The 144,179-nt window shown below is 40.4% G+C and overlaps 3 protein-coding genes across 8 annotated transcripts in view; 2 read left to right on the top strand and 1 right to left on the bottom strand.

Moving 5' to 3' along the window:
- GLRA2 (glycine receptor alpha 2) overlaps positions 1–6,012 on the top strand; it is a 140,735-nt gene extending 134,723 nt beyond the window's left edge. For both annotated transcript variants that reach the window (XM_044449557.1, XM_044449563.1), the window contains exon 9: positions 5,731–6,012. In XM_044449557.1, coding sequence (XP_044305492.1) covers positions 5,731–6,012 — 282 coding nt within the window. The remainder of the gene's footprint in view (positions 1–5,730) is intronic.
- A 39,730-nt stretch (positions 6,013–45,742) lies between these two features.
- On the bottom strand, positions 45,743–57,590 carry FANCB (FA complementation group B). The gene is made up of 8 exons (XM_044449532.1): positions 56,637–57,590; positions 55,694–55,846; positions 54,585–54,674; positions 51,707–51,835; positions 50,839–50,996; positions 50,198–50,631; positions 49,049–49,283; positions 45,743–47,001 (listed from the first exon to the last, which is right to left on the bottom strand). The coding sequence occupies exons 1-8, from the start codon at positions 57,558–57,560 to the stop codon at positions 46,605–46,607; spliced, it is 2,520 nt and encodes an 839-aa protein (XP_044305467.1). The 5' UTR covers positions 57,561–57,590; the 3' UTR covers positions 45,743–46,604.
- Positions 57,591–58,908: 1,318 nt separating this feature from the next.
- MOSPD2 (motile sperm domain containing 2) lies at positions 58,909–120,451 on the top strand. Of its 5 annotated transcripts, none has more exons than XM_044430323.1 (16): positions 58,909–59,049; positions 60,465–60,525; positions 64,940–65,095; positions 66,043–66,129; positions 66,819–66,973; positions 67,728–67,788; positions 70,219–70,257; positions 70,806–70,930; positions 73,614–73,787; positions 75,836–75,948; positions 78,960–79,056; positions 81,176–81,272; positions 83,364–83,493; positions 84,386–84,488; positions 119,941–120,144; positions 120,435–120,451. In XM_044430323.1, the coding sequence occupies exons 1-15, from the start codon at positions 59,041–59,043 to the stop codon at positions 119,986–119,988; spliced, it is 1,455 nt and encodes a 484-aa protein (XP_044286258.1). In that variant the 5' UTR covers positions 58,909–59,040; the 3' UTR covers positions 119,989–120,144; positions 120,435–120,451. The 5 variants fall into 5 exon arrangements, with proteins under 5 accessions (XP_044286258.1, XP_044286245.1, XP_044286236.1 ...); XM_044430310.1 differs by lacking the exon at positions 120,435–120,451 and adding an exon at positions 108,780–108,840 and having other exon boundaries at positions 119,941–119,960; XM_044430301.1 differs by lacking the exons at positions 119,941–120,144; positions 120,435–120,451 and adding an exon at positions 85,465–90,965.
- The last annotated feature ends 23,728 nt before the right edge of the window (positions 120,452–144,179 follow it).

Raw genomic sequence — 144,179 nt, 5'->3', positions numbered from 1 at the left:
ACAACATCATTCAAGCCATTTAATGAAGCTTTCAGGGTTAGTTCAAACATTGCCTTCTTAATGAAGCACTAGATACCATGGCTCCCTCCCTTGCATCCTTGCTTCCAAGCTCAGAGTAGCCTTTGATTCTGACCACCTCCACAGTGAAGGTAACTGAAGAGCTCCTGCCATCCACCTCTTACCCTGTGCCCTTGGCATAGGAGGAGATGCCATTTCTACCCACTCTCCTTGCAGCAGCTCCTTGCTTTTTTGAATCATCTGATGTGTCCCCACATGTTCTCTCTGGCAGTGTCCACTCTTGCCTGCAGGTAGCAGGAGGAAGGGGAGAAGGGAGGCTGCTTGACAACAGAGATGAGTGTAACTTAGTTTGCAGCTATGGCTGTCAAAGAGAGCAATTTCATTGCTCCCTGTGGTGCATCCTGGAATATCACTTGGAGGATTTAGCTGAAGGAGATGTAGGGGGCAGGGGAAAGAGTTACCACGATGAGCCTGGTCATCTGTTTTAGGCATGCCAAGGTAAAAAAATTGCAAACCATGGTAACCATGTAGAGTTGCTTGTTGTGTCATGTCAAATCAGCAGGTAAGTCCACCACTTTTCTTGGCCCTAGCTACAAGTAATTGTTTTCTTTTAGAATTCCCCCAGATGCCAATGGATCCATTTTGTTTCCCTTCTCAGACCTGTGAACTGTTTTTCCGTACTTTTGGTTTGCCGGTATAAATGGGTAACAGCTTCAATTCTGCTTGTTTTCCAAAATCTGGAAAGTACTCCAGAGTTGGGAAAGATAGAACATGAAATATTAGCAGTATGAGTGGAGAAAAAAGTGGAAGTGACAGATATGCCCATTGCTAATTAAAACTAAAAAAGGAAAGAAAAGCTTAACTTTCAAATAAGTAATAGTGATACAGCATTATTGTATAGGAATTTTTTTACACTTAGTTTGATATACATTTGCCCATTGAAAGCAAAAGGATGCTGTACCTGACAAGTCCAGACATTAATTCAGCAACTGAAGGAACGCCCACAGTGCCGTGTCTTCCACAGTGCTCCAAATACAGTCATTTAGGTTTGTGAGGTGATTTGAAGAGTGTAGCAGCAGCAGCAGCAGCAATCAATTTTATTGAGGAGCATTTTCTTCAAGTTGTGATGCTAATTGGGAGAAAAAAACATGTTGGGAGCTTGTTGAAGATAAATCTCAAAGCTGAAAGTAGTCTTGCTGATCAGTTGAACATGTGGTACCACAGCTGCTGTGCATGTTCACTTAAAATTGGCATATTGCTTTCAACTGAGGACAGACAAGAAACTGTAGATGGGAGTGCAGTGGTCCTGAGTACTTGAGCTTCTTTGCTTCCTGCTCACTATGCCCTCGTTTGTTAATTCTCCCATGTGAGAACAAGATATACACATTTGGGTCCTTTAGAGACTTCCTGTCCTGTTGGGCAATGCCCTTAAGATCATTTTATCGTATTTGGTATTCTTAGACTGGCCAAGTGTCCTGCTTTAGTTTGAAGACAAACTCCATTTGAAGGGCTGTTCATTCTAAGTCTAGTTTAAAGATAAAGGCCCCTGTTTAGCAAGTCAAACAGGGATCTTAAAGTTGTCTATCAACTGGACAGAACTTAGCATTGAGCAGGTACCCAGGGCACCTTCTTTCTCAGTCTAATGAGATGTATTGTGTTTCTATTTAAGTAAGAGTAATTGTTTCTAAATTTAAATCTATGGATATGCATTAGTATTCACAAATGTTAGGCAAACCACTGTCCTCTTTTTTGGTGTTGCATAAGTTGCCAGCCTGGGTGTTCTTGAAAGTTAGTGGACTAGCCATGAAGCACAAATGCCTAGATGCCATAGTGTCTGTACTTCCTCGAGGGTAGGAAAACGGACTAACCCTGAGCAAGGAGTGTGGGGTGGGGGTGGCAGCTACCAAGGCCTCAGAACCCGGAAGGGCCCCCTGGTTAACGTCACCCACCAACACTGGGAAGACAGTACAGAGGTTCAAGCTTGCCAGGATGACTAAGTTGTCCCATCATCCCACAAGGTGTATTCCTTATCGCAGACTAGAAGAAGGGCCTCTGCTCCTACTCAGTGGTAGTGAATGAAGTAGTGAATCATTTCCAGTTGTATTGAATCACTTCCTGTAAAGGGAGCAATACTATCATCTCCTCCTCCTCCTCCTCGTCCTGGGAGGAGAAGTCAGCTGGTGACCTCTCCTTGCCACTGCTGCTGCGAGTTGCTTCCTAGTCTGCTCAGGCAAACATGGAAATTAGTGGAAATGACAGCACCAGGAGATTGTTCCTGCCTGTATGGGGAATGAGGCAGAAGGAAACCATCACCACTGTGACTCCAACCTAGAGAGAGGAGCAGGATGGTGGGAATTCAGCAGCCTTCTCCAGGTAGCTGGAGCAAGCTGGGGACATGAGCCCTGGCCACACACACACACTTATTATACATTGTTTTCATCTATTCACTCTTCCTCCATTTGAATGATCCTTGAAATAGATGTGATTTGCCTTTTAAATGGGTGTAAAATTACTTTGGCGGGGGTTAGGGTTGTTTTTGTTTTCTCCAATTCACTGTTTACACTGTGCACTTGTTTGGGCCAAAATATGCTACTCCTTAGTGAAGGAAGACAATGCCATGTGTCTTAACCAGTACCTTGCTTTTCTCATATTCTCTTATTTTTCTGAACATTGTAAGTTATGTGGAAGATTACTCTTAAGAAATTCTAGGGCTTTGTATGAAGCATCTAATATTGTAGATTTTTTTCTTATGAAAGAACATGCAACAGTAAATCAGTAGTTTTCTAAAACTTATGGAACTTTTTTATACAGGTAAGAAGACTGGGATAATTATTTTGGTGAGCCAGATAAAGTACACCAGAAAAAATTCCTGTTATATTAATGCCTTTCCTTACATGGGATCTTGGTTGTATCGTTATGAAATAAGAACACAATCCACTCAGTAGTTAGCTTTATCTAAATGAATGGAAAAGACACAGAAACATGTGTGTGTCCCATTCATTCTGTTGGGATATGACTTGTTCAGGAAAATGACTTGGTGGATTGTGCCCTTCATCCAGTACTACTGAGCTTCATACTTGGAGTGTGAAGTCAAAATGCATGATAGAATGAGAATCTGGATTCATGTTCATTTCATTCATGTCTTGTCCTGACCCATGCTCCACTTTGGGGATTTTACCACCAAAACCAACACCTGTATTACCAAAGTACCAATTCTACCATGCGCTGCCTAAGTGCTATGAACGATGCTTCGTGCCAACATTTCACAGCATCCCCGATCATCTCTCAGTTCACCTTCCTTGTCCTTTATCCCTTTTACACATTTAAGAAATTGTGCACATGCCCACTGTCCACCTATTCATGTGTCTCACTGGTTCATTTCCATAAACCTCCCCATTTACAGCAGAGAGTTGTGCCACATGTCAAAAGTAAGACCTGTTGTCAAACTTTTTAAACATCCAGCAAAGGTGCCCTTTAGTCCCCAAATTGGCTTTAAATTTGTGTAAGATCTGTACGAGAGCAGGAAAATAAAAGCATGAAGGGTTGCTAGAGGAAAGAGAAGATGACCGAGCCATTGACCATGATCCAGAGGGCTGCAGAATAAAGCTTTCACAAGCTGCATGGTCTTTTCGGTCCTTTCCCACCCACCCTCAATAGCTCACTTGATTGCTTGATGAGTACTCTTAGAATTTCAGAATTGTCCTCCCATGTTCCCCTTAAAGGGACTCCTCAGGGCACATCCACATATATTGAATGAGGTCCTGGGTAGATCAGTGTACTGAAATCCCAGACTGCTCCACTTCAGACTTCAGGCTGTGTGGGGAAGTCATGTTCTTCCCTATAAAGAATTCTGTGTACATGTACAAGTGGCCTAGTCACATCAGGGAGAAATGATTTAGCATAGGCTTTCCAGGGAGAATGAGAGAGAGAAAGGGAGAGAACATGCATTCAAAAGACACCACATGCTAAGATGGTAGAGTCTAGAATGCAACCATGTCAGTCCACAACTTTATTTTGTTCAATGGCTAAATCAGCTATTAAATTTCATTTCTTATGTTGAGTTAACCCTGGGCTCCATAATCCTGTGAGGGAACTAGGGATCAATGATCCAGAATTTCCAGCACCCTAACAACATTACAATTCCAGCATTGTATTGAGATAAACCAAACTGCTATAAAACTGATGTGTTTGAAGTGCTGAATAGTTTGAAATAATAATAGTCGTCATCGTCGTCATTATCATCCACATTATCTCATAAAATCCACGGAAGGAGATACTGCAAAGGAGTGTGACAGGAGGGGGCACATCTAAGAGTCTTACTTTTTGGATTACCATGTCCTAATCTATCATGGACCTCAAACTGGAATGTGGAAAGCAGAAGTACATTATATTTGGGAAACATTTGCCAGGCCAGATGAGTACCTCATATGAAAAGCTAGAAGCATGACTGAAAGCTCCTGAATACATTCAGAACTCTGGCTGCTGAGAATCTGTTCTCCTCCAATTAACCTTCTGACCTGGATTTGCATTCCTGATGCTTTCAGTACTAAGTAAGGGTGAACACGGCAGGGGAAAAGGCTTCCCTGGTTTCTTATGAAAGTGCCATTAAATGTTTACAGAGGAACTCAGTCTGTTCCAGACTTACCCAGGGCATTTTCCTCACATCTATAAACTAAACAGCTACCATTTCAGAAGGAGAAACATACCCTGGATAGTTATTTTACTTTGGGATGCTGCATACTTATGTGGAAATGTGCAAATTGAGGTAGAGAATCAAGGTTAGTATTGATCAATCCTACTGTTAAAAAGTTCTGCTCGGAATGCCAGTCAACAGCACATATTTAAACTGATTTATGTTTCCCCAGGAGATATGGATTAGGGGAAGTCTTAGATTCTCCAATGCATATTTCTCAGTGCCCTTACTGAACCACCCTTCCCATGATTCCTTCAAGGAAGAAAGAGTTGTTGCCATTGTGAATCAGCATCAGCATCTATCCTTTCTCAGGGAGGTCAAGATGGCACACGTGGGGCTATCCCATTTTTTTCGCATCAGTCTTGTGAGATGGGATGGGTTAATAGATAATGGTCTGGGTTGCATATACCAGCCTCCTATATCTTACTGATGCCATGGTGGTGCTGGCAGGCACTTTGAACATGAAGCCTTCCTTGTTATGATGATCCAAAAGCTGCTGGCAAGTTGTTTGAGTGTTAACAACACTTAACTATAAAATGGATCATTGGTCCTTGAGGGTTGTTTAACCCCCAAGCGACACCTTCTCCCTGGGCTTGGACAGCATGACTAACTCCAACAACTGCCCTTCAGGGACTGAGGATTCAGAATGGTCCCTGACACTTGCCGCAACCCATGGCGGCCCACGTAAGTCCAAGGGGGCTGTGATAACTGTGCAAACCTAGTCAGCATCTGGATCAAAGTTGCCTACTTCTCCTCATGGCTGAACAGGTTTTAGGATTCAAGTTCAACACTCTGTCCATTACACTACACTGCTTCTCACCATGAAGCTGACACTACTAGGCACTACCTGCCCTCCTTTCCCAAAAATCTACTGGCATTACCAAGGCCAATGGCATTTTATAAAGCAGTGTTATAACTCACCTTATGCAACAGTTTGCAGTACTTCCAAAGGACAAAAATGTATGTGGAATTTGACACAAGCAACTGATTGTCTCTTACTTCTGTTGTTCCTCCTCTAGGAGGAAGAGGCTGCTCGTGATAGTCGGTTTAATTTTGGTGGCTATGGAATGGGTCACTGTCTACAGGTGAAAGATGGTGCTGCAGTCAAAGCCCCACCTCCTAACCCTCTACCACCCCCACCACCAAAGGATGCAGATTCCATCAAAAAGAAGTTTGTTGACCGTGCCAAAAGGATTGATACGATATCCCGAGCTGCATTCCCACTTGCCTTTCTCATCTTCAACATATTTTACTGGATTACATACAAAATTATACGTCACGAGGATATTCACAAAAAATAAACAATTCTTTGTGAGCTGGGACCTTCTAGCCAAAGTGACTCACTTGTAAATAGTGAAATGTCTTTTCTGTCATTGGGACTGAGGGTTTGTCGTCTTGTGATACTAAGGAAGGGGGTACTAGACAAAACAGAAAGGAAAGTTTCAGTAACAATTGCACAAAACAAGAAGTTGTGGATACACAAAATGAGGATTTCCTTATATAATCTCGACATGGTTCTTTCAGACTCTTGCCAAGATCAAACAAACCTAAACAGGGCCAATTTTTCAAAAATAATAGAAAAATCACTGTCTCTAAGCTGTATTTAACAAATACTAAAATTATCTACCATGGGACTCTGATATAGCTGCACCACAATGAGTTTCAAGAGGACCAAACTTTTTTCAGGGTTATGCTGCCTTTATATATGAATCAAATCTACTAAGCTACATTCCATTATTGTCTGTAGTTAGTGGTTTGCCCAGAAGTCCCTTTGTGGATTGTAAATTATTTCTACTAACAGGTAAAGGGGCCAGGGGATTTATACTTTAATATCCTTGTTGGGTGTGCATTTTAATATTCTTGCTTTCCTAGAACTGTAACTTTTGAGGTCCAACTTGTGTAGGGCGTGATTAATTTGATTGCTTACACTTGTAGAAACGACCTGTGAAATGGTTCGTTTTATCTTGGTTCTAAGTAGGGTGCCAGATGTCAAAGAGGAAAGGGTAAAAGACCTTTTAATAATATTGTAGAAAGGGGAAAATGTCAGCTTGCATGACGAGCTGCACTTGCTGAAATGCCCGCTTCTGGACAGCCATTAAAGGGGTAGGATTCCTGCCCTCTTTGGCATCAAGCCATCCTAGTTCTAAGACAGTGCACTTATTTCATTTCATTTCTGCCTGGTTATTTTTATTATTTTAATTAATTACATGCAGCATAAGGTGCCAAACTGTAATTGATCGTATTACCCTGTATCGCACTATTGAATAAAGACTTGTTTCCTGGCATAGCTGAGTTTAGCATTGACTTTCTATTACCGCTGTTATTGTAGCTGCAAGTTGATAGCTCTGTAGGTAAACTTTACAGACCTCTAATTTATATCTTTACTTTTAAAAGGTGGCTATCATTTTAAATATCATTGACTAACTGAAGAGTTTTAAAACTGTACTGTGATTTTCATAACCTGTTAACCTTTTGGTGCCAGAGCAATGTGGTCCAAATCCTTGCTATGTGTTTTAAAGTAGAAATAAAATAAAAACAAAAATCAAACAAAAAATTGAAGTATTTTCGCTTCCAGGGGAAAAAGGACAAACTGTAATACTAAAGACAAAATGAAGTGTTACAATTTTACACTTGCTGTAAAAGGGTTTATTACAAAAAAATCTGTTTCAATAAAGCTAAGCATACAACCAATTTCTGCACAGCATCCTTTCATTGATAATGGTTTTCATTGAAAAACTACAGAATGAACCACCTGAAAAGTATAAAAGAATATTGAACGGGAAATCTAAGAAATAGTGACCTCATAAGTATATAAATGAATTTAGAAGTATACCAGCCCTGGCATCTTATATATGAGATTTATTTTCCACATTAGCTTTATAATAGTTTTATTCTTGTGAATTATAGTTCTAAAAATTGTTTTTATTCCCTGTAAGGTATGGAAAGGCTCAGTAAAGTTCTTTTACAGTAGTTCTTATTTTTTTCTTCTGGTTGTTAAATATTTCTTAATATTTTTGTTCTGATTCTTTTATGTTATCAAAGCTACCATTGCTGCCCATTAAAGCTAATGTCATGTATTGGTGGCAATATATTCAAATGAATGCATTCAATACCTCTTTTTTCATATTGCACTGACTAAAATTAATAGCTAATTAAGTATTAATTAAGCCATATATCAATTTATCTAATAATTGAAGCAGAATCATGTTGACATAGAAATTCTTGGTAGTTAGGCAATATGCATCCAAAAACAGCACAAAACAGAGAACAGAACAAAAATGTGTGTGGTAGTTGTGATGATGCGGAATTATGCAAACAGGATTCTACAGCTTTGGTTTTTTCTCTAAAACAACCTACCCCAACCTTTGCCTGACATGTTTGGACCACAACACCCAGAATTTCCAGTCAATGGCCCTGCTGGATGGGAATTCTGGGAGTTGCAGTCCAAATGTCTCTGAAGACCACCAGGTTAAAATGTGGGAGGGTATCCAGGGCTGGGGTCAGGTTGAAAAGGATGGACATCTGCCAAACCTCAGACCCCAACAGGGATTCCACACTGGAGAGGACATTGGTTCTGCCAGTGCTTCTCCCCACCGCTCTTGCCAAATTACGGATCCACACTCAGCGATGCAGCAAAGATGGTGAGGGCACAGAGCAAGGGCTGCTGCTTCCTTCCTCCTTACCAGCTCTTCTCCCTGGGAGGCCACCAGCTAGGAGCATACGGAAGGCAGGAGGCCCCTGCCGACCACGTTGTGACCCAAGGGCCCCTAAAATGTGGAGCTGACACTAAGACTGAATCATTTCTGGCTGGCCGGACAGACAAAGGTAGGTATGATAGGAAAATAAGAAACTGAGAAGGTTGTACCTGGAAAATGCCAGCTGTGCTTTAAATTTGCCAGGAGCTGAATTTCAACAGCAAAGGGAAATGAAAAGCAAAAGTGAGCTCCGCTGAGACAACAAACATAACAAGTGCACTTGAGAGAGCTGACCTTAACGAGAGGGCGAGAGAAACAATGGCAACTCCGTCAGCATCACATACTATCTCAGAAAACTGTAGCACGGTGAGAAATGCTAACAGCAATGTTAGTGCACCGATTTCTGGGGATGTTAGTGCCTCTTAAAGAAACCCCCTGAAGTGAATGCTTAACTGGATTATCAGAAAACCAAAACCAGATTGAAGGAGATATTGAGGCAGCTGCCTTAATGCTGTAGTGACTTCTTTTGAGGGTTACAAAGAAATCAGAGCAAGATAAGATGATTTTATGATCAGTCACAAAGGTGTCTTCTTCGGTGATTAAGCCTGATAGAACAGATGGAGCAGACTTATCCATTTTCCTCTCTCCAAAGTGATACAGGGTGACACTTTGAATTCAGTGGAAGGCAAGGAGCTTGTCCCATTCTCAGTCATGTAGAAGAGGGAATTTCAATAGGTGTACCTTCTACACAAGTATTGATTAAAAGCTGTGGTATTTCTCCTACTTTGGAATCTGCCCACCCTGAACAGAAGACAGACCATAGATGATAATTCTTTTTTTTTTGCACATTTTTATTAAGATTTTAAACTAAAAACTATTTCTGCACAATCCAGAATCTTTTTTAAAATCAGTTCCTCAGTGGGTAGTTCCTCACTCTTCCAGTATTGAGCAAGCGCAATCCTCGTCGTTGTGATTAAACATAGATGATAATTCTTATATTTTCTTTGGTTAGTTTTTCACTGATGGTTGTGTGACTCTTAAAAGGCATTTATGAGTCACTGTGCTAGGACCCAATCCCAATCTACAAAACCTCAGATGCTTGATTTGTTGAATGGGGGGGGGGGGGGTTCAAGGGTGTAGGGGGGTGGGGAAGATCTCCAAAGAGATTTGAAAAAGCAAATAGAGGCATTTTTATCAATGATTTATTGCATGTGATTGCATGCACTTAGGCCAAAATGGTGTGAAATGTCAGTGTGTGAGGAGGGGTAGATCTATTTAACTCCCACTCAGAGGCTGGAGCTCTCAGCTTTCGCAGTCTGATTCAGTTTCAGTGAGATTGCTCCTGCCCTTAATCATGAAAGCAGGCCAAGTTTGTAAAGGCAGGCCTTGAGGCAGAGGACCCCCACTAAGCATCAGGCATGGCTGTCAAGCAGTCCATTTGTAGCCCCACACCTTGACGCTGACCATGCTTCTGACAGGGCTGCTTGGCTTCCACGGATGGCAACAGCTGGATTTCTGCCTCCCATCACTTACAAAGTTGGGCAGGGATTAGAGTTTTTTATCATATCAGTCGTAATGAATGGTCTCACGGCAAAGATTGTTCAGCTAGAAGACACAAAGGCTTGAAGCTGAGCTATTGCGTGAAGGTGTCTGGAATAAGAATGCATGAAATAAGTAGGGAAGAAGCTGTTGTTAGTGCTAGAGAACAGTGTCTTGCATAGAGAAGGTCCCAAGTTCAATCCACTGTATCTCCTAGCAGGGTGGGAAGGCTCTCTGTCTGGAATGATGCAGCAGTCTGCCAAATAATACTGAACTAAGGAGTGAAGTCTGGTATAGCATGAGCCTGCTTCCTATATGCTGTTTTTAGAGAATATAATTTACAGTCTTGAAGCTAAAAGGTTCTTTCCTCTAAGGAAAACCTTGATTCATATTTTGCAGATTGTAATAGAGATAGGAGGGCATATGCAATCAGAAGAGGTTTTTTGAAGCTTTGCAATCATGGGTAAGCCAGAAAGAATGACCCCAGAAGGAAATGGAAGGTTTGTTTACAGGAGTGTTAGCTAGCAAAGAGCGTGGGCAGAGAAGGACATAGGGATCCTGCCTACATAGCAGAAATGATGAGGACGGAGGTTTGGAAAGGAGAGAAATGCTGCAGATTTGTTTGGGATATATACAAATGCATCTGCAGCAGTGACTGACTGGAGCTAGGAGTTCATGAAAAAATACCTCAGTGAAGCATTCAACCATGGTAAATGGTCACAGACTTGTTCATTCACAAGGGAGAACATTAATGGAGAAACAGCTTTCTCCAACCTGGTGCCCACCAGATACATTTGATAATCAACCAGCTGGTCATTGGACAGGCTTGGGTGATGGGGATTTTAGTCCAACATTTGGCAGGTACCAGACCCTAACCTGTGTCCTGTTGTTGTATATGCAATAGGAAAATGTGAGAAAAAATGTTTTCTGTTTCTCCTTGTTTGGAAATTATTGCTTTAATGTATTTTCCCCTATTTGGAGATATTTGCCTGTATAAAGTTGTCTCCACTTAACTCTCAGCTTCAGGCAGCAGAACAGGAGGGAGGAAACCTCTCTTCCCCACTACAGCCCTTTCCACACCTTCCAAATCTGCTGGAGGGAATCTGAGGAGGTTGTGATGCAGAGGAGGAGAGGGAAGTCTCCTAGTGGGAGAAGAAGCCGTGCTGGATTCCATGCCAAAAGACTGCAGCACTAAGCAATTAAAAACAGGGAGCAAAGCACTGAAGCATTTCAGAGGTAGAATGTACTACAACATAATAGAAGCTGAAAAGGCAACTTAAAAAGAACACTCAAAAGATGGCACAGCAGATGCTCTCTATCAAACTCAGGTGCTGTATGCAGATCGCAGAAGTAAAAGAGTGTCCAGATAATCAGACCTCGCCCTCCTGATTCTACATTTAGCCATGCAGCAAGGAGCGAGTGACATGTTCCAGGAAGCACCTGACACAACGTAGCAGCAGCAGAGGAGCTGAAGCAGTGGTGGTGGTGAAGTGGCAACAGGCAAGGAGCTTTTCACCTCTCTTCACAAGTACATTGCCTCAATTTTGAATTGCCAGAAAGGAGGAACTGCATGGCCAAAGGCAGAGGAGGTGTCACGTCTGCATGAACTGTGTACAGGAGACTTTTATATACAGAGAGAGGGAGGGAGGGAGATGTACAGGTAGGCACGGCCAGCACAATTTAAAAAGAAATGCAACACATCTTGGGAGTGTCTGCGAACAAGTCACCTTTGCGCCTGCTCAGTCTGCTGTCCATGGGAGGTTCTACACTGAAGTCTCTTTTCTTTGTGAGGCAGCCCTCTGCAGGCACTTCTTTCTCAAGAGAATCGCTAATTGGCGGTCACATGCTGGTGTATGCAATGCACAGTCGTTGTGTAGCTGATCCGATCCAGTGCCATGCAGCAGTGCATAGTGGTGTAAGGCAGGTGTGACTGAAAGGTCCCACGGGCAGAATTATGTTGCAACAGGTGTCTGTGCCACATGTCACTTTGTAGTGATGGCATCGCTGCAGAAGTAGGAGGGACAAGAGCAAGTCCTGCTGCCATAGAACTTTTCTCTTTTCTATGCTCTTTAATGTAGATGGAGGCAAAGATTCAGAATACTTTAACAGGAGAAAAGAGGTTTTCTGCAGAGTGAATTCCCTTCTCTCCCCCCACTGAAAAATGTTTGCTGCCACATCACCAAAGCAAGGCACCTCCTCCCATGCAACCCCTATTATCATGTCAGTTTGCCTTGCTTACAGCCTTCCTTAGCTGGGTATAAACACCACTGAAGTCAATACGACTTACTTCTAAGTAGGCAAGCATTCCATTGCTAACTAGTAGTCTTTGGAGGCAATGAAATGAAAGTGAGAAGGTGATTTATTTAAAAAGCTACTATTTTCAAGGGAGTGGAAGGAAGCAGCATTGATCTCACCATTTCATTGGGCAAGTAGAGAGAGAAAGAAAAAGAAAGGGGAACCTTTTTGGGGAAGGTAGAAAAAACTGGTGAGAAAGGTCAATCATTGCCACATTCTTCCAAGCCACTGCTGTTTTCTTTGCATGATCACCCATTTAAAATAATATTTAATTTTAATATTTAATGATATTAAAATATTTAATATGTTTCAATATATGCATACAATGCTTCATATTTATGCAGGAGGAATTGAATAAGGACATGTGCTATTTGCAAATGTGTAACTTTGTAAGTGTGCACTGGAGAATACCATGGGAAACATTGAATGACTGATGATTCTCCCCCACAGATAGTCGATCAAGAAATTACTCATCACAGAACTGCTCCCATAGGTAAAAGGCAAATGAGGGAAGAAAAGTTGCTGAACTGGTTCTGCGGATTCTTGCCACTCCCATCAGGATAAGTTGCAGTACTATGAGGTTAGCACACATCTGATTTTGTACTGCACAGGAACAAAAACAGAAAAAGAAACTTGTAATAAAAATAATCTGAAGACATCTTGGATATAAGTGCAGAAATAATGTGAGAAGAATGGTTGAGAGTGTGTCAGGTGCTGCATGGCATTACGACAATGGGAGAGAAACCTTGTGCAGAATGGCCAATGTTCTAATTATTGATGGAGACTTCAAAGTGCTTGGCTTTTCTTAATGGTTCCTGGTCCAGACTTGGACTGGACAGCAATTCAAATAGACGACACCCTCATACAGAAGGCTGTCCTTTGTGAAGAAGGATAGGCGGTTGGCCTAGCTGCAACACTGGGATCCATCAGAGCCATCTGCTTGATTATATCCCATTCTTGTTCAATTGCATTGCTGATCTACACTCCCAGAGCTTTTCCACGTGAGGGGTTTATTGTGTGCTCATCACCTTCTCACATTTGTTTACAGATTCTTTAGATAACTTCGTGACTTTCCAGTTTCACTGCTGTTTGTAAACAGGGCTTTCATCTAATTGTTTGTTTTTTTATAGCTGGAAGAAGGGTATTATTTCTGAAAGTGAAAGAAAACAGGTAACACATGTGTATTTGTGCTATCCCACTATACCATAATGAAACCTAGAGAATAATAAGTGAAAAAGCTGGAACAGAAATGCTTCCTCTGCAGTGCTGAGATCTCATTTCTGCAATAAAACCCACATTAAAAGCAGCAGAAAGGCCCCATTAGAATCACGATTTGTAAAAGGGCAGCAATTTTCTCATTTATTGCCTCCTATCCATCATGTCCAATTCTTATTTTGATGCGAAAGATAAATGAGCTGCAAGCTGAAGCAGCAGAGTAAGCAGAAGAACCCAGAGTAAAATCTGAATCTCCTCCCTCAGTCTTTCTTTTTCCCTGAAACATTTTAGAATAATGGTTGTCTCTATGGAAATACCATTCCGTAAAAGAATATTGAGCAAATGACCTTTCTATAGCAATGGTAAGCATTACTAGAATTTTCTAGCATTTGATCAAATGGAAGAAAATTTTGGCTAATGTAATACAACTGAAGGAATCTGATTATGAAATGGCCACGCAGATGAAAGATGTCTCAAAGAAAAGAATATAATACTGTGCAATCAATGATCAAGATTGTATTCGGGTACAATCTTATCCAAATTTAGAAAGAAAAATATCCTAGAATTCCCAGCCAGCATTTTTTCTGTCTAACTTGCATAGGATTGCACCCTTAAGTGATTAATGTGCAAACTTTTTTAAGAGCTTTTATGGCAGTTTCTTTGGCGAACTGCTAAAAGAGATGTTACATTACATCAAGCACAGGAATCTTTAATGGAGAAGTCTGCCACTGTGTGGTTAAAAATGCAGACAGTGAAACTGCTGTGCTTAACATCCTATGCAAGACCTGCACGTAACATTTTCTCATGGGAGAAACATAAGAAAAGATGGTTCTTACATCATCAGGTTCATCTGCTAATCAAATAACCCTTATGCAAGCTGAATTTAATGCGTCTTTCCCACGTGGTGATTCAAGGCTGCTGAAAAGAGAGGAATGAAAGCCTCACTCCTCCAGAATAATAAAGAGCATAGGTTGTGATCCCATGCTCAGTGATGTATACTTATCAGTCATCGAAATGAACGGGATCTCCCTCAATGAAACGCAGCATAACTTCTCTTGGTAGAAATGGGCTGAAGGGTGCCTCTATTCATCTACCGAGCTCACGAGATTCCTAAAATCATTCTGTTCTGTTCCCACCTGATTATGGATGGAAGTGACATCCATATTTAAGTAAAACAATTATCTACATCATTTTGTGCTGAAATGCCAAATCCTACTACACTTTAAATCCTAATTATTTGTAAAGCCTTTGAAAAGAATTTCAATGTATTGTCAGCCCATGTATTGAAATGTACTTAATTTTGCCACAGTTCATTTTCTGTCCAGCTCTTCACTATATGCAGTGTATTGGAAGTTTTGTCCATCTTAACCCACTTTGGCTTATCTTTTAATTAATATTATCTAGGCCAACCTTTCCCAGTCTTGTACCTTCCAGATATTCTGGACTACAGCTCCCATAAGCCCCAGCCATCATGGCCAGCAGCCAGAGACTCCAGAACACCATTTTGGGAAAGGCCTCATTTTGGCCTCCGTTGTGTACTATTAGTTCAGAATGCATTTTATTAAACAATAATATTTATATCCCAGCTTTTTTCTATCAAGGAACTCAGGGTGGCTTACCTAATTCTCCTCTTTTCCATCTTAACCTTACAACAAGAATCCTGTGTGGTAGGTTAGGCTTAGAATCTGTGACCCAAAGTCACCCAATAAGCTCTGGCCAAGTGGGACTAGAACCCTCTTAACTAGTACACCACACTGGCTTGCACACCACACTGGTGTGCTTATCAATGAGCCTACAAACTGAAAAGGAACTGTGTATCCATCCAATTCAGCTGAAAGGCCTTCACTTCCTTTTTTCTGCCAGGCTTGTATCCCATCCTGGCCTCCAAGGATGACACATCTCTGAGGGAAGATAGGCAGATGGATTCTGGTGTGCCCAAACTGCCTCCTCGGCCACAGAAGGGCTTCATAACTGGGCAGGTGTTGACGATGGCTTTCCCGGCTTGCCCATCTTCAAAGATGACTTTCCCGTCTTCAAACCCAAGAGTCAGCCTACCGCATCGCACTGCCTTTGTTCTTCCCCACTTGCTGAGAAGAAAAGTAGCAACAGTTTCCTATGCACACTTGTTCCACACAGCACATCTGCAAGGGGAGCAGAGTAGCCAACTGCTCAGATGCCACAGCTGGTTATTCTAACAGTACTGTTCTTTTTTAATGTGTTCCAAAGAAAATGGCATGGCCAAATGTACAGATTTTCACAGGACTGACATACAGTTTTATACACTCCCACAACCAAAGTGCAAGTCTTGTAGGAATGAAGCCACATCTTGCACTTGTTCCAGTCGTCTCAGGCTGCTGCCATATGCCTATCACTTTCTTTTATTCTCAGCCTTAATATTATCCAAGCTCGGTGTTCTGGATGCCATGTCAATGAACTTACACCTGGTACCTGGAAACAGAGAGCCAAAAATACGTAATGAGAAGGAAATTATCCACTATGGCTGTGCTAACAGAAAATTAATATCAATCAAAAGTAGGGGGTTCTGGGAAACAGTGGCATCCTTACCTAATTACCTTTTCGTTTGCTCCACTCTCTTTTCCTCTGGAAATTTCACCTCTTCTCCTGGGTTTGAATGTCATGCACTACAGAACAATCCACTTTATTTATCTGTGACCTGCTTACAGAACAGGCCCAAGTGCTCCCTTGGGAACAATTACACTGAATCAGATCAACTAATATGCTGTAATGAATTAGAAAAAAAGATTGAAGGGAAGCTTTGATGTAATGCAATTTACTAAATAGCCCCACATTCTGATGTATCTTGCTAAGTAAGTGGGAACCTTCTTTTGGCTTTCTTTCCATTTTATACACAAATGTGGTCATCCTCAAAGCATATCCATGCAATGGCTCTCTTTTCAAATCCCTGAATTGCATTTGGGGGTCAACATGTTGCTTTTGCTTATAGTTTATTCCACATTTCCTGCAAGAAGCTTCAGGTGGCATATAAGTGCTCCCTCCTTTTCATCTTCATAAGAACCCTGTGAGCAGGTTGAACTGTGAAACATTGCTTGGCCTGAGGTCACTCAGCAAGCTTTGTGGCTGAAATGGGTTCTGAGCCTGGGTCTCCTTCAGTTTAATTTCAACATCCAAGACATGTGATTGTACCCAATTTACAGAAAGATAGAACATAGAAACAGAGCAAGTCAGAAGGGACCTCTCAGGCCATCTAGTCTGACCTCTGGCTCCAGTAGCTCTGCTCATGGCATGCCTACTTATATTAGGGCTTGTACAAGGCTAGTATTTGTATGTGTTTCTCTGTGCATAGGGCATAAGCATTAAAAGTAAAGGAGGGAGAAATTGCTATTGATTCTGTATTGGAGCGTCTGCATTTCCTGGTGGCTGTCCCCAGTCTAGCAACAGAGGTGGAGAGGTTGCAGTGCTGCTTCAAATTCCAGAGCTAAAGTAGGCCTAGAGCTCTGCCAAAACCTGTCCTCCAGTTTCCTGAATATTTTTCCCTATGAAAGAGTGATTTTATTTTACTTTTATTATTTTCAAATGCATAGGGCATTGAATTGTCTGACAAAGCTCTCTACACATTGAACAACAATACAATTCAGGCTAACATTACAATTCCAAGTACAAGGGCAGGCAAATAGGGGAAAACAACTGCTGGCAGTAAACATAAAGGTTATTGTGCCACATTGTCCGGATGTTTCCTTGGCCAGTTCCTAGGTAAGATAAGCATAGCCAAACCCAACCCATGACAACTTCTTTTCTTTTTTTTTCAAATAGAAAGAATATGTATGGTGTGAGTTATTTGCTTTTGTAACATATTGTTATTTGGAAGCAGAACACATACAACTGGTTGTAATTACTCTGGAATTGTTACTGCTAGAGTGATCAAAACAATTTGACTGGATTTAAACATAATGTGGCCAGGGCAATGCTAGAGGAAAGCACTGATCCATTGCACAGCTGGTGAAAAGTTTAAATGAGCCTAGCCTTATGTGGTGGCTGGCTCCTTTTTGCTTTTCTGCCAGAATTAGTCTTCTAAAGAATTAGACTTGTATCCCATCCTGGCCTCCAAGGATGACACATCTCTGAGGGAAGATAGGCAGATGGATTCTGGTGTGCCCAAACTGCCTCCTCGGCCACAGAAGGGCTTCATAACTGGGCAGGTGTTGATGATGGCTTTCCCGGCTTGCCCATCTTCAGAGATGACTTTCCCGTCTTCAAACCCAAGAGTCAGCCTACCGCATCGCACTGCCTTTGTTCTTCCCCACTTGCTGAGAAGAAAAGTAGCAACAGTTTCCTATGCACACTTGTTCCACACAGCACATCTGCAAGGGGAGCAGAGTAGCCAACTGCTCAGATGCCACAGCTGGTTATTCTAACAGTACTGTTCTTTTTTAATGTGTTCCAAAGAAAATGGCATGGCCAAATGTACAGATTTTCACAGGACTGACATACAGTTTTATACACTCCCACAACCAAAGTGCAAGTCTTGTAGGAATGAAGCCACATCTTGCACTTGTTCCAGTCGTCTCAGGCTGCTGCCATATGCCTATCACTTTCTTTTATTCTCAGCCTTAATATTATCCAAGCTCGGTGTTCTGGATGCCATGTCAATGAACTTACACCTGGTACCTGGAAACAGAGAGCCAAAAATACGTAATGAGAAAGAAATTATCCACTATGGCTGTGCTAACAGAAAAATAGTATCAATCAAAAGAAAGAAAAGACTGAGAGCAAGCTATTGTCTGGTATCTCTGACAACCCAGTGATGCTCGGCCAAGTAATTTTGCAGCCTGAGGCAAAGGACACGATGGTACCTGATGGAAATAAAATAAAATTACATGGCAGATTATTTTTTTTACAAATCGTTAATTAAACTTTGTATTGGAGTCAGACAATCATATTAAGGCAGATCTATGTTGAGAACCTAATCTATTTTAATTAATTATTGTTTAATTATAATTAGGATGTACTAGATATTTGTTCTGCCTGATTAGTCAGAGGAACCGTTTGTGAGGAATAGTTACCTGAAATTGTTCTAAATGCAAGCTTGGTGCTTTGGAGCCCCTGCTGTTGGTTGGCCCCTGCAACAGATTACTTTTCTGCTAGAGAATGAAATCTCAAGTTTTCTTTTAACTTACTTTTACTTTTTTGAAAATCCCTTAAGTGTTTAACTTGGGAGTTTGGGGCATTTTTTTTTTTTTTACAATGGTTCCATTCATTCTTTAATAGCATTTTTTGTGTTGCAGTGCTAGGGAATTACCATCTGTTCCATGACGATTGAAACACAGGCTTCCACAGGGTCCATTTTATTCCCTATGCCATTTAACATTTGCATGAAATAACTGTGGGAGATTATCCAGGGATGTGGGCCAAGATGTCACCAATACACAGATTACTTCCCCTTTTCCTCTAACCCATGTGAAGGAGTGGATGTCCTCAACTGCTACCTGAGCTTTCTCGTGGAATAATGGATGAAGCCTATAAATGAAAGAGCAATCCATACATGACAGAGGTTCTATTTCTCTCCCAGCTGAGTGGCATGTAGAACTTCTTCTGGCATTGATTGTACTTTCCCTGAACATTCAAGTGTGCAGTTTTAAAGATGGTTCTGAGTTCATCATTATTCCTTGAGGCACAGGTAGCCTTGATGGCTCAGACATCTTTTATTAGCTTAGGCTAGTATATCAAGAGAAACAGGATTATCTGGACAGGATTGCCTGTCGACAGTTAGCCACACTCCAGTAACCTCAGCTGCCTGCACAGCTATACATTAAGTCACCTTTGCTAAGCTGGCAAGTCATGGGCCTGCAGCTGGATGGGTGACCACATGTGGAAGCAGAGCAATGGGTTTAGACTCAATGGTCGTATAGGCTCTTTCCAACTCTACTACTGTACTATGGTACCAGTTGGATTACTGGAATCCATTGTACACAGGGTTATGTTTGAACATGGTTCAGAAATTTCAGTTAGTTTGCTAGGCTACTCACTGGGGAGGGTTAATATACGTATTTCTGTGACTCCAGAGCATCCATGGCTTCCAGTTCATTTCTGGGCCAAATTCAGTGTGTTCATACTGACATCTTGCAACAGCAGTGCACAGAAACAGCACAAACCTTGAGGAGAAAAGAAAGAAGGCAGTGCTGCAGCTGTTGTATTGTGAGCTCCAAATAGCTGTTTGGGAATTTCCCTTTTCTTTACATAATTTTTCCTCAACTTCTCTGCTCACAGGGAAGGTGGCAAATGTTGAGATGCTATTTGATACATCTCGGAACAGAACCCATAGTTTAGTAAGTCACCTTACTAAATTGAGAAGGATGGGCCTCATGATTTATTTTGGTTGGAGGCTGTGGAGCTCACTGCTAAAGGAGGCTAGTTTGGTTTTCTCTTGGCTAGCCATCCAGTGGCAGGTGAAGACAGCCTTATTCAACTAAGTCTTTAACATGTAAACTGGTCTGCTGGTTTGGGTGCTGTTTTTATTCTGATATTAGTGTGTTTTAATTAGATTTTTATGTATTTTAATGAATTCATTTTATTATTGTTTTAATCAAGTTTGGTTTTAACTTATTTTAGTTCCTATAATGATAAAGGTAAAGGTTTTTCCATGACATTAAAGTCCAGTTATGCCTGACTATAGGGGGCGGTGCTCATCTCCGTTTCCTAGCCAAGGGAGCCGGTGTTCGTCCGCAGACAGTCTCAGTAGTCGTGTGGCTGGCATGACTAAACACCGAAGTGCACGGAATGCTGTTACCTGCCCACCAAAGTGGTACCTTTTTATCTACTTGCATTTGCATGCATTCGAACTGCAAGGTTGGCAGGAGCTGGGACGGAGCAATAGGAACTCACCCCGTTATGCAAATTTGAACCAGTGCCCTTTCAATCTACCAGCCCAGCAGCACAGTGGTTTAAACCACTGCACCACCTGCAGTCCCTAAAAGCCATTTTCCTGGTAAAAAGGCAGGGTTCAAATAAATCAAATAAATATAATATATAAAAGGAGGAAGAAAATCTTCTCGCAATGATCTTATAAACAATGACCTAAGAATATCTGGCTTTAGTTCATGCTTTTAAATCTGTCCTGAGCAATAAAAATCTGTCAATTTATTTTCCTCCAAATGTCATCAGTGGTTTGACATGAGGCCATCATGAACATAGCGTTTCTTTCTGGAAGGTATATATGGATCTTTATCCTCAGTAGATTTGTCCTTATGACCACAGAGATCATGGAAAGCCCATGCATTTACCACTTGGCCATTTTATCACCTTCCATGTGATCAATAGATCCTGTTTTTGTTTGGGAGTTTCATTGTAAATAACAATGATCTGTTCTTGAGATCAGTAACTGTGCCATTTTAATTTACTATAGGAGATCTGAACTGAAAAAAATGGGATGCACACACTAGCTTTGCCAACCCTGTTGTTACTCATGGCATTTACTTGCATTTTCTCTGAGCTATTTTATCATCTAATTTGGCTGAACAGAGAAAGTTTATGATCTAATTCATTAAATGCGATTAATTAGGGCTGCAACATTTACAGAATGACATTTGCTCAACTGTATACCCCATTATGTTCAATAGGACTTACTCCCCTGTAAGTGCGTTTAGGATTATAGCCTTGTAATGTAGCCCTATAGATGTTACTAAGACTTACGTTCCATTCAGTTCAATGAGATTTATTTCCAGGTAAATGTGTATATGATGCAGCGCTTATCAATTAATTTATTAGACTAAACTTGCCACAATTAATCACTCAGCACTTCAAAATGATAGAAGTGCTTCTAAAAATTACAGTTATAAAGTGCCACCATAAAAGAGCAATTATCTCCAACATTTGAGAGAAAAACGAATTGGCTTCATGTTTTATCTGAAAACAAGTTAAGGTTTTTGTTTTTTGTTTTACTTTAGAGCTTTACTTTACTTTGTTTTACTGCTTTTACTCATGTCCAAATCTGTGCAGCATTGATTGATTGATTGATTGATTACCTGAAAACTATACAGTGCAGTTAACTAAGGGTGAAATCCTATGCATATTTTCTGTCTAAACGAATGCAGAAATAAGTTTCTTAGGAACAGGTGTGATTTCAATATCAAGATGCTTGTAAATATTTGTCATTGCCTGTCTCCCTTGGCATGATTAGTTGCATTCACTTGTCCACAGCACAGCAGTTTATGATTGATTTGTGTTAATAAACCTATAACGATTGCCTGCAGAGTAATTCTGTTAACTCAGAAGGAATTTCCACTGTCTTAAATGCAACTGGAATGCATAGAAACGTGCTGTGAAGCTTCCCCCAGAGATACCCAAAGAGGGGTAGTTTGCTGGACAACTCCATTCTACTCTCATTGAGGTTGACTGCATCCTTGGGTGATTACCCATGTAATCCATCTCAGATGTGGATTAAAGATGTATAACTTACTACTAGTGTGAGTAACTTATGATTAAGACAATGGTGAACCATATTGTAGTACTGTGGTTGCTACCACCCCTGGGAATAGCTGCCGTTGGCAACCACACCGCTGCAAGCAACGTCGACAGGGACTAAGTGCATGTTGTATTCAATTCCGCTAGATGTTCATCTCCTACTTTATAGATAGCATGGATGTTTATCAGCATTCAAAGCAAATGTCATGACAAAATGGCTCAGAACTGAGAAGCCGTAGCTGAAGTCATAGTACATTTCAGAACATAATAGGCTAAACTTGAGAAGTGCTGTACTCGACAATGCCGCAGAAATAGGCGCTGGCCAAATAAAGAGCATTTAGAAAGCAAACAATGCTCAAGGGTAAAAGAAGAAAGCTTGCAAGGCAGCAAACAGACATGGGAAGCACTGTTTTCAAGGGCACAGCAGACAAGTAATTATAAAAATAATAGAGTAAAATGCATTTCCCCTGGCCTTCTGCTTTTTGAAGGCACCCTTTAGACTCTTCTAAGAATTCAGGAGTGAGGATGGGGCAGTATGTCTTTCTGCCATAGTTGATCAACTTGACGATAATGATGATGATGGTGATATTTCTATACTGCCTGTAGCTGAAGCTCTTGGTGCAATTTACAACAATAAGAATAGATTCACACACTCAGAGCACCCACCCAGATTCTAAGCAGGCCTGACCCTGCTTAGCTTCCAAGATTAGACAGGATCAGGCACTTATATTGCTGTTTTCAGTAATACTCCAACACTCATTTGTACTATTTAATAACTGCTAAAGGGTAATCCCTGGCCTATCTTTCCCACTGGTTAGGTAGTGGCTAGAGTATTGGACTGGGGAATTGTCCTTTCTCAACTATGAAGCTCGATGGGTGACCTTGATCCAGTTACCTATCCATTGTTAGCCTGTCCTGCCTCATTGGGTTCTTGCGAGGATCAAATAAAGAGCAGGCAGCTCATATATGCAGTTCTGGACTCTTTGGAGGACAAGGCATTATACAAATGTAGCAAATAAATTTTCGCACCACCTCTCATGCCCCTGTCAGAATCCCGGAATCTCAATTTGAGAAGAGGGAATAAAACTCGGGTTTGTGGGAAAGACCAAGCATCCAGACCATCTGAGGCTTTATTGTTTTATCCCCAAGGTTCCCGTGGTACACTCACAATAATGCACGCTGCACTACCGGGCAGGCAGAGATGAACTCTGCTGCAAAGCTTCAATACCATTACAGGGCATTTACACACAGGTACAGGGCAATTGATGACAGAATGCAGAGATTACAATAAGATTCTGAGGTCATCACATACAGAACAGATAAAGGAATGTCAGTCAATCACACTGTAACAATGAGATTAAAATATTTCTAATTGTCTGTATTGACACTTTAGTTGAGTAACTTGAACCCATCTCCAGGTCTGCTCAGACATGCAAATTCAAGCTACTAGAAACTTCATGATAAGCTCAGACCCTTATCTCAACTCTAAACATTCTGCATGATCAGGGCTCATGAAGCCCTCTGGGCTATCAAAAGATTATTGTAAACTGAATTCCAACAATGACTATTTACAATGTATATTTGGACTAAAATGGTCTACTGTAGCCTACAGCTAAAGGCGAGAGAAAGGAGCGGGGGGGGGATGCCATTATAAACAGTGACAGCTTGGTTTTGAGAAGGAAGACAGGATTTGATCCCACAATTCAAAAGCACACAAAAATAATGCTTTTCAGACAGGATTTACCCAAATTTTCCCAACACCCCCAATCCTAACAAGGATTTGACAACAAACAGGGAAAACCAAACAAAGTCACCCAAACTAGAAGCATTCACTATACATTCCAACCCCCAAGAAAAGAGATCCAAAAGCATGCAGTGATCACTGAAGCCTTGCACTAGTTTCTCATGTAACTAAAATGATGCTCAAGGTGTGGCAACAAAGAATTTTACCTATATGAAGCAAGAAATGCCTGACATTCAAGTTGAATTCAGTAAAGGAAGAGACCACTAGAGATCATATCACAAATATTTGTGGGTTACTGGAGCACACAAAAGAGTTTTAGAAGAAGATCAGACTGTGCCTTGTGGACCACAGCAAAGCCTTTGACTGTGTGGTTCACAAGAAGCTATGGATGGTCATGAACAAAATGGGTGTGCCTCAGTACTGATTGTCCCGATGCCTAACCGGTAGCATGGACAAGAAGTTACTCTTAGGACCGAATATGGAAACCAAAATTGTTTCCCATAGGCAAAGGCATCACATGAGGGTATATTTATATTCCTATCTGGTCACTCTGCATGCAGAACGTAGCATAAAGATCAGAGAAAATAGAAGTGAAAATTGATGAAAGATGCATTAGAAATTTAAGGCATGCAGATGGCACCATATTACTGGCAGAACAGCAATGAACTGAAATTACTCCTGATGAAAGTGAAAGAAGAAAGTGCAAAAGCAGGACTTCAGCTGAGCAAGTAAGGAAACAAAAATCATTACTTCAGAATAATTGCACAACTTTAATGTCAACAATAAAGACATTGGAATTGTGAAAGATCTTGCGTACCTTGGTTTAGTCACTGATGCAAAGGGAAACCACAGCCAAGACTGAGACTTGGAAGGGTGTCAATGAAGGAACTTGCAAAGATCAGCCAGTGTAAGATATTTCACTGGAGACCAAGGTCACAATCATCCACACTATTGTATTCCTAATCACTATATACAAGTGTGAAAGCTGGACAGTCAAGAAAGTTGAGAGGAAGAATATGGGTACATTGAAATATAATACTGGAGGAAAGATTTGTGAATATTCTGGACTGGCATAAAAAACAATCAAATAGGTCCTAGCTCAAATCAAAAGGAAAGCAAAACCCTGGAAGCAAAAATGACAAAACTCACCGTCATATTCAGGCATATCATGATAAGGCAAGACTCATTGGAGAAGACAATAAGCCTAGAGAAAATCAAGGGCAGAAGAAGAAGAGGAAGACCAATATTAGATGGACTGATTCTATAACAGAAGTCATGCTGCCGAGTTTACAAGAGCACACCTGGGCTGCTGGGGACCGAAAATCTTTGAGGGCATTCATTCAAAGGGTCATCATAAGCCGGAGACAACCTGGTGGCATGTAACAACAAATGAAGAGTAGGCAAGCAATGCATGAGCCCAAAGCTTTGTGCCTATAATGTTAAACCATGCTGTAGCATTCTGTTGTAAGGCTCAGAAAACCAGCAGGCATGCAGTGAGATTTCTATCATGTTCAGCAGAACATTTGTAACTGAAACTGGCAGCCTAGAGAGATAGCAGCTGTCCCTGCTGAATCATGCATTCATAAAATGGTCCTATTTTGGAAAAACAGGTGGTGGCCACAGCCTTCCAGGGAATCAGACCCTAGAATGGTGGAAGTTACCCTGATGGGAAAGAATAAATGACAAATCACTGGTGCACTTTCCCACTATCACTGTGGCTCTCTGTTTTTGGTAGACTCAGTGATTAACAGAATTATGTTAGTGAATAGAATCTTGGATCAGCATAAGAGGCTGGAGAAGACTGTACCTTCGGGGTTCCTTCTAGCCCCACATTTGTACACATTCTGTTGTAGCACCAGAACAGATACAAAAACTGTGGAGCAGCAACCAACTACTTTTCAAAGATGATGCATGCACATAATCACTTTCTCATCCCTATGAACAGTACATATTGTTCTCTTAGGAGACCAGCCTTGGCCCTAAGGCTCCTAGCTGGTCTTCTTCTTGCCTTGTGATATGCTTATTAGGGCAGCAGGAATGAATCCATTTCTTCTTACAAGTTTTCTGCATGTAAATTTCTCAGCACAGAGACAGCACAGGACAAGGCTTCCATCTTCAGAAGTTTCTGCTCTGCACGTCTTCATGCCCAGTCAATTCCAAAGTGTTCCTGGGTGAATCATGAGCACCGATTGCAAAAGCAACAGCAATTCTGATAAACGCTGCCAAACCTTTTCGTGACGGGTCACTGGATTCTCATAAATGTTAATGCAATGTTTATGGCACAGACGTCAGTGCCACGCGGACCGCAAGCTGTTTCATGGTGGCTGTGAGCTCTGTGCGGATGTTGCATTGAGCTGCTTGGGAAATCAGGACAGTCCCTCGGTACCTTACAGGTTTTGCTCTATCTGATTGAGGTGTCTCCATTATTTTCCTTGTAAATCATGCAAACCCATGAAATTGAATCAAGAGTTGTATCATTGTGATCTAGAATTGGAAGAGGGTGACCTGGAAGTGAAGAACTTGTATCTGACTCACTTGTCATGGTCAGATCACTTCCTCGTGAGGTTTGACCTTGGACCTGGCCTTTTCCTCTGTAAGGGTGCAGACCCCATTACGATGGTCCACCCTCAGAGCCGGGTGGATCCGGATGGATTCCTGAGGGCTCTGGGGGATTTTCCAGTTGAAAAAGTTGGCACTCCTGTTGATGCTCTGGTTGAACTGTGGAATGGGGAAATGACCAGAGCTATTGACACAATCGCTCCTAAGCGTCCTCTCCTGCCAGGCAGAGCCCGTTCATCTCCATGGTATATATCTGAATTATGGGTGATGAAGCAGGTTGGGAGACGACTAGAGCGCTGGTGGAGGAAATCACGGGATGAATCTGACCGAACACGCATATGTGCTCATTATCGAGCCTATGCTGTGGCGGTGAGGGCGGCAAAGAAGAAATTCTTCTCCATTTCCATTGCCTCCTCACAGTGCCATGCAGAGGAGCTTTTTCGAGTAGTACATGGGCTGATATACCCCGGCCCTAAGAAAGATCCTGTGCCACCATTGATGGCCCGCTGTGACGACCTGCCCAGTACTTCAAGGAGAAAATCGCTCAGATTTGTCATGAGCTGGACTCCACAACTGATTCAGATCCCTTAGGGGAGGTGTCCAGAATTCCATCTGGTCCAGCTTTATTGAATGAATTTCAGTTAATGAGACGTGATGATGCAGACAAGGTGCTTGGACAAGTACATCCAACCACCTGCTTACTTGACCCTTGCCCTTCATGGTCACTTACCAAAGCCAAACACGGGATTGGTTCCTGGATCCAGGAGGTTATTAACACTTCACTGAGGGAGGGCCAGGTCCCCGCTTCTTTAAAGGAGGCGGTGATCAGGCCTGTCCTAAAGAAGGCATCCCTGGATCCAGAGATGGCCGCCAATTATAGACTGGTGGCCAACATCCCATTTCTGGGCAAGGTGTTGGAGCGGGTGGTGGAGAGACAACTCCAGGCACTCTTGGATGAAACTGATTATCTGGACCCATTTCAGTCCGGTTTCAGACCTGGTTACGGTACTGAATCTGCCTTGGTTGCCCTGTATGATGACATGTGCAGGGAGAGGGACAGGGGGAGTGCATCCCTGTTGGTTCTCCTGGACCTTTCAGTGGAGAACCAACGGACCTTTCGATACCATCAACCATGGCATACTTCTGAAAAGTCTGTTGGGACTGAGAGCAGGAGGCACAGCTTGGCGGTGGTTCCGCTCCTACCTTGCCTGCCAATTCCAGAAGGTGATGTTGGGGGACTTCGGCTCTGTGCCATGACAACTCTGCCATGGAGTACCGCAGGGCTCCATTTTGTTCCCCTTGCTATTTAACATCTACATGAAACCGCTGGGAGAGGTCATCAGGAGGTTTGGGCTGTGGAGTCATCAGTATGCTGATGACACCCAGCTCTACCTCTCCTTTTCAACTAATCTAGGTGAGGCAGTGGCTGTCCTGAACCAGTGCCTGGCCGAGGTAATGGGCTGGATGAGGGCCAATAAACTGAAGCTCAGTCCAGATAAGACGGAGGTTCTGTTGGTGGGTGATTTGAGCTCCTGGGTAGGTGACCTGGGCCCTGCCCTTGACAGGGTTGCACTCCCTCTAAAAGACAGGGTCCACAGCTTAGGAGTGCTCTTCAACCCAGAACTGTCCCTAGAAGCCCAGGTGACAGTGGTGGCGAGGAGCGCTTTCCTTCAGCTCCAGCTGATCCATCAGCTGCATCCTTACCTGGAGGGGAACTGCCTGGCAACAGTGACACATGCACTTGTTACCTCCTGTTTGGACTACTGTAATGCACTCTACGTGGGGCTGCCCTTGAAGACGGTCCTGATACTTCAGATGGTGCAAAATAGAGCTGCTAGGATGCTGTTGGGGACTGGTCATTATTCTCACATAACTCCAGTCCTTTATCAGCTCCATTGGCTTCCCATTGAAGTCCAGGCTCAATTCAAGGTGTTGGTTATTACCTATAAAGTCCTAAATGGCTTGGGACCAGGATACCTAAAGGAATGCCTTTTTCCCTATATGCCCTCCCTCTCCTAAGATCAGCAGCAAAGGCCCTCCTCCGGGAACCCTCTGTGAAAGAGGTTAGGAGACAGAGTACTCAGAGGAGGGCTTTCTCTGCGGAGGTGCCCCGAATGCGCTCCCTAGAGAGGTCCGTCTGGCGCCGTCATTATAAGCCTTTCAGCGCCAGATCAAGCCCTTTTTATTTAACCAATATTTTAAAGTTAATTGATTTTAATGGTATATTTATTTATTTAATTCATTTTAACCATGCTATTTTATACTCAGTCATGATGCAGTCAATTTGTTTATTTTAGGATTGGTGAAGTTTTAATGTTTGTAAACCACCCAGAGAGCCCTCTGGGCTATTGGGGTGGTATAAAAATGCAATAAATAAACAAATAGGTAGGTAGGTAGGTAGGTAGGTAGGTAGGTAGTGTGGTTTTGGAAGTAAGATTCATTTACAAGTCAATGTTTCATAGATTGCAACCATGAAACCTTACCCCATGAATGTTGACTTAGTAGTAAGACCAAATTCAAATAATGTGTGCAGGGCTGCAAGAATAGCTAATGGTTGCTAGCCCTTAATTGTATATAATTGTCTCCATTCTCCCCTCCTCTCCCCTCCTCTGCCTGTGATATTATTATAATAGTAGTAATAATGGTAGTTCACAAGCCCTCAACTGTCCTTCTAAAATGGATCCAAATTCATTCTGTAAGTACTTTTATAGCTTCTCCCCCTGCCCTGCTCATGTAAGCTACAAATACATTATGCATATGTAGTGGTTGTGTAAAAATTGAAGTTTCCCAAATTATACTGTCTACTATATACATTGCATATATTTCTTTCAGCTGGTACACCCGTTTTGGGCTCTGCTTTGTTCTCCAGCGCCCAAATCTCAAATAATTGTATCACTCAGAAAACGAAGTTTTGCTTTGCAGGTTTATAATATGAGTGCCCAGAGGCATCTGTTTTGGCTAGAGGCTACAGCCTGTACGATTGCTGGCCACTCATGGCACAACCCAGTTCATAGGATAACTTAGGAAGCTGAATTGCACTAACCTAGCTCATATGGCATGGCAGATCACTATGACTTAATTTACCTGATATGCTGGTGCCAGTGGGTGTCTGGATTGCAATATGGTGGCTTGCCATATTGCATCGACGAGGCAGCTGGAATTGTTTGAGGGTTAGACAATCTTCAAATAACCCATGGCTTGCTTCATGGTGATCTGAAGGCTGTTTAATCCTCAAACAGTCTCTACCACCTAGGCTGAGATGTCACAACAAACCATGACACCCCCCACTGGGGGCTAAATATTCCAAATGACTACTCACATGCACCACAATCCACCGTGGCATAAATAAGCCACCTGTGGCTTAAATAAACCATGTTGGGAGAAGGTGTTCGTGTGAACTGGCCCACCATTGGACCTTTTGGTTCAATACTGTTTCCATTAACAGGCAGCAACTTTCCAGAGTTTCAAGCAGGTGGCTTTCCCAGCCCTCCCTGGAAACACTAAGACTTGAACTTGGGACCTTTTGCATGCAAAGTACATGATCTTCCACAGCACTCTTCCTCTTCAAATTCATGAACAATGTCTAGCTAAATAAACTGCATGACTTTTATATAGACATAATAGGTTTTAATGTCAATTGTGGAGCAGTCCAAGGTTGTTTTACTAGAAATAGAGAATATTGGCTGTTGGGATGTAAAGAACACAAATGAGATTTAGTTATAAGGTCAGAGCATGTAACTTATGAGAGCCTATGGGGTTTTGGTGGTTGAAGCATTTGTTTTACATATGGAAAAACTCATATACAAAAAGGCACACCCATCTACTATGTCATTTGATTCGAACAGCTTATGAAAATTTTCTGTTTGCCGAGGAAAGCAGAGCACCGGCATCTGCTCTAAAGAGAAACAAAATATAATCCATAAGACCACAAAAGTGCCAATGATAAACATGAACAATTCAAAGAATATATTAAGAAGCCCATTATACACTGTCAAGTACCTGGGAACAGACACATGTTTCAGAACTGTGTACATCATTTTTAAAACAGAAATTAAGTGGTATAAGCTAAGTACTATAAATGAGGAACCCATTTTTTCTTTTCTGTTTCATAAAAAGAAAGCCAAGAATTTGGAAAAAGATGCTGCAAGCCCACAGAGTAAGTATAAGGATTTGCATAAATTAGCTGCAATTCATATGCATTAGTTTAAAGTTTTGAAAATCACCTCTCAATCCTATATATTATTGTTCAAATCCACTTACGGAACTTTAATTAAAAGCTATGTCTGTCTTTCAGATTAATCAAATGGTGTAAAGAGACAAAGTTGTTTCTGTGCCTTTGCTGTTAGAACATAGATGAGAAAGTTGATATTGTTACAGTCACCCACCCCTGAATGTGTAGACCCTAAAGTTTGGTCTGGCTGTTGGTCTGGCTCTCTCTGCTTTCCCTTGGTGCTTCCCAATGGTGGTGGTGGTGATTGCAGCATCAAACAGCTTCATTCATGATATTTCACAGGGGTCAAAACAGTGTTATGGACTCTTCACAAACTCCCTGTCTTTTCACAGCACTAGTTGCAGCTTTTTCCATACCACAAAAAAGTATTCATTAAAAAAGAGATTAAATTGTTGTACAATGCCTTCTAACTGGTAGTACTAGGAGCCTTCCATCTGGAACTACCCACTGGCTTGGCTTGCTTAGAACAAGTAGTTTCTATGGGTGAATATCCCCATGCATTTTTTGTTTTTGCTTTGTTTTGTTTTGTCATGACATCTACTGCCATTCTGAATATTCAAGCCCCAGCAGGGAGGTGCCATAACTTATGCATGAATGCAGGAAGGGTCTATCATTGTGATGGGTGACAAGCCGCTCACAATTCATCTTCTGTCTCAAAGGTACCTGTGGTTATCTTGCTAACCACCCAAACAATGTATCCTTGCTGGATTCAAACGTAATGAGAAGCTACTGTGCACCTGCACTGTGGCTCAAATATTTTCCGAATAGCACTGGTCACTGCAATGAGAAGCCCTGCAGGAAAATTTAGCAACAGTTGTCCCATTTTCTTGCAAGCCTGCCCGTTCTCTCTGCCTGACTCAAACTACAGTCCATTTTTCCCCACACAGAGACATTTGGATCCCAACATTCTTGGACAGCGTTCCTCTTCCATATCTTTCTTCCCCATTCAAAAAAACTTCAGGAAAATGGTCGCATGATTAGTTCGCCTGAAAACACATTGCTGATCTAGTAACTAGCTTTTGTCATGTCCAAAGCTCTTGCTAGAAATTGCCTAAGGGAACACCCATTAATAGCTCTTAGACACAGAAAACAGAGAAATACCCAAACCATTATAAATCAATAAAGCAAATGTGTTGGACTCTACTTCACAGACAATGATAGCACACAGACAGTTACTTGTATTTTTATACTGTCTAGGAAGAGGTTTAAGAAAATGGTAGTCAGTTACATTAATAATGCCTTAACAAATGAAGAGGATTCTGCAATGCAGAGGATACTGTATAATTTCAAATAGAAATGTACCATAGAGCACACTGACCTCAAACCTTGATACTTAGCACTTTTACTGTGGAAGTGGAAGAACTCCAGTAGATGATCTGTTCTGGATTTATTCACATCCAAATACAGGGTGCTGCTCCTGCAGTAGCTTGTTATTTAGTTAGTTAGTTCTATATAGCTCCATAGACAAAGTTCTCATATGATTACTCTCTTACAGTTGCTTGGTTAAGTTTCAGTTGTTGCAGCTTGAGAACACTGACAATATTCTTGAAGAGGTTCAGGGGGGAAAATAATCAGAATAATTCCTGCAAACAAAGATCAAAAGTGCAGGTGAATACAAATAATGTACTACACCAGGATTTTTTCTGAAGTCCACAAGTAAGAAGGTGCCTTCACATGATACAACAAGCCACGCTGCCTTTTTATCAATGTTGGTCTGTTGTGGCATCCAGACCCTGCCATGGTCTTTCACCATGGTACATTTGCTCTTTAGAAACAGAAAAAACAGCAATTTTATGGTTTTTCCATACCTTGGTGGCTTGTTGTGTTGTTCAAACCTAGAAAACGTATGGTGTGGAGGCCATAATCAGGGAGTTGCTTATCAAGAGTGGCCATTATGGCTCTTGTCAAGCAGCTAGCCAGAGAAAGCCAAAGAAAGCTGCCATTTTATGCAAGCGTCAGGTGTGCCACCATTCTGCCTGGCTCCACCGTAAAGATCTCCTTTCAGCTGGGTGAAAACAAGCGGCAATGCTCAGCTGATTCTCCACCTACACCCTGGCCCATGCCCCTCATGTGCGCAGGGTTAGCTGGGCTGCTCAGTTGATTTCCTGACTGTCCCTTTCTCTCACTCCAGCTTGCCCCAACCCAGCATCCTCTTTGCTGAGGGTTCTGCGTTAGGGATGCCTCTTCAGCAAGGGGGAGTGAGAAAGGGTGCTGAACGTCCATATACGCCCGTCCGCCCCCTGAGATCTGCGGGAGAGGCCCTTCTCCGGGAACCCTCCGTGAAGGAAATTGGGAGGGTAGGTACTCGGAGGAGGGCTTTCTCAGCGGTGGCGCCCAATTTATGGAATGCGCTCCCCAGAGAGGTCCGCCTGGCACTGTTGTTATTTGTTTTTCAGCGCCAGGCGAAGACCTTTTTATTCAAACGTCATTTTAATTGCTAAAATTATTTGCTTAATTCTTCGGCCAGGGCGACTTATTTTATAATGTTAATGTGTTTTATATTTTTAGTGTTTTATATTTTAACTGATGTTTTGTAAGCCGCCCTGAGGCTTCGGCAAATGGGGCGGCATAGAAATTTTTTAATAAATAAATAAATAAATGCTGCTTCCCTTCATCACTACTCTTGCAAGGAAGGCCCTCAGGTGGCTGCTGGATTGGGGATGCTTCTCTCACAAGGACAGGATAGGGTGAGGAAATCAGCAGCTCTGTGCTGTTGCATTCCAAAACACTGCCCAGGGGGTGCCCAAAAACTGCCCAGATTTTGCCTGAGTGGGGATCAGGCACTCCTCCTTCTCCAGAAGTCTCACCTGGAGCAGGAGGCAAGGGTGCCTGATCAGCTCCCTCATTTTCTCTGCTGTGCTTCAAGGCATGAGCCCTGTTTGCACAGCAGAGACTGCTGACAGCCGCAGCAATCTAAACTGGGCTGACAACCTTAGAACCATAGAATAGCAGAGCTAGAAGGGGCCAGGAGGCCATCAGGTCCAACCTCCCGCTATTGCAGGACACTAAGTTACACCTTCCCCTTGAGGTGACCGTCCAGATGCCTTTTGAATGTAACTGGCAAGGGAGAGTCCACAGCTTCCCCAGGTAACATGTGCCATTGTCATACTGCTCTGGCACCAGTTCATCCTGGTGTCTGGTCTAAATCTGGTTTCGAGAAGCAATCCTGTTCTTACTCTTGGTGACAGCCTTTGAGGTACTTGTAGAGTGCTCTGATAGCTCCCCCCACTCTTCTTTTCTTGAGGCTGAACATGCCCAGCCTTGGACAGCCCAGTCATGGTTGTCAAAGAGAAGAGCCTCATTCCCCACTAGGCGGTCTCTTGAGATACTGCCTGGATGACTGCAAGGGAAGGAGAGAGTGGGAGGGAGGAGAGTTGCCACCATGAGCCTGTTCATTTGTCAGGCCCATCAAGATGAAAGACTGTGAACCACAGTAATCATGCAGAGTTCCTTGTGATCTGTGAACTGAGCCAGGTGGCAGGGGGACAGGGGGACAGGGGGACAGGGGGGGAGAGAGAGAGAGAGAGAGAGAGAGAGAGAGAGAGAGAGAGAGAGAGAGAGAGAGAGAGAGAGGAAGCTCCATTTTCTCAAATTCAGTCCTCACATGTTACACAATGAACTCAGTTTGGGGAAATTAAGAGCACAACATGTTTTCAGGATTTATATATGCAGGGACAATGGTTCATCACTCTGATAGGTTGTTGCATTCTGCTAAATGCTTGCTTCAGGCCACATTTTGAGTGCACGCAATGGATCCTTTTGTCTGCAGTAGCAGAAATGTTGAAAGAAATATATTTCTTTCTTCTTTTTCTTCTTCAGCAAATGGTATATATCCAACACTGCTACTCCACTGACTTGGGGGAGTGGGGTTGGAATTCTCCCTCCCCGATATGTGGCCTCAAGATCTGCTCCAGAAGGATGGGTGAGCAGATGCTGGAGAAGATTGTCAGGTATGGTGGGGAGGCAAGTGGGAAAAATCCCATGAATTTGCAGTTTGATGTAAAGTTGGGTTGGATTTTATGGTTAAATTTTAATCCAATGCCAATGCAGAAAGCAATGTACATCTAACTGGAGGAGACCAAAGGTTCCTTTTAATTCAGTGAGTTATATGCCAGTGTTGAGAATAGGGCTCAAACATACTGTGGCCTCCCTCGCCCCCCTGAATTGAAGTTCCACCTGCTTTCATTGGGAGGGATTCAAAGGTATGAAGGACCAACTGTGTGGATCCAAGTGGGCCTTGTTGCCTCTTCTTTCCATGGCAGTCTCTCCAAGTCCCTGAAAGTGCCACACAGAGAATTAGGAGGCATTGTTCAATGAGGTGAGCACAGGGGAGGAAGGATCCACCAAAACTGGTGAGACGGGCATTTCATGAGTGACCCCCTTCCTCTTCCTTGTGGAAAATGCTTTTCTCACCGAGGGCAGATTGTAGTGTGTGTGCTTTGCTGTATGAAAGATGCCCCACCTCAAAGCTTTAGGTCCTTGAAGAAGGCATTTTTCCTGCACTGTTTGGAGGGGTTAAATGGAAAACAATAGCAAAATAGTCTTCAGAGTGTCTGAGAACCAGTCTGCCTGTCAGCTGACTACCTCAATCACCAAACAATGAACAGAAGAGGTGAGGAGAAAGAGCGGGGAGCTACTGCTTTTCTGGTAACTTCACCACCTTTCTGAAAGTGATATTATTTTCCTCACACCCACCCAAAAGATGTCTTGCTTTTCCCACTCCCCCCACACTCAGATCCTCCAAGTTCTATGGAAAGGTTCCCTGGGGAATCTTTGGCTCAGCCCCAGCATTTACTATTTTCATATTTTCCAGGCAGCACAAATTCTTAAGGATGAGTGTGCACAGCTACAAACCAGAACTCATGCTGTGTCCAAAATAAAATAAATTGCTGTCGCTACTGCCAGATGTATGACCTTGTGCCTCCAGATCATATAAATTAGATCAGCACAAAATAGTTTTCCTCAGCTACAGAAAGACTGAAATATTTCACTAGACAGGCAGAGTGGGGTATATATTTACTGAATGTTAAGTATTACTGTTTGTCTTGTTTCAGTGTCTCAACTAAAAAACCATACTCGGCGGGAAAGGGAGAGATGATACATCTATCATGTAATAAAATTATATAAATTAGGACTGAATGTGCTAGTCAGTTGTTGCAGTCATTTCAAGAAGTTCAGGTGACAAATGTGGCTGGGTTTCCATAGAGCTTCTCCGGCTGCAAGCTTGACTGATAATTAGCTCCTCCTCTCCCATAATGATCTACACTAGCAACTCTTCTACATAATGGTTCTACGTTAGGGGCCAGATGCATTATGGATGAACAAAAACTTTGGGCGTTTGCTCAGTGGCTGCCAAGCTGCCCGCAGTGCCAAGTGTCTGCTGGAGCATGTTTTCTTTGCACGGATCTGAGAGGAATGCAGTCGCCATCTGGGGTGGTTGGTGGGCCTTCCTGAGGCTGTTGGCAACTGCTTGACAGTGCTGACCCATGGCACACGACTAGCACATTGCTACCCTGGCATAGGATTGACTCCCACTTAAAAGATGGCATCATATACTGCTATTATGTAATAATGTCGCGGGACCATGGTAACTAGCCAATCCTGCCCTCTTCTGGACTGTAACTTGAGGATAGAGGTACAAGTGTAATCAGCTTTGATAGCACCTACTCCTGGCTAGGCGGAAAGGAGAGGCTGTCTGTCTGTCTGTCTGTCTGTCTGTCTGTCTGATTATGTATTGTTATAAGCGATATGGGTTGTCCCATAAATGGAAATGGAACAGTTCTGTGACAAACTGGTTTTTGAAGCAACCATACAGTCATCTGTGGAGTTTGCCATACCCAGGATTAGGGAGAATATATTTGATGATGTCTTATATATGTATGTGAGCATACACAAGCAGAGCCAAGAGTTGGCCCCAGAAGCACCAAACAATAAGGAATGGGGACAGCATGATTTAGTCCAGAATCTGACAGTCATGACAGATGAGAGATGTCTTCTCTAAATGCAGCCTTCTATTTCCCGGAGCACTGAAATAACAACAGATGAGAATGTCATACTTCAAATTAAAAAGGGGAGAAAAGGGAGGGAAAGCGTTCTGCATCCTTCCTATGACTAAGAGCAAAACATGACATCAGGCCGCAGAATTACGCATGCATTATTGAACAGCATTACTGCGGTGAATGAGGAAATGATGGAGAAAAGCAACTTAAGGGGGATAAAATGGGGTCACTCAGTCTTTTTAACAGGCTTCTTCCCCATGGCACTGAGCTTGGCATGCATATGGCTGGACATGGATAGTTGCAATTTGTGCCCTGCAAGGCTCTTCAGCCTACTGTTGCTGGAAAGTCCATCAGTGCCCTAATCTCCCAGCAAGACTGCCAGTGATGTCTGCTAGAAAGCTCTGCTTCATTTACCCAGGAGCATTCAGTACAACAGCCTTGTACAGCTGCCATCATAAAGCTACCTATGAGTGCTCTAGTCTAAGCAGCCAAGCAAAAATTTTAAAGGCCACGCGCCTGAAATTTTATTATAAGCAGAAACAGAGTTGCTGGGAGTGAGGAGGAGGAACAAAGCAAGGAATATTGTTCTGTTTCCAGGGAAATCACATGTAGCCCTAGCTTAAGCTAGGTCACTGCCAATTTGCCAAAAAGGAGGAATTGCAACAGCAGAAGGGGCAGGTGCATCTATCTGCATAGGTATTGTTGAATATGCAAATTTGTGTACGCAAGTGCACATTTAGACATTTGCACTATAATTTAAATAGAATACATCTTGACATAGTGGGAAAGTCTATGTGTCTCCCTGCTGACTATGTTATCCAGGCCCAAAACGTTAATAGACAAGTTCAAGGGCCCTTTGCTTTCCCTCCTTATGGTTGTTTAAACCATACTTGGACTGGATAGTACATTGAAAATAGGACACCTCAAAGACAGTACTGTTCTTTGCCAGCATTCTAAAATAGAGGATTGTTATTTGTACCTAGGACACTCTAGTTCAGATGTCATTACTGCTAGGGATGGAGAGGAAATTGCCATGTCTCTGAACTTGGCTGCTGAAATCACTTTTTGGGCAATCTTTCTGAATTTAGACAACCCGGTATACCATTCTAAAAATAACAAAAAGGTTTAAACATGACCTAGTAGAGATTCGTGTTTATCAACAGGGACATTTAAATAAAAGCATCAGGACTTTGCAGGACCCATTCAGTAAAATCTGTTGAAAGTGAGAGTCAGGCTTTCTTTGCTTTGTGTTTGGAACTACAAAAAATTGAGCTGAAAAGAAAAATCCTGGGTCTGAACAGATTGCTGGCTGAGGATACCCCCCCCCCTTCTTTGTTTCACCTCTCCCTCTTCTTTGTGTTCCTGTCTTCTTTATGTCCATTTCAGGTTTCCCCCCTTCCCATCCTCCACTGAGCTCTCCCCACCAGTATAAAATTCAGCCCCTTGCTTCAAGCTACAGCAGCTGATGACCTTTGACTGGTGACTACACCTTCTGTGTCTTGCCTTGGCAACCAGTAGAGGGAATATATCTCCAAGGCACTGGCGTGTTGACTGTGTCAAGAGCAAGATCAGCCTATGTGATATTGATTTGTGGCTCTATGAGGCCAGCACGGGGAATCGATAGCCAGGAAATCATGGTACGATTCTCTAAAGCACATCCTGTATATTTGCATTTTGGGAAAGCATGAAGAAAAAGTTTGCATAAAAATAGGAATTATATGACTAGAAAAAGACAAAGGATAATATGACATCTAATATTCCTTGCGATATAACTTAAGAGTCTTTCATGCATACACTTAGGTAGTGAAAACGACATCACCCAGGCACAAATTGCAGGACTGTCAAGTTCTTCAACTTTTATCTGGTAGAGGCTATTCAGTTTTCACAACTTCCACGGTGATTTGCATTGTGTTCCTTCCTGCCAGAAACCAAACCTGAAATGAATCAGTTCTTTTTAAAAACAAAACAAAGAAACAAACAGCTTGATTGAAGCTTGAGTTAAGGTTAAAAGAGCCCTTAACTTAAAACATTCTAAGAATCCTTTACTTAGGCACCAAATAGAACAAATAATTTTATCAATCTTACATCAAAATTAACATATTTTGTTCTGAATAAAAATTAAAACAGTAAAGAAATAGGATGGCAATGGGTGTGGAATCCACCCTGAAAATAAGCTAGATGCTGTTCCTGCCAGAAGATCAGCCTTACTATGGTTGTCTCTCTTCCGACCTCTTCTGCCTGCCACGAAGTATCCCAGGGGACTTGCTGGCTGAAGTCACTTTGCTTTCTTTTCCTTTGGTGATTACTAGCCTTTTTCTGCTCACCAGTTCCCTTTGTGTCCTTTTCCCTTTCTTGGAGATAATTATTCTTGGAGATAATTTTTCATGTTCTTTAATGAAAAGGGCAATTGAAGGGGCTGTCAGTGGTTCACCATTGGATTTTTATATACAACTGAATGAATACAATTGTTTATTGTTTATTTTCTTTTTTGTGATGAGTTTTTGGGTGGTTTTCTGAAGTTACCTAGGTGCACAACTCCAAATAACTATGACGGGAAGGTTGTTTGGATAAAGTTCTGGTAGGTGCCTGCTATCAAAGTGTAGCAGGCAGGAATGATGGGAATTGACCAAGAGAACTTGCAAATACTACTTGTGGTCACTTCACAGCGGTCAAATTGAGGACTGTCCCTGAGGGTTCCATGCTTGAGAAAGGGGAGGGGAGACAGGAGTCAAAGCAGATATTCCAGGATGCAGACAGGACATGAGGAAAGACAGTGTCTATGCATGGCCCGGGGTCTGGAAGTCAGTGTGAAAGCAGTCATGGTCAAGAAACCAGCCAACAGTCAAGAATTAGGTAGACAACAGAGCAAGGAGCAAGGAGCTGAGGCAGGATAACCGGGTGGGATTCGGAAGTAGCAAAGGTGTCACAAACCAAGCAAGGCATGGCAGGAACCAGAGCCAACAAGGGTCAGGTGAGATGCAGCAGCTGGGACACATGGCAGCCAGCAGGAAGACCTACATCGTTGAGGTGATACAGCAAGGCAGAAACTGGATGCAGCAAAGGTCGGGCAAGATGCAGACACCAGAACTAGGAAGACCTGTATTGATGAGCCAAGGCAGCAAGCAGAGATACAGCAGGGCCCAGAAAGGCAAGAACCAGATGCAGCAAGGGTCAGGCAAGAACCAGGGAGCTTGGAGAAAGATGTGCATTTCTGAGAATGCCAGTGGAGGGAAGAGCTTATTCTTGCAGAGCTCCATCCCAAGTTCTCTTATCTTGTGCTCATCAGGCTACCAATGCTCCAACTTTTCCCCACTTTTCTGTGTCTCCAGTTACTTGGAAAAGTGAGGATCATGAGGCCACCTACTTTTCACAAGCACTTCTCCTGGACAGCTGTCAAAAGAAAGGCTTTTCTTTTAAACTGTAAATATCCATTTTTTTCCCTAGAAGAAAACAGACAGATTTATAGCTGCCTAGTTTCTTGTTTAAAACAAACATTGACACCTGGATGACAACCAAAAGTAACACCTTAAGCCTGGGTAAACTGGATGGACTTCAGTGGTGCTGAAAATGTAATAAGAAAGGCAAACCCTCATCCATGCTGGACTCATTCAGTGCTCAGGTTTGTATTGGGCTTGAGCTGTAAAATCCAGGTCTTGGTCTCTGGTTAGAATGAGTGGCGTAACCCTATAGTTGCCTTGTTTAGCTCACTAGGTATTGTTTTCCCAAGACCTTGAGAAAGATGGCCAAAGGAAGGACAAGCAGCTGTCCTGTTTTGAGAGAATGCACCTTATCAGAAGCTACTAATGAGTTTATAATTTGTTAAATGCTTAGTTTAATTAGCTTATGCTATTGTATCCTATCATTTTGGCACATGAAGAAACTGCTCAGAAATCATACTATTTTGTACTTTGATACTATTTTCTCTTACTATTGAGGTTTTCTTTTGAATTTGTTTTTCTCATAAACTGTTACTGGGGTGATAAAACTACAGAGTCAATTAAACTAAACTCCTTACCAGAAATTCTTTCTCCAGGATTTTGCTCAAATGGCCTATTCAGAATTGCTACTGGCCCCATTCTTGCATGACTAAGTGTATATGAATCAGTCAATAGACAGGAATTTATTTTCCCTTTTCATTAGTGTAGCAGTTTTAAATGCAGACCACAACCCAATTTGCATATGATAGCAATTTATGGGTTGTTTAGCCCATGAATTGCCAGGGTACTGTTCGGAGTGAAAGAACACACTACACTGCCTTCTTCATGTTTATTGCTTTAGCACAGCCATGACAGCCATAGCTTAGCTGTTGTGTGTGAACTAGTCACTGAGCACCAACACCTGAAACATGTGTAAATTAGCCTTTGCATGTATAAATTATGCAAATGTAATTTAACTCTTGTTGTGATTGAGGTGGAATAATAGTTATATAGACTTGGAATGGATCTTAGAGAGTATTATATGACAACATTTTCTCATAACCAAAGATCTAGGCTGACTTAGGCTAGCCAGATGTTCTCTGTTTGAACAGCTGCCAGAAAATTGTTCATTACTGAAAGAGATCTTCTATTTTTGAAGGCCTGTCCTGTCCAATTCCTCTTAAAATAAGATCCAGAAGGACTGCTGCCCACCCGTTAACACCTGGAAAGCAGGCTAAGCTGGCAGGCATGCATTCAGCTGGGCACAGGCTTCCTCGGTGTAGTGAAATAGGCTAAATTTCTATTTAAATTCTGGAGACTGATAAAGGCCACCTGAGTTGTGAGATTTGGGAATGTTCCTGCACTCATATACTTGTTAGGAATTGTACTGATTCAGTTTCTGCAGCCTGGAATAATTCTACTGGTATCCTGCCTTCTGTGAGTTCTTTGCTTCCTCCAAGTGCTTTCAAAAACAGCTTTCCCTTTGCTTTGTAATATTATAGGCTCTTCCTCACAGGATTCCTCTCTGAAAAAGTCTGTCATCTTTTCCTCTCTTCAGCGTAGTTCTTCTGTATATTCTTTCCACATTGTCTTTATTTTCTCCAGGTCAGATATTGTGTCCCACTGTTTGTCCTTCGGCTTTCCTAACCTAGGTTTGGATTTCCCTTTGATCTCTTGGATCTTTTGTCCTTCGGCTTTCCTAATCTAGGTTTGGATTTCCCTTTGATCTCTTGGATCTTTTGTCCTTCGGCTTTCCTAATCTAGGTTTGGATTTCCCTTTGATCTCTTGGATCTTCTAGTTGAAACCCTTTGTTTTTCCCCTTTTGTTGTCTCCTTATACTTCTTTGCACTGGCCATTTCACCTTTTGCTTTTGCTTCTCACCTGTTCTTAGCAACTGTGTTTCTTCTGTCATCCATCTAGACCTTTTGATTCTTTTTGCTACAAGAACTGTCTTTTTGCATTCTTCCATAAAAATGTATTTGGTTTCAGTCCACAATTTTATGACTCATAGCAATGCACATCTGCTCTTCATGTGGACCTTACATTCCTCAGGGATATTATTTAAGTTGTATTTTGGTATTACATTTCTGTGAGTAATCATTTTTAGCTTGACTCTGATTTTTTATATTACGAGTTCATGGTCACTACTGCAATCTGAGATAATACAGCTTCTCAGTCTCCAGATTCCACTTACGTAGCCTGATTTCTGAATTGGCTATCTGGTGAAGAGACTGTCCTTTAGTTACACTGGCCCAAAACCATTTATGGCTTAAACAGTAGCATAGCTTTGATCAAGCAGCAGCAGCATGGTCCCCATCGAATCCAGGAGTTCCTTTCCAAACAATGAGACGAGTTATACCACAGTTGTTCTTTCTTTCATTTTAAATCTGTGCCCTCAACATTTCAAAGGTCCTTGGAGCTCAAAGACCCCTCTTCTCTCTGTCATTTCCCTCTTGTAATTTCAAACCTATCTATTTCTGTATTCCTTGAATGTATAGCAACCATTATCTTATATTTCAGTGACACAATGTCACTTGTAAACTGAGAGACTTTCAGCCACAGATACTCCCTATTAGAAAGAACTCAACCAAAGACTGTGCTGGTCCCAGGGCAGCTTTTGGGAAGAGAGACAGGAAACACCGACAGTTCTCTCCCCTACTCCACCTGTCAACTTTAAAGGCATCAAGCACAACACACGTATGAAATTTGGCAGGCTTCATCCCCTCCCATGAGTTACAAAGTCTGAAAATGCCATTCAGTTCTGCCAAAGAATAGTTATAGATAGTTCTGCTTTGGTTTTTCTTTGTAAGTCTCAAAACATAAAGGCTCCTTACACAAACTCCTGTACACCTTGGAATTTTCTGAATTCTGGCAGGTTTCATCTGCTTACAAGGACCCTTACGAGTGAAGACGCAATCAAAGTCTGCCACAAAAAGGTTATAGCAGATTTAGTCATTCTAGATGTCACTGGACTGCAGCTGCCGTCAGACCTAGCCAGTGCAGCCAAGGGTGATGAAAGGAGGTGCAGCCCAACATGTGGAGGGCCAGAGATTGCCTACCCTTGTATTATAATCAATGGGGGGACATTAAAAATCCAAAGCTAGGCTCCACCTTGTCTCCAAGGGAAAATGTCTTGACCATAAGAGGGAGAAAAACCTACTCAAAGAACAGCTCCAAAGTGATGGTAAGGAAAATTATGTGCATATCCTTATTCTATTTAGAAACATAAGAACAACATACTCATCTGTTTAGCACTACTTCGGGTTTCCTATAAAGGAGAAAAATGTTCCCATTCTAAGTTTCAAGAACGCTAATATAAGCAAATGAGAGGCTCGGGTCAAACCATTGTTACTGTCTACTACTTAACACTTTCCATCATGGTTACCCATTTCAGTACAGCCTCAGGGCTGGTTTTGGTACATAAATGGCTTTGATAACCTTGGCAGATGATCCACAGCGGGAAATGAATAGGTGGGGGGAAATGCCTGTTGGTTCTGCTAGACCTTTCAGAGGTAGCTAGTATCCTTGATGCTTTTTTCTGGATTGTTTGGCTAGGATAAATATTTTTGCAGCACTCTTATTAAAAGAGACAAGAGTCTACAGCAGTATGTCTCTGCACCAATGCATGCTTACATGGCAGGCTCTGCTGCCTTTGAGAAGCACTATTAACTTAAAGATTGCAGGATTTGTGAATATTTTTATTCAGGCATTAATGTCTCCTGATGTAAACAAATGCTGAGAATCCTATAGCATTCATGATTTCAGATCCTCTAGGAATATGAAAGATTGAAATCCAGCTACCTAAGCTGAACGCTAATGCAAATAATGAAAATACAGGACTTTTACAGAAGGCAGCAAACTCCTTTTATCAGAGAATGACAGACATAAAAATGAGTGATGTTGACGAATATCCCCAGTTGAATCTTTAATCCTAGCTCTATTTCATACATCAAAAGCAGTGGCTAGTAGGAGAATTTTTAAAATATCTGTTGATAACTATCCACAATTGAATAAAAAATTAAGAGTTAAAGCTAGGAAGGACTTAGACTAAGACTAATAAAAATCCCTAGATTTCTTATCGATTTCCAAAAAGGAAACACCAACTGGTACCCCATAAAACCTGTGCTTCTGCAACCAGCCGTCCACATATTTTGGACTACAACTCCCAGAAGCCTTAATCCTTTGACCTTTTTGGCTGGGGATGATGGGAGCTAAAGTGCACAAGACCTGTGATAAATGGCTCCAAATAACATTTGGAAAAAAAACGTATTTGTAACCCTTCAGGGTTATTGATGAGACAACAACCATATACAGTTGCCAAGAAGTCTCAATTATTGCACGGATACACATGAAGTAGAGAATAATTTTGCAGTCAGGGAATAAACAGTGTTCTCTGAAAAGTTATATATCATGCTGGCATATTCAGAAGATATATAATGTGGGCATATTCAGAAGTTTTCTGTAATGCAGCCTTTAGAAATGATTCAGTTTACAAATCACATGTGTAAAAGCAAGGCAAACATTAAAACATGCATTTATGTACACTGCAAGGTTGGATACATTAGAAATCCATTTTCATTAGAAGCCATGAGTTGCTCAGCAACTCTAGCAGCTGAGTCTGAAAACATAAATGCAGCAATTATATCATACTGTAACAATAGACAACTTAGTGCTTTCCAAATGTTTTGGATTGTAATTCTCATAAATCTTAACCACTGGTAATACTGGCTGGGGCTGATCAAATTGTTGAACCCCTGCTATTTGTGTGCTACATTGCCTCAAAGCAGTCAGTAGAGCAAAATTATTTTGTGAAAACAAGGCAAAACATGGGTTTTGGCCCACCTCATATACATAAAAGTTGTGGATGGGGAAAAGTACTGAGAGGAGATCCAGGAGTAATGCTTAAAGGAAAATGTTGGGTTTGCATATTAGAAATTATGTTTTATGTTTAGAAACATAAAACAAAGGTTTCATTTGGAATATGATAAATGGTTGGCCAATGAAAATTTATGACTCATGCCCTTCCTTAGAGAATGAAAACTTAAACAGGTGTCTTTGAAGGTTCTTTGGGGCATTTCTGGTCACATATAACAGAAGTGTACCCACAAGAGAGGGGTGGGCAACTTGTCAGTAAAACACTTGTAGGGCCACAACTCCATCATCCCGCAGCCTAAACCATGCTGGGTAGGGCTGATCCAGATGTTTTGACCCACAAGCTGTCCACTCCTGCCATGGGAAGACAAAAAGTGACAAACCTATTGAAGTAATTTCAGTGACTATCCTACCCCAGTCCTGAAACTGGGCCACTTAAAACTCATTGCATTTTTACCACACCAACCCTTTCGGAATAGTCTGAAACAAGTTTGAAATCACAGCTCAAGCTGTACAACTGGCAGTATTTTCTGATTCATCTCTGTAGTACTTTTAATACTAATATGTAGTATTACTCTGTAGTAATACTACATATTATATGTCCTCCCAACAACTCTAAAAAGTAGGTTTACCTAAAGGGTCAAGGTTACCCAAGCAATATTAATTATGTAGATTAAATTTCACAGTACTCATGAAAATTACAAGAATCATTAGCAGTTTTCATTCAACACGTTGAGCTGAAACAGAGGGACCAATTGAATTTCAGAATTAAAATCAGAATGGAATCAAATATGGATGAATTGAAATGTTATGATTTTAAGGATTGTTTCAGGTAAACTATGATTGATACGAAAATGCAATTTGGTCCATACTACATATTTTCAATTAAGAGTTAAAGAAAAAAATATTAACATGAAAGCCAATAGCAGTTTTATTGCTCAGTTATTTCAAAAGTAAAAATGTCACATGATAGAAAAATATTTTTATTCAATCATTCAGCAAGCGCTCAAATATGGTTGGCTTCCGAGTATCCATATATAGAGACAGCACCTCTTACAACATCCAATATATGAAACTGCCTCCCTAGTGCATATTAACTGAACAGATTAACCTGGATATTGAACCTCCATTCGCTCAAGGCAATTGCCCATGCCTGTTGTGACAGATTAATATAACAAGTTACAGTGGACAGCTATTTAAAAATAAATGCACAAGTGGAATTGCCTTAAGCTGAAAGTATCTACCATAAGAGTTTTCCCCAGAAGTGTTGTGAAATAAAACTTGGTTAAAAATCTGTGTTAACTACTGTGAGCAGCAGCATGTTCCAGTGGAAACAGGATCCCATCTTATACCTGACCTAGATATTACAGAGTCAAGAAATTCCAAATGCCTCTTCAGGCTTTCCTGGTCCTATCACTCCCTTTTCCTCCACCAAAGACTCCATCTGCTTTTCTAGGAAGAGATTTACCAGCAAGGGTGCAAATACAGAATATGGACAAAAGGCATATAAATAGGTAAGCATACATCCATTCAGCCAAAATATAGGCTTTTCTATATATCCATTTGAAAATTTGCAAAATAACATCCTTGTAATCACTTACACTAACAGAACAGCACTACTAAAAGAAAGTCATTGAATCATAAATATGAATTAGCATAAATTCTAATCAGGCATTCAGAAACTCTCCATCTTCAACACAGTTGAAGGAACATGCTACCTGATTCCACTATTTCAAGCATTTCTATGAAGGGATACTTTCTGAAGAATGATGACTTGCCCATGTACCTCCTCATCATGCATTTACCATATATGATTTCCAGACACCTGAATGTGGTCATTACAGTGCATTGCATTATCATTTTTGTTAATAAGTAACTCCAAACAAAATTAAAAGAGCGAAGAGCATTGCCATGAAATCATGTCAGAATTCAGCTGAGATTCAAATACATTCGAAACAAGTCCTCTGTATAAGGCACCACTTATTGTTTGGTTCATACCCAGCATGGTTTGCTTTTGTGCCTTTTTAAAGGCTTCTCTGACGTGCTGCATTGCAGAGATACTGGTTGTTTCACTGGTTTCCTCATAACTGAGAGACAATTTGCTTTCAGTTTGACTTAGTGCTGAAGAGAAGGAATGCCGGAGAGTAACGATTTCATTCACTATGGCAAGTGCAAGCTGTTCAGCAAGTACCTTCTTGCTTCCTATCTTTAGATGTTTTATCTTGCAGTTTGGTGGTAGTGATTCAATGAGGTTATGAAGACACTGGAACAAGACAGTTTGATGCCTGTGAGGCAAATTTATAACAAAGTCAGTTATCAATGTGTATTAAAATTTATCAACAGAACGGTTTAAAACAGAAAGTTGGTAATGGCAAAGCAACCTATTCTGGCTTTAACTGAAAGATGAAAAAAAAAATCTTTCTGGAACAAATGCTAAGTTAGAGAAAAGCAAGGCTGAAAAGGACCTCAACAGCAAATGCTTCATTGGCCACCTTTGCACTAAACAATGATCAGTCAGAACATCAATGAATTCTGGCTTACTGTCCCATAAGCAATCATCCTGGTGGATGCTCCCTGTTTGGCTTCTCATGAACAGAAGCTATTCCAGTAACCAGGAATTTGTCAGGGGAAGAAAGCTGGGTGGGGTCTGAACCAGTTTCCAGGCTTCTTACAATTTAGCTTGGATGTGATATTAAGCCTTTTCCTCTTGGCAAGGTCACGTTTTCTGAAACTGCTCCTACTGATAGGAATAACCAATTGGGAGAAATCAGTGTTACATGAGCACAATTGCTTTGGAAGGGTGAACCAGGATTTGTTGGAATTCTGGCCTATCACTTTGCACAAATGTGGCCACTAACTGAAAAATTGCCTAGAAAGTAAGTAAAATTGCAAGCTCCAGTTATACCTTAAACAAGGCTTCCCTTAACTAGTGCCCTCCAATTGTGTTAGGAATACATACCTGGAGGGCACTAGCTCAAACATTCTCATGGTGTTTGTAGAGAACACTAGTCACAACACTTCTAGGGGGAACCTGCTGGAGAAGCTTACCATAACAATCTGTTTAAATATTGTATTCAAAACCAACATAAGAGTCCAATTTGTTCTATAGTTGTAGACTTTATAGGGGGATATTTTGAAGCCATTCAGTGAGCTGAATACACCAGTGCAATCTTACTGTATGTTTGCATAGTAAGATACAACAAAGATTTGTTTCATGACTTGACAGTTTCTTGCTTTTAAAAGCTCCCACTGGGGGTAGGATGCTTGAATATTCAATCATTTCCACAGCAAACATCTGTCCTGTACAAAATGATTCATGAAGATATCCTTTAAGTGAATTGTGTAAAATTCAGAGGAAGTTCAGTGTATTATGTTGCACTGATTTCCTTTCTAACTCGTTTCCTAAACACTTCCTCCCTGCTTGTTTCTTCCTTGAATTCATATTTAATTTATACCTGACTTGCCAGCCAACAATGAAATACTGATTAACAAAACAGAAAAATATCTCCATTAAAACAAAATAAAATTATAGACAATATCAAACTAATTCACTAAGTCAAACTCGCTTCAGCAACACAACAGCTTATGACTAAAGCCTGCCAGAATAAAAATGTATTTGCTTGTGGAGAATAACCTAGCTTCTCTCAGCAGGGATTTCCTAAGTTTGGGAGAAACCGTTGAAGAAATGATCCCAATAAACATTTTTCCAATAGCAGCAGGACCCAGGAAAGGGCCTTTCCACCAAAGATCATGAAACCAAGGAACACTTGTATAAGAGAAGGTAGCCCTTTAGATAGGCTGGTCCCAAGCCTTTTAGCACCTTATAAGTAGCATTCTAAACAGTGCCTGGAAATAGGACAGTAGCCAGTGAAGCTGCTGTAACAAAGATGTATCATGTGCTTTGTCTAATCAGCCTTGGTCAATAGCCTGGCCACAACATTCTGAATAAGCTGAAGTTTTCAAACACTTTTCAAATGCAGTCCCCATACAGTACGTTGCAGCAGTCCTATTAGGATTTAAATAAATCTGTGGCCAGATCAAACATCTCTAGGAAGAGGGATTGTTGGTGCACTAATTCTCAGTGTGCCTTGCTTCAAATTTACTTAATCGTTATTTCCAGTAGTTGCATTAAGCCACTCTACCAGCATTTGCAATCTTTCAAATTTACATGCTCATCTATGCAGGCAATTATAATGCTTAAGCAAGATAAGTTCATCTCAGTTGGCACAGTACAGCTATTGCCCTGGACTGCTGTAGTATACCTATGAAGCAACTACTTTAGGACTTGTTAAGCAGCAAACAAAGTATTTCCAGACTTTCAACTGCTATTACCTGCAAAAAATTGTTAAGGTTCCTTCAAATGGTCCCTTTGGATTCCACTTAAAGAGAGTGCCATTCAGATTCCCAGATTTACAACAAATCACATAATCAGGACATTCCTTGATTGGTGTACACTCCATTTGTTTTGTTAGCCATGTGTTTATAACTATCAGGGTGTAGTCCGAGGTTATTTGAAATGCCAGCTTATGTGACAAGGCACAAAGTGCAACAAGATCTTTCAAGGAGCCTACAGAGGGACAGAAAATCATTCATGAGATTTAAGAGGCATGTAGAAGTATTTAAAGCATCCATCACTGCATATCTTCATTTCATACACTGTATGCTAAGGAATCTGAAATAATAAAACATTATTCCCATAGGCTCCTTTATTTTCCTTTAGAAAATGTTTGACATGATTTCTGTTACACTTGTAAGGACTGAAGAAATACTTTCAATCTAAGTTCCTACTTTATAGTAGATATACATTGTAGTGTTGCTTATTCAAGGACATCCCTTCCCATGCCCAGCATACCATCCCTATTATCAACAAAGAAGAACCTCTGGGACATTGTGGTTGCTAATTCAGAATTATGCATTCACATTCTCACAGATACACATAAAGTTCTAATCCCTCATTGAGAAACCTTATAAGGACTTTGAGTGGGTTGAGACACATTTAATACAGTGACAAGTGTTTAGTGTTCATTGTGGGTTTTAGAAGGGCTTGTTCTACAGTTACTGTTAATCTGATCTTTGGTACAAAGCAGGCTAAAAATCTAGAAGAGGGGTAAGTTCAGTGACAGAGCACTTGTTTGTGTACAGAAAGTCCCAGGTTCAACCTCTAGCATTTCCAGGCAGGGCTGTAAAAATTTCTGCCTGAAACCCTGGAGAGCTACTGGCAGTTCATGTTAATACCACCAAGCTAAATGGACCCATGAACTCCTTATGCTGATATTCCTGAATAAATCCATTTCAGGTTCAGTTCCTTATGAGGACTGCAAATTGCAATCAGTATTTCATATACTGTTCTCTTTCAGTTAAAATGATGGTTTTAGATTTTAAGAGATAGACATAAACATAATGCAAAGCAACGCATATATTCATCATTGATATAAAAAATAGAAGTACATGAAGAAACCACTTCTATCAAGTTCCAATTACCTGTATCTTTATAATCTTTCAGATCTATTGCATATGTCCCAGTAGAAATCTCTGCCAGACTTAATTTAATATCTCCACACAGTAAAGTCAGTTTCTCACTTTTCTGCTGATTTTCATCTCCACAACTTTTCTTCTTTGCATGCAGTAGTACCTTACAATGTACTTGATGCAACGCCAAGAAAGAGGGCAGGTAAGTAACTGCAGTAAAGATTTTTGTTTTATCTCCTTTCACCCAAGAAAGATCTCCATTGTCATCATGAAAAGGAACACAATCTAACTTGATCCTTTTAGGTAACTGTTCCACTTGCCAATGCGACGCACAATCTGCTAGCGTGGCTTTCTTCAACGTAAATACTTTACACTGGCATTTAACTGGAGAAACAGAATGGCGTTTCCGGTTCAGTATCAGAGATAAACTGACATCACTAACCATCCTATTTAAAATAAAAAACACAATGCACATAAACTTTTTTAATACGTAGGGTTGGCTCTGTTTTTCATATTTTTGTAATTGAACATTTCTTCATATTAACTTTATACTAAAAATAAATTAAAATGTACCTCACACTTTTTCATAAAAGACACTTGAACTATCATAGTGCTAAATAACGTTTGACTCAGTTAGCAATTAAACTACTTACATTTCAAATGCTTCCATTAGTTTCACTCCAACTATTAAGTTATCCTCCACGACACGATACCAAACCTCCTCTATAAGGTGTTCTGGGTCTTTAGATGGTGTTGATATGTCATTATCAAAAGTTTTCTCTGTTTCATCCCAGAGAGCAACAAGACCATCCTTACATGAAAAGACAAATATATTTACACAAGATGCTCAGCTGCTGAAGCAGAATTTGAGATGGTCACAAGGAAACCAGTGCTTTTTAAAATGTATTTGGCTATGAGATCAATTCTAAAAAGAATTAGAATTACTATAGTATGTTCCACATTGTATTTACAACAGAAATGACCTGAAAGCTTCAAAACTTATAACTCTGCTGAATGTTCCTTTAGTTCCAGTTCAGAGAAAACTGATGCCCAGATAGCATATTAAATATGAACTACAGAAGAACATTAGTGATTTTACCTTTTTGTGCTGAAAATATAATTTTGTTCAGCGTTTGTACTCCAGAGCAACATTCTGGACCTATACTTTGTTAAAATCGGGCTAACATTGGTATAACTGGACTCACTGTTACTTCTGTTTTCATTAATGAAAACAATTGGGTCAAACTATGTGAAAGGAAAATTAATTCATTAATTTAGGCTCCAAATGTATTGGATTCAGTTTCTGTAATGCTTGACCATTGGACATGATTGCTGGAGCTGCTGAGAGTTTTACGTCAAAACATATGGGGAATACCAGCTTGCCTTCTCCTGTTAGATTATTGTAGCACCCACAGTCTCAAAACTCTTGCTGGTAATCAATATAAAAGGATGGGAACCAAGGAAACACTTCTGTTTACCAGTCCACCCACCCACCTTTCAATGCCTCTTCATGTATTTTACCTTTACTGCACGTGGAAGACTATGTTTCTGATCTTGAACAATGTCTATTAAAGCATCACAGCTTTGCATCAGAACTTTTTCTTTGAGCCGTAAATGCTGTTGTAGTTCTCGAACAGAAGCAAAGCCAGCCTATATAATATAAAAGAGAATTAAAGGTTCTTGATACCAATAACGTTATGGAACCTTTTCTGATGAAACACATTATGGCTCACTATGAAGTCAGCCTTGTAGATCTTGCTGTCATTTTAAGAAAATCACCAATTTCCTAACTTTGAAACTAGAAATCCTTTCATATCAGGATAATGACAACATTGATAGAATACAGAAAAAAATTCTCATTCTGATGCCATCAACAAATGAGGTCACTTCTTTGTTCACTTCTAACTCCACATTATTTATAAGCTGAAAAGGAATGTTTCCAATACAAATACTTGTGGGACCACCACTGTTTCTCTTTCTCTATTGGGAGAATTTACCATTTATTCCTATCTTCCACTTTCTGTTCTTTAACTAACTATTGATCCATAACAGGACCTCTCCGTGCATTCCATGACTGCTCAGTTTGTTCATCTCTCCAGTGAAGTACTTTGTCGATAACCTTTCAAAAGTCCAAATAAACTATCTTCTGGACCATCTTGACACTCCCAAAGAACTTTAAAAGGTTATAGAGACTGCTCTTTGTGGAAACCATCCTGATTTTTTTTTCCAGCAGGGCTTCTCTTTTTATATGCTCACTAGTTTCAGCTTTAACAACATTTTCAACATCTATCCGAAGAGATATTAGTTAACATTCTGTAGCTTTCAGGACCCTGGATACCTTTTTAAATATGGGTGTTACATTGGCCATTATTCAGTGCTTGGGTGCATGGCACATGCTTGATAGAAGATCAGCAGTTTCATATTTGAGCTCTTTAAAAACCTAGGATGGTTATTATCTGGGCCTAACAGTTTATTAATTCTCAAATTCTTAATAAGACAAAACACTTCAGTTTTGGTTGCAATTATTTACTCCTGTTCTTTAGACTCTATTACAGAAAACATTAGTTCAGACAAAGATATCTAATATTCCTTCTACAATTATGACAGATAGAAAGAATTAATTCAGCATCTCCATAATCTCTTTATTCTCCTTCAGTAAGCACTCTTTTAACCTCATTGTTACCCATCAGTTCCACTGTCTCCCTGGCTGGTTTCATGCTTCTAATATACTTAAAAAGTACTTTATTGTTAGCTTTGATGTTGTTAGAGATATAGTCTCCTCATTCTCTCTTTAAATACATATTTTGTTGTCTGCTAGCATTCCCTTTATGCAAATCTATGTGCCCTTTTGGTTTCCAAATTTGGACAAGACTTCCATTTTCTAAATAAGGCTCCCTCTTGAATGGCTTCCTTGTCACTGCTAGTCAACCATGCCAGCAACTTCTTGCTGCTACCTTTTCTAACGTTCTAGCTGACCTTCTATTACTGTGGTAATCCCCAAGTATTTTGAAATGATTTAAATTTCTTCACTTCCTTTGTTCTAGTTCCCTCATTTCAGAAAGTTTCCTTTTCTTGAAGGCAAATGTGATTGTTGTTGGGTTTTCTTCCACTTAAATATACACAAAAGCTATTAAGTCTAACAAAGGAAACAAAGCCATCACCAGCTGTACTAAGAAGCCAGCTCCTTTCTCCTTCAATTGTCACCTGGCAGCAGGCAGTTTATCAGGCTGAGGGAAAGAAAGGAAACAGAGCTACTTAAAACATAAGATGATAAAGCTACTAGAGCAAAGAAAATGTATAAGATCTGCTCTAGAAGTATTAGTTTTTTATTTAGTTTTTCCATAATTGTGTTGACAAGAGACAAAAATGAAACCCCAATTTCCAAAAAGAACAGGGATTTATTTGATGGCATAAAAGCAGAGATAGTACAGCATCAAATCACTTATTTTTCAGCCATTTACAATTGGGGCTGAAAGGGTGATATTTTGCATAAAGCTGGACAATGATCCTTCTAGCATGTTCTAATGCTAACCTGATCTCTCTCTCAGAAAATAGTTGTTGGATTTAAGTTCAATCTTATTTTTACTGGACTACAAATAGTCTGATGTGACATACAGTGGCTTCCCATGAAGCAGTTTTTCCAAGTGCATGATGATTTTAAACAATTTAGTTCCACTCTTTTCCAATCCCAGGATTAGTGTAAAATCATATCATATGGTGGGGACCGAGAGCACCAAAACAGATGAACTGTAGGAAAGAAAAAGGGCAAGCTCTCTGCAAACAATTTATTCAAGCCTCTGGCAAGAAGGTGGTGAGATCTGAAAAGGGTAAGAGTGCTGCAATGACCAGTTCAGACCTCCAGCAAGAGGTACCTGTTCCTCCCCTGGCACCTATTGAAGAGAGAGGAAGAAGGACTGTGCAAAGCTAAGATAGAGAAACATGTGAATTGTGGGCAACAGCTCTTTCTTTCCTACCTTCCAGATATTTTCTAATACAATTAGGCATGGCCATCAGTTCACCCCAGATCCAATAGCAATCTTTTCTGTGTCTTTTGCTCTGTAAAACTGCAATTCCATGCACTTGTACCTGGCAGTAATCCCCTTTGAACATGGTGGGACTTACATGCATATTCTTCAAAAATAATTTCTCTTTTTTCTGTGCTTAGTAGTTTAAAATATGCTTTTAAGAATTTTAGATAGCAAATACTCTAATAGCTAAAACCCCATTAAGTCAACAATATTCACTTATATTCAGTCATGCTTACAATATTGAAAAATCAAACTTTCTGCATTAACAGCCATCTACAAAGTAACTGAAAATAAAGTACATAATACATGAAAGTTAATGCAAAATATTCCATCGCCAAGACATATGGAGAGTTAAATGCAGGACATTAAACCTGTAATCTTCCTTCAAGTGCTTTGATGGTAAGAAAGCGATTCTCCTGGAGCACTTCTGAAGATGAATCATCTTCATAGCTTGTATTACCCTAAAGAAAGACAACACACATTAACTCTATGTCTGACAGCAAGTGACATACAGTTACAGAAGCTCTGTGAGATGTAAAAGTCACAGGGTCCTAAACTGGCAATTAGACTCCTTCTATGGAAAAATGGGTTAGGGTTGCACAAAGGTAAAAGAGGTTAATTAGAAGGTACACATATTTTGTATTCTGAATATGTAATTATATAAAATCTAAATATGATGAAATATAGAATTACATGATGGATGGCAAAGGAGATCTGCATGTGAAAAAAAGTATCTGTAGATTCCCTTCACAGGGAAGCATGTGTAGCTTAGATGCAGACATGTATTTGCATTGTGATACATATTTGGAATGCAAACCATCCAATATTATTCTGATTTATATTACTGACAGGCAAGAATGTATCTTCCAGGCAGCCTAGGAATACAAATGTGCTTCTTCAGGTTGTCCGACATTGTGCAACATTATCTCAGGACTGGAACCTTAGCTTTTAATTACATGGGCTTCAATTTACTATGTACCTTCAGATGTTATCTGCCTGTGTAAACAAACAAGTCACTGGATTTCTTCCTTCAAAATAAGCTTTCCAAATATGAACTTGTATAGGCATGTGCAAGGGGTATGGACTCCATATAATCTTGAGCAACCTTACTAAGCAAGAATTGATCAGTGCTCAAATGGAAGATTGCCTTGAACACTGTCTTGTGTTCTACAAAAATAGAATATAACTGAACAAACATTAGGATAAATGCATCTACTTTCAAAGCCAAATTGTTGCTATTTTTGAAAAAGAAAAAATCTAACAAGTTTTATCTAAAAGCTGTAAAAGTATAGTTTTGTAGGAGCTTGACATATCTAATGTTGCTCAGTCTGCCAATCTGAATCAGTCTTCACTGAAGACACTAGCTAACGGAGGCCACACCACTAGTCCGTGAAAAAAGCAATGTTAAGCATGAAATGGAGTCCTGGATAACTCTGTTTTTAGAAATACCTTTCCCAGTTATTTATGCACTGAATCTTACCATATAGTGAACCTTTCCAAAGTCTGTTACTTGGAATGTATTTAAGCTTTCTGAAACAGAGCCTGTCTTTAAAAGAATCAAGATTTGTTCAGTTCCAACGCCAGCAAAATCATCTACCAGTACAGACCTTACATTTTTCCAGAAACACGCCACCTGTAAAATAAAGTACAGTTAGAGGTGTGTTTTCAGCTTTTGTACGAGCTTATGCATATGAATGGCCAAAATATATGGGTGATTCACATGTGGAAATTTCTATATGGACTGATATTGTTTGCATCTAATGAAAATATTATTTGAAGTAACTAGGTCACAAGGTTAAAATATTACAGCATAGCAGCGGCTGGACCACACTGTACTGCCGCTAGGAATTTCTGCTGTAGTGAAAATTTCAAGCAATGAAGAATATCAACAAGTTGTGTGATACATTTGTAGATGGAACACAGGCATTTTATAAACTGCTATGCATTGATGTAAGATCTTAAATTTACTTCAATTATATTATTTTTACTTTACTTTTAAAATTCATTTTTCCTTACATGGGACATGTAGGGCTGGTTCAAAAAAGCCATGTAATGCATGTAACCAGCCATTCTGAATATTCAACACCTAGCCACAGCTTGTTGGTCAAGCCTTGGCAGCAGGATGTGTGTGAAGGTGTAGTGACCTTTGCACAACCCCCTACCATCCAGTTTCAATGACATAAGCCATGCCTGGCACTGAGCATTCAATTCTCAGTGTGCAACACAGCTTAGCAGAGATTAAATAAGATATTTCTGTATTTGATGAAAAGATACGCATAAAATTATTTCTATACCACCCAAAAGCCAAAGCTCTATAGCAAAAATAAGCTTTATGATTCATGTTAAATGAAGACCCAGTTTGTATATCAAAATAGGCTTCAAAATTCTAAGCACACCAATAGTTTAGAATGAGAGTTCAATACCTGCAAATTATGTTTCCATATTGCACACACATCTCCTGAAGTAAATGCCACAACCACCAACTGGTTGTTTCCTTCCACTGTTGCTATTTGTACTGAACAAGGCTTCTCGAATTGAAGCTGCTGAATGTCTTTAGGCTTACCATCTTGGAAAAAGATCAGCTGGCTTTTGCATGTGACTGCAAAAACTGATGTCTTAAACTTGCCTCTCACCACTGTGGCTTTAGAAATGTCCACACAAGATATTACGCTACTATAAGCATGGGGCACAAAATTAGCACTAGTTAGCACTTTCTGTTTCTGTACCACATACAAAGAACACTCGCTTCCCCAGATAAGGACATCTGATTTGGCAACACTTGGGCCATTTTCTCCTTTCGGCAAACAAGCATCTCTGATACCTAAAACAACACTCCCTTCACCCTCAATTTCACCTGCCCATTTGATAGAAGAAAACTGAATAGGGGCACATGAAACACTACTAGCTTGGGAAGAGATATAGAACAATTTTTTTTCATAGGTCCATACAACTGTTGGGCCTGCAAGTAATTTTACAGGTTCCTCAAGTTCATAGTCAAGTTTAAACTGAATCAGCTGCTCAAATTTATTGCAATTGTGAAGCAGTAGTAGAATATATTTAATATTCTTCTTCTTTTTCCTTTTCAACAGAATACAGGGATGAAGAATTCCTGTCCTGAAGTCAGACGTACAATTGCAATGAATCATTTCAACATCTTTTCCACACATGCTAAATGACCCAGTGGATGTTTCAATGAACGATTTAGTACCATTGTCAAAAGTCCTTCGAGTGACATGTAATGTGCTTGTTCTTGTAATGTCACCCTGTGAGGTTTTGCCTTTTGACAGTTCAAAAATAAGGAGTTCCCCATTATAAGACAACAGCTTCTCTTGTTGATCTGTTAACATTTTTCTTCAAAAAATATCCATGGTACACCGACAGGCAACTCCACTTATTTCCCTTAAGAACATTCCTCTGTCCAATTTTGTATTTCCTCCAAACAGCATTTTTCCAATCTGAAAAAATAAAAGTAGTGTTTAGTGACACTGCAATATGTTACCAATCATTTTATTTCCAAATTAAAAAAGGATCAGTCTTGTCATCTCAAATGTTCACACAACTGATAACTCTTTCAATACACCTGTAAACATAGTTGCCAAGGAGTAAAACGGAAACATTTTGGCAACAGTATTTAAGACTGCAGTCTTTAATCTAGGTAATCTGCACATTCAATGGAATCAAACCTAACCCTAACCCTCTTCAAAGCTTAACTCTTTGGCTGCTACTTTAATAATAGCCTATGAAGAGTTCATATGTCATCTTAAAAACTAACACATTTCTTCTGGTATCAACTTTGCAGACTAAACCCACTTCGTCAGGTATAGTAAGTGTTACAGAAAACTTTAAGTCTATATAGTAGATAGGAGAAGAACTGTAAAGCAAAGATAAAATTAAATCAAGAAAGAAGTGATAACAATTGTAGCATTGAGTTTCCTTCTGACTTCACTGTTTACAAGTCTCCCAGAGCCAACCCCATATATACTGTACTGAATAAACCTGAAATTTTGCATAATTACTTCATCCATCTGATGCAGTAAGATGGGCCACAGTCCACAAAAACTTATGCCAAAGGAAATCTGTCAATTTTTAAGGAGCCACAAGACTCTTTGCAGCTTTTGTTGCAACGATGGATACAGCTGCCTTCTGCAAATTAGCTTTCGCAAACTTACTTGGAAGCAAGCCCCACTGGACTCAAGTCCTGAATTAACGCGGGCGGGCGCGCGGGCGGGCGCGCGGGCGGGCGAAGAAAAGGCGAGAGAGCCCCTTCCCGTTATTCATTCATTGCCTCCGCAAGGATTGCCCCACCACGCCTAACGCGCCCGCCGCTCCAACGCTCCGAAGATCCCGCCACGCAAAGCATCCTGGGCACGGCGTGACAGAGGCGCATTACGTAACGCGGCGCGCCGAGCGTCATTGGGCGTTGGAGAGAAACGGGTGGGGCAGCACGTGGAGGCGGGAAGGTTGACGATTTCAATAGGGTGCCGCGGTGCCGGGAAAGCGGTGGGCGAGGCTTCGAGGGACGAGGGGAGGCGGGGGAAGGGAGAAGGGGGGGGTTGTCACCCGTGCGCGTGCGCGTGCGCGTTGCCGGCAGCGGCGTGACCTGCTTGTATTTATTTCGGAGGGCTCTGGTGTGAGGGGAAGGGCGGGGATTGGTGGGAGGGAGTGGCTGTCTCGCAGCGGCCGCTGGGCGCCGGGGGGACGCCGGTTGGCGGCTGGCGTTGCCTAAGCCCGTGTCACGCGCCTCCTCGCTCCTGCCCCCTCCGCCCGCGCGCTTGCCGTCGTTGCTTTTTCTCGCGCGCTGCCGCCGCCGCCAGTGCGGACGCAACCATGGCGGATGTGAGTAGCCGCGCGGCGGCGAGGCCGGTTTCGTCCCCAGAGGAGAGGCAGGCAGAACAATTGACTCGTGTCTCTGGAGTGCTTCCGCCAAGGGGGGCCGGGGGGTGGGGCAAACGGTACCAGACTGAGGTATACGGAGGGACAAGTTCTGGAGGCGGGCCGGGATGAGGCCGTTTGGGGGTGGGGCGATTTTGCCAAAATATGTGTTTCCTCTTGATCGAATTGAGCTTGATCGTGCCAATTCGGGAAAGAAATGGGTTATGGCGTTTCAAGGGTGTATTAAGGGCGATTCTGCGAGGAGGGAAAGTCGCACGGAGATGATAAAGTCCGAGGATGGGGTAACCTGTGGCCTTCCAGATGGTGTAATGCTCCATCTGTCAGCAGCCACTGCTAACATGGCTAGTGGGAGGAACTGATGGGAGTTTAAGGCTATCCATATCTGGTAGGACACTTTCCGTATTCTTGACCCAGGAATTGAAGTAGGATCTGCAGCTCCCATAGTAGTAAAAACTAACTTGTTGCATTACCAACTTTATAAAGTATGGTGCGCCATAGATATCCTGCTTGGGGAGTTTCAAAGGTAACAGAGGTTCCTGAATCTTAAACAGTGACTCTTAATCTGATTTGAAATTGCACAGGTCATTCCTTGCTAATTAAAATTCTGTGTCACTTCCTTCGCTACCCCAGATTTGGTTACCTAGTAATCCACCTAAGGAGTGTTGTCTCGAAATCTGATTTAGAAGATGATTATTTCTTCAGATACATCTGAACTCTAGTGTTATACTAAAACCATAATTGTGCTCCAGAAGTTGTAATTTTACTCATTTTGATCTTTGATCCGCTGCTATTCACCAGAAAGTTAACAACATTTTTACACTCTTAAGACTGAAATTTAAAGTAATAGATGGAAAAAAGTGGCTTTCTCAGGGTAGTTGTCATTGATAAGAGAATATTTTCCATTACACCATAATGATGCTTAGACTTATATCTGCTGAGTGGTAGAAGAAGTGAGCAAAAGTCAGATTGGAATCTGTTTGTAGATCACTGGATGATCTGTAGCACATAAGCAATTGAGAGTCAAAAACACAGGCTTAGTAGTAGTTACAAGTTTTCCTTTTCCCTAGACTAACTCTCAAATGAAGAAAGTTTGGAGAAACCAGGAGTGGTTGTTTCATGTGAAAGAACTCTGAATTCTGTTCAGTGTTGGTATTGAAACCAGATTCCTGGGCAAAGAAAGTGCCCGGATATAGTTTGCCTTGTCATTTTAAGTATGCATTTCACACTGACTTGAGGATATTGGGGTTCCAGTAAACAAAATCAGATAAGCCATAAGCCAGCCTAGCTGTTGTGTGGAAGAAGTGTTTGAAATAGTATCTTGTAGTGATTATGTCTTTGGTAATTTTATTTTTCTGCAGGAAAACAGGATATCATTAATAACTGAAACAAGAAGACGTTTTGAGACAGAATATATACCAGGTTTGTTATATATACAAAGATTTATATACCATATTTGTGCCATGCACCTTTAGTGCTACAATGTTCTTGGAATAGTAAATATTTAAAAGTTCAGGAGATGAGTGGCTTTAAGCTTATTTAATATGCTTTCATCACAAGCCAAAGATGTTTTGAATAAAAGACTGAGTTCCTGTACATGCACTTTTTGATATTAAGGATGAAACAATTGTGTGAACTCCTGTAATTTTATTTAGCATTCTATTTAGTATTTTGACTAATCCTTTTCTGTGGTGTTTTGTTCATTCTGTAAATACCTTTTTGCTTAATGTATTGATTTAGCACTTGTAAGCCATTTTTGATACCTGTGTGAAAGAAGCCTCCTGCTTTGCAGGAGCCTTTTTTAAATTTTGTTTCCCACTTGTCTTTAGTGAATTCAAAGCTGCATATATGGGATTCCAAGAAAAGTCTCTCGTCTAACCAATGAGTTAGACTTGCTTAACTTTGGCATGGTTTCTGTGTCCAGTATCTTCAGGTCTTAGTCTGTCGCTGAGAAACCTTAACTTCCTCCCTTATCCAGTTCAGGTGTTGTTCATTTTGGCTGGGATAAGAAATTACAACATCACTGACTTGGAGTGTCTCCCTTGCCAGGTGTCCTTCCCTTGTCAGTTGTAAGTTGAGAACCTGCTGGGCTGCCAGCACTGGCCAGCCAACTATGGTTAGACTGGCAAGAGGCAGTGAATTCTGCTGACCCTTCACGCTTTTGAACTAAGTGTTACTCTGTTACAAACCTGCTACTGTCCCCATGAAGTGCCATCTTGGAAACTAGCACAGCAGCCAGAAACAATTCTTTAACCAAACATTTCAGGATAATTGTCCATTGTGCTCTTTGTTTCTCTCTTCTCCCTACAATGAAGTTGATCCATTGTGGAATGTATCACACCAGTTATTACATGGACATTGGGCCAGCCTGGATATAACGAATGTAATATTACATTACATTCCCCAGAGTCCGCCTGGCGCCGTCGTTATTTGTTTTTCGGCGCCAGGCGAAGACCTTTTTATTTAAGCGGCATTTTAATTGTTAATATTATTGGATTTTATCTGGCCAGGGCGACTTATTTTATATTGTTATTTTTTGCATTTTAACTTAATGTTTGTATTTTACAAACATTTTAATGTTACAATTTAATGTATTTTTTAACATAATGTTGTAAGCCGCCCCGAGGCTCCGGCGAATGGGGCGGCATAAAAATGTTTTAATAAATAAAAATAAATAAATATTATAAACTAAGTCATTTATTAAGCTGAAAATGAATGGCAATCCCCTTTTGCATCTTCCTGCTTTCTTCATGTATCTGTTTCAATGCTTTCCTGCTTTCCTGGTTAGTTTAAACCAATTTTCTGTTACACCCAAACAGGAAAAGCATGATTTAATTTGTTTACTAAGCATGATATGGAAACTGGATTTGCCATGAAGACCATGTAAACCATCTAGAGAGCAATGTGGCTATGAGACTGTATACAAATTTTTAAATAAAGTTACCATTGCTTGTTATAATGCATGTTTAGTGGAGGCCAGACTTTAAATAGTCACAGTTTACTATCATGTAAATGTCTTGATTTGTTTCCAGTAGATACTGTTTTCATGCAGCATATGAACTTACATGTAGTGGTGAACTTTTTGTGTTCATTTCATTGCTTTACAAGCAGTAATTTTGATACAATTTCAAATTATAAGAGTAAAAGCAACTCAGTTGCCTTAGGATATCTGAGAAAAGGAAAGTTAAAATTATTTATCAGATACTGGCAAGAAAAAAGCACCTATGTTTGTTGTTAATATTTCTCCGGTGCTTTTCGCTTTGAATCCCAAAGTAGTTTGCAGCAATTCCATAACATAATAGAATAATACAATAAATGCAGAACAGTTCTGTGTTAGAACTGTTCAAGCTTCTGGCAGATTTTTTTTTTAATTGAATGAATGTCTAAAATACTTCAGAATTGGGAGCTGATGTACTGCTGAGGCAACATTCCACAGGAACTATTCCTTATATTTGTCCCTTTCCGTCTTCTCATACGTGTTTTTATTAATTAGACTGCTGTTCTAAGAAAGTGGTTAATAAGTGGAGACTGGGAACCAGCTGTTTTAGCTATTACTCTCTTCCACACATCCAGTGCATTTCATTCACTGCAGTGATCCCCCATTGCATTGTTGCTGCTGTCTGAATAGGCCCTGATTATCCTCATACACTTACGTTTGTCATTTGTGGCTTAAATATAAAATTAACTTCAGAGTATTAATGGATGGCATCAGCCTGTTAAAAACCAGGTCTCACAGTTTTCCTACTGTGAGGCAAGTAGATTTCTTAGACAGCCTTCCCCAGCTTAGTGTTATTCAGATATTTTTGGGTACACCTCTCAACATTCCTGACCATTGGCCATAGTGGATAGGGATGATGAGAAGGCACAAGGCTGGGGAAGGCTGTCTTATTAGGTTGCATAAATTTCTGGTATTATGAGCATTACTTGGTGTGTTAATAAGTGAATGAAACCAAACATTTTAGTTCAGTTAGGTAACTTTTACTTCCCTCAGTTTCTTCCTTTTTATGATCATGAACCATAGCATGGAGGGTTGGGGGAACTACTGTATTTAAACCACATTATTCTACAGAGACTTCAAGGATCTGTTTCCACCTGAAAGCATTTTTGCTGGGTGATTTGCAAAAGTAAGGTCATTACTTTTCCTGTTTTGGTCTGGCCAGTTCTTCCTATTGGATCTATTTTCCATACCACAGATCCCTGACAGGTGCATTGATATCTCCTCCTGTCATCTGTTCCTGGTAGGCTCAGGAACCAATACTACCGTGACTTGCCTGGCAGCTTCCTAGATCATAACCTGGCAGCTTCCTAGATCAAGATACCTTGGTTATCTTGTCAGAACAGAGCACATACAGTTTATTGGGGAGTGTACTTTTTTAATAATGAAGCTTGGAATGACTCACTGTTCCTGCAGATGGGGGGGAGTGAAGAATGTAACTAGAAATTGGATTATTTCATATCAAAGCAATACAGATTTCTGAACCCAGAGATCTCAAACTATGCCTAGATAAGTTTATATATGATTTTTCTATCTTGATAAACTGAAGCAAGAAAAACAGCCATCAATTTCAGTAGTGAAGTTAATTCTAAAGATAATGTGTTGTCATGACAGCATGGCTTGTACATATTTCTGTTAGAGTAGTTCATTGTTTCAGTAACACCATTGACTTCTATGCAGCATTCAGTGGAATAAGCACTTACACAGACTTTATCAGATATCGTATGAAATATACAAGGTGTTGCAATTACTGCTATATAAAGTTGCCAAAGCCCTGGTGTCAAAATATTTGTTAGTCAGATCACTGCTAACATTAATTTCTATGGCCTTACTGTTCTGATTTAATTACAGTGAACCATCTACTTACAATGGGGAAAAACATGATTAATAATCAGATAATGTATGCTTTTTACTTTTCATGTTAAGTTTTTATGAAGTTGCAACTGACTACCATAAGCAATCTTGTATCAGTGTTAATATTTTGTTCAATAATGAATGTAGTAATCAGCAGTTGACTTGTCTAGTAGATTTGCAATCCTATGGTATCTACTCTGAACAGCCTCATTGAATTCAGTAGGACTTAACACCCCCACACACATGTAAATATGTTTAGGATTGCACCCTTAATAGACTAACTTGGCGCAAAGACTCGCTTCAATTTAATCAGGCATCCCCATATTGTTAGTTAAATTTAGAAGGCAGAAATCTATCTTGTTACCCACTTGAATAAAAAAACTTCCCAATTTAATGTTAATCAAAGCAAGCAAAACATTTTTAGTTTTATAATTTATTATATTCGTATCTTGCCTTTTTCCTGCAAGGAACTAAAAAAGTGAGGAAGAGAAGGAATTCCCCTTCCTCACAATAGCCCTGTGAGGTAGGTTAAAAACTAAGGTTCAGTGATTGGTCCAAGGTAATCTAGTGAGCATCACATCCAGAAGTGTAGAGTCCCATTCCAGTACTCTAACCATTATGTCACACCAGATCTCTTTGATTCTCTTGTTGTTTATCAGAGCATTATTTCCATAACCTTCCTTGGTAGAACGCCAGAAAAGAACCCATGTCAGTCTGTTGTAGCAAAACTGACTGAAACCAATCATTGTGATAAATAAAAGTCACAATAACTGATTCTGCTTACTTGAAAGTAAAATCTTTTGTGCTCAATTGGAATCACACCCATTTTACATAGCATTGCGCTGTAATTTTTTGGAATTTGAGTTGCAACATGATTATTTAGGCTGTAAGTACAATTATGGTATTCTTGTTCAGGCTGTTAGAAAACCTGTTTTATGTACCAGTTTTAAATCTAGATGTGTTTTATAGTAAGTCTTCTTATATCAGCAAAAACAGATAAATATGATTCCAGAGATATGGAAAGACTACATCAAGATGATATCTGGATTGATAATTTTCTAATATGGCGACAAGATGTTGCGGATGATACACTGAAGATGATTGATGAGAGCTTTCAGTGGCGAAAGGAGTATGCAGTTCATGGTACAGTCTATGCTATATTCCAAACTAGATTGCTCCATATTCCATATGTGCCTCTACCCATAATTTATCACTTTCTGGATTATGATAAAGTTGTATGACCTGTAAAGATCAACTCTTGCCTGAAAAAAAATACTATTTTCTAAATTGAGAAAATGTTAATGGACTCAAAGGAGGGCTGGATATGGTTAATAAGTTTACAGGTTATATGCATGAGTACAAATCCAACCATACAGAAATAGTACTGCCATGAATAAGAACTTTGCTGTATCAGACAAAGGGCCTATTTAGTCCTGTGTACAGTGGCAAATTAGATGCCTGTGGGAAGTCTACAAACAGAATATGAGTACACTGGCATCTTCCTGCTTGATGTTGCCAGCAACTGATACATAAGAGGCATTCTGCTTCTGATACTGATGAATTATTTTAGTCTGTCTTCTTTACATAAGATGCGAGGCAGCTACCTGGACCTGATAATTTTGGGAAGAAGATCTGATGAGTTGAGACAAATCTGAATAGGAGATGAAGTTCTAAATTTTGTTGACAGGTTAAAAGCAAACAATATATTTTATATAGCCTTCTGGACTTTTAGTTCAGGATCTAGGGAAGTCTTCGTAAACCATGCAAGGTTTATATACTATGTGTATTATATTAGGAGTAAGTGCTGGCCTGTCCCTCACTTAAATTCAAGAAGAGGTTCATAATGACCCTTAATGCTAATATTATAAAGTCAGTTACAAGTCCAGCCTGCTCTTCTTATTTATTAGATTTTTATCTAGCATTATTAGGCAGAAGGCACCCTGATTTTACAGGATAGTCAGTACATATCTATGTCAAAATCTGTTTTGTAGTAAAAAAATAGTAACATTTTGCTTCACTTCCAGTTCGTAATTTTGGAGTTCTAATATAGTATAAAGTATGTTAATAAAAATAATCTTGCTGTTCTACAGATTTGACTGAATCTTCCCTTCCAAAGTGGTTATTTGAGATTGGTGCCCTTTACCTACATGGTTATGATAAGGAAGGGTATAAAATGTGTAAGTCAGATCTTCTATGTCATGTATTTACTCATTCATGTGTAATATAGGAATGTTCTCAGTGATTTTAATAGAAAGTAGTTTATAGTGTTATAACTGCAGATTTCTTTCCCCCTTTGGTAAGCATTTTACACAGCCTTTGTTTTAATCTGCACATGCTGGTTCAGGCAGGGACAGACCTGATACCAAGTCAAATGAAAAATGAGCACAGGCCAAATTAAGTTTGTTTCATCCATCCTTTTATCCACTTTATATGGAATCAAGGTCCAAGGAACTTGTTGGGACTTCTAAGTAGATACATATATGATCTTATTCAATAGAAAATTTATTTCTCATTTGATCAAATACTAGCATATTTTCTAGTTAGGAGGGTAAAACTTGATCATTAAGAATATTTCTAATACCTCAGTAGTATATAAATCTTTTATACACACATCAGGATATTAAGAAATAATTGTAAATGGATTTCTAACTTCATTTTTTTCTATGTTCTTCCATCAATCATATTTTATCTTCAGGTTTTAGAGCAGAGAGCCCCAAAAAAGATCATAAATAATATTCAGTAAACTAAAAGGAGAGGTGTAGCTTAGAAATAAGAATTTTATCTTTATTTAGGGATTAGTCTGAGAGTTATTTATTGAGCTTTCTGACATTTATATGTATGTTTTGTTTTTGCTTTGCCCCATTAGTTTGGTTTAGGGTGAAACTTCATACAAAAGATCCTAAAACTCAGTTTGAAAAAAAGAAACTAGTGGCCTTTTGGTTAGAGCGCTATGCAAAAAGGGAACATGGAAAGCCCTTGACAGTGGTCTTCGACATGGCTGAAACTGGAATAAGTAACATAGTAAGCACACTTTTTATTTTCATTCAATAGTCTATCTTAGAAGTTGTGTTTTAGTTAGAAATTTCATAAATAGCATTATGTACAAGCTGTTTAATATAGAGTACTTGGCTTTAAATTAACTCTTTTCCCTTTGGCATAATTCTAAATATTCTGGATGAACTGGTTCATGAACCACAACAAAAATCAGCTGTTTAATAAAAAGTAGTACATAACACTAGTGAAATTCATGCGATTTAGGGCAGTTCTCACAATTCATTTGGTGGTCTGTATGCTTATAAAAGTAAAAGCAGCCCTTGATTACTTCTAACTGTGTTGGCCTTGTGCTACAACAGTCCAAGTGTCTTCTGACAGCACATGCAAGGTTTTGTCTTTTGGTACCACACTGCACATGAGACAATATTGCAGACTTTTAGTCAAGCCTGTATACACAAAGGAACCATATGGAGTAACTTTTATATGGGTTCTCTAATATGTACACATTAGGGTTACTTAAGTTAATGTTTGGCTTTCCTCGTTTTCAAATAAGTATTTTAAAGATAATGACAGTCTCCTTGTCAAGCACTTCTTTTTTTCTTTTCAAAAGATCCTTCATGCAAACACCCTTAAAGCACATCTTAAACGCTATGTAACTTTAAGGATGTGTTGGGGAAGTTCAGCAGTGGAATTGCTGAATATAATTTCATGGTTTTACCAAAGCTATTGATAAGATTTAACATTTTTGTTGCTAATTGGTAATATACCTTTATTATTTTAGGACTTGGACTTTGTCCGATACATCATCAACTGTTTTAAAATCTACTATCCTAATTATCTCTGTAAGTACGATGGCAGTACTATATTTAAAGAATATATCGCAGTTGGAGAGCTTTTTTATTCGAAATTGAAATTCCATGCCTGAAGCTCTCCATAAGCCATGGAAACTAGTTGTAGCAAAGCACCGGAGAAGACAGCTGGGAGTTACTGTCAATATTTAGCTGACAATTTAACTAATTATGCACAGAAAACTTAAATTAATAGGGTAATATTCCCCCAGATATTTCTTGAATTCAAGGGTGTGAAGAAAATGTTCTGTTCATTTGTGCCTTGGCTTGTACCCTTACAACAGGTATGGGGAACCTTCAGCTGGATGTGGTCTATGGAAGTTCACCCTATCGGCTCCTAGTTTTTTACCCAGGCCCACCTCTCCCTCCCTGCACTTAAAAGAACTGTGCAGCATATTGTGCAGCAAGTAAAAACTCTTTATCTCTGATCAGCTGCAGTTAAGAAATGAACTGGCAAGAGGGGGCAGGACATATGGGGGAAAGATGCTGAGTAGAGTTGTAATGAATTCTATTAGAATCAGTTCCTCCAAGTGTTCACAGTCTTTCTCTTGAGCTTAGCTTGGTCTTCTAAAGGGACCCAGGCCAAGAGGGAGTCTGAATGCTTGCAGAGCCACTGTTACACAACTGGCAACTTTCTCCCATGACAACTGCTGCAGCGAGGGATACCATTTGGGCAGCTATTGCAATCAGACTGCTTTCCTGGCAAGAATCTGTGCTGTGACTTCAGAAAATACATGCATGCTGAGCTATCATTCTGTATATTTAATACAGTATTCACAATTCTTCAGACACATAGGGAATCATATTTATATTGTTCAATCAATAGCATTGTTGCTTTATTAAGTAGTCTGAAACAAAAGAAACCTCTTTTCCCTGGGGACCCTTCAATCTGCATTTCTAGAGTTTAACAAGTAATTTAGCTGTTTTTAAAGTGACATGGGCCATTGTTTCAAGTTGTGTGTGCTAGTGATCTACATTTAAATAATCCACTGCAGACAGTGATATCTCAGCTTAACGAATTTCACCTACATGTAGTGACAGTTTGCACAATGCATAATTAAACCATCAGGCTCCTAATCACAGTTTCCTGTTGCACACAAACTTGGAAACTATTGTTAGTAGCTTTGGAACAAGCCAGAGTCTTAAACCAAATTCAAACATAGTTTAGGTTCCTGACATATTACCATAGTTTCCTAACTCACTTCAGTGGAGAAGCAACTCTGTACAAGCCTAATGATGCAATTTAAAACTTTCTCACTCTGTTCAAATGATTAGGCAAACCTTTTGTATGTGTTGCCATCTGTCCTAAATAAAATAAGTGGAAATACAAGGCATTACGTGGTCAGGACAACATGTGTTCAGACTGGGTTTACTCGACAATTACGTATGTTCCTTTGCTGCTTTTACTGAGCTTGCCCAGCCACCACCAGTGATAACTGTTCCACTGAGTGCACAAGTGGCACTTGGTCTGTTCTGCACCAACCATGATTCCACTGACCAGGTGGTGCAGCTTTCCCCCTTACTATTCCCTCTCCCCTTTTCTTTTGGGAAATACTTTCTGTAATCTACAAAGTGAGAGCTACTGACAGTTCCTTTAAAATGCTCAAGCAACACATTTGATTTAGCTATCATTGGGGGTTTTTTATACAGGTTTTTGTACTGTCAGTTTAAAGTTCTACAGATATCCCAAACGACCTTATTTCATCAATGCCCAGGATGATATTGCCCATCAAAGTATGGAAGGCACCATTTATGGACATAGACAGAACAAGGCTACACATAGGTTAACTTGTTCCTTTGCTTATCATTGGACAGTTGCCATCAATGGATCTTTGTTGGTGAAAGGTTAGCGGGTACATAAGATCCTTTTGTGTGTGTGTGTGTGGTTTTTGTTTTTTAGTTAGTGCTGGCTGTTCACAGCTTCCCTTTTCATGCTTTTCTAAGAGTTGAGGTACTTAGGAAAGTGGAAGATTGCAAGTAATCTTGTTTATGGCAACATGACGTTCAGTCTACCTTTTAACAGGATTTTTTTGCAGGCTAATCAGAGTTTTTAACAGGGCATATGCAGATTTTATGAGAAAAAAGTGGAAGGGACAACCCTTGGTGAGTTCAATTGTCTGTCAGGCACTCCCTAGTTAATTTCATGAGCTTATTCGAAGGATGGATTGTGGTGTCATGGAAGCAACCAGTATATTCATTTTTAAGTCGTTCATGTCAGTTTCCATTGTTTGGCACTTCTGATTCCGTCTGAGTCAATAGATGCATAACTATGCCTCATTAACACATGAAAATGAAGAAAACTGCTTTCTCTAAAACACCATACTTGACACAAATGAGCTTTCAGTTTAGCAGTCATTAAATACTAATTATTTAGAAGGCTACGATGTAATAAGCTTATTGGAGCAAACTTTTTCTTTCTTGCAGCAAAAATTGTGATCTTTGAACTGCCCTGGGTAATGAATGGTAAGTTACAGTTTTAAATTGCCTTTCAATATCATCTGAGAAGGTTGTTATTGGAAGTTATACATCTTCATATTCTGTGGATTGACAGCAGAAATATTGCTATATGCATTTAATGTATTTACATATGTATACACATATTGTAAATTTATTTATATTTTTATAAATGAATTTAAGTAACCAAAAGGTTTATTTTATCCTGTTTCCAAAGCTTAGGCAACATGACAACATTTTTGTTTTGTTTTTCAAAAAAAGTCTTAAAACATAGAAAGTAGATTTTATCATGGCTAGCAATCAACAACTCATTCTCCTCCTTCTCTTCTTCTTTGGTTTTCTTTACTTCTGTTCAATCTTTTCTAAAAATAAAATATATGTATAATTTTATTCTGTGTAATAAATACGCAGTATTTGGTAAATTAACTAACACAGGTCTCACCAAAGCAGTTCTACAGTGGTTCCACTGTAACTAAAGTGACTAATAGATGCTCATTATATACTGTGTAAATAAAAATAGTAAACATTTTCCAGCCTGTGCTATTTTTTATCTCCAGCTGCTTTTAAACTTGTGAAAACTTGGCTGGGTCCAGATGCAGTAGGTTTTTTGAAGTTGACCAGTAAGAATGACGTGCAGGAGTATATCAGTACTGAATATTTACCACCTCATATGGGTGGGACTGTAAGTATACTGATTTTCCATAACTGTGTTAATATAATCAGTAATACAATTTCTTTTGGTTTAGTTTTATTAATTTTTGTAACAAAATCAGCAGTTTGGTTTGGGCTGCTTCCCTGATTAATTATTGTGCTGTGGTTTTAGAGTTTGAATTTTACAGTTGTGAGTGTTAATTTATAAAGCAGCGTACAACTATGTAAATATTTATGTTATTCTCAAACCACCTGCTCCAGAGCATTAGTAATAAAGCCATACTGGGTGTTATGGAGTAACTGGAATCTGGTTCCTATGTGGATTCTTTTCAAAGAAATGTAATAGGTGGTTATCTCAGTTCAGTTACTGCATAATGACAAAAGGACCTGTATTGGATATTGAGACTTGTTCAATCACTGGATTGCTTCTTTGGTTACCTGGCACCTGCATGCAATCCTGTCGGAGGGCATGAAGCCTTGGTCCCAGCTGCCACCACCAAGAGTGAAACTAACCCCGTCTCCTCAGCTCCCAAGTGCTCTCTGTAGCTTGGAAACAATTGACAAAGAACCTACTGAGGGGTTTCTTTTGGACTTCTTTGCAGCCCACCCATGTCCTTAAGAAAACACAGATGATTGTATGCAGCTGGGTGTTTAACAGCACAGTACAATCCAAAAGTGAGGCATCTTGTGGGTCTCCCAGCTTTAACCCCAAAAGCATGTGATCTGGGTTTTGATAAAAGCAGTGTAAAAGTTTTATGAAAGATTCAGGCAAAGTACAGAATAGGTAAAAGGGTTTATCAGATTCTGAGTGCGCAACAATATGCAGTTAAAAGTGGCAAATCTGCTCCGGTGCTCAAAGCAATAAGCAGATCAAAGCAGCAAATCAGTGGCAAAGAGCAAATAAAGGGAAAATACCATCTAGCAATCACAGCCTTGCACTACGGTTCTTTGCTCACAATGTCTGTGGCAAAGTTCTCTTAGTCTCTGTCCATGGCTTAATCTCTTCCCATGCCTACCACAGGCTCGCTTACTACCTGGAAGACTTGTTCCTGGCACCTGTGCTGGAAGATAAAACCACCCACTTCGTTTTCAGTGGAGTATATATCTTCTGGCCCTTTCTGCCTTGATGAAGGCTCCAGAAGAATCTTATATTTTTGTCTAAGTGTCCAGTAATGGCTCATGCCCTTCTCTGAGATGGATGCTGAACAATTCTTATCATTGTGTTCCCGTGAGGAAGTGACTGGCTTACAGATGCCCTCATGCAGGCTGTCTCATTGTTACACCAGTGTCAGGTGGCCTGGTCTGTTCCTTAGCAGCAACCTGTATCTGATTGCTTTTGTCTTTTGGACTTGGGTAATATATTATTACTTCAAAATAGGTTACCTGATGAGAGGTACTATAGTATCCAGAATAATTTCTTTGTACTCTATGTGGACAGCAGGGGGTTTCATTCTTTGAAAAACTATTAATGTTTGTGTTACTGTTGTGGATAAATTAATTTAGCAGAGAAAAATTAAAGCAGAGAGAAAAGGAACTAGAAAATAATCAGGCAAATGGTTTTGATTTGAGAACAAACATGGTTTAGAACAAGTTTTTCTTCTCCCTTCAGTGTTGCAGAAGTTCATATGTCTAACTTAAATAGGCTGGGATTAGGCATGGGAGGCTGTTAAGGAAGGTTGTTGTCCAGAATGGTGCAAGGTGCCTCCACCTGGTTTTGCGTGGTTCCCTGGTCCCATTTTAGCTTTGCCCATCCCCACTGCAATGTTAATGGGGAGTAGACAGCAAAGTCTTCCACTTTGTCCCTTGTATTTGCAGGTTTCAAGATCCAGCCTAATATTCATAATGGTATTGAAAATGGCAAAGAAAATTATCTCGAGGCAAAGAGAAACATTGGATTTAAATACTTTCAGAAAAGTTGATAAACAGTGTCTAGGTTTTAATAAAGTCATTCCATTGCTGTTCATTTTCTTTAACCTAAACTTATAAGTTTGTTTATAGTTGCAAATTTCTATGTCATTGCAAACCAAATTTTCCCATTACTCTTTTGATTTTAAATTTTCAACAGAGTTATATCCCTTAAGTATGCCTACTGCCCAATCATAATTTTAATACAAGATAAGTCTCCTATCCATTTCCAAGAAAGAGTGAAATTACTGGTCATAAATACTCAAGTTTGTTTTCGAATGTAATTTAGCCAAATAAGCTTCAGGCCTGGAAAGACAAATGTTGCTCTTCTGTTTTTTTATGCAGCTGCTTCTGGAAGAAGCCTTTTAAAAATTGAATAATGTCTTATCTCTTCAGCAGTGGAAATTATCAAGCAGTGTGCTGCCTACATACACCATTTTTTTTCCTATTGCATGCTTACGTTTTAGATTGCAGCCTGAATTGTAAAATTTGCTGAAAAGCCAATCTTAAATACCAGTTCTCATCCATTATTTAACACCTTTGTTATAATGGGAGGAACTAAGCTAAATCAGGGCAGATTAGGACTGTAGACTGAACCAGATTGTATAGCCAATGAAGCTATGATTTATTTGATAGTATCATATGCAAATTTGGGATCAAAACCTAATACCATTCTCGGTGCTTTTCCCTTCTTAGAATATAAATTCTAAATTGTATTAGGGTCAAATATAGAAAAAATTGCTCTTGCTTATTCCTCTGTGTCTTCTTTCTTCCTTTGGCTATCATATACCAACTTTCCTATATTATAGGATACCTTTAAATACAGTTACCCTCCATTGGTTGATGATGATTTTCAAACTCCATTATGTGAAAATGGACCCACTACTAATGAGGATGAAACTGAGAGCAAAGAAGGAGGAATAGACATGGATAACAAGGAGAGTCAAGAATCTAACGAAGAGCAAGCACCTAATTCCAAAAAGGTATCCCTCAACTGAGGGACATTTAGGAAAGAATGGTCAAACCATTTCATTGCTCTTTTACATGCATTCACTGTTAATCTAATAAATGAAACAATATAGAACACTGAATAAAGTCTAAGGAGAAAATTGGTTAGTCATCATTTCCTGCAGCCAAAATTAATTATCTAGGCATAGAAATGTATCTATCTTGATGCTGTAGTTCTTTACCTATGAAACTGTTGTTTAATTGCTAGTAGTTAGTCATATTTTTAATTTCTGAGCTTAGTTTGAGTTTCTTGTATTTAATATTAGAAGCTATCATGATGTGAAATAGTTGCTCAGATATACCATTTGGCTCTCTGTTCTGTTTTCTTCTGATTGTTTATTTTGCCTGTTAGGGAAACTAGGGTCCTTTGGGATATATTAAGCAAACTTTAGATGTTTTGTGTCTTGAGTAGTGAACTTCAGAGCTTTTTCAGAAATAAAGCTTTTTTATAAAGCTATTTATAAGTCTTTTCCCACCACCCTGAATCTTGTGTGAAAGTGAGCAGAGTTCATGTCTGTACAAGAGCATAGTTGTGATATAGAAAGTTTGAACCAAAAACCTGTTTTTGTTGGAGTTACTCAACCTAGTTAGTTTTAGCCTAATCCTTCCATAATTCTCGAAATCAGATAGCACACACAGTGCATTTTATCCCTATGCTTGACACCAAAAGTGGTGTATACGTGACATTGCTACTGCATTCACACCTCCATCCCAACAACTTGGCAGTTTTACATGCAAGTACATGCAGAAAGTCTTTTTCACGTGTGCACCTATTGTGCTGCAGTTACTTGGAGCATTTTGTTTACCTTTTAACCATGCTTATGGGTTTTTATAGGAAGTGAAAGGCCTTTTGGGGGGGGAGGTTCCACTCAATACATTATGTTTTATTCACCATAATTTTCTGCAGATTGTTAATTGTTTAGAAACATACTCTATTCCCTCACATACTAAACATGAATCAAACCCATGCATATTGGGGCTCTCTCAATTCTTGATTTTTCTAATTGAGTCACATGAACCAAAGTAAATGGACTATAATGCATTACACAGTTGAAATCGGTTCCCACCATTATGCATTTTTAATTTTGTTATGTTTATAATGACTACTGCTTGCTTATACTAATAATATACATGTTGGAAGGAAAACTGGATTTGAGGGCAACATTGGGAACAAAATTGTGTGCCACTCCTCACTGTGTGTAGCCTGGCGCCTACTTCAGCCTATCTCTCTCTGTTGAGTTCACTGACTTTTTAAAGTCAGTTTGCAGTGACTGGGGGCTGCTAGGCATAAGATAAAGGAGCTGCTGCCACCCATTTCTCTTAGTATATAATACTTTCTACAGCATCATATTATATGCCTTCTCCAGGCTAGTGATGTGATGCAAGGACTGAAAGCTACAGCACAAAAATGTTATGTCTGTTGTAATATGGGTGTTTCATGACATAGGAAGTAGTAGTACAGAGCAATAGCAGTTCTGTGACTTTCAACATGTGGAGATAAAAGCAGTGCGGGATCTAACAATATAATGGTGCTGTTGGCTTGGACCAAAGCCCTATATAGTTTAGCACCTTGTTTTCCACAGTGACTAATCAGATTCTAAGGGCAACCCATGACATGAAGGCAATAATGCTTTTTCCATTGTTGTTCTATAGTGACTTGTATTTAGAGACAAAACACCTGTCCTGCAAGTAGCATATAACCAAGATTACCACTAGCCATTTGTTCTTTATAATATCATTTTAAAGCCATTAAGTGTATGGCTATTATCGCATCTTGTATTTTAATTATCCACTGTGGAAAGATAATATTTCATTTATTTGTTCTGAGTCCCACTGTTCAGCTTCACTGGATGACACCAGGCTCTGGGGAGGAACTAGGAGGGGGATAGAAAATAAAACTGCCAATATAATGATACTATAATGAAACAGAGTCCATAATACTCTTGCTTCATTCTACTCAGTGGTGAAATATCATTAACTTCTGAGTGTATATAGCTGGCATTTTTTGTTTGTATTTGCCTAGGCAAGTTTTGCAGAACAAACTACAAAATCGGAAGAGTGTGAAAAAGTAGATTTCAAAACAAAAAATACAAAGAAAGCGCTTACCACTTTTAAAGGAACTTTGTTGCATATCAGGTAATATGACATAATTGAATTCATACTGTATACCTTTGCATATTTTAATAGCGTTGTGTCACTTGAAAGTTACTGAAATATTTTATGAATTGTTCAATTTGACCTATTCTCAAGTATTCTAAAACTTCTTTATAGTGGACATGGTGCATTTGATGAAAGACTGTTTTAGTTTGAGGAGAAAATAGTTGCATGTTATTGGTGAGGCTTTCCCTTAGTTTGATTTAGCCCCCCCCCCCCCCGCGCTTTTGCCAAGTAGTAGTGAAAATGTCTTCCACTGGTTTAAAATCTCCAGGCACCTGCAAAACTCCAGATCCAGCCAATAGTCTCTCTCCTACCTAGTCATTTCCACATTTGTCCTGGGTAGTCAGAGGATGCAGTTTATTATTTTTCCTGCCACCTAAGGCAAGCTTCTTGATCTCCCAGCTACTACTATTTTTTTAAAAAAAATTGTAGAAGTTCCTCAAATTGAATAGCTGTAGGCAAGTTACTCTATCTCTGCTTCATCCCCTATCTATGATATGAATATAGCATTAGCCTACTTTACACTGTTGCTGTAAGGGTGACTGCGCTTGAAACGCACTGCTTGCGCCTTGGCTTTTAGGAAGCAATTACTAATTGCTGCTACCTTTCATCCTCGATGTTGGGCAGAGATGACTCTTTTGAGTTGTTCTTTGTTCAGGGCAAGTACATCTGGACTGCCTTTCTTCAGCTGTTGAAGAGCACATTTCTTAACTAATAGCGGAAAAGCCTATAAGATCAAGTGCAACATCCATTAAGCTGAACTGTACAAATAACAAGGAAAATAGCTATATGCTTTTGTTCAAAGCTACTTCTGCTTTGTTGTGTTTGTCCAAAATAAATGAGAGAGGTTGTAACTGTTCTCACTGCTGTTTGCCTTTGTTCTTAAAGACTACTTCCTTGTGTTATTTCTGACCAGTCACCTGCATATAATCCATGTGTATATTAATACTCAGATATCTTAGGCTATTTGGGAATTTTGGAGAAGTGGATGTTTCAATTAACAGCAAATATCCTGCTGATATTTCAATTAACAGCAAATATCCAGACTGAGATTTCCATTTTTTTAAACAAAGTATAGCCCATGTATAAGTTAATTTTGTGCTCTGTGCTGCCTTACAGAGAAATTGGTGTGCATAATTACAATACCTTTTAGTCACACTCTGAACAACCATGTGACTACTCTTTGCACCCAGCCTCAGGGTTATGTTTCTTGAACAGCAGTTACTCATGCAATATGACATTCTTCTAAAAATGACTTTGGAAAGCAGATTGTGATATGGCACAAGGATGTAAACTTAAAAGGAGAGTCAGAAATACTAATATTCTCAAGCTTTTGAGTGCATTTTCATATTGCTTTGGTTATCTGCCACTGAGATTAGCATGTATGGTACAAACACTATTTCTGCAATGGAATAACATAGATCCTAAATCCATGTAAAGCCTTCTCATTTTGTCTTAAATGCTTAACTGACAAGTCTGTAAGAGAAGTTCCTTAGCTTGTATGTAACACCACTTGATTTTTGTTCAGTGTCTGTCATCTTCTGTTCAAAGATTATCAAGAGTTGTGAAAGAACTTGGAGAGCAACTGTTAATTAGAGTAGTCAGTCCTGGGTTGTGTGTGCCATGTAAGGCAACTCCATACATTAAGAGTAGGCAACCTGATGCTCACCAAATGCTTTAGACTGGCATATATACTTGTCAGCATAATGGCCAGGAATTGTGGGAGTGATCCAAGACCACTGGCAGGTTTCCCACTATTACCACATACATTTTCTTGAATATTTTACAAGGTAGCATTTATAGCCGGATTGGGGTGGGGTGCGCAGGCGGGCGTCAGCTTAACCCGCCGGACGCGGCCTGGGGCTGGGCTGGCTTGGAGCTCCCTCTCCCACCCCCGGAACACCTGCCACGCTCCGCAACACCTGCCGTGCCGTGCCATGCTGTCACCGCTGCCGCCGGACCTGAGGCGCGCCGCCGGGCCACCCCAGGCACGGAGGACGCCAGGGCCACCGTCGACGGTGCGGAGGAGGGCGCCGCCATCTTGCTGCCGGGCGGGTTTCTGCGCCCCTCCCTGCTCCCCCCCCCCGCTGGCGTCGGTGAGAGCAACGCCGGATTGGGGCGGGGCGTGCGGGCGGGTGCTGGCTTAACCCGCCAGCTGTGGCCTGGGACCGGCGGCCAAAGGGCGGTTGCTGCCGTTTGTGGCCGTGCGGGGCTGGACTGGCGGGGGACTAGGTCGGTGGGGGGATTAATTTTGTATCGGGGGGGGAATGGGGAGTTTTTTATTGTTTTATAGTTTTATTGTATTTTAATTTGTTTTTATGGAGTCGTCCCTGGCCATGTCGACGCTTGAGTTTCCTAGGGAGCGCGTGGGTGCTGCCATTGGGATGGTCATGGGCAATGGACGTTACAGCGGTGGGGGCTTAACATGTCCGCGTAGAAGAAGGAGGGACAGATGGCTGACACCTGTCCCTCCTTCTGGTTCTGCCCCCAGCCAGAGGGTTCCAGGTAGCCAGGCGAAGACCTTTTTATTCAAATGTCATTTTAACTGTTAATAGTATTTATTTATTTTATTCTTTGGCCAGGGCAACTTAATTTATACTGTTAAGTTATATTATTTTAATTGAAGTTATTTATGTTTGTGAGCCACCCCGAAGCTTCGGCGAACGGGGCGGCATAGAAATTTTCCAAATAAAAGAAAAAAATAGTTGCATTTACCCTTTTCTAGTTGTCATTTCATTGTATTTTCTAAATAAATAATTTAAAATAAGTATAAAAGCCTGGACTCAGTTTTATATATGTATGAAGTGCTTATAAAGTGTGTCTCACTGTGTGGGCTGTTAAAGCCATCAGCTAAGGTACAACTATAGGTTTAGGCTTTTGAAGGATTCAAGCCTTGATAAACAGATATTGCAAATAGCACAGATGCTGTTTTTAAGAAAAAAGTGTAAGTTTGCAGACTTGACATATGAATACCTGCTATTTTTCATTAGTCCAGCAGAAGAATTACATTTTGGTTCCAAAGAAACTGGAGAGAAGAAATGCTTGATAGTTCTAACCAATGTGACTAAAAATACAGTTGCATTTAAGGTAAGCAATATTTTACGCTGTAATTAACCTGGTTAACAAATAGTAACTTGCGATTCTTCAACAAGTATGTGTACTAGTTCATACCGTACTGTAGAGTCTTGCATTGTAAGAAACTTGGGGCATGATCCATGTTAAGACAAAAGTCCTACAAATTGCAATATTTTAAGCCCATTTTCTGTCTAAAGATGCATAGAATTGCACCGTTATTGCAAAAACGGGGGTTGTATCCAGTGCTAGTCAAACTTACATCCCATTCAATTATTGGATTTTTTCAAAGTAGGATTAATGCTGAATACAACCCACGGACAGATAAATGGACTTAAAGGACAAACAAATGGATTTTAATAAATGTTTTTCAGTCCAATTTTAATAGCAGTAAAACATCAGGAAAAATGAAAATAAGGAGAAACATGACAAGAGGTTTATAAAGCTAATAGTGTTATAGGAAGAGCTGGTAGAAAGGCTTATTTCTCTCATAGTATCTGAATTTAATGTCACCTAATGAAATTATTGGCAATACAGTAGGTTCTGAGCAAAAAAAGAAGTGCTTTTTTGCATAATTTAAGTCACACAATTTATTACTGCATTATCTGGGGCTAACTAGCTTAGATGACGTTTCAGAATTAAGTTTGGCTGTTACCTGTTGTCAAAGTGGGTCCTGTAACCTCTTTTCAGGGCTGCAAACCAGTAGCAGTGCCCACTGAAGTGCTGAGTGAGCATGCATAGAACTCCATTGCTTCTATGAACCTTTTTTTCCATATTGCTGTGCCAACAGGCAGGAAGTTTTTCATATTAATTCAGATGCGAGGACACTGAGCATGGTCAGACCACATACAGCTTTTTTAGGATTTTCTGCTTAGCATTTCTTCTGTATAAAACATGCTTCTCTAAACCTTGGGATTCTCCAAGTCTCCTGATTGCTCATTCTTCCATGTAAATGTTAGTACATACGGAATAACGAAATGAACTTGATAATTAGAGGCAACCTTTGAATACTAGATTCTGGATGTGAATGGGGAACAGAAAGTTGGACTTATTGTGAATAGACCTTCAGTGATGGGTGGACACAACAGGAATGTGTTAATACCTATTCCATAAGCAGATAGCTCTAAAGGGCTGGTATATTTCTTACTGTGGTAGGAGAAACCCTGAGTTACCAACCTTGGTTTCAGCTGTACTTCAAACATTGTGTGTTAAAAAAGTTAACAAACAAAACTTGGATGAGAACAATTATCAATAGATAAAATCTGTCTAGTTGCAACCGAACATAAATGTGACTTGCCAAAGGAATTTTAACTAAATAGAAGAACGAGACACATGATCATGGGAAAGAACACTCTTATTCCCCAGTGGGTTACTGTGCAAATGTGGTATGCTTAACTGAACCCACTCAAATACCAGGTAAACTTGATCCAAGGGAGGGTCTACCCTTTGCTGACTAGAAAGATGCTTCACAGGAAGTCCAACTTTCCATTGTAAAATCAGCAGAGAGTAAAGCTGACAGGAATGAATGCAAAGTAATAGACTTCCAAGAATAAGATTGGGAGAACAAAGATTACGATACCTTCTGCAACATGTGACCTCTGAAGGATGTTGCCACTGCTCTTTGCCCTCCATTAATGGTCCAATAACCCTAGTAGTTCCCCTGGAAGTGCACTGGTGAGCCTCTAGTCTTTGAACAGAGACAGATACATTAGCTATATGCAAGCCGTTCAGGGAGGACAGTGCCAGGGAGAAAAGAGCACTCTGCTCTCCTTCCAAAATGGTTGTGAGTTTGCAGAGAGGGTTCCTGCATGTGGGTTCCCCTCCCCATTACTTATTGGCATAAGGGGAGTTGCAATGGTTTTCTCAGTTTCAACTAGAAACAATAGCAAGGGATATAGTCCTAATAAGCTCACTTCGTTCTGAGCAGCTGTGGGAGAGGCAAAGAAGACCGACTGCTTAGTCAAGTTAGGTTCCCACCAATGAGCTACTTTATATATGATAAAGATGCAGTCAGATAGGAAAAAAGGCCAAATGCTTTACTATTTGAGAAACAGTGGAAAGTGGAACTATTAAAGAAGTATAAAATGCTGTGTTGCACAATTGGTAGCTTTTAATTTACTTACACTATGTTTAGGTGAGAACAACTGCTCCTGACAAGTACAGAGTGAAGCCAAGTAACAGCAGTTGTGAACCAGGCACATCATTAGATATAATTGTATCTCTTCATGGTGGTAAGTAAAAACTTGCATAGTACTTTCGCGATGAAATAATTAAGTTCTATAACATGTACTTCAGTAAGTTTAAAATTTTGTGTACTGGGAAGAAGCACTGTTGAAGCAAAATACTTGTTCAGCCACAACATGATTGCCTCTGAGGGGCTGTCTAGTTAGAACATCCATAATTTTGTCCTTTACCCCTCCTCCCAGTCTCCCTCAGGTAAATACAAGAAACCAAAAATGGTTGAAGTGGAGCACAAGGAAGTGGATTTTTAAAATCTTATTACAAAGCGTATTTGAAGACTGTTCTGTGTTTAAAATGAGGGCAATTTTCTGATGATTAAGATCTCTGATACATGATTAGGAAATCAGGATTTCAAGTTATGTGCTCGTTGGATGAAGAGTTACGGCCAGTTTCTGCTTAATCACACAGCTTTGGAGTTCAGGCAAAAATTACATTAAGCAGCATGTTTTTAGGTAAAAGTGAATTTGAATTATTTTCTTTGATCAGCAGAATTTTGGGTTGCCTTTAAAGTGAAATGATAAAAAAATAAAGTGCATAATCTGAATCCCAGTTTTTAATCTTAGCAAAAGAAAAACAGTATGTTCAGCTCAAGAGAATTTAACAAATCAGATATTTGTATGCCTTTATCTACACAAAGATAAAATCAAAATCTAGTGCAATATAATAAAAACAAAGACATATCAAACTATTGCATTTATTGTTAATATAATCATTGTCACTTTTAATTTATTCTGAATTTGGGCTGCATATTTAATGTTGGATGGATAAGTAAAAGGTAGTGTACAATTACTTTTTATATATGCAAATAAGGATAAATATGTTGTAATTTTGAAATAACTCTTGCAGTTAAATACTGTTTAATATTCTTTCAAAAGTATGTGTGTGAGTGTGTACGGTTTGTTTTTGAAATGTTATGGCAGCTAGATTCGAAAAGGATATTGTCAAGTTTATTTTTCATTAGGAAAGGCTTTAGAAGTCATACATAGATTTAAATAAGTTATAGCAAAAGCTTTAGTGGCCAGATTCTCATGACATGACAATCCACCATGAGCAGCCAGCCATGGTAGGTTGACATTTTATCCAAATTCAGACAGGTTTCTGCAGGGTGACTTATTTTTGTAGGGTTTATTTATTTATTTATTTATTTATTAAAACATTTTTATGCCGCCCCATTCGCCGAAGCCTCGGGGCGGCTTACAACGGGTTGGGCACAAACCTCGGGTTGTTTGTGCCCACAATGGGTTGTCATGTTCTCCAAACCAAGGAAACCTATTTAATTGGGGCTTGCATTGATCAGTTAGAGTGGATTGGCATGAGCAGCAAAAAAGAGCATGGCATTTGCTTTTCATGATCTCAGCAGTGAGAGTGCTTCCACCAATGCTGAAATGACTGTTTCCCAGCTTATTTTTCAAAAATGTGCAAATAGTGTTGTAATTTGTTGTTCTTTGATGTGCCTTTCCAAGTATGCGCTTATAGCTGTCTGATATGTGTAGTCTTGCCTTGTCAATTTAAAGTTTGTTTCAGCTGTCCGAAGAAGCAGGAGGTGGAGTAGGAAACTTAAAGGAAATTGACAGGGCAAGATTGCATGATTTGTATACCATTTGCCAGGCAGCAAAGCTATGGGTTTGGATGAAATAACAAGCCATGCCTGGGTAATAATTACAGAAGCAACCCCTGTGACTTAAATAGGCCACTATGGTTTAATTTGATTATGCAGACCAGGTCACTGATTCAGAATAGGGAACCACCATAATGTGCAGCTTTTCCTACAGTACAGTACTGTGAATCCTGAGTGATGGGAGATTCAAACCCCACTAGGCAAGGCCATGAAAAGGAACCAGTCTGATACTGGATAAATACTAACTTCCACTTAGGATGCACTCAATCTCCTGATTTTTCTTCCCCTACTCTTACATTGCAAGTCTTTTGAGAATCTGTGTATCTGCTGTAGTATCTGCTGTAGCAAGCTAGCTGTGTATCTGTTGATTTTTCCCCCATACTTTTACCCATAGTAAATTAACTGTCAGTGCTGACTAACCTAAAAGAAATCGAAAAGTAACCAATTTCTGTTGATTGAGCAGGTTGTACAGCTTCCCTGCAAGACCGTTTTCTGATTATGGCAGCAGAAATGGATCAGAACTTTGGTGTAGGAACACAAGAATTGGCTCAGTTTTGGAAGGAAGTCCCTAGAAACAAAGTGATGGAACATAGGTGAGCAGCTGGTGCTGGCAAAATGGTTTCTTGAATTGATCATGCAGCTGGAAATAAATACAATTGTCACAGGTAGCCTTGTCTCCTGTCACTTACATCTTAGCAGATATTCATGAAATTTGAACCAGATGCAGTTAGCAGGCATTTTAATTAAATGTGCTATAAAATCTACACTAGAAAATAAAGGTGTAAAAGAGTTGTAGATTCCTTCCTTGGCCATTGCAGAGACATAATTAGGACATTTTAAGTGATGATATTTATAATTCTATGTGTGCTACAGCTGAATCAATTCCTTTGCTTGTATGATCATAGGAGTAGAGTCAGTATCTGTACAACACAGGATTCTCTCTCAACACATGTTCTAAACACATTCCATATCTGGCTACGCAAGCAGTACTGTTTGCCTATTTTTTCTGTTAGTATATTTCATTACCTGCCCTGGCACTGCAGAAAGAGGAAATCTGTATAGTCTTAGATATTGGTAGCTTCCTCCTCTTATGCCTGAACACCCACATGCTTCATTTTTCATATATCTTTTTCACTTTTCACATAGACCCATACAGTTTGATATGGTATTCTCTGAGCCAGTACCACCCACTTATGGTGTAGTTGATCTTGATCTTGTGCTAAATCAATTCTTCAACATCCTGCCTTACAAGCCTGGTTAGGTGTTTGATTTTAAAACTGCTTTAAATGATGCTGTTTTTCTCTTTGGTTATCACTATACTGTGCAGGGATTAGAATAATACTATTATTATTGAACATTCAAAATAAATACAGGCAGGGAATTGGAAACTGTTGAACAGGAGAGGTTCTGAGAAGAACGAATATAACCAAAGTTTTCTATAATGTTACTAAGTATAACTGATGTGCATTTCTCTATTTGTTCCAGATTAAGATGTCATGTTGTAGAAAGCAGCAAGCCTTCCACTTTAACATTAAATGAAAATGCTTTTAATATTCCTGCAAAAACCAATGAAGATTTACACCTACAGGTAACAATTACGAATGTGATTCATATGAAGATGTAGCTTCTGATATCTAAATAGCTGTTATGCATTGGGACCGTTCAGATTTCCCCTTCTTCCTGCTACATCTTGTGCCCCTGAAAGTCATGCCCTGAAGGTTGGGAACCCCCTTAGTATACGGTGCACGCAGTTGCTGGCAGAAAGGAATATAGACTGGCCCTCCCTGCACTTGCCTAGCTTGTACATTCATGTAAGTATCTTTGGCTTTTGATCTCCTGTCTTAAGGAAATTGAGTGAAGAGGACCCTTCCACAAAAACATAGCAGAGTATTGTGGTAAACTAAAAACTAACATGGCACAAGATTTCTTTTTTGTTTTTGCTAAACAGACTACCACAGCTAACCCTCTGGGAATTCCCACAGAAAATATATTTAAACATCTATCTGTTTTAAATAGATAATTCTGTCTCTGCTCATCTTGGATTGACTTGAAAACCTTCCCTCAACATTGTGAAAAACTGGGTTAATGTTGTGAGCCAACAGAAGCTCCCCCCATCCAAACAAATAAAAAACAACCCACCCAAATGATTAGTTTGTGTGCTTCCAGTGTCTTGTTTTCCTGGAAACAGGCCTAAGGCCAATGGACGTGGCTTGCTTCTTTTCTGCTTCTTGCTTCCACATTCTCACAGCAGCAAGTTGTAACATATCTTAAAATGTGCACCTGTGGTATAAACAGATAAACTTACAAGTGAATTCAGTGCTTATTGCTACTTCTCTAGTGCTGTTGTACTGGCAGTTGTGATTTTAAAGAGAGAGATGACACCACGAGTATAAAAGTGATAAAAAGATGAGTTTTCATTCCTGGCATATATTGAATATGTTAAGATTAAGCCTAGTTCTCAGTGTAGTATTTTTAGAGCATTAGCAAATTGCAGCTATCTGTAGGTAAAATACATTAAAAAGGATAATTTTTAATGCCATCTACCCTTTTCTCCACTTTCCCAGCTAACACAGTTACTGCAAGTTAATAAAAGACTTCGAGAACAGATTGACCGCTGTGTTTGGTTCCAGCAATTGACTCTTCTGTTAGTGTTGCTATTAGTTGTTAGTACTACTATTTGTTTCTACCACTTGTATGCTACAGGCAACTAAACAGCAGTATTTTCTACAATATGCTATATAAAATCAAGTTGTGAAAGGACAAAGGACCAGTACTATACTATTTAACTGCTTAATTGTCCCAACAATAGATATGTTTGGGGGCTCCCCAGAAACTAAAAATCACAAAAGGGTGAACTATGCCTTTAATCAACATGTAGAATGACTTTGTTAATATTTATTATAGTGTAAGGAGAGAGCAGGGCAATGAAAGAGTTATTTTGACTGGACAACCTACTAAAGGTTAAAAAGCAAAAGATGTTTATGAACGCCTATTCTCCCTTTCATTTCTGTCATGCAGAATTCTCCAAGATTTATCAAAATAATTAATTTTGTACATAAAATTTAACATTTCTTTTGAAATGAAACAGACTAGGTAATACACTTTTCTATATTGTTTGTACATAAAGTATTAGTGGGCATAGTAGATGATATGCATGATCATGCAGTTAGAATTTGAGGAACTAGATCCTAATGGTGGTGGCCTTTATTCTTATTTGCATTTTCCAGATTTATTAAAGCTATTTTATGCCAAATAGTTTGCATCCAATATTTACCTTGTAGCCATATTGTCCAGAATTGCCTACCATGGTTCTTAAGAGACCTTGGTTTACAGGACACTCAGAGTTCATTTCCTATAGGAAAGCACCACGTACCATGATCTTGATTTTTTTAAAAAGTTGTATAGAAACACAACTTTCCATTCTGCAATGGGGCTTGGTTTAAAGAAGCTGAAATAGCTAGCTGGAGTTGTGACATTATTTCATTAGGTGTTGCCACTGAATTTTTGCTGGTGTGGTGTTATATGAGGCATTTTCCTCTAATTCTAGGACATTCATAGTCAGGTTTGGAATAATTTGATGTGTGTGCATCTTTAACTGATATAAGTGCTGAAATAATAAACAATGTAGAAGAAACAGTTTAGGCAGGATGGTGCAAACATGCTAGAGAAATTGTGGAAAGGATTAGTGATTACTTCTACTGGGAAATATTTTACTGATGGTCCAAAAGATGAATACAAACTTATCTTGGTTAAGCATTCTTTTGTACTTAACTGTACGCAATATTATATAGATATTAAAATAGCTTGGTCCAATCTCTGTCAACAGTGAACCTTTTTTAATCTGTTGAGATACTATATGGTACAATAGGACATGTTTGGAGGTGCAGCCTTAAAATCAGTTCTGACTGCTTCTTTCCACTTAAGAATAATTAGTGCTATAAGCCATAGTTCTCTCAAAGCCAGCAATTATGCATCCACATCTGTGCTGCAGAGCATACTATACTATATTCGGGAACGTTTCATTTGCTTCACTCTGTATATGAGAGTGATCACATTTGCCATATAGTCCCATTTTCTAGTGAGAAAGGTTCTGAATGTCCATAATTCAGCACATGCAATAAAGTTTTGAATCTTCAGTCTTGTTTGATTTAAATAAGGGTAAGCATTTATAACTGAACACTACTTTCATTCCAAACTTTTCATTTTACTACAGATATTCCACTTTAATTGAAAAGTTTGCTTATTTAGGTTTAAAAAGTGAATGTTGTGAAATTAGGCCATATTCCACACAATATAAAACACTGGTTCCAATAGGCTTCTTTACATAATTCTGTTGCGATGCAGCCTCAAGCTAAATGATGCATGACAGCAACAGATGAAATTGAAAGACCCAGTTTTAAGCATATGGGTCTACTGCCCACCCTATGGCACTGTGTTCATCTGTCTCCCAAGTCCTGGGCTCCAGGGAGATGTATGGCAAGGGAGTCTTTCCAGCTTTTTGACTTTGTCTCTTTCACTGGAAACACTAACCAAGATTTTTGATAATTGTGAATGGTTTCCATAAAATTGAATATAAATTCCAGTTAATAATGCAAGGCAATTGAAAAAAAATCTTTACAAGATTAACTTCTCTGCTCATGAATTCATTCTGTATTGACTTGTAACGTCTTACTGTTGATCACAAGATTCTTAATTGTTCTGGGTTTCATGTAGATTATTTTCCTAGGCAAACCAAAACTTTTTCAATAATTGGTTTTCATCTGTCTTGCTTTCAGTAAACTTCTAACGAAAATGTTCTAGTTTCTAACAAGTCATCAGTAGTACAAAATGCTTACCACTAAGGTGGACTGGATTTAATTGCACTTTATTGAACATTTTCAAAATACATTCATAAAATCTATGCCAATAAATATTAATGTTCCGGTGCTTAAATAGTTTCAGTATTTTATTACTGTATGCATATTTTCTATGTAAATTTATCAGATAATGTTTTCTATTTTAATATGTTATAGATGAATAACTGAATTTGTGAAATAAATGAGAAAAAGTTGTTGTGTTCATTGCAGTTGTTTTTAAAGTCACAACTTGGACATGCATTTTGCAAGGTTGATATAGTTGTTTTGATTTTTTAAAAATACAGATTATCTTTAAAATGGACTATTAAACTGTCTTTGCAATTACCTAGATGCTGTTAGATATCAAAGCATGGTCTTCACACTAACTTTTACTGTAGCTTCAGGGCAGTTCAACCATGAGTTAAGTCTCACTTGAACCAGTTTGTACAACTGGGGAAGGAAAATAATCCACCATAGCTTATTTTTCTATCTTGCACATGCTAGTTACACACTATGAAATGGCTATGATTGCTTTTACCGTGAGCCATTTGTCATTTTGTCTGAACCTAGTGAGGGGCTGGTACCTCTCTAGAAATCATGGTCAGTCCTGTACTTGTAACATTGACTTCTGATGGCATGGCAAACAGTACCTGGTGGGAAAAATTATGGTAGTTTAGTGGCATGAAACCACTGAATGGCAGAGAGGTTGAATACACTACAGTGGGCTGTTTTCCTTCCCCAGTCCCAAAGTGAACTGGCTCACTGACTTCAAATAGGCTTTAGCCTCAGGACATATATCTTGCTGGGTTGGGTGCATGTTGCTTTGCTCTATTTCCCAATGAATACATGGGAAGGGAATGAATATGCTCTTTTGTCAATGGCCGACCAGCTTTTGAAAAAGGACTGAATGGATCCAGTCAGCTGACTCTTAATTAAACAGTTAGTGGCAGTGATATGGTATTACTGTATCTTTGCTGTTGCTATATTGTTCCTAAAAATGAACCACTGCCCATATGGTAATTCAGAGCAACTAGAGAGCCAGTATAGTGTAGCTGTAAGAGTGTGGGACTGGGACTCCAGAGAACTGGCTTCTAGTCCCATGGAACTAACTGGGTAACTTTAGGCTGGCAGTCTGTGACCTTCACCTGAATGAGGACATTATTGAACTGGGAGAAGTACAGCAAAAATGATCAGGTGGCTGGAGCAACTTCTTGAGGAACAGCCACAACAACTGGGAATACTAAAGTGAGAAAAAAAGGCAAGGGGAGGCATGAAAGAGAAATTAAAATAATGCATGATGTGGAAATTTTTCTCCCTCTGCCATGTCACTTGAATCCAGGCTTAGTCCATGAAGCTGCTTGGTGGAATGCTTAGGACAAACAAAAGGAAATACCTTTTCCACACAGAACTATGGAATTTGCTACCACAGTAAGTGGTGATGGTTAAAAAGGGATTAGACAGATGAGGGAGGAGACTTGTCAGTAGTTACTAGCCTTGCTGGCTATGTGCTACCACCTCCACAGAGGTAGCATACCTGCATACACCAGTTGCTGGGGGAGCCTTGTACCCAACCTGCTTGAGTGATCCTGTGGGTATCTGGTTTGCCACAATGTGAATGAGGAGCTGGACTAGATGGATCCAGCATGGCTCTTCTTGTGTTCTTGCACCTCAGGTTGTGAGGGTAAATTTTGAGAGGAGAATTATGTAAGCCTTCGAGTTCCTTAAAAGGAAAAAAGGATATCAATTTAATTCTGCAACATGTAGAATGTAGCTATGTGCCAGCTATATTACAGTAAGCATATTTGCGGTCTCAATCAAGTAAGGGTGTCTGGCCTTTGTGGGCTTGGGTCCTGGGTATGAGTTTTTAATGCATACAGCACCTTTCTTTCCTGGGGGGTGGGCAGTCATACTGCACAAGTCAATTCATGTGAAACTAATCTGGGGAAACGTATTGTGCCATCACCTCCTGTCCATGGAGGCACCCTACCCCTTCCAAAATGCTTACACACTGAGAAGGTCCTGCTGAATGCAGTGAGCTGTGGGACCAGAGGGAGATTCAATTTCAGAGTTTCTCTGCAAGGAACACTAATTCTAAATATTTTCTTCAAGTGTCTCCCAATTCTCAGCACGTATGTGTGTTGCATATAAATAAGTAATCTGCATTTAGAAATGACTGGGATCAGGCTGTTTTCTTTGCAGGAAGCTGGATTTATTTAATCTCACTTAGAGGATAATTCCTTTATCTGCTAGTATTAGCAAATTCCTTATCTTTCAAAGATCATCTGATGTAAAGATAATTCACTGTTTCTTGATTACCAGCAGCCAATTACTGATTTCAAAGTATATTAAAATCTTCGTACGTACAGTAGGATCCCTGGATAGGTTGTATAGGTTCCAAATTCCCCAAAGTATTCTGAAACTGCAAATTGTAGCAAACAGTATATAATGTAGATGCTATAAATACCTATGGTGAAGTTTAATTTGTATATTAGTCACAATAAGGCATTAACAACAATTACAAAATAGAACAATTATATTGTGACTATGGTCTCTCTCAAATATTTATTTTACTGTCCTCACTCCAGACCAAGATGGCTACTAAGTGACTTAACACCTGAGTAGCATATACAGTGTAGATATGCTAGACAAAGGGATGATTAACTTCCTGGGCAGGACTGCACAAGATTTTATATTACTCAGAATGGCGCATAATTCAAATTATGAATGTTTACTGTATTTCTGGAATTTTCCATTTAACCTTTTCAGATCATAGCCAACTGTGGTTAAGTGAAACCATAGTAACTGAAACTGCAGATAGAGGGTTTTTACTGGGTATACAAATGTAAAAATAATGTAATTTACTCTTCATGCCTTCCATGGGAGTATCATGAAGTTTTACAATGCTCTCAACTAGTATTCAGCTTCTAAAACTATTTTTGAAAACAGTATTTTCTGATACTTGTGGATATTTTGAAATATTTAAAACTTTTAATTTAAAACTTTTTGGGGCCAAGGTTACAATTGTCCTCTACCACAAGGCATTTAATTAGCCACTGTTAGGACTGTTTAAGTAGGTCTTGGGATTTAATTTGTATAAAATACTGTAGTTTTACATTTGTTTTAAATCTGGTTATAAAATTTCTATGGTAATCTATGCTGTTTATATTACTGTACATATTTTAAATTGAATGTGTTGTATACTGACCATAAATAAATAGACTGCAAATGTATATTTGTATATTCAATTTGTATTTTGGGCTATTCCACAAATGATGACTGTACCAATCTATGATTACAACAAGCAAAGCATCCAAAGGTGTTAAAAGTGAGGTTATGTTTAGAAAATGCCCAATATTTTGAGTCATTTACTTTCTTGAAAGGTATTTTGCACTGCAATTTTCGTAAGTTATTTTTAAATTGGAAGATAGCTTAAGCTGAATGTTTCTGAAATTAAATCAGTACTCCAAAGAACCTGAGAGATTTCCTTTTTCCACCATGTATGTTATGGTACATGACTTTCACTTCTCCAATTTTGCAATTTACAATGCCAGCCTTTCTCCCTTATTTCCCCTTATAGTTTGAATTCTCTTATAGAACACTGAAGTGGGAGGCATCCCACTTCCTTTCTTTAAATAACTCCTCAAAATTAAATGCCATTGAAGCATTCTCTTATTCCTCTAACCATTCTCTGCAGCTCCCAGGGAAAGCAGTGAATGTATAGCTGCACTTGCGTTCTCCTTTGCCTTCTCTTTTATTTTAGATGTACTCTCCATTGTCACTCTGCAAATAGGGTTTCTTTTAATATTTTCTATTACTTGTACATTGCCCTAGAATTCATTTAGATGAAGGATGGTTTAGGCATGGTTAAAAAACATGAATTGCATGATTCCTGGAAGTAAGAACCTGTACCCTTTTGTTTATATTGTAAATTTGAATTGTCACAAGCACCCAAGGTTACATATATATTAGTTTAACAGTTATTAAAACTTGAAAAATCAGGGTTTTTACTTTTTCTACTTTAGCTCAACAAATTCAGGTTTATGGAATTCCTTTTAGCAAAACTTAAGCTTCAATTGCTGTAGAACGGCCACCAAGGCAAGAACGTGGCCTGTGAAACTCACATTGGCACAAGATGTTATTGGACTACTTTTGGAATAAAACAATGAGAAAGTTACGTAAGTGTCCTTTTGGGTACAGAATGACCAAGCCATTTAGAATTTTGGAGGGTAGAGCTAGCATCTTCAGTTGGCCTATTCGAAGCAGGTCAAGCATACTGTTTTTCCTGTCTGTGTAGCCAGAAAAGGCAGCCTTTGTATTGAAGATTTGAAAAAAAATTCTGCCTGTTCTTCACCATTTCTATTAAGTATTTTATTCTGCTGATTTGGACAGCATCATATAGTTGAAAGCATGAACTCTGCAGTAGCCACAAGCACAGGTTCCAGCTTTTTGGCTGAAAATTCTAAACTAAAGATGTGGACCAGTGCTCTGGTCATCTAATATGCTTGAGAAAGGGCAACCGAGGGGATTTTCTTACATGAACATGGCTAATATTGATGATAGTAATCAGAGCTGTGAATATTCAACAAAGCAGAAAAGAAGTGTAGTAGTTGACAGTGTATGCTCAAATTTTCATACTAAAATTCTTTGTGGTCTCTGTGCATCACACATATGGGTGCTGCACCTGCACAGTGCCTCTTTTCGGGAAGATTCCTCTAGCTAAGCCTAGAAATGTTGGCGGGAGCCCCCCCCCCCCATTATATAAATAGGTGTGCTCCCTCCTTTTTCTTGCATACTAAAAATCTCTGAGAGTTAAACACACATGTACTAAGGCAGGGGTCTCAAACTCACCTTCCCTGGGGGCCGCTGGAAGTAGAGTCTGGGTGAGGCTGGGCCGCATCAAGTATTCCACCACTGTGGTGGTGGTGTGCCGCTCATCCCGCAGCCGGCCCGGGCGCCGCCGGTGCTTTGAAGACCGCAGGGCCCCTCCCCTGTGCCCCGTCCGTCCTGGCAATTGGCCCATGGGCCACGAGTTTGAGACCCCTGTACTAAGGGAAATGTAGAATCCACCATATGCTAGAACATGGAAGAACATGATGGGGGTGGGGGGGGGGAGACATACAATGTAATTTTCCTGGCCAAAATTGTATTTGCATATAAAATTAAACCCTTATTAATTATACAATGCTAATAAAATTACTTGCTTTTGAGGCTCCATAAAATCATTGCCTAGTTTTTAAAAAATGGCTACCAGGTGGTGACAGCTTGAGGTGATGTAAACACCTGTTCTACAAGCTTTGAGGAGCTGAAATTGGGACTGTCATTTCAAGAAACACAGCTGGGAGAAGCACCAGGAAAGCACACAAAGAGAATGCCATCTTGCTGGTATGACATGCTTGACAAATTATGCAAAGAAAAGCAAATCCACCCCAAGTGGCCTCCATTTTGTAAAATCTACCAGGACATACAGAGTTGATAGACAGACAGTGAAATAAAGAGCTAAACGATGAAATGATGGGAGCATTTTTTTAAAGCACAGTATGCTGCCTTTAAGGATGGAAAGGACAAGCTTAGCCTGATTTATCAGGAGTCTGATGTAAAGTGAAGGAGTGCCTGATACCTGTTGATGGAGTTTATTTAAAACATTTTTCTGCCGCCCCCATCGCAGCAAAGCCTTGGGGCGGCTCACAATACAGGCAATTCCTCTGAGCAATTGTCATCTTCTCGGCTTCTGTGTTTCGTGTACAAGTTATGCAATTCAGATACTTCTTCATGCTCATGTCATGATGAACAGCTGGCTCAAAGAGGAAAAACTGGATCCTCAATTTTGGTAAACGTTTCTATCAGATATACCCCAAAGCTGGAAAACCATATATGTCAAAGTCTGAATGTTGTCATTCCTTGTACACCTAAGACTCACCTTTGGTATCTGCAGACACACAGTCATGGGCATGCTTTAATTTACTTTAGCCAAAGATATTGAAGAGAGATAAAAGAACACCTGTTAGTCCCACTTCTTTCCCACTCCACTCCTGCTCAGAGATTCTGTATTCAGTCTCTTTCTCCAGGTTGAGCGAGCCCTTCATGCAAGTCTTTAAAGATCTACTTAGCTACCCAGGGGCTTGAGGGAATTTCTACAGGATCATTTTTACTGCACATATTAGTATTTAAAACTCATTTTAATGCTGCTTTGTTTTTATGAAATTTGTATTGTAATGTATTGCCTTGTTTTTTTGCATTGTTGTTAACTGCCCAGATAGCTTTGGCTATAGGGAGGTATAGAAATGAGATTAGTCGTCATCATCATCATCCAAACTAATTACTTCTGCTCTTCCAGGAAAAAAGCATACAGTAGAAGCGAACGGACTGTTCCATAACACAGTATCCTTAGCGCAATATATGAATGTACACTCTCAGATGCCAATACAGCACATTTGCAATGCTCAGGAAGAGAATAATGTCAAAGGCACCCAAATGGGTGAAAGGTTGGATACAAGCTAGGATTAATGTAAGAGTAAATTTAAGGGTATGTTTAAAGCAGGGTATAATGTTGCTCTGTTGACAAGGAGTTGGTTGCCCTGCCTCCCTCTGGCCCACCACCAATTAAAGCAGTAGTACCTGTCAGTCATCAGACATCACCGTGACTGCATTCAGTCATTTTTCTCTATAACCTTCCGCCTGACCAAGTTCATGTATGCAGTTTAGCATTCAGGATGATGGGCATTGTACAACCTATCTGGATGGCACCAGCTTGGGGAAAGTTCCTTGTTTGCTACCATTACAGAAGTTGGTGGAGGCCCAATTTTACTTTCCTCCAACTCTCTACATGTGATAGCAAGATCTTGTGTCTCCTCAGTTTAAGTCTACCAGCATAACCAGCTTTTATCAAGCAGGATTAAGTTTTCAGTATTTCCACTTTTGCAGATATCAGCTAAAGCTTTTTGAAATAGCTTTTCCTGTGAATGTTTAAAGGGCTGTATATTTTGGCTGATGGAGCAAACCAAAAAAAGTCGTTATCTTAAAAAAAAACACCTGTTATTTCATGTAATAAGAAAACCTAAGCAGTGTGATGTTTGCTCATAGCATTTGGGTAAAGGTTGACTCAGTAAAGTCCCACATTTGGAATTAGTCCTTGTCTGAAAAACTTAACCTTTGTGCAAAACTGTGAATTATGGGGGCCAGGGACTCTGATACTTTTGTGTGGCTTTAAATTAAATGCAGAAGCTAGAGATCTCTGATGCTTAGCTTGACACTGGAGTTTGCTGTCTTTAGATATTCAGGAGAAAGGAGTTTCATGGTGCTACTTTCCACAACACCAATTCTTTAGCCATTTTCTATCCTCATTTTCTTCACAAAGCATCAAAAGAAATCTCACCATACAAAAGAGGCGAGAGGCACAAGAGCAGATATACAGTTAGTCTCTTAGAACACAATCCTTTGCATGTTTAGATGGAAAAAAGTCCAATTTCCAAAACAACTGGCTAGAGTTCCAAAACAGTTCCATGTTTGGACCTCTAGGATTTTTTTCTGTCTAAACATGCACAGGACTGCATCCTTAGACTCACGCAACAAGCATACAATCGTCAACTGGCAATATTTACTTTTGCCTTTGATCAGGCTGCCGTAAGAATACCCAACTGGAACAAGAACTATTCAGTCAAGGGCTCCCTTGAAGCCCACAAAGAGTGTATAGAGATTATCACCTTGCTCTCGTTTGTCTGGCATCTGATTTAATGAAGGTAAACTGCAGCTGCAAAAGGAGGGCCCATTTCATGTCATGGCTAATAACTACGGACAGAGCTGTCCTCCATGATCTATCAAGTTCCCTTAAAAAGCACCTACACGATGTCTATCGCCACATCCATTCCATACATTAATTCTGGAACACTCAAAATTGTTTTGCCTGGTATTTTGCAAAAGTATTGGTGGCATTTTTACTCACACAGGTAGATTCACCTATTCATAAAATGACTCCCAAGGTGTACAAGGCCACCCAGGAAATGAACATCACAAACACACATTTTGAGAAGGCACACTGGGAAAACTAAAATAAAAAATAAGGTAACTCAAAGAATCTAAGTACAAGGCAGAGGTGGGGATGGAGTTCCAAAACTAAACTAAACCAACACAAAAGAAAAAATTAAACCAAAAGGGGGAAAAACTCACCCTTTCAAACACAATGGTGGTGTGATGTTCAAAATTACTTCCCAGATTAAAAAGTAAATCAAAACAAATCTTAAGGAATATAATAAAAAGCAGTAGAGTCAGGCAGGCACCAAGAGACACACCCTGTTGGTGACTCCACTGTTAATTACATGCTGTGTGAGTAATTATGGATTTTTTCCCTGTCCTGAATCTATTGTGACCCAGTTTTACAGATGCCTCCAAGCTTTAGCATCATGAGAGGGGGAAAAAATAATTCCGTTCCTTTTCTACATAAGAAAGTTTTATCAAATCCGCTTATGTCCTCCCTGATTAACCCTTTCAACAATCCTGGAAAGTCCCTCCTTGGCCACAACCACTAAGACACTGAAAAACGTTAGACAGTACAGGAAAATATGGTCTTTTTGTTGTCTTACCCTAAACTAAACTCCATTCTGGTCAGGTCTGCACAAGGGAAGCTCCATAGAGTCCATGCATTCCCAGGGGACAAAGGGAAGATAACTGGTCCTTATGGGACATACTCTCAGTTGCATTCAGCCTTTGTGTTTCAAATTATGGAATGATCTCCCCACTGAGGCTTGCCTGGTGCCAACTCCGTCATCTTTTCAGTGCTAGATTACGACTGCCCTTTTCTCCCAGGCTTGTAATAGCACTGAAGACTATTGAATGGCATGATGGGACATACACCTCGCTGTTTCAACATGTCTCGCTTTTACTGAAATTGTTTTAGCTGTTAAATTGTTTTTCAACGTAAGTTAAAATTAAATGCAATATTCAATCCAGATGGCTTCAGCTGCTGAGTGGTATGATACAAATAAATAACCACATACACATGTTACATGGTTGCAGTCAAATGTTCTGAAAGTAAACAGAAAGTATGCGAAAGAGAGAAAACAAATTGAGTACTTGACAGTTGCTTCAAATAAAAACAAAGACAAACACAAGGCTTTTTATCCAAACAAAAGCTTTTCAGGAAAAAGTCAGATACTGGTGTCTTCCTGCCTCCCACTGAGGTTTATTTATTTAATTCCTATATTTAGGATATTTATATCCCAGTCATCAACCCCAAAGAGTTGCCAGAGGAGCGGGGACATGCTCTTTTCAGGAAACCAGACATCTACCCTCTCATTTCAGCAAGTTTTTACCTTAACATGCAACCCCTTAACAAATCTAGAGCTCATTCATGGGAATGAGTCCAATGGCTTACCTGTTCCCTTATCGGTGTGGGCTTGCTGTCGGTCTGCTCCAAGGGGTAGGAGGAGGCGCTTTCCTTGACTGAGAATGGAACAGAAGTGACAGAGTTCTGTACGTCTCTCTGAAGACGTCCATTTAGTGGAATGGGTTGGGTCTTTGGTTATTTGGAATGGAGAAGTGTGCCTGTGATGCCATACCTTTAATGTTCCAAGTTGACAGGGGGGTGGGGGGAGTGAGTCCATTTTAGGGTAAGAGGATTCCTTACAATCATTACTTTCTCATTCCATGAGTTCACATTCCACCCTGCATTCCACTGCTCCTGAATTCTAGTTTGACCAGGGGTACTTCCTAGAACTAGGGTACACACATTGGCTTAAGCTCTTAGTGTCTTTTTGTTTTTCTTACCTGTGTTTGTCTCTTTTTTCTCACCTGTGCACATGTGCAGTGGCAGACAATGCCAAAAAGACTTCAGTTTTAGATATCACTGCACCAAGATCCTTCAGGGTAGTCTTTTACTATTGTCTACTGTGAAAAATCAGGCAAATCTTTCTTATTTGCACCACCCCTGGTTCCCAATTAGGAAATCAAGTAATTAAATGCCTCCAAGAGAATTCTAGTCTAAAATGCAGGACTCCAGCAGCGAATGGAACAGCTTGGCCTACTTTGAAAACAAGGCCCGGTAGTGTAAAACCTTGACATCCAGGGATTCATGTGAATGGAGAACATTTTCTCTAGTACATGTCTCAGCCTTTCCCAGCCCGGCACCTTCCAGATGGATTGGACTACAATTCCCATAATTTCCAGCTGACATGTGCGGTCCAACACATGTGGTGGGAGGGGCAGTGTATGTATGTGCATGACCTTCAGAAACGAAATCTGTATACTTCAGCAGAAAAATTTGAAGGGGAGAAAATGAATTAGGAAAAAATAAACACAAATATAATAATAAGGGTAAGACATCACACTCTGCCAGAGAAAGCAGCTGAAAGCGCAACCCTGTGCATGTCTATTCAGACTGGAGTACGAGAACTAGTGTGGTGCAGTAGCTTGGCCATGAAGTGCACTGCGTTACCTTGGGTTGGTTACGAACTCTCAGCCGAAGCTACCTCACAGGATTGTTGTCTGGATGAGAATGGAGAGAAGGATCAAGTTCACCACCTTGGGATCCTTGGAGGAAAAAGTGGAATATAAATGTGCCAAATAGATCAATGCTATTGAGTGCAGCGGTGCTTACTTCCACATAAGTGTGCATAGGTTTGTTGCCGAAAGATCCTTGCGCCAGCTCAGTCCACAGAAGGATATAAACTGGCATCCCTAAAGAAGTTAGGGGGAAAAGCTGAAATGACCAAAATGAGTGAGAAACTGGATCACTGTCCCTCAGTTCTTTTTCTAATTAGCTTTCTTCATCCACCCTTTAGAAAAGTATACCATTAGCTCTCTCCTTGTCCTTGCCAGTTTATGGAAACACTTCTGCCGTTTCCATGCTACAAAGAAAAGGCTGCTTCATGTTTATTAATAACATGCACCCCTAAAGCTCCTTCTGTCCTGTACCCACCAGGTGCTTTCAGTTGCTTCTCCTTAGGCTGCTACTTGACCCTTCATACTTATTGCTTCTCTACCTGGTCTCCATTGCTAGCAGTATTTATAAACATATGCAAATTTCAAGGCAAACAAGTGAGGTAAATCATTTAAAATATGCACATTTCACGAGAGAGCAGTTCAACAGAGGAAGAATTTGCACCAATTTTCAGGGAGAGCAACACTCATGCAAAATTCCTGGCAGGCGTTTATCACTTCTGTACACTTGCACAGGACTGGGGAAATTACTGCAATGTGTTCAGGATCACTCTTTCTTCAAGATGTCTATATGGAAAATATCCATCTGGAAACAGATGGGGCTGTGAAGGAATAAAGCAAAATAGGATCACCACTGCAAGATCTTGAGTGGAGTTTTGCTATCCTTGCTGGACAGTTCTCTAGCCATCCTCAACAATCCATGGTAAAATCGCCTTGCCAGGTTGCAAGCCAGTGACCTGCTTTGCATGCCAGAACAAACCACAATGAGTGAATTTCCTCATGGGGTTTCTCACTGCAGAAGCTATAGCTATTTTGAAGATGTGAACGTTGTGACGGTTCACCACAGCTTCTCATTATATGCAATCATGGCAAGAGTGGATTGTTGGGGTGGTCAGAAAGTTACCCACCACTCTAAAACAGCACCTGGATTTTCACTGGCTTGTCCAACACCCCAACAACCCACCTTTACCTGGTTCACACATGCGAAGCTACAGCATCCCTTCACTATTCCACAAATATTCCAAATGGCGGCCACTGAAAATTTAGTTAAGATGGCTTCCCATGACATGCGGGCTGGGCAATGTCTATGAGAAACACTCCACAATGGAAAACCTGAGCTCAGATGTCATGCTCAGCCATTCTGCAACCACCCACAACAACAACCCTCTGAAGCTTAGCATGACATACAAACCAGGTCCATCCATAATACCAAACTGCCATCAACCCCGGCCAGTATAGCCAATGTCAGAGATGCTAGGAGTTGTAGTTCAGTACATTTGGAAAACATTGAAGCTGTGTAAGCCTGTCCTAGACATAAGAATGAGCAATTTAAAATGCATGCCACATCTGTTCCTAGAGCAAGAGGCAGGCAGAACGATCAAACTTATCCTTCACGTTCCTTTATTATTTGGATCAAAGGTGCTCCGATGTTGCTGGATAGAGGACAAAGAAGAAAAGGTTCTCAATTATATAAAAGAGTAGCTTCGAGTGAGATTGAGCCATAGAACTCAAGTGCTTTTGCCTGTCTCACTGGATTCAGTGAGAAAGAATTAAGCATATCCTAAATTCTCCTGCTGATATTGATGGGTCATATCCAATGGTAGGTTTTCCTTAATGGAAAGCTAATCAAACACACTTCATTTTTGCCAACTGCCACAACCTATTTAAGCCTCCCAAACCCCTAAAACCACTGAAATCTGGCCCTATTCTACAGAATGAAATTGATTTTGTATTTTGATTTTTGCTGAATTGCTCAGAGAAGTTTGATGGTACACAAAGAAAAGTTTGATGACAATTGGATGGTACACAAAGAAAATAAATAGTATTATGGCACAAAGAATAACAGCAGGAAGCAGGGAATAGGCAAAAATCAGATGCCCAAACTTGCATGAGCAGAAGTGTTTACTACTACAGCAAAGCACCTTTGGATGCAATCAATGAGATTTAAAAGTGGACAGTTTGGACTGGATATATCATGCTCCTTTGCAAGGTTCAACCCTTGCATGTGCTTGGGGGAAAACAAACAGAAGCATTTTGTTTTTAATTTGGCTACTACAGCAGTATTTTGTCACTTGCCTGCAGTCTCCATCAGGCCAAATCATTCCCACAATACTCAGAAGTTATGGAATGAGCTGCGACAGGGTTCAATTCTCCAATGATATTTGAGTGCCCTGGTGCTGGTTGTGAGGCTTTCATTTTTGATGGAAAGGGAGCATTCGTGTTGCAAAGAGAAGCCTTCCAACTGTCTATGGAGAGAAAGAGAGAGAGAGAGAAGCATTCACTGTTTATAATGCCTAAAGGACCAAATCCGCGAGAAATGACACACAATTAAGCAAACCCAGCTTTAATGTTTCATGACATGCTTTACTTATGAATGAACCTAACAAAACTTTTAGACTTGAATTAACTCAAGTTCTCAAGTCATGCAATAGACACACAGCGCACCTTTTGGATTTCTAAAGGGAATTCCAAAGAAATAAGGCAAGAATAGCAGTGCTCAAGTGGGGGTCCCCAGTCCCCTTATCTTTTGTGATGATCCCTATGGAATGCTATGGGGACAGGATAGTTTAAGTAAAATCCTTGTGTGTGTTGTTCAAGTTCACCCTACCTTTCCCCCACTGGGAAATTCAAGCACTGGGGGAAAGGAGGGGCTCTTGTCTTGAAAACAGTGGCATCTTTTTAAAAGAAGGTATAGCTTTACATCAAGACAAAGGCAATCTTTCACTGTGAATGACCTGACTGATGAAATTCAATCACAAGGCCACAGAGTTTCATTAAACCACCACCAGCAGCACATATAATTAGAAGGCGAACATTAGCAACTAGTAATTTCAAGGTTTTGAGGTTTAACATGCAGGCTGAGGAGGTGATTTCATCAAGTGTCTCACTAATGTACTTCACCAGCAGGCAAATCCACACACCCTGCCTTTCAAGCCTGGAGGAAATAAAAGGTAATGTTTCAAAGGACTGAGCAGGAGTCATTGACAGGATCAGCTGAGAGAATGCATCCAGGTTTCAATGGTGTAAGTCAAAAGGGGGCTTGCCTTTGGAAGTGTTAATTACAAACAGAAATGCAAATATGCTCAATTCTCACTCCCCTAGCCCAGGATTCCAAGAGAATCAAAGTCCAACGTGATAAATGGGCCAAATACAGAGAATGGGAGAAAATTGCCCTTTTCAGAGTAGGTTACTTTTAAAATACAACACCCACATATTAGGACGACACAAAGTTTTAAGGCAAAACATACCACTTTTGGAATATAAATACAATCTTATAGTGAGTGCACTGATCCACAATTTTATCTTAGTAGATTTTGCGTGGCTTTGCAAAATATGCAGTTTCCTAGACTTGAATCACCAGTTTGAACATATTCTGACATGTTTTCCCGAGATTCTAGCTGGGCCACCCACTGCCCATTTGGAATATTACCTTGTCCATTTCCCCAGGTTTCAAGTATTCTTTTTTTTAAGGTAGAGAAAGTATCTCTCACTGGTGAAGGCAAAATTACAAGAAAAATGTGCAAGTAGTATTGTGCTCAACTATTTTATAGAAACGAGTTCTTGTCTGCCATTGCTTTTAGCCAATGCAGGAAGCAGTAACTATGATTGACACTTAAAGTAGCCAATGATAGAATGGCTGGCATGATGGAATCCATGGGAACAAAAAGGAATGTGACCCAGCCACTGTCGCAAACCTCTTTCCTATATCTAAGGCACAATCCTATGAATGCTTAGACACAAAAATGTTTTGCAACCCCCACATTTCCCAGATTTCTCCACTAGCAATGCAGGACGGGACTTTTTTTGGTCTAACCATGCATAGGATTGTGCCACCAATTGATTTTTAAACCATTTTTTTAAAACCGTGGAAAAAAACAAAAATGATAAAAAGTTGTGGTTGGGAACAGTATGACCACCCAGAAACAAAAGGCTGCAGTAAAGACAGAAGTCTGTGCTCTCTTAAAGGCCATTTCATGAAGAAATTGTTTGTTTTCAGTGGGAAACATGCTTAAAATTATTTCTGCTGATATAAGAAAGTCCATTCTTATTCTCTGCACTGTAGGGCAGAGGCTTATGTCAAGCATGTTTTGGAAAATTCTGCAAAGTAGTCCTGTGTTATTGCAAGCAGTTTGGAAAATATGCAAACTATGCGGCCCAGATTTGGCACACTAAACCTACTCATGTGACTGTAAACGTGTAGTTGCACGATGCTTTGCTGTGAGACTAATTCTTCCGGCATCATGTTTGCCTCATTTCTGCCTCACTATTGGAAAGGAAGCATGGCACTTGCAATCTACTTCACATCCTACCTTCTCTACCCACTGAAGAATGAGAAAACACTTTCATTTATCCATCTATCAGGGTATACAGTTTCTTGACATTTTTATTTTTATTTCTAATTTTAAAAACAGAAGCCTAGATTTTCAGAAAGAGTTAAAAAGCAGGGGCCTGACTGCACGCAACACACGATGGCAAATATGATTTGTTTTGCAAACACAGTAAAATTTACAGACACACATACTTGAGTTGCTCTAATTCTCAAAAGTACTGTGTGAATTGGCCCATAAGCATCTGAGAATTATAATTTTGATGAAGGTAGAGCTGCAAATGTGCAAATAAAGGTTTAGGGTCCCCCTTTCTGCATGTTAGATTTGAAAGATAAGCAACTTATTTTCAACAGTGCAAGAATACTTCTGAATCGTTACACGAATAATGCAAAAGAAAATGTTATGTACCCATCCAGCAAGCAAAAGTTGCATAGAGCTGTTAAAACTGGCTTCTTCTTTTCCTGAACAAATATTCATACAAGTATATTATTCCTGGGGATGGATTTCTCCAGCTTTCATCAGACTCAAGGGTCCTGGACATGAATACTTTTGATTCAATCTTTCAGCAAATGTAAGGCACTTCCTACACTCTGCCTCCATTATAATGCTTGCCTATTCCCATTATCAAAGTATCAGAAACAAGTTATTAAAGTCTCTTTTCAGCAGGAATTACAGGGACTTCGGCCTACTTATTAATCTGAAATTCTCTGTAATCTCTCTGTCATTTTGTCATAATTTGTTCTTTTTCCCTCCAGCTATTTTTTGCTGGTTTTTTCCTTCCTTTGAATTTAGGAACGAACTGTTTCTGCGAAGCACCAAGGTGGATCATAGTTCTAAGCAGCTTCAGATAAAGCAGTTCATGGGTCTCTTTCAATCACAAGGCTTTAAACTTGCATGTGAGCACACAGTAAATGCAAGACTCCTTGCCCTGGTAGATTTTTCACTAATGATGTCTTATAGTGAGAGATGTCTTATAGTGAGAGAGAGAGAGAGAACTGGTAGATGGCAGTTATTGCTAGACTAGAACCCAAGATCAGTACCTAAGCAAAACAACACTTGTATCCTCACAGTTTGATTGTTTGCAAACTGAAGATTTCAACTGAGGAGCAAAGTAAGATGCTCATTGCAAATTGGCCTTGCTGAATGCTGGTAGGCTGGCTATTACGATTTGCAAAAAAGAAAAAAAAAAAAAGACAGCAAGACAGAGAGAGAAAAATGCATCGACTTAAAAGAGGAAAATATGTATACCGGTACTAATTTCTATGTATAGATGTTTGTTTGTTGGAGTTATATCCTGAAAAAAATAAATCTATTTTTATCCTTCGAGCAATGGTTTGAGGTAAGTTAGGCTGAGAGACAGAAACTGATTCAAAGTCATGAGTGAGTTTCAGGACCAAATAGGGCCCAGAACCCTGATCTCCAGAGTCCCAGTGAAACACTCTAACCACTAGGACATGATGCCTTTATAATTCAGAAATAACTTTTATAATTTCAGTGGAAATAAAGGAAATCTCAACAAGCTTGTTTTCTCAGATACAGGAGGCGTTTGTAATTTTTCCATGGAGGATTCAGGCTTTGTAGCTTTGTGGAAAGAAGCTTTTTCCAGTTTTCCTCTTCAAAATGATATATGAAAACAGCAGCTTTTCTTTTGGAAAAAAATGCTTAACCTTATGTCACACTTGCCTTAGGTTGTGCTTCACACTGTCTCCATGCTCTTAAAAATATTGCTTAGCTAAGTATGTCTTGTTTATTGGCATTTATACAGAGTACAGATGAGAAGGCATTAAATGTATAAGGCTGCACCCCCCTGAAGCATACAGTGGGAGTAGCTCTCTTTGAACTCTATGGGATTTATTTCTGAGTAGGCATACATAGATGTGTGCTGCCTTAGTGTCCTAAAATCATGGAAATTTGCACCCAAATTCTTGTGATTTCTTGCCACATGCTTTAAAATATATTGATAATAAATGCAATGTAACTGTAAGCATGTACAATTAGAAGCTCAAGGGGTGAATTTTATGAAACAGCAAAGTCACTTAAATCTAATGAAAAATGGATTTAATGTTTTTTAAACATTCATATGGCTCCACTACAGGTGTTTAATTTGCATTTTGTGTCTAATTCTAGGTGGTATAAATCGTATCTCACAGTGGCTGCAAACTGAAAATAATCTTGAGAGAGGGTTTAAAGCCATTTGGAGTTGGCTTTGTTTATTATACTAGAGAAAATAACATGTTGCTGTATGCTTTTCCTCTGCCAGTTCCCCTCCTCAGTTTGGTCTTATATGTTAGCTCACAATTCTGTGTACACATATCTGGGAGTAAACCCCATTGAACAATGCAGGAATTGCTCCTGAATAAATGTGCATAGGATTTCTCATTTATTTTCATTTTAAACTTCTCCAAGTTACTTACTGACTCAGATATCATGTAAATCAATGAACAACATTAAAATATTTAAAAACAAATAGTATAATAGAAAATAGAGCCAGTGTTGTGAAGTAATAATAGTTTTGGATTGTGATCTGAGAGCTTGGGTGACTTGGGGCAGTCACTGACTCTCAGCCTAACCTACCTCACAGGGTTGTTGTGAAGGTAAGATTAATGGGAGGAGGATTATGTGATCTACCTTGAATTCTGTGAAGAAAAAAGGCAGTATATAAATATAATAATAGGGTGTTTGCTGTGAAGAGAAAATGAAGGAAACTATGCAAGTTGCCCTGGATTCCTCACAAGAGGGGAGAAAGTGGGATATAAATAAAATGCAAAGATTGATCGAAATAAACAGCATGATTTCAGTAGTGTGACTAACTCCCTCCATCCCCTAGCCCAGTCCTAACACGCGCTTAACCAGTGACACATAAACATACATTTTGAGCAAATGCCAAAAATTATAAAGCAAGGGCAGCCACTTAGTTTCTAGGAAAAGATTTACATAGAGAAGTGGCTTCAAGTCTATACCCTGAGAAGCCCTTTCTCTTTTGGACATTACAGGTAAGCAGAGGTTGAGAGAGAGACCATGAGCAGAGTGCATGGCATTTAATCCTTGAGGAGGCTACAGCAGCGCACCCAAAGAAGTCCCTTTCTCACCCTATGGACGCATGGAAGGCAGGGCCAGAGCCCATGGTCACAGTCCTGTGGCCCCTTCATGCTTTCGGCCAACATGTGCCTGAACATGGATGTTGTGAAAAGAGCTCTGGAAGCAGTGAGAGAGAAAAGTGCAAATCACACATGCTTCCTCTTGCGTATCTTGCTAGAATGGCTTAGGACAAAAAATTTCAGCAACTGCAGCTGTTGCTACCTTAATGCTAAAGGAAGCAACCCTGTTGAAACTGTCCTTTGCACACGTGGCACTTGAAGGCGGGTGTGGAAAGCAGCCAGTGCCGAGCATGTCAAGGTTGTGCAAGTTCCTTCATGAAGCTTGATCTGATTTGCATCTGCATCACCTTGTGAGCTCTCCCCACCTGTGTGAAAATCAAAGCGAGTTAGGTATTTAAAAATACGCAGCCACCATCCATTGATTACAGCATGTTTGCACAAGTTTTGTAATATATATTTTGCTCATGTGTGCATTTTTCAGGGCATTCTATCCCTCGTCCCACCCCACAACACTTCAGGTTTGGAAATGTATAAGCTCTGACTGCAGATCACGCTTGTGTCTAGGAGGTGCCGGCGGAGTAAATACCAGTCTTAAATTAATTACAACACATTTCTCATACATCCTTATAGCAGCCCAAGAATCCTGGGTGGCTTGCAAAAGCCGCCCTAGCTGGGTTCACATGACATGCAAGGCTGTTCTGCTGAGGACAGTTTTTCAAAACCCCTGGCATATGACTGGCATGTGCAGTGCTGTTAACATGCCAGCATGGTTTGTTATCCCCTGCTTGATCATGTGAACCAGGGGAAAGAGCCTTCCATGGCCTAGGGTTAGAGCCCAGCAATATAGTGGTGCTGTATTTCTGGCAGATTCTGTAAAATGTTTACCCTGGCATACAGTTACTTTGTGTCACAGCATTCATCTCTTCAGGATCAAATGACTTTAAGGGGTCTCCTCACACTTTGGGCTTCCCACTGGAACAGAGGAAAGAAAACCTTCAGTCACAACCTCTGTACCCCTGACCAGCACTAAAGGCAGAGTGACTTTTTAAGTACAATTGCCCTGCAGTTCCCAAAGGCCCTTGCCCAGAAACCCCAAGAATTTTTCACAAGAATAAAAAAGGGTACAAACCTGGTAAAAGGAGATTGTGGGAAACTAATGTCAATTGACCTTGACTGTTCCAACCAGCACCCCAGGACAGATTAGGAAAACCCCAAGTTTTTACAAATAAAGCCAATAAATAAGATCTATTTAGAATGAGGCATTACTGCACAGATCCCTGATACTCCAAAGTATCCCCAGCATGTCTGTCCAGATCATCTTTGTTGCGTAGTCGCAAAGACGTGCCCATCACGACCCCATGGACAACATTCCCCCAGGCCTTCCTGTCCTCCACCATCCCTCCAAGTCCACCCAAGCCCACACCCACTGCGCCAGTGACTCCCTCTAGCCACCTCCTCCTCTGCCATCCCCTAGCCCTGTACATCTATGTGAGACTAGCTGACACAAAAAGAGGATGCATATCCAAATGGAATGCAATGCAATTGCAGTTGAAAGTAATGAGGGAGTGCAAGTTAGAACCACTGTATTTCTAATGTATCTGCTTCACACTTGTGGGTTCTAGTTCAAATTGAGCGACCGAGAGGCAGCTAGTAGCCTGCATATGAATGCAGATCTCTTCCACTCAATTGGAGTAAAAATGTCAAACCCGCCCAGTTGACTCTTTCCTTTTGTGCACCCACTTTCTTTTGTAAAATATTCTTTTAAAATGATTGTGTTCCCGTTTAGTTTCATTCTGTGGTGTTTATTTTATAAACAGACTATTGAGTCACAATTGCCATTGCATATAAGTGGACCAATATATAAATACAATTATTATTTATTCTTTGTGATCATAGTATATACTATTTAAATTAAGAAAATATGCCTATATGTAATATCTGTACAGGTTGTTTGGTAGTTAAAATTTCATTTCCAGACACCTTCCGATAATAGTGGGTTAAATTTCTTACTATCTAAACGTATGGCTTAGATCAAGTATATTAACAATAAGCTCTGATTAAGTTGCTCCTAATCTTCTTATGTTTAGAGAAAATTATCTGTAACACTGCCTGACTGTGTCAGTATCAAAGGTGAATATAATAATACATAGTTCTGTTGTGATCTTTCTAATCTGAAGCTAGTTCCCTGATCAAGAAAGGAATTCCAATTTCTTTCATTTTTTGGATGGGTACAGTTATAAAAATGGAGATAACAAGGAGCCTTTTCACATTTCATGAAGGCAATTTTGTTTAACCCAACATGTTCTAGGGATGGGCAGAGCATGAGAGCTCTACCTTCATAATTTCTGCTTTTAATTAGCAACCCTGGAATGCTCCATCAAACCCTAGTTTTAAAGAGAGACCATTCTAGTCTTTACACATACATGCAAGAAACATACTGTGAGTAGTGGTGGAGGTGGGGAGAGATGCACAAACCCAGAATATTTACCCAAAAAATGCTGATGCAGAATGCCCTCAGAGCACTTCAGACTGAATCACTGTCCTGAAAAATCCCAGCCGCTTGTTCTTGAAAAAGGCACTGTTTACACAATAATGTCTGATAACTCTCCATGAAGCTGATTTTTCCCTGTCATTTTTATTTGGTTAAGAATCAATCCAATTTGCATCCTCAAGTGGTAACGCTGGTAATTGCCCCATGTTATGAAACATTTGAAAACTATTATTATTCAGGATGTGGAAATGATCAGCCTCACCTCATCATGGATAAGGAGGTATCCAGAGGGAGAGAAACAAAAAAGAAAGGAAAAGACAATTAGTGATGATTTTCTGTTATAGAAAATGGAAACTAATTTGCCTATATAAATTACATTTTGAGTCACTATTTTCATGGTTGCAGATTAAAAAATAATAGTGATCCTGGGAGAATGTTTTACTTCTAATCAGAGCCATGTGTGCCATCTTTTCTTAGGGTTGTCTGACGTATGAGTCAAACTGCTGTTCTGGGGAGCATCTTTTTCTACACTGCTAAGGTGAGTCATGGTCAGCCTTTTCCATCCGTCTTGAGGAAGAGTCAGAGTTCAGTGCTAGAATATACATGTCACATGCCAAATGTCCCAAATATCCCTAGTACCACTAGGCAGAGCTGAGATACACAACCTGACATTCCTAGATGTTTTGTGTTACAGCACCTATCAGCTCCAGCCGTAATTACTGTAGCCCAAAACATAAATGTTAGATCTTGCATGAAACAGCCAAATAGATTGAAGAAAATCAAACCAGCAATATTTATTAATATGACATGGAAGGCTGTCGACATATTATTACACATGTAAGACAGAATGCCTTGGAACCGTGCAGTACTTAACAGAACAATGCTTTTATAGTTTATCTCATACTATGACAATTTTCCCATAGGTTCCCTCCCTCCCCAAGGCTGGCGATATTTCTCCCTGCATTCATAACTTATCTAAGGACAGTGCCTTCAAGATGCAGCTTAAACACTCATCCTTGGCCTTGTTCCTTCTTGTTCTCTCTTACATAGGAACAGTTCTCCTTCAGCTACTCACACACATGATTTCTCTTTAATGCTATAATTGTAAGAACAAAGGAGACACCATCTTGTCCAACATGAGAGAGTAAAAGGATCCAAAGTTGAACTTCAAATCTGAAGACTACTAGGATGTCCATCAGCAAGACTGGGGAAGGATCAGACATTTGCCTGAGATGTTGGACAGCTGATGCCACTCATGGCAATAAATAATTTTTCCTTGGTGCCAGACAAAATTTTCATTTTGGCAATTAAACTGTCGTATTTGTGACATTTTATGGAAGGTCCAAATGACATTGTCTTGAATTTGTAGGCATCATGCATTACCCCAATTCTTCTTCCAGTCTTTTTCTTACCAAGGGAATAAAAACAAAAAATTGTTCTTAAGAGAAGATGGAACAGTTTTGCCATGTATTTTGGCTGTTACCACAGGGAATCCTCCATCTGGAAGCATCACTGAAGCTCCTGATGGAGCTATCAAACAGGGTTAAAGGTCAGGCCTAGTAGAAATGGCCCACTTCGTATGAAATTTTTACTTCTACACCATTAGGAAGGATATATGATGGGAACACACAAATACTCTTCAGTGCTTCCTTTTCCTCTTTTCATTTTTAGTGGAGTCCAACAAAGCAGAATTGCATTCGGTAATGTTTCCAGTCCAATCTCAGGACTGGTAGGTCTAAAGATTTTAGGGACTGTAATTACATTTGTTCCAGAGCTTAGATATTTCATGAGATTGCTCTGAAATGGCTAAGCCTCCAGTTCAAGACTTCCTAAATACTTTGGGTTAATCTTCCACCCAAAGTGTTCATTGTTTGTCTGAAATTCCACAAGCTTTATGAGAAGTAAGCTAGCACATTCAAATTAAATCTGTTCATTAATGATCTGTGAAAAACTGCCTCTGCTTATTTCCTAGAAGCCGCATCAGCGGGAACTTTTCACTGGTTTTGCTACCATATGTGTGACCAGCAGTCTGATTTTTAGGCATGTTTACTCAAACCAAGATCACTGTGTTCAGATTTTCACACACTCAAATGCCCTTGGGGGTGTCACAAAGAAATTGCAGTTGAACTGTGATGATACTTAGGAATCCATTATGTTCTCTCATTTTTTGCTGTACCCATCTGATGCTATTTAACAACTATGCTGACACTCTAAGAATAGGGAAGAGCTAGTAGAGCTTCTAATAGGCTATCCGCTATCTGGTGCTCCCTTCCAGAGAGATGTGTGAATTTATTTTTTCAAAGGCATCCAAAGCACTTTTCAGACTTGGCAGCAGGCATTTATAGAACAACCTTGCCACAAGGGACGGGTCTTTCCCCATCGTTCATGTGCCCTGAGGAATGAAACTTCCTGCACACTCGCACACTTACATAATCACAGCACTTCTTCTTAACTGTTTACACATCCCACTGTGCAGCACAGCAGTATATATACAGAGGAAGGAGAAGAAAATACCTTTTTCATCCTAATGCTCAACTCTTTAAGAATTCTCCAATGACCTAGGCAGTTCATTCTACAATTTTATTGCATTTTTTAGTCTGTGAAGGTTATGTGTTCTTTCTTTCTGACACTAGAATACACAATTCTCCTTTTTGATTGCAGTGTTGTTGTTGTTGTTAGAAATGTAGCATTCTTTAAAGAATGCCTTAAACATAGTCAAGATGGAAAGAATCCAGCTGAATTGCAGAGATTTCGCATTCTCGATTGCCCTGGTTGGCTCTGATCATGTGCTCTGATCATCATTCTATCACAAATTCCACATTTCATACAAGTTACAGCTTTAAAACCAAAGCCCCCTTCCAGAGAGCTAGTTGTGTTAATCCGGTGCCCCACTCTCTCAAACCAATGTGGGTCCAGCTGAAGTCCAGTGAAGTGATGTTAATCCTAAGGGCAGAAAATCTCACAAGCGCCTCAACCCTTTTCAGCAGCAACATGCATAGCAGCAACTCATAATACACCCAATAGCTAAAAACTTCCTGTCCCTTAGAATCAGCTGGAAGAAATACCCACGTCACTCTGTCTTCTGCGAGGGTCAGCCTGGTAGGGCCACCCCCAAAAAGGTAAGCCCACAAAAGCCTTTGTCCGCTAAAACTGCACTGACCACACCCACCCACACCAGGATGCTCATCGTGTGCACCACTCCTTGCACAGCATGTCTGACTCCTTACGCAACGGGTGTTGTGAAGGAAGCAAGGCCTTTTTACTCTCTCGGGCTGGAGGATGTTCTGAGTGTTTTAATGGGCAAGATACCAAAAGCCAAGGTAACATTGTGTCATAGTCTGTAGTGTGAGGTTTCTGGGTTGCTGGACATGATGCCTATGTCCTAATCAGATTTTTAGCATGTAAGGACCAAGAGTGCCCCTTGTTGTTTTTGCTGCCTCAGACTAACAAAGCTACTTCTCTTTTCAAGGGTAGCTTTAATTTCAAATCTACGCCTTTTGCGATAGGACCCTGATCAGGCATAGCTCACAGACAGCCATTGCTGGCTAGCATGGAGCTAATAGTTAGCTGGAAAGCCAGTGATCAAATTTACTGGAAGGTAGTTTCTTATGCTCCTTGAAGCCTTCTCTCCAATCTGAAGGAAGGTAAGAAAGGGTGAGAATCAACAGGCATTGTAAAGGATAATGAGTGTACTTACACCAACACATTGTAGTTTTTTTTTCTTTTTTAAGTATTACGTTCACTGCAATCTGAATAATAATAATAATAAGTCAGATACAGAATGTGTGTTCCATCCCATTCCTGCTCTATCATGAATGTATACCTGTCTTCGTGCTAAAAGGTCAGGGCAAAGAGGGGCTTTTAGGTTGCCGAGTGCTACAACCCCCTCCCCCAGCAAACATGAATGATGAGTAAGCAAGGGTCAAGAATAGAACAAACCAATATTTGAAAGAAAATGACACTGAATGTCCTAAGCACTAGCTTTTGTCTATGCTACTTTCGTGCCCTTACTGTCAAACTCTAACTTGTAGCCTAAAAATAGGGTTCAGTATTTCTCCTAACCAGATTTCACAGCAGCCTTTATTCAAGATGACTTGATCTCAGAACTAGTGATAGCTGTCCTGTAGTATCAAATGGCATTCAATTGTACCTTTCTACTTCCCTTTTCCTAAGAGATGTCCCCTTTCGCCCCTTCATACTAACGAGTGTCTGGCAGTCACTTCTGACATTGTCAGACTGATTTATCTTAACTGGACCAGAAGACTCTTCTGTGATTGCTCCCTGTAGGATATCTCACTGTGTTCTGTAACAACAATTTTAATGCCCTTTTTCAGAGCAACTTTTCAGTTGGGATGCTTCTGGCCTCATAAGCAATCATTTCTCTTGTGTTCCAAATATATCATTCCATTACTGAGATCCTGGCTACATATTACTCCCATGGCTCATTGTATCAAGAAATGGCTGTGTGCAAGGCAGGCTCTGGCAGTTGAGAATTCCGAAAACTCCTCCAGGGTCAAGCAGAAAAGCTGGAAAGGATTAGAAAACCAGCCTTTGAGAGGGTTCCATTGGAGTTGGAAGGGGCATGCAGCACCAGGCCCCTCTCTGCATTTCACCCAGAAAGGGATCCATGTGCTGAAATTGGCTGTGAAGCTGTACTACTGTCTTGCCTCCAGCATTTTGCAGTTTCTTCTGTGCTTTGGGTGTAGATATCTAATCAAGGAAAGCATGTGCATGTCGACTTCTACATTTGTAGGCCTCTGTGTGCACCTCACTCACCCCAGCTTCAAGAATGCGCAGAATCCCAGCTCAGGCCTCTACCTCAGACACGTATATCAGGGATGCAGAACCTCAGGGCTAGTGCTCAAATCCAGTGTACCTGGATCATCAAATCATAGAATAGTAGAGCTGGAAGGGACCATGAAGGCCATCGGACCCAACCCCTGCTGTGAACTTCTCAAGCAGATTCTCCCATTTATGCCGCCGTTTCACAGGCAATCTTGAGTCAGCCTCTTTCATTGTTCTCAGTGTGCCAGCTTGCTTTGACCCATGAGCCTTGTAGACATAGCTGATCAAGGATTCTATGCAGATGCGTGAGTGGGCTCCTGGAAAAGCGACTGGATGTCTCCATTTCTTCTCTGCCATTCTGCTTGGATTTTGTGCTGGCTACAGAGGAAGGAGGCCCCATCCCTCTGCCAACCTGTTTGGTAGAAGGCTTTTAAAAAAATAGCCTGCTAAGAAGGTAGCAGTCTTTTCCCCTCCTATGCAACCAGCGTGAAAGCACAGGTTGCTAACCTTTTAGCAAGCCAGTAGGGGCGTGGGAGGCAAGAAACGTATCTGTAGGCTAATAACACCCATGGGCTTATTTGCATGGCTTCATCACCCACACTTTACCAAGATAGTGCCTATTAACACAATTTCTATTTTGTAAGGAGGCTGAGAAAGAATGTCATTATACAGCACAGAGAGCATGGAAGCCACGCAAGATGGCTTTTGTCTAGTTATAAATTAACACCTTACAAAGAAAGACCTAAAAATTCTGCAACAGGGTTAGTTACTGGAAAGCAGAGCATACCGGACTGCATCCCTGGAAGTCCTCACAAATCTGTACAATGATGCCATGGAAGAGGCAGGGATTTTTATTCCTTCCTTATAAATTCAAATAATTAGTGGCACCCAGATAAGGCAAGTACCTTGTCTTTTGTCAGTTGCAGGCAGACATGGGGAAGTGATTTCCCGGAAATGGTTTCAAATGCAAAATGTTCGTTCAACATGTTCTTCTCATTTTAAAACGTATAACTATATAGGCTGCTTTTTTCACCATATAAGTGGTGCTCGGTTGAATAATTAAAATGCAGTTGAATAATTAACAGCACAACATTCAAAGAAACGGCAGGACGGAGTGTCGTGAGGAGCCGTACACCAGTGTGCAATTTGCGATGGAGCCCAGCAGATGCAGGATCCTAGCTTCATTAATTTCAACAAGACTTCTGTGCTGCTACAGCACGGCTTAGTGTTAGGTGCACTGTGTCAATTGAGGTGTAAGGTTTCCTGACTGCCGAATATGAATTTACTCATGCACATAACGGGCATTATAATGCCACCTGTGTCTGTCTCACTGCTGGCAAAATAATAATTCCAGACACATGATATGAACTATAATACCTCTGTCCCTGTGTGTGTTTGGGTGTATGCTTTTCTGTACATCTTCTCATCGGAAGATAGTGTTTCTTTCGGGGTACAGCTTCATCACAGCACTTCTTCTGTTTCTGTTGAATGCTGTTGCAGTTCTCCACATCATCAGGAATCTTGACGGAGTAGCTTGGGTGGGAGGTCTTTGAGGGACTGATTGTCTCCCAGGCCTGAAGCTGCTTACCCCTGCCAAACGTGTCCCTCTTGTTTGCTGTCATTTGCCTGCCATGTATAATTTTGCGAAATCCATTTTGTGCTGTACTAAAGCATTTCACCATTAATTTTTTAAAACCACGCTGCAAATTTGAGTTCCAAATGTGGCTGGGTTTATTTTAGACTATTTTTAGAACTGGCAAAAATATAATTGATGTGGAGTATCATTTTTTTCTGCCATGGCTTTAGCATGTTGCTTTCTGGAGATAGAAATTACTTGCTTAAAAAGAAATACTCCACTTTACCAGCTGTGTAGTAAAGACACGTGCCAGCTGGATGGAAGCACTGAATAGCAGCTGTTTTGATCATTCCCCTATGATAATTAATTTGATCCAATGGTCACTTCACAGGAATTATACAGGGTCCAATCCCATCCCCTTTAGTCACAGTGGCCTCAGTCTAGCAAAATGACTTACATGGGAGCCAGAAGTTGTATATTTTCATCTGGGGGTTTCTGTCCATTTCTTACACTTCTCATTATAAAAAGATGTATAAAGACACATGTTTGTAGAATGCAGTTCTATACTAAGTTAACTGGGAGTGAGCACTATCAAATTCTGTGTGTCTTATCTATAGGTAGACATGTACAGGACTTCATTATATTTTTGGGGCAATTATTTAATTTTGTGTCGCTGAATGGTAGCAAGCAATATAAAATATCACACACATACTGGGTTTTGGTAATGTTCCTCACCAAAAGTATTTTGAAAGATTATTCTTAAATGAAACATTTCTGAGGGTTCAGAAGACACATTTTAGTATTTAGATGTCATAAACTTATATGTTGGTTTGTACCCTCATATATTACCTTTTCCAAAGGAAATCTATCAGCCAAGTGGCTCTTACTGTGGCCACAATTTAAGTGCATATTAGAAATCTATATACCCAGCAAGTATATATAAACAGTGCATAGAGTTAGAAAGTTTCAAAATACAAAACTGTAATGTAGCACTAAACCTGGAAGAGAAGAACAATGGGAAATTAGTCTTGCAGGCAGCAGCAGGGGGTACACTTGTTCAGATCTGGGCATATTTATCACACTAAAGTAGGTCGTTTTTTAATCATTCATTTTCATTCCTTCCAGCTTGCAAGAACATATATCGTGTCTTTCCTTGCCAAGGGGGGGAAAAATCAATAAAGGCTAAGCAATATTTAAATCATGAAGTTACAGTTCGACAAAAAATTATTGAGGTCTAGCAGGGGAGGCATCCTCAGTTAGAAACTTTCTTAATAGGCCTGTGCAGGCAACGGTGGATGTAGAATCTCAGTAACCCTTCGTCTCTTGCTGCCATCATGTCTGCACTGAGCCCAATCCAGACAGTTTGATTCTCTGCCAATGAAATCAGTCTCGGGGTGCAGTCCTACATGTGCTCAGACAAATAAATGTCTGGCTGGCTGGCTAATGCTGGAAGTTGTAGGATTTTGTATGACTAGGGACATATAGGATTGAGCCTTTAAATGCTTAACTTTGGTTGGACTATACCACAAAATTTAATGCAATACATGGCATCTCTCAGACATACTTGAACTCTTGAACCCAAGCAAAGACATGGACCCTTGGTTCCTCCGCTCCAGTGTACCCTAGATTCTGACCAGTTTGAACATAATGTTTGATGACGAGCTCTTTTATTCATGACTATCTTCATTAAAAGCCAAGAATCACCAGAGAAGGTAAAAATCAGCAATACCTGGCCCTAGAGACCAACTAGTGTAGTATGATAATAATAATACTGCCAGTAGGTCAGCTGTAGCCATACAGAAGTTTCTTGTGAAAATGATACCTCCTTTGTATTTATAGTCCTTAAAAGAATTGCTGTTTTGTCCCAAACAAAACATCACTCCTCATAATGGAACCTTAATCTTTCTTTTATGATACAATCCCATGCATATTTATTTGGCTGTACAAATAACTGTTTTCAATCACGTATTCCCTGGTAAGAGTGCTTAATATTCATGTCCAATCCCAAACTTTCAGTAATCTTGTTTCTCAATAGGTGGTTTCTAATCTTAGTCTAGATCACAACCAACCTACCCAGACTTCAGCAGTAGCTAGAAGCATATTTATGCAGCTGAAGCCAACGCACCAGACTGTTCCTATTCCTAGAGATGTCTGATCCAGTCACAGTCACAAAGCCATAACTACATCCTGTTTAGACTAATTAAACTAGCTCTCTGTGGAGCTGCCTTCAAAAACTGTTTGGGAACTTCAACTGGTCTGGAAAGCTGCAGCCAGACCGCTGACTAGGGCAGTGTCGTGCATGAAGCCCTGACAGAAAGAGTGACTCATGAGGAGACCTTGCACTTGACACCCAGTGCCCAAGAGTCGACCCCACAACCCAACGCAGGGACAGCCGAGCCAGCTGCTGCGTCTTCCTCTGAGCCCCAGCACGTTGAGCAAATGCCTGGACCTTTATCAGAGACAGAGAGTCGTGAGAAAGAGGAAGCTGCAAGTTCTGCTCAGAAGGAGGCAGAGCAAACTGCCTCTTCCCCCCCTGATGCTGATCTCCCTGAGCCAGAAACAGAAGACACAATAGGTGTCATGGATTTTTCAAGAGCCCAGAACAGACGTATTTTACGCCGATTTGAACAGCTGCAAAGTAGACTGCGTAAGAGGGAGGAAAGGCGTGACTTGGGAGAGTGATCCCACGTGGGCTCAGGAAGAGCAGCCATTATAGGGCTGACAGCTGCTTAGCAAGGACCGCTATTAGGGAACTTATCTATAGAATTGTAAATCTTGTAGACAATTAGCATTAAAGGACTTTGGTTTTATTGCTCTAGAATGTGTGGAATGTTTACACCTCTCAACAGGCAGCTGCATGGAAACATGTGATTTCCATGTTAAAAAAACTTCACTGGCTACTGGTCTGTTTTCAGGTAGAACTCAAAGTGCTGCTGATGACCTGTAAAGCCATGTATGCCTTGGGACCAGTCTAGTTTACTGTTGCATCTACATCCTACCTTCTCCTTTGCCAGAAGCCCAAGCTGGCTTGCATGGTCCTCAGCTCCATAGTACCTTCACAACTACCTTGGGTGGTAGATTAGGCTGAGAGTTGGTGACTGGCCCGAAGTCATCCACTGAGTTTCATCGTTGAGCAGAGACTAAAAATCAGGTGTCCTGAGTCCAAATTGAACACTGTAACTGCTACATTGCACTGGTTTTCTCCTATGAGCCTGCCTGTGGCTTAAGATCTTCAAGAGGGGCCCTTCTTTCAGGACTGCCACCTTCAGAGCTGAGTTTGGTGTTAATGCAAAAGAAAACTGTGGTCTTTCCCCAACCTTCCTGGGAACCTCCTTCCCAGGAAGGCGAGGTTGTGACTCCCCCTGTCGCCTTTCCACCAGGATACAAATGCCTTTTTATTGAACGAGAGCTTTAGTATGACAGTGGGTCTGTTGGACTGGATACTGTTTTTGTTGTGTTACTTTTAATTGTGTTTTTATTTATGTATTTATTGGATTTATATCCCACCTAATAGAGAGTAAAAGCAGGGAAGGTAGAGCTTGGATCTCAGTTCTGCATTGATGAAATATCTAGGGATTTGGTTGTTTTCAAACTTGGATTAAAAAAGAAACTAAATACAATAAAAACCTGTAATATAAAACAACACTGGCTGACATGAAAGGAAAGAGCAGTGAGATTTTTAAAAATCAGTGTGGAAAACATTTTGTCAGTACATAGATCAACAGGTGCTCACTGGCTTCCCGTAAGCACCCACAAGGCTTTCCAATCCTTTCACCTACTGATTGTCAGAATGATTTTTAATAAGAACCTTTCCAGCAGTTCGGGTGCCAGGCTTTCCTTCGCAGTCCTGAACCTGGCACTGATCAGCTGCTTTGCTGGCAGGAAGAGAAGCCAAGGGCTCTTGCCCAGTTTCCTCCTGCCAACATGAAGCGTTCCTCCTTGGCTCTCTGGCTTCCTATAGCCAGCCCCTCATCTTGCTCTTTCTTGTCCACGTGTCTCACCGCGCATCCCTCCTTGTCTCCACTTCTACACTAGGGAAAACATTTTCTTTCCTTTTGGTGTGGTGGCGTTATCCTTCCCTTTGGGGCTGTGGAAAGGTTTGTGCATGCAGACAGGATGAGCAGAGCAAGCCCATGTAAATATATTCAGAAGTAATTCCCACTATGTTCCATTACAGCATGCAGACAGCTGCAGCCTTAAATGAGTATTTTGTTGTTCTTTTGCTGTAACATATGCAGATTGGCTTCAGAATTCAACCTCTCTCTGCTCGCACACAGTTTCTTGGGTGAATTATTTGTCTTTTGACTAGTGAGCCAGGGCCTCATGGCAGCCTTTTTGGGACTGGCCATATCCTCCATGGGGGCCCACAGCAGTTTCTTAAAAGCCCAAACATGCCCGATATCCAAGAAGGCTGGAGACCCCTCATTTATACTGCACTGGTATTTACAAGTGTTTGTATAGTAGAAGTGTGTGTCAACATATCACTGTTCAGTGAAGGGAGATGTGCTTTCATTTTCATCTATTACTCATTTATTTAGTATATTTATATCCTGCTGCTTTCCTTTCGAGGACCTTACACAAGTCTCCTCCACCTTTCAATCTTATCCTAACAACAACAACAACCCTGCAAGATAGTTTGGACTGAGAATCTGTGTCTGGCCTAAAGTCACCCTGTGAGCACCTCATGGTTGAATGGGGACTAGAACCTGGATCACCTGAATCCCAGTCCAGCATCTTTAACCACTACACTGCACTGCCTCTCAGTCAATGAAGGCACAATTATGAGGGAATGCTGTTTGACAGGCAGAAGGCTCTGATCTTGGAGCTCACTGCCTATTCAAAGCTCTTCTGGCAAGAGCCAGGCCAGATTGGAAAAAGATGGGGCTTTGTAGTCTCTCCATCTCCCATCTATCTGTCTGTCTGTCTGTCTGTCTGTCTGTCTATATTTGAACCAGAAAGCAGACAGGGATGACTCAGTTATAGATATCATGTATGGTTTGTTTTCTGAGCCCTCAGATATCTCCCATGCTTGCTATTGTATATCTTCGCTAAGACAAAATAGATACTATTTTTGACAGTTATTTTAAACTGCCTTTAACTGTAACACTCCCTCAAAGTTGCATGCAAGAGAAAAACCTCAGAAATGGATGTAATAAAAATTAATATGTGCAATGTTTGGTATAAAATGGGCCTTAAATTGCAGGTCCCTGAAGTGGGGCAGCTGTTTACTTCCACATTCAGTGACTGCTATATTGTTCTGTTCTGTTTCTCTCACAGGCGACACCTTTGGCAGAAGTACGGGTCTCATGCTCGCAGCTGGGGTGAGCTCTGCTTCTCTGGAAGAGGGAAAATTATATGCCCAATATAAGAAAACCTGTACGATCCTATAGAGCTGGATTGTTGCTAATCATCCTCCAACCGTGCATTGGCACAGGCATCCTAGCCTACTGCAGCCAAGATGCAGTGCTATGTATTTCTCTGGTAATTAACCTTGACAACTTGAAGTGCACAGCTTCAGCCTGGGTATCATGCTCATTCCTACCCTCTGCTGCTAAAATAAAATTATATCTTTGCTCATCCATTCATTTTACATGTAGAAAGACAGATGGTTGCTTTGGATCATTCCGTGGCACAACAGATGCCATAATTGAAGACTGGAAAACTCTGCCAAATTAATTAGATACTCTAACCAATCTGGATGGAAAGAACGGTGTATCGCCGTCCTGCCGCAGTGCTTCTGACACATTGGGGTTATCGTTGTCAAATTACAGGTTTCCTTGGGAGCTCTTCCACTGTTTATGCTGGACCAGAAGAGTCACGCTGAGGGAGCTGCCAGATGCTGAATGGTGGAGAAATGAGAGAGACAAGGCAGCACAACAAATTCCAAAGAGAAATCGGCAATCATGCAGAAGCACAGGTAATGGTGTTGAAGCAAGGGAAGCTTCCGTTTCTACCTATTCTGTCTTGCAATGGCCATAACTGTATTGGAAATGCTTATAGAACAATCTGTACGTCTTCACTCCATTCATCTGCAAAGAAAGCAAGCCTCTGCAAGACACTACTATTCTATCTAACCAAATGCCCTTTACTGCAATGGGCAGGGTCGTAGCTCGGTGGCAGAACACGTGCTTCTCAGGAAGAAGGGCCCAAGTTCATTCCATGCCACCTCCAGATGGAGATAGAAAACATTTCTTCCTGAAATCCCAGAGAGCCAGAGGGCAGAATTGGATGGACCAAGAGTCTGATTCAATATCAGGCAGTGTCCTATATTCCTAGGGTGGAAGCGAGAAACTACAATGTAAGAATATGCATGAGGTCCTTCTAAAGGCAAGAACAGTGGTAATGCTAAGGAGGTTTGTTTGTTCTTGTTTTGTTTTCTTTTGTTTTTGGTAGGTTGACAACAGCCATGGGCTGTTTCTCTGGATCAGGAGAATGGCATAGTGTGTGTGGGGGTGGTGTCTTTAGCTCATCCCTTTCCCAGTAGATCTAAGAGCATGAGAAGAGCCTTGCCGGATCAAACAAAAGGCTTAACTTTCCAAATTGATACCCATGAGAAGGCTAAAAATAGGTAATTGCATCTTGCAGCTCATGTTTTCTAACTACTGCCTTTGATACTGGATGCAATTTTTGCCCCAGGAAAGGGACCCGAAAAACAGGTTTGGCCACACCTCTGCTGGTTACAACTTAGAGTCTGCCAAGCCTGGGGACGGAGGCTTCCACCAGCCAGCCTGCCTGCCGGCCTAGTCACACCCAGTCTGCACGCTGGGCAGCCCCAGTGCAAGGCTGGCGGACGTCCTGGCTAAGCACACACTGGCCATGCCCTGGAGTGTGCAGGGTGCACGTTTGCCTGCTCCCATTGCGGCAGCACTGGCATAACAGCCCCCAAGCCGGGCCGTGTGGGCCCCCCATTCCTGTTAGGGAGGACTGTACCCCTCTTTCCTCTGGCCTGAATCCCGCCTGATGCTGTGATATTCCTGCCATAACTAACCTTTATTGCTGTGAGAGAAGCAAAACAAAAGGCAAGACAAGCCTCATCAGTTAAAATTCCTTCTCAGCCCATTGACCAGTGCTTCAGTGTCAAGCACGGTAATACACCAGCTCCCCCAAGGGGAGAGTGGCTTGGGAGCAAGACTGCAGTGTGCTCCAAGGAGGAGTCCTCTTTTACAGGTGCTGGGGAAACGACCCTCCAGCCTCCAGACAGTGTTGCTGATTGGGCTGAGGAGCTGAGAGTGATGCAAGCCAGGCCCGCCCTTGCACACAGGTGTGCAGCCTCTGGCTGGGCTGGGAGCCTCCCTCCCAATTAAAAAGGAGAGGTGTTTGTGTGACCTAGACTGGAACTCTGGGGGTAGCAACGATATAAAGCCCCTTCCCAGAATGGATTCTTTCCTCCCACTGACTCTGCAACTGCTAGGGTACCTACTAAAGTAGGTACCTACTTCAAAATAAAAAAATGAAGCACTGGCTAACTGCATGAAAATAGTCAAGATGTTTTAGCCCTTGGGAGACAAGGATCGTGCACCACTTTCAGAGACTTTGAGATCGGATCTTCCTCCTCTGCACTGCCCCACAAGACCATTGTTATCAAAGTGCAGCGTTTTATCGTTTCATTATCAGACACACACTTGAATCTAGTATGTTTACAGAACTGAATTTAGGGTGCCCAGGGATGGACAACACATGTGGGCTCTATCACCATTTTTGCAAAGGTGGAGACAGCCAAACGTCAAAATTAAGGTGATCATTTCATGGGAAACTCAGGATGTGTGAGGCAAGCACCATGTTTGCAAGCAGAATCACGCCCCTGGAAACCTTCCACAAGCGTTATGTTTGCAAACAAAATGTGTATTCCTCTGCACCTTGTTTCCTCATGAAAGGACCACTTGTTGGTTGATACTCTGTCAAAGTGCAGTGGCGATGTTGGTGGCAGCAGGGGAGAGGTGAAGCTGCCATGGGTATCAAGGACATGTGGCAATATGACTCCCTAACCCCAGACCCTGCCCACCTGTAGTCTGGTATTTAAAACATACAAGCCCTTGATTCTGTGACTGTGCAGTACTTTCCAACTTAAATTAGAGCTTCCAAACTGTTGTCTATGAGATAAATCCAACAGGCATTGGAAATAGCTATGTAGCCTTTCTCAAAGCTTCTCTTCAGCATTTTTCTTCTTTAGGAAGAATTCATATATTATTCCCAAGAAAAAAAAATGGGGGCGAGGAGAAATACTTCTAACAGTTTGATCCCACATCACAGCAACAAAATATGATGCTGTGATTGTGGATCTGCTGGTTACATTCTTGGCCACATCAGCACTTACCCTTCTTGAGGGGAGATTCTTATGCATTTTTGATGAAAAAGATGCCTTGAATCCCCAGCATACTTTCAGTCAGCCATGTTGGCATACTGCATTGTCCAAACATGCATAGGATTGCACTCTTAATGATGTATGTCCTGCCACACTTCCTATTTCCAATTAACACAGTTAGTAGAAAAGGTTTCCAAGGCTGGTAAAGTTTAGAAAAAAGGAATTCTAGCATTTTATTTAGAATTCATTCTGAATAACATTTTATGTTCCATAACTCTTTCTTCCGCAATTGTTCTAGTTCATGTTGAACAATATGTTCTTAATACATCACTAAAATGCACTAGTACTCAGTCAATGTGGTCTAATGAACAATGCTAAGTGGGACAGCTCACTTACAATAACGTCTCACTTTATTTTAGCGTCATGGCTTTTCTGGAAGTGGAGAAGAAGGAAATGTTAACAGAAAATACTGTATTCTCGAATATCTCGACCGGTCACCCGGTCATTTTTGAGTAGTGTACCATTATAATAATTTTACCAATGACAAACAATCATCAGAGGAGTTCTGAAGACTCATGACACAAACTGTCTTTTCAAAATTGACCTGATATAAATAAAAGGCATGGGGTGGCATTGTGACCTGCTGAGTTTAAGCATTTTCCAATGTCTCAGCCGTCGATCAGGTCAAGCCGCGGCAGCAGAGGGAAGGATGATGCCAAGCTGACTTCTCTTACTTGGTGAAGAACAGATGTCCCTCTGATCCCTTACCACTCTTACAAAAGGGCTTACAGAGGGGCAGTGCTGCAGCAGTTTGAGAGACAGCAATTAAACGAGAGTAGCTGAGTTCCCTGCAGGGAGAAAAAAGCAGGGTATAAATATAATCCACCAATCCTGGTAAGACTAGGCTATTCCAAGCACTGTCAAGGTGGAAGAAGCTGCCCCTACAACTAATAGTAAGAGTCAAACTGCACATGACTCAGGAAGTCCATGAACAGAGCTCCTGAAGACTTTTCCTAAAGGCAGCCATAGGAAGCAGGACAATTTGGATCAGGGCCATGTTTTCTATGTGTGTTGTGTGTGTGTTGGGGAGGCAGCTCTCCTCCCAGAGCAGCTATGGGCTACACACTGTACACAAAACACAACGCACATCCAGATCCATGCCTGCTTCGAGTAAAAGAAAAAGACAGGAGATCCAGTCATGGATATTCCACTTCTTAAGTAGGTCAAGCATCAATCATTTGCATATACATAGCATTATAATAGCATGATTTGGAAACAGCATTTTAAGATCAGTCCACAGTTTATAAGTGCCATATCCTTAGAAAATATTTGGGCACTATTATTCTTATGTGCAAAAGGGCTTCTACGTCAGTCCTCTAAATTAGGGTCAGGCTAGGACCAATAACAGTTGCCGGTCAAAACATCAAGGTAGCCCCAAATTGCCCCCCCCCCCACCAATAATTTCAGCAGCTTCTATGCCTCTAGCAGCCACCATATGGAATGCGCAGCTGTAGCCTGAAGAAATTTCACATGACATGGACATACTTTTTACATAGTACAAGCTTCTTGGGAAGCAGTCACTGCCATATGGCGTCTGTTTCAAGGAGCATTCAAAATAGAAGTAGAAATGGAGGTTCAGAAGATGAAGGCCGCTGACGTAGCTGAAGACGAACAAGAAATACCTACCATGTACTTTCTGATTCCACAGACTTGTCCATCTGGTCTGTAAAACTTTTATCCCTTGGATTGGACACATCCATTTTTCAACAGAGTGCTCTGTTATTTTACCAGCTTATCTCTGATGGTACCAAGTAGGCAAGTTTTGGTGATTATGTCTAAAAAAAACTTGACAGGATTTTTTTCCTGATATCAAATGGGGCAGGGGTGTTCTAAAAAAGGAGGCAAGCTTAACTTAATAGCAAGAGACATTCCTTGTCAGAAAAATTAGTCACCATGAAATGGTTTCCCCCTCCTTCTGTCGTTGTGCCAGACAGATATAAAAAACAGCATGTAAGAAAATTCAGTCAAGTATTTTATTGTTATTGTAGCCTTTGCTTTGCCTTGCCTCGCCTTGCCTCGCCTTGCCTTGCTTTCAGATAAGCTTCTGAAGCCCTCTGTCCATACTATCAAAGTTGAGATGATTTCTTAAAAGTTTGGAGAAACGGTAGTAGAAGGATTGCTCCTGATCTTGGCAGGACTGTAGAGGCCAACTGAAATAATAGAAAGCATGTCACAGAAGGAATAAAGGAAGCTTTCTGGAAGTGCTTAATTAAGGCTAATTTCCACCACTGTTTTCTGATACATCTTCTGAAGCAGTCAAAACTGTCTCCCAGAAAGTGGCCAGAATCTGGTTCAAAATTACTGGAAATACTTTTCATGGTAAAATCAGGGAGGGGAATGTCCATAATATGTGAAGCTCACTTAAATTAGTATCAGTTGGATGTGAAAGATGTGGCAAATATCTGACATACACGACATGCCTGGCATGAACTAATGTTGACATTTAACGTTCCATTCATGTCAAATGGCAATTCTGCTGCTGAAATCAATGAGAATAGGATTTACCGAAGTTTGCATGGATCTTTTGCAAAGCTCACTGTGCCACCTAATAGTCTTATTTGATTACTTGCCATGAACGTCTTGGTTCCTAGGCTACTTTGTCAATGCCTGGGAAAGTTAGAATGTAGTAATAATCACCTCAGAGGTTATATGTAGAAAGGCAGGACATACATTTCTTAGATAAAGAAAAATAATTTGCAGAAAAGCAGTGAGGTACACAAGGGTATAAAGTAAGTTAACAAGGTGATAGGAAAATGAAATATAAGCCAATCTCTGGAATATGGCTACAATTTGTAACCTCGCAGTTGCTATAATAAAATGGTAAAGAACTATGGGAACATTAAACAAAAGCCTCATTGCCCATGCCAGTGCTAGCTTCAAATGTCTAGTCAAAGCAGAATCTGAGAAATGTACTTGCACCTCTATGGTATCTCACGCTTTCCACTGTTTTGTCAACAAACTGCAAACGGGGGCTTGCATCCACGGATGTTGTTCTGCTAGCACAGGCCTCCTGTTCTGCTTGTGGACAGGTTGCTTTCTGGAACCGCACTTCCATGGCTCAAAACATTGCCCTAGCCCTGCATTGGTGTGCATGCAAGTGCTGGTGAAGCAGTAGTCTCCCTTGTACATCCTTTGTATTTTTGCTCCTAATCCTGACATTGGAGACAACCCAAGCAAAGATGCAGACATATTATGTAAAAATATACCTATGCATTCATCATACATGCATAATATAATCTGCCACTTTGCCAGTGGTGGCAGATTATAAATCAATGTATCAATAGCACTTGAAAGCTTCTACCAAATAAACCACTTACACATTATCTCCAGTTCCACATATTTGTGTGCTGTTTTTATGAAAAGTTAACACAACAGTTCTCAATCTTTCATACAGCTGAGTACAACATCCTTAAAAATGTGTCTGTTAGAGAAAAAGACCTTTCAAAATTATAACTAAGACTGATTATAACACACACTGAAAAATATGCAAAGAATACACTTAACACTCTTTATTGTGATATTGTAAATCCTAAGAAAAATTGATTTTGAAAATATGAATTCAGTTTGGTCTGCTGATATCTGATAAGGAAAACCCCACCTACATTATCTTATAACTAATCTAGTTGATTTAATCATCAAGAATAGTATCTAGACAGACAGTCCTGCTAAAGTAAATGATGTTGCACTAGTATAAACAATCTCTAGCAAAATGCTGTGTTAGCAGTAGTTTTCATTCCATACTGCCCAAACTTTCATAACACCCTGGCCCAGGGAACCTGTCTAACATACATTATGATCTTATTTAATCATCCTATTTCTATCAGATATATTTTCATAAGCTAGATATGTAGGTCAATTTTGAAAAGAGTTCTAGAAAGCAAATGAAATGATTAAAAGGCTCTCAACTTGTGTTCTGCATGCTCCAGAAGACAGAGCTACCTCTAATAGTCTAAGAGGGCAGATTTACAGGACAGTAGCTTTGGTTGAAAATCAGGAAGAATTTATTTCTGGTACAAGCAATTTGACAATGGAACCAATTACCTACATGGGTGATAGACTCTATCACTGGACAGCCATCTGTTGGGAATGTTCGAGCTCTGGATTTCCTGCACTGAAGCAGATGGCCTGTAAGAATCATAACTATGATTCGGATAGAAGCAGGCACACACACACCTGTTCTTTCTCATAGCAAATGTTTCACTATTCTTTCTGTTCTCTGTTCAAATCTTTTGTCCTTTGCCAGTGTCAGACAAGAGTTACTCCTTCCTTTGTGTTTCTTCTTCCCACATTCTCGTTTCTTTGTCCATTTTTCCTTCCTTCTGTACGTGCTTCTTTCTTTCTTTATTTATTTTTCAATTTATATCCTGCCTTTTTCCTACAAAGGGCTCAAGGCAGCTTACATCTCCTCCTCCATCTTATCCTCACAACAACAACCCTGTGAGGTAGGTTGGGCTGAGAGTCTGTGACTGGCCCAAAGTCACCCAGTTGGCTCCATGGCTGAGCAGGGACTAGAACCCAGATCGCCTGAGTCCCAGTCCCATGCTCTTAACCACTACAGGCTTTATATGATGTTTTTATTGTGCACTGGTTATCTTCTGCTCCTGGAAGTCTGCAGGGCATTTTCATGATGCAATGCTGTTGTTTTCCGGGACCCATCCTGAAATGTTTGGCCGTGTGCTTGCTTTTGAACAAGGAATGGCCATGAACTCATGCCACGGGAGACCCTGTGGCAGAGGTGGGAGATACAAAGGACAGGAAGTGGATTAAATGACCACTTCTTCCTCATTGTCACTACACAGAGCTCAGTGCGATTGGTGCGCTTTTCTCCTCCCTGCTATACTACACAGTGAGGTGAATCCAGGCTTCATCATGCCCTACGTAGGACTAAATCTGATTCCCTCCCACTGCATCAACACAGTTTTTACCTGAAGATGCATTAGTAGGAGAAACTAGAGATTAAGGGCAGTCTCCAACTAAATCCTTCCAGTAGTGCAAATAATGTTACACTAGTGGAAACAAGTTTCTAAAGTATACACAAATGGGGAATCCAACTAAAATTCTGCTTGTGCAGCTGCTTGTGCAACTGCTTTCAAAAGAAATTGCACAAGCATTTTCAGGAGTATGCCATCTGCGCTGCTAGGCCAGTGTCTGAGCTTGTGCAACTGAAAGATTTAAAAGTGCTCCAGTAGCACACCTAGATACTGCTCTAAGTCATTATTTAAATCTTATAAGCTAGAGATTAAGGTTGCATAGATTTAGACAGATGTTATCTCTTTCTCCCACTTTCAATGGGAGCAACTTAGTTTGCTAGCATTGTTCAACCTAAGTCAAACGATGTCTCAGCGTGATGTGATCGACTATTACAGAATTTGTGTACATTTTTGGTAAAGTGACAAGAAAGGTGCAACCTGGAGTTGGTATCCAGCCTGGGATCTCCTGCCAAAAATTACCCAAACAAAGAAACAAACAAAAAGGATTATCTTTACGCAATGTAAATAACTTCAGGATCATCTTTACACAATGTAAATAACTATAGAAGTCCTAACCATTGCTAGAGCATTAAAAAATGGAGAAGTACGCCTAGAAGAACAATGTTGAAGAGGAGGAACAGTAGTGGACAGGATGGCATGGTCAGGATGAATATTAAGCATTTGATGTCATATGTTTATTATTCTGTATTTTCTGGATTTATACACTGCACCCTTCACAACATGTTCCCAGGTTTGACTTTCTACAGATTAAAAACACAATTTTAAAAAATTTCATAAAAGCAGTCAGCATTTTTTTAAAGAATCACAAAGATAAAATATTTCAGATTTGTAGATCAGGAAATATTTATATGAAAGATCTTGGCAAAGATAGAAGACCCTATAAAATTATAAACATGCAAGTAACTGTATTCATGCCTAATTAACTTGTTGCACAGGAAAGTCAATGCAGAGGGTTGCTCTTAGCACTGTTGACTGCAAAAGAAATGAAATGGTGGGAAGCTTCTTCATAGGAGCTAGGAGTGGGCAGGTGATCAGAAATAAGATTTATATCCTATTTGAGGTGAGGGAAGAGATCTCTTATTTGAAGCATACCTGGGTACCCATACCCATACAACAAGGACAAATGGATACGATTTCCTCTGAAGAAGTTGTAGTTTATTGATCAAGCACAGGATATTTGATTGTGTCTAAATGGCCAATGCATTGCAGGAAATAAGAAAATGCAGAGTAGTTGAATAATCAATGTGATAGAAATTGACAAGCAGCGGGGTTCTGTAATGCATGCCGTCCTCAAGAGGAAAATGTGCATATAGGTTTCCTGAATCTCATTATAATTTATGCATTTTCAAGATATAAAATTTGATGAAATACATTTATTTAAATCCCTGGGAAGGAATAATGAGTAATACTGAAAATGAATTCCAGCAGGCAAATTTACCCCCAGGGGATACTAAAATGATTGAAGTTCAAACCATTAGAAGCACCATGCTCACAAAGGACTGCCTTTCCTTAGGTAAGTTACTAGGTTCTTCTGCCTGATTAATTCAGCAGAGGATAGGGAGTATTTTTCCCATCATTCTGCAGAACACTGGGAGCACCCTGTTTGGAGGTACAAATCAAATGGCTGAACACTGACAATGTAGCCTCCCTCACATTGTCCGTGTGCTATGCCTTCCCTACCCTGGCACCTTCCAGATCTGCTGGACTATAGCTCCCACCATCCCCAGTCAGCATGAACACGGATCCATCTTTGGTGATGGATACTGGGTTATTGTTGGGCGATATATTACACTTGGGTTGAAGTTCAGGCCCCAGTGCCAAGTCCAGCTCACCTCGGATCTCAAACTGGCCTTTCAGAATTTTCCAGCTGGTCACTCTCACTCCCCCATGCCCTGCCTCCAAGTTCCCAGCTTTTGTGTGGCTATTTCTCTATTCTAAAGGGTTGAATGCCTCTCTTCAGTTGTAGCTACTGACCGCTTGAGCTTTAAGCTAAATTTTACTGGTATTTTGTCCCACTCCTTTAGCCTTTGGCCTTGTTCCCTTTTGCCATCAGACCTGCCATGGAAATGTACCCCACAAGGGTTTCTGCAAAATGGAATTCAACCTTGGACCGAATGTATTCAACTCCATGTTACGAAATGTTACGAAAGCAGCAAGGATAACCATGCAGTGATCTGCACAGAAAGGGACACGCCCCATCCTTGGACCCCCCACCTCATCGCCAACCGTGGTTTTGCATTGAGCATTCACATCCCCAAAGATGAATTCCATCAGCTACTTCTGTTGGCGTTACCAAAAATGAGAATAGTTCCTGTCCTTTCTCACTTCACAGGATAAGCATGTGACGCTATTTTGCACATCTTGCAGCAAGAATAGTTCTTTGATACAAGAACTTTGTCGACTTTGCACTATGTATTTGTATTCACATACTGAACACATCTGTGCCCTTGGTGCTTACCAAGATATTTACTGTGTAAAATAGTTGAAACATGATTCACTTCAGATACAGTGAAATGGTGTGTTGGCAGTCTAGATGCCATTTCTACAATCTTTCCCTATTTAATCCTCTTCCATACTCAGAAAACTGCCATCAAACACTGTCCTAGAAAGTAAATACTCATTATCTATACTACAAAGGACAAAGGCATGAGAGCTGCCCTGGGTTGTGATACTGAGAGTGACACTACAGCAAAGGGAGGGAGGGACACAAAGCAAGGTGGTGTTAGAGCCTCCCATCTTTCTAAGGGAAGGAGAAACTAGTTTAAATGAAACCCTTGCTCAAGGCCTAAAGGACACCAAATTCTGCAATGGTGGGCAGAAAGGGGCTGAGTGAGAAGGCAATGGCCACACTCTCGCAGACCTGTCCTGTGGCAATTTGCAGCAGGAATTCCACCAGTGCCCCAGGACCTGCGTGAGTAGGACTTGGCCCTACTCTTGCTCTGGAAGGTCCTTGGACGGGGCAGCAGCACAGATGTGAGCATTGCCCCTGTGCCAGCCATGCTGTTGACTGTTTTTCTCAGCAAGATACTTCAGCACAGGTGCAGTCAGCACTGTTCAGTGCAGGAGCAGGTCCGATAGGTGGGACTTACACAGACTGCAAAGAACTATCTGGCATTCTGTCGGCGATTGCAGTGCACTTGGAGGGCCAAAATGTCAGCTACCAAAAGTTCACACATGTAAAGTCCCTTGTGGGAGCTGAGGCAGGGTAGGCAATCCCTGCATAGGTGAATGGTGTATGGGACACTCTGCCTAAATCATACAGGCCGACATTGTATAGGCAATGATGTTCCCCTTAGAAGACAGGATGAAGGAGATAGCTAATATAGGGCTAAATTTCCATAGAAAAGGCAGTTTTGAAAAAGCCTTCCTTGAGTAGCTTTTTTTGCACAACCCATAATTCCTGCCTACTCTGAACACATTCCAACCATCAAAATCATGCAAGGACCCCTCGTTTATGTATCCCTGACCATACCCTGGTACAGATGCTAAACCTAATAGAGCACTAACATTCGACTAAAAAGATGGCAATTTTGAAAAAGCCTCCCTTGAGTAGCTTTTTCTGTGCAGCTCATCAGTTCCTCCCATTCTAAACACATTCCAACCATCAAAATCATTCCAGGACACCTCATTTTTGTAACCCTAACCCTACCCTGGTACACACCCATAACCCTAACATAAGAGTAAAATAGCACTGAAGATAGGGCTATTTGGAAAAAGCCTTCCTTGAGTACATTTTTCTGCACAGCTGATTGTTTCTGCCCATTCTAAACACATTCCAACGGTCAATATTATTCCAGGACACCTCATTTTTATATCCCTAACCCTACTGTGGTGCACACCCCTCACCCTAATATTAGACGCAGAGAGACAAAACCACAGCTTTCCACATGACACACAGTCATGCAGGCAGATTGTATAATAGGAATGTAGAACCTCAGCCATGGGGTCTCAGTCTGGCTTTCCAGGTTTCCCTAGATGATCACACCCCTTGTCCCTGACCATTGAGAGAGAACTTCTCTTTTGTGCAGTTCCTCCCATATTCCAAAAGGTTGAAATTATTTATTTATTTATTTATTTATTTATTTATTTATTTATTTATTTATTTATTTATTTATTTAAAACATTTCTATGCCTCCCGATCGCAATAAGCCTCGTAGTTACTTAGCTGCTGGTTGTCAGAGCTTTGAGCTACACTGTGGAGTCATGGTGGACCCCATCTCCTTTGTCCTTGGCCTCACCTGTCCCAAGTGCTTCTTTGAAATACAATCCAGGACCTGGAGAGAAGAGGTTCAACAGGCATTGCCAGCCTGTCGCTCAGCAAGCCAAATAAGTGTGCCAGCCATGTATGGCACACAGACTGCCAGGGGTGCTACACGCCTTACTTTGCTGCCCACTTAGACTGCCAGACAAGAGGATTCTCAAGCATCTGGCACACCGCACAGCACGGGATGGGTCTGCTGCATTTGGCTTGACAGGCCTGTCTGGAACAAAGCCCGGCTTCTAGGTAACCCAGCTCTTGTTCTGTATGTGTGCTAAGATAACAACAGGTTTGTTCCATTTTCTAAAGCTTCCGCTGTGCCCTCCACCACATTTCGAGGAGATGCTTTACCAACATTTCCCACTCATTTCACCCTTGGATTTTTGGATTCATTAGAACTTTACCTCAGATGAAATTCAGAAAGGTTAAAGGGATTGATTGAAGAGATCATTATGCATTTAGGTTTTTTGTGGGGGGGAGATAACGACTGCATAATCCTGAGGGTGCATTAACCTTTGAGATCTTCAAGCGATTGTACGGCTGGTGATGCAGGATCCTCTCATGAAAATGTCAGCAAAACACATGGCCTCATGTGGCTGTTCATTTGCTTGATGGAAATGTGGTAATGAACAAAGGCTGGCCATAAAACAAAAAAGCCTGAAATCAATCTCTCTCAGTTTAGATTAAGGTCCTGTCAGCAAATCCTCTAGTGCAAGCAGATGGCCAAAAGGCGCCATTGGTTGAAAAATGAAAAGAGACACAGCTATCTGAATGCCAAACCTTATGCTAATTAATGCTGAGAGACCTTACCAATGTTGAAGGTGGGCAAAAGGCACATTGGAAATGGGCTGGTAGAGCAGAAATGTCCCAGTGAAGCCAAGTAGGAGTGTTCAAAAGCCTTCAGCCAGTTTTGGTTAGGAAAAAGAAAGAACAATAGAAAAATATGGGTGGATTAGGTTTAGATGACAATGCCTGAACCCCAGCCCCCACAATTTATGACTGAGGCAAGGCAATAGCACATTAAACACTCATCTGGAAGTACCTTGTGTTCATACCTTTTAGGACTTCGGCCCATCCAGCATGCTGAAAGGGGCTTTCTCCATGATCTTACCGCAACATGTGGTGTATATCTACACTGCACATTTTTATTTATTCACGTGTTTATTTAAAATCTTTATTAACCAGCTTATATCAAAACAAGAACCCAGTGGTGTATGAAGGCATGAATAAAAGTGCCCACACAAATCTACCAATTCTGATAAAAATAACCAGAAGAGCAACTAATTAAGTAGAATAATAATGCTTTATTGTTTCATTGTTGTTAATACATTGCGTCAGCCTACAATTTTAGGCACTAGTTGAAATAACAGCAACAACAAAGCATAAAATCAAGCAAAGCACAATTTCCTCCACAATGCAAGCACTATTCAGTAGTTCCATCTGGCACGGCAAACATGGTAATCTTGGTGCCGACTGAGCCTCCCTGAGGAAAGCATTCCAGAGTCACTGGCAAGTAGCCAATATTGGAACCATCTTCAGGGTGAGTTTCTTTTGAAATAGCCAAAAACAGCACCCTTCAAAAGCATCACATCATGTACTACATGCATTGAATACAGAATGTGGAAAGCTTCTAAACGTGTCTTGCATCATACTTTCATGAGGCTGCTGTTCATACAACTTTATTTCCCTTGGTCGTTCCATGGCCTACTAATTATCAACTGATTTTACTAGTATGTGCTAGATGACATGCTGTCTGACCTTCACCATTATACACAAAAGATTATGTGGCTCTTTATAACCTTGAACATGCAGTGCTAGCACTATACATCAAGGGGATAGACAGACCACTCAGTATTGCTGCCTCCATGCTATGGGTCAGCTTGGCGTTTGTGCAGAGGCAAAGGTCACTGGAGTTTGAGTCACGCTATAGTACATACCACATGGCTTTATTGTGTAAGCTGATGCACACTGGGGCAAAAATCCCAATTTCAGGTATACGCTGATAGGATTGTGACTAACCAAGAGCGTGAGGTTGTGGTGGATAGCTCAATAAAATGTCAATCTTGTATAGAGCAGCTGTGAGAAACAAATTCCTTGTTGGGCATAATTAGGAAAGGAAAGGAAAACTGGCAAGCTCATGCTCCCTGTATACAAATTTAAGGTGCAATCTCACTGCACCTAAAGAAGGATAGTGCATCTAAAGTCATTGCACCTAAGGAAGGATATTGCAGAATTGGAGAAAAGAGCAACTAAAATGATTTAGGGGCAAGAGCAACTTCCCATAAATAAAGCTAAGAATGTTTTGCTTAGAAAAAAACATGCCAGAAGTGTAGAAAATTCAGCATAGTATAGAGAAAGTGGATAGGAAAACATTTGTATCCCCTCTCATAATGCAAGAATCTGGGGTCATCTCATGAAGATAACTGATGGGAGATTCAAGAGAGATCAAAGAAAGCATTTATTCACACCCTGCATAGTTAAATTATGGGATGATTTTCCATAAGATGTGGTGATGACCACATATTTGGAGTGCTTTAAAAGGGGACTAGACAAATTAATGAAGAAGAAGAAGCCCATTGATGGCTCCTAATTCATGCTCCCTCCAGTATCAGGAGAAGCAAGCCATTGTGCCCCAAGTGCTGTGGGTTGCTGTTGCACTCCTGTCTGGCATGTGGTTTTCCTTTGGGCATCTTGCCACTGTATGAACAGTACGTTGGGTTAGATGGGCCCTTCGTCTGATCCGACATGGCTCCTCTCATTCATTCATTGAGTCATTCATTTACTTAAGAAATGTATATCCTACTTCCCCATAAAAAGATGCTGTACAAAGTGGCTTACAAAGTATAAAAAGCATAAAACAGTAATGATTAAAACACATTTAGAGACTGTGAAGCAGCAGAGATAAAACATAAAGAACCCAAAGTAGCAGTCCATAAATAAAATTGAACAGTAACAAAGGCAAATGCTTGTTTAAAGAGAAAAGTCTTCAGTTGCCTGCAGAACACATAGCATGTTTATGCTTCATAGTAACCTTTCAAATATGAAAATATCACTTTTTGTTTGCTTACTTGGGTGCTTGTTTGGTTGTGTGCCTATGTGTGTTTTCTTAAATATATTTTCTTATATCTAAGTTATATCTACTTGGACATATTTCAGCTGTGAGCTGTTGCCCTATTGTAGATGTTTGCTATATGTGCTTATCTACCATTTCATTTTTAGGTATTCTGGAATTTTTTGTGTTGCTGGTTTTTTGCTTGTTTGCTTGCTGCAGTTTTCGATGTTGGACCACTTGTTGGCACTACTGGATTATTTTCACCCCTCTCCTATCCCCGGGAGTAATATCAGTTGACTGCCATGACAGTTAGTCTAAATGAGGGCAAACCCTGCTAGCAGGCACAGCTGCTGGAGGGAATGGTTAGGTTATTGTATCCAGCTGCTGAATGCTTCAAACAGAAGGTTTTGATTTTAAGTAAGTGGGCACCTTATGGAATACATTTCCATGCTGTTAACTCCCAAGTGCAGCAAATTCCCCTTTTGACAAATGAATAATAAAATCCAGATGTTATCACTGGGTTGGAACAATTTTGGATAGCACAACACATTTGTGATGGCAATCTCCTTAATTTACCCCTGTGTCTGGACCTTCAAGATGCTAGATGCTTCATGACTTTGAGCCCTTCACCGACCTTCAGCCCAGTCTACCTCACTGGGTTGTTTTTGTGGGGATAAGTTTGAGAGCAGCAGGAGGAGAATGATGTGAGCCAATCTGAGTTCTTTGTAAGAAAAAGGGTGGGATATAAATCTAATAAATGAATGCCTCTGCAAGTTCAGCACATTACTAATACAGTTTCCTCTGTATGACCCTCCGTTTGAAGTCTATGCAGAACCAAACTGCACATTTCTGGGCATGAAGGGAGAAGACCTCATATGTGAATGAAAGCATAAACATGCATCACAGAGCCCATCTGCTTCGTCAGTGTTTATTTTGAGGAAGAAGAGCTGCCATTCCAAGGCTTTTGGGGATTCATGTCTGTTCTTCACACTGGCATAAGAGTCATGGACATGCTATCATTTGCAGTTGCACAAAAATGATGCTATATTCATGTTGTAATTTTGTGAACAGTTTTGAGAACAGCTTTCTCCCCTTGTTGATGGAACTGTGGACAGTTACATTTGTTATGCTGTGTTTCATTTTGTTTTTTTAACCACAGCTTACTCAAGCAGATAGAGCCACTGGATTCCAGATTTATCTGGTTTGTGGCCTGGATGAAGTCTATAGGTCTCGAACTTGCTATCCCATTTCTCCATATGAACTTTAGGGTCTGGTATGGCCTCCACATGTCACTGTAATTAAGCTGTAGTTCAACCAAGTTGATTAACATACAGTGAGCTGCAGCAAGAACATTACAGTTATTGTTTTGTAAGCCTGGTGGATTCCTCACGACAAGCTGGCAAGGAATCTGGTTTAGAATGTCCTTGGCTGAGGTCATATAAAGCTTTTTCTTGGGTAGATGGGGAAGAGAAGTGAATGAGCAGAGTTACAACTGCAGCACTACTGCATTCACCACATCACTTTGGCAAGCATCTCTACCCCATGTGTGATTTCCAGGAATTGCTTCTAGCACTGTAGATTTCTCATAGACTTTTAAAACTGACAATCATCAAAAACCCTCTGCCCTCAAGTTGCTGCACTCTTTTGCATTGCCCTTCTTGGGGACTGGAATGATAGCATTTCCAGTCTTTGTACTATTGTTTTGTTTTCCATATTCATTGGCATACTCTTGTTAGGATTTGGACTGATTCAGTCTCTGCGGCTTAGAATAGTTCTACTGGTATCATACTGGTATCTCAATGCTTTATTCTTTCCAGTCTTTCAACTTCACTTTCAGATATTGCAGGCTCTTCTTCACAGGATTCCTCTTCGAGGGATTCTGTCATCTTTTCAAGAGCTAGTGCCTGGATAGAGCATATATGCCTCTCTCCCTCCTTCATTTATTTTCTCTGGGCATGTGTCTCTGTATAGCCCCACACACCCACCCACCCACAGACAGACAGACAAACACCTATATCGGAAAGGTAGACTGACAACACAGTAATTTCAAAATCTATTTAGGGATAATTGTTTTGGGTTTTGCATCAGTAGCTTAAGGAAAAATAACTATCAAGAGCGGCAATCTGAAACACTTGCAGGTGAAACTTCTTAAGAAAATGGCAGAGGTGTGAATGATGGAGAGCTTATGAACACGTGTGACGATGTGCAATACAAACAAATAATTTGCTTGAAGACATGTTTTAGATTTTTAAAATCCTGTAATGCTCTTTCTATTCCTTTCGACCCTGCTGCGATTGAGGACAAAGTAACTTGTTTTAATCTGTACTGCTCCTGTCATTAGCAATGGAAATTCTCATTGTACATTCCAGATTTCACAGACTTAAGCCTTACCACCCTCCAGTGAAAACTAATTTTAATTCTCATTTACAGCTGCAAAAATGGAAGATGAGAGTCCTTACATCGCTCCAATTTGTAATTCTGTGATTGAACTGAAAACCCTGCTCTTTAATTTCAAAATGGCTGCTATATTAAAGCACTGCTAGTTCCCCTTCATGCCGAAAGCCTAGCTATTTCGAGCATCACACTGGCATTTTTCCCTGCCACAAGAAGTACGGATGTTAAATGCACAATGGTTATTAAAGCAGCAACGCACCTCAGCTCCAAGTAAAAGTAAATATTATGCTTTAAACTGTTTTCTAATCAATGTGCCAATTAGGTGCCAACATTTCTGTCAACAAACTCAACCTCATTAGAATGAGAAACCCCCTAAGTCCATTCTGTCCTATTTTTCATGAAGTAAACTCATTAGTTTTATCACCTGAAGGCCTGCAAATTTACCTCACTATAGCAGAGAAGAGAATTAATGGAATTAAGTGTTTGTTCTCTACAGAAGAATAGACAGATTTGAAGTAAAAGTAAAAAAAATCCAGGCACCTGTCACATGCAGGGCACAGTGGGAGAATGATGTCACAATGACATATCTCTTGACGTCAGTGCAACTTCCACATCTAATTTTTCTCATGAGATATTCTGTAGGGTAGAGCTGAAAATGGGAAGCTGTCAGAAAGATAGAAAGAGTGTGTTCTTCTGCCAACACCAAAGAATATTGGCACTGTAGATTAAATCATCAACACCATTACTATGATTAAAAAAAACTTGGGAAGTTAGGAAAGTTTTTATGATTGGTGTCTATTCCACTTCATCATATAATTATTAGCTTAGTAACAGCTAAAATGTCCATTGTTTCACATTAAAAGAGCATATATATGCTTGTTTATTCTTACAATGTATCAATTTTGGCCATTGTTTCACAACAGAATTATTAGAATATTGTCTAAAGAAACAAAAAGTTTTCAGATTAAGCAAAAATGGAGTGGTGTATTATGGATCCAGCAGAGGACTGCCATATTTAATTCCTTGACTTGTTCATAGGTAGACCTATTTGCACAGTAATCAACAATAGGTCAAGTATCATCTTGTTTTTCATTTCATTTTATCACAGTGAGATCCGAGTTTCTGAAAACCTAGCTTCATTCAGCCCTAAGCACCTTCTACAAACCCTGAAACAAACAAAATGCCATTATCAGTTTGAACTCCCACTGCCTTTAGTCATAGAGCTGATAGTGCATACTGGATTTTTTTCCAACTGATCACACTGATCTTGTTTCCTGGCGAACTGAGATGACAGTGTGGCTTACTAAAGTCCAGAATGATGACGCCATTACTGACGTAGGACTGAAACCTTAATTTTCCAGGACCACCACCTGGATTAGTTGGGCTGGCAAGATATTTTACAGAGTATTGTCAGGGCCATTTCTGCTTTTATTTTCTCCGAATACAAGCAGCCTTGCTATAAGGCATGAGTATGTTCTAATTAATCAGAGAATTAGCTGAAAGTCTGTGACTGGCCCAAAGCTACCCAGTGAAGTCCATAGTTGATAGAAACTAGAACTGAGATCTCCAGATCCCCAGTCCAGCACTCTAACCACCATACATATTTGGGGTGCAAAGTAAGGGGATACTGACTCACTGGCAGTCCTTCCAGTTGGTGTCTGGGAGATACAGAGGGGCTGTCAGTGGCTGTCAAAATAGAGTTCATGAAAAGTGAACTCCAGAAAAACAAAATGGGGTGGGAAAGCTGTGGAGAGCTAAAATGGTGCCTGATCACAATGGGAAGGGCAACTGGAGCCACAGTGTCCACTGGTGTGACAGCTGGTGGACCAAGCGCAAAAGAGCTGGGCGACAATAGTTGTCTGTTGGATGCCCCATGCATTGGTCTAGCAAAACCAAACCCACCAATGCTTTAGGGTTAAGGCTGGGGCCGTGGGTTGGGTTGTCATGATGTGCAAACTTGCCTATTTTCTATTCTCACTAAAGAAAGTGAAGAGTCTAAGACTGGGCATTTGCTGTTGTAATAGTGACAAAAACAGAATGGACATGCCATAAACAACAATAATGTATTGATATGTTATGTGTTCTTTTTTTAAACAACAGCAACAACAACATAGAAAGGTCTTACATACTTTGGGACAGATTGATTTCTTTGTACAACATATAACCCTTTATACTTTTCTAGGAGGCAATTTTCTGCATTGGCAGTTTCAAGAAAACTTGCATTTCCAGAAAGCAGTGGCCTTCTTAACCTTTCTCTTTCGGTGCACTCCTCTACATTGGTATCACATGCTGAACTCTGTTGATTAATGTCAGCTTCTCCTATATTCACAGATTTATGACTCATGAGCGATGTGATTCACCTACGTACCACTAAACTACACTTTCATTTTGGCCAATTAGACTTTGTAAAAATATATGGAGATAGATTTCCTATCAGCATCCTTTGCTTAAGACCATATATTTAACAGCGAATAATTTGTTGATCTTTAAAAAGAGCATTACATTGAATACACATACATGGAATATCTTGATATACAAGCACCATGAAGAAGAACGTAGTGTAATAGATAGGTAACAAATATATTTCTTTATGGGCATCTTTACGAGAAAGCCACCCTGGCTAATGGGCAGGGTAGAAATTTAACAAGTAATAAGTCATTTGAAATAAATAGGTTACATGCTTATTACAACATGATTTTAAAACAGCATGAAAAACTCCTTTGATAGCACTTTGCAATATCATGCTGATTCTATGTCAATAGAGGCCAAGGAAGCAAAACTTGACATTGGGTTTGGGGCAGGTCTCCCCATCAATTCTTCAGCAGGTCAGATGACATCAATGTCATCACTTCCCCCAGAGTTTCCTGCTTCTCTCATCTTGAAGAAAGAAATGCAGCTTGTCCCAGGAGGACCAATTGCTCTTCCTACTGTGGACCAAGGCCTGAGTTTTCTATGATGCCAAGCGTCCCCATTAGGTCACCTGTACCACACAAAGCATTTTGGCATCTGCTCTTTCCAGTGCCCTTACCACTGCATTGCTGCTCTTAATGCCAATCAGAGATAACAGTGTGAATTCCTTCATGGAGAAACCGATGGCTCTCTAGGCTCAATAAGACCTGCAAACCATCAGTTCTATATCCGTTTTATGCTCAAGCAGAGAGATACCATTTGTTGGATGAAGATAGCGTGTTATTTTAATCTGGTTACATAAATGATGGCTTGTCACTGAAATCATTCTGAAGATGCAAGACAGCATTGCTCTGCACAATTGCAACAGTAAGTGCTATTGAGGTTAATAGAGCTAACTTACATATCCAGTATAACAGCATGTAGGATGGAAGCGAAGGATTCAGGGATAATAATCCATATTGCATTCTCATGATTTCAGAGTAGATCATGGAGCATTATCAGATTTGGGCAAGTTTGATCTCTCAGACAACTTGAAAGGAAAGCAAGATAAGCTCACAGGCCAAGTATAAATGAGTGCACATTAATACCATTACACCTTAATACTATACTAGTCCCCGTCCTCCAAGGAGCTCAGAATGGCCCTTCCCACCCTCACTGAAGTAGTTTAGGCAGAGATGAGAATGGACTCACACATTTTGCAACGGAGTGGGGATTTGAACCCTGCTTGTACTCTCTAACCGCTGCTATCATCTAGCTTTCTGTATGCATATCAAAATAAAGGAGCAGATGTACCCAAATGTAGACTTGTGTTTTTACAACAAAAAGAATAAATGATGAATTGTACACATTTCATAAAAATCAACAAAGAACATTTAGGGCATACCAAAGAGGACCCCCAAATAAAATGTATGGACATAGGTGCTTTTGAGTCCTGGAATATATTCTAAAATGCATCTCCTACAGTTTCTTCTACATGCTTTTCTTGATGGCTGCTCTATTTGTAGTACAGGAAAGGGCAAGTTCCTGCCCACAGAGGTGGTCAATCTAGTCCATGGATCAAAAATTCTTCTCTAAGGAAAGTGCTGGAATTCTCACAGGTCTTGCCCTTGCAGAAGTGGATGGGACTGGAATATTATTTTTTTCACCTTCATATTTCCATTTGTAAAGTTTATGGGTCATCTTTAAATTTGCAAAGAGTTGCATCTGCATCACTTCTGCTTCCTAGAGTCTTGGAAGTCAAGTGACAAAGTTGTAGCAAATGTGCAATTAAGGATCTTGTGTTTGCAAAAGACTTTCTGACAAATATAGTAATGTATTTATTCTTTATGTATTTGATTTGTACCCTGGCTTTTTAATAAATATGGAACTCAAGGCACCCTACAGGCACAATTAAAATAGATTAAAGCTAAGTTATACATCAATTTACAATAAAAGCATCAGAATTACCTTTTTAAAAAGATCAGCACCTAACCCAACAGATCTGCTTGCACATCAAAAACTAGCTTGAATAAAGGGGGGTGTGCTTGCCAGGGAGCCTAGTTCCATTGGAAAGGAGTTTCATAGCCTAGGAGTGACCACCAAAAAGCCCTTGCCACAGCTACCAAATAGAAGACAGTAGACTTGAACACAGAGCCTCTTCAGGTGAACTTGGGAACCAGGCAGGATTGTAGGGGAGAAGGTAACTTTCAGGTAGCCTGATCCCAAGCCATGGAGCCAGCCCTCTAGCGTGCTCCCTGTGACCAGCCCCAGTCAATGGTCCTGTCACAGCAGAGGTTTGGGGACTGTTTTCAAAAGTAGCCACACATAGAGCAGATTCCTGTATTCCAGGTGGGATGAAACTAAGGCATGAGGGACAATGGCCAGATCAGCCAGCTCTGGGATGGCTATGCGGCACATTAGCTTCTGCTGCGCAAATGCTCTCTCTGTGGCCTGGACATTATTCATTCTTTTACATTTTGTCAGTTTCTCAGTCGGACTAAATACTCCGCTGCCTCCTGCTGCTTCTGCTTCTGGGCTGTCTGAGGGGCATTGATACATCTTCTGGTGTGTCCTCATGCTGCAGACAAAGAGTAGAGGGTGGGGTGGGTGGCCAGTGGGGACGGCAAAAGGAGGCAGGGACACAGACTAGGGCGGTGTGACAGTGGTGAGGCAGCCCCTCCTCCAGCACTTGGCAACCCAAAGCAGAAAAGTGCATATATACAGATGGAGGGCTTCTGTTTTGAATTGCTGCATCTTCCCCTCCACCTGATACCACGCTTGCCTTGTTAGGAGAAGGGGGGTGGAAAGCGTAGAGAACAATGGTAGAAAAAGAGGAAGACTGAAATGCTGTTGTCTAAAGGCCCCATAAAATTCTACTGTGACAGGCCAAACACATGCCTCTGTCTAGAAAAGTTCTGTATTCATATATCAAGTTTTCCCATGAGAATCTGTTTGGATTTTATTACTTTAGCTTCCTGCAGGGATGCTTTCATTGGTTTAAGACTGTGTTTCATGCCCTCTGCATTCTTAAAAGGCCATTATAAAAATCACCATTGGAAAAGCATTTTAGTGTTTAGTAAAACTACTACTGGGGATTGTTACAGGACTGGGAAAGGAGGATAAGTTTTCCTTATATTGGATGCTTTCTTTCCTTCTTTGCAGAAATTTAGCACCACAGGCTGTGTGCATCTTTGGTATACTCCAAAACATAGAGGCAAATTCCAAATGTATTGTCAATGTGGAACACAAGCACCCATAGGACAGGAGATGATGGGGAGATACTTCAGCAGCTTCCAATTAGCTTCAAAATCATATACTTATTATCTCAGATGTAAGCACCATTGAACGTAATGGGACTCATTAAACGCAGGATTCCAGTGTTTACAAGACTGCAGCCCAATTTTCCTGAGCAAATCCTGGAAAGCCATTGCATAATGGCTTCTGTCTTTATGCAGTAAATTCCCTAGTTCCAAACATAGTTCAATATAGGTGTGTGTGTGTAGAGAGAGAGAAACTGAGAATGACAGAGAGCAAGAGAAATACCTAAGTTATATATGGAAGGAAGGAAGGATGGGTCTGTTATATATGCATGAGGCACTGGTCCACCTACTTAAACATTGTCTCCAATGATTGGTAGCAGATGTCTAGCATTTCAGATAGGACCTTTCACAGGCCTCCTAGGAAATGCTGAGGGTAAAACTCAAGAGTTTCTGTCCCTGTGCTGCAGTTCAGTCTTATTGCTGGCTGGAGGATTAGTGAGTTGTAGGTCAAGGTATCTGGAGATACCAAGCTAAGAAAAGCTGGTTTAGAGAAAGGATTAACTCTTCATTTTGCTCTGCAGAACAGGATAGTTAGAATTAGGGTGACCAGTATCATGCTGCCCAAAAGGAAGAAACACACTACCCAGAAGGAGAGCACATCAATTTGCATAACATCTGCATGTGCGAGTTTGACTGTATTGGGCCCACTCTCCAAAACAAGGACTGTCCACTGTGAAGTAAAACATGTGGCCACCTTAAGAGTGTCAGCAGTAAGACCATTCTCCCCTTTTTATGAGATGAGAACCTTTGC

This window comes from Varanus komodoensis, unplaced genomic scaffold, assembly GCF_004798865.1.
Source record: "Varanus komodoensis strain SLA01 unplaced genomic scaffold, ASM479886v1 scaffold1, whole genome shotgun sequence".
Lineage (NCBI taxonomy): Eukaryota > Metazoa > Chordata > Lepidosauria > Squamata > Varanidae > Varanus > Varanus komodoensis.
The sequence above is the reverse complement of the archived record's forward strand: the minus strand, read 5'-3'. Positions and strand labels throughout refer to the sequence as shown.

Bases quoted from the DNA above. Each gene is read 5' to 3' on its own strand.
- FANCB (XM_044449532.1), bottom strand. From the start codon at position 57,560: ATGTTAACAGATCAACAAGAGAAGCTGTTGTCTTATAATGGGGAACTC. The intron at 51,836-54,584 runs GTTTAATGTCCT...TATATTATATAG, and splicing joins CACTTGAAGGAAGATTACAG to GCTGGCTTTGCTTCTGTTCG. The intron at 49,284-50,197 runs GTAATTGGAACT...GTCCCTCTGTAG, and splicing joins GAAAGATTATAAAGATACAG to GCTCCTTGAAAGATCTTGTT.
- MOSPD2 (XM_044430301.1), top strand. The intron at 60,526-64,939 runs GTTTGTTATATA...TTCTTATATCAG, and splicing joins TGAGACAGAATATATACCAG to CAAAAACAGATAAATATGAT. The intron at 73,788-75,835 runs GTATCCCTCAAC...GTATTTGCCTAG, and splicing joins AAGCACCTAATTCCAAAAAG to GCAAGTTTTGCAGAACAAAC.